At 37.8% G+C, this 144,179-nt stretch overlaps 1 long non-coding RNA gene across 2 annotated transcripts; it reads right to left on the reverse strand.

The window, feature by feature from the left end:
• Positions 1–771: 771 nt before the first annotated feature.
• Positions 772–71,865, reverse strand: LOC144329409 (uncharacterized). 2 transcript variants are annotated; one of them, XR_003724707.2, is made up of 3 exons: positions 71,787–71,865; positions 71,581–71,655; positions 772–2,233 (listed from the first exon to the last, which is right to left on the reverse strand). It is a non-coding gene; the product is annotated as an uncharacterized LOC144329409 (long non-coding RNA). The 2 variants fall into 2 exon arrangements; XR_003724708.2 differs by lacking the exons at positions 71,581–71,655; positions 71,787–71,865 and adding exons at positions 30,311–30,411; positions 35,327–35,338.
• Between the last annotated feature and the right edge of the window lie 72,314 nt (positions 71,866–144,179).

A 144,179-nucleotide genomic window follows, 5' to 3' on the forward strand; every position in this document is an offset into this window, starting at 1 on the left:
AATACTCAGAGGAGGAAATGAGAAGGTGTCAGATCAAATGGCTTTTCTCTAAGTCGGTTTGCTAGTAGTGGACTTGAAATATTTTTAACCCAACAAATTCTGTTTCTGTTTTGTCTGCTGAAACATTTTTGTTGAAAGGCTCAAGGAAAATTCAAATATTCATTCATTTACCAAGTTTCTAAAGCATTTACATCAGGAACTGAGATAGTCTCAATTTTCACATAATAATATCAGAAGTTAGCCATTATGTTGCTGTCAATAATAATAATAAAAAAATCTACAGTTGATGCTTGCACAGCAGGGGTTTGAACTACATGGGTCGATTTAAATGAAGATTTTTTCAACCAAATGCAGATTAAAAATAATTCACGGGATGCAAAATCCACATATACAGAAGGCTGACTTCTCCTATACTCCAGCTCTACCAGAGGACTGTGGACTTGAATCCTGGAACCAATTCCACTACAGTCAAAACTGAGGAATGACTGTATTATGTTACTGACACTGGTGACAATTTTGCAGATCTCTTACACCCGTGTATTTTCTATTTTATGAGTACTACCAGAACTTTAGAATACCTACTTTTTGTTAGAAATTTGTAAAACACATTTTCTTCTGGTAGTAATCCAGTGGAGATCTTCGTGATTTCCTTAACACCAGAGAGTGTTAGGTCCTGGAGCAGTGAAGAAAAAAATATTTCTTGTTTGCAATATAAAAGAAGACAGTAATAGCAATTATAGTAATAACCAGAGGAAACAAATAAAATGATTATTTAGAAAACCAGGGTCTATTCAATTTATTCACTAAGTTGCAGGCATAAATATATTTCTTCTTGTCTATTAACATGAGTGTTCATCTAAGTTCTTAAATCTTACTCAGTTTATGCTACTGAATAAAGGGGTTTAAATTGTTATTTATTTGACCATGTAGAAAGACCAAGGCGTGGAGCACACAAAGTTAATGAGTCTGATTTTTTTTTAAGATAGGGTCTTGCTCTGTTGCCTCGGCTGGAGGGCAGTCGTACAACTATGGCTCATGGTGAAAGGGGAAAGTTTCCCTCCTTCCCCTCGAAGGGCATGTGATGGGAGTGTGGTTCGATTCTTCAGTGCCGGGCTGCTCAAACCTCTAGGGGAGCATACAGGCGGGCAGGCTGTGAGGCTCCAACCACAAGGCAGAGTCTAGGGGTGAATGTTTCCAGCTCCTAAAGCCCCAGTGGGCGTGTGTTATAGGATCTCTTAGTTTGCTGTCTATAGGTGGCTCCAGCTCAATTAGACCCTCTACCTTGTCACAAGGACAGAGGGCTTTCTGTATCCTCAGTTCTTGCCACAGCGTGCTGGAAAAATCGGATCACACCTGGGCTTGGAGAATAAGTGCAAAGTTTTATTGAAGGAGCTGTCCCACCATGGAGAGCCAGAAGGGAGATGGTTTTTCCCCGGAGCTGGGCAGCCTGGGGGTCCCAGCTCTCCTCCGACTGCCCCTCAAACTCCACCTCGTCCCTTGGGTTGATGGCCTGCCGGCTTGCCAGCATCTGCCGGTGTGCTCTTCAGCCAGCGTGCTCCCTAGATGTCCTCTCTCTGTCCAGCTGCTTGTGTCTTTGTCTGCTAATATACTCCTCTTGACGTCTGGCCGCCTGTGAGTCTGCCTGCTAGGGTCTCGGATTTTTATAGGCCCAGGATTGGGGGCGTGGAAGGCCCAGGTGGTCTTCGAAAATGCAATATTTGGGTGCCAAGGCAGGAGTGCCTGTCCTCACCTAGGTCCATGGAGGTGTAGCCCTAGCCAGGGACCACACCCTCCTCTACCCAGCACTTCCCTTCCGCTCTTTGGTATCATTTAAAAGGACCACACTCTTCCCTTCCCAGGACTCCCTTATCAAAGGCAGCCTTGACCTTCTGGGCTCAAGTGATCCTCCTGCCTCAGCTTCCTGAGTAGCTGGGACTACAGGTGTGTTCCACCACACCCAGCTGATTTAAGAATATTTTTGTAGAGATGGGGTCTCACTATGTTGCCCTGGCTGGTCTTAAACTGCTGGCCTTAAGCAATCCTCGGACCTCAGCCTCCCAAAGTGCTGGGATTACAGGCGTAAGCCACCGCACCCAGTCAAGTCTGATACACTTGATCCATACAGAATTGGGGTTTCTTCTTTTCCTTTCTTCACTCTTTCTTTCTTCTTCTTCTTTCTTTCTTTTTTTCTCTTTCTTTTTTTTATACTCTAGATCACTATTGTGAGACAAGCCTATAAAGTAATGAGAGAGATTAAAATGGAAAACAAATATTGGATGCTAAAATCCAAATGACAAATGATACCTTCTTGTATTAGTCATCTGGGGCCACCTTCTTAATGCAATGTTCCTGTTCAAAATGTGTTCAGAATTCCACTTTTAAAATTGCCCTTAGTGTCTTTGCAATAGTCTTAGCAACAGAAAAATTTTGGTACTTTGAGGATGAAATTTATATTTAGAAAAAGCCAAAAATTATTCTGAATCTAGTGTGATAAATAGAAGAGTTGAAGAAGTTCAGTGATGTCATGCTCTGCATGGTTCAAAATTAAGGCTTGAAGATAATTCTACAAGTGCTAAAATGTTTTACAGAAGTGTTGACAATATTTAAAAAGTCATAATTTTCCAGAGCAAAAAGATTTTAGAGATAGCACTTAATTGGATTTCTAAATTCTCATATGCTTTTATAAAAAACTACACATAGCTATTCTGTAATAATAAATCTTGGAGATAGCATATTGAGAATGTGGACACCTTATACAAAAATAACTCCAAGAAAAAATAAAAAAGTTTTTATTTATTGAAAATTGTGCCTATTAAGATATATGCTAATTACCTTGCTTTTTGAAAGTAATCTGGCTGTTTACTAAATTGTTCATTCTTTTCTCTAAATTTTAATGTGAAAAAAACTTATTGTGCTTGTATTCTAGAATCATACAAGATTAAATCACTGATAATTTTTATGTAGTCAACATTCAAAATGCCTCTAGATATGGTCATGGCGGTGGCTAGAGAAAATGGTTGGGAGAATTTGAAAAGGAATAATTTTTCACAAGTACACTCATTCATTTTGAAAAATGTTTTGAGGTTTCCTGGATACTGTTTCTAAATACTGTTGCTAAGCCTCACTTTTACAACCATCTGGTTTATATATCTTTTTTTCCCTTAAATATGCCATACTTCACATGTACTTTGATATAGTTTATTTGCAGAGATGAACGTTTAGAGAATATTTTGTAAGATCAACAAATTGTGTGTGTGTGTGTGTTTAATAAAAACATCTTTAAATACTCTAAATACTCTTTTTTTTCCTACAAATATCGAATGACCAGGTTTCAATGATTCATTGCTCAACTTCATTAATTTTCCTTCAATAAGGAATTTATCTCATGTTAAGCTGTGACTAACAAGAGCTATGAAATCCAGCATTTTGAATGAATTGATGGATCAATTAAAATAATTACAGAATTTAGTTTTTAAAAAGTGTAGCTAAATAGCAATTTATCTCAAATTTATCAAAATAATCCACTGCTCAAAGGTAAAAGCAAAACCTTAGTAAATGTGGAATGCACTGGGATAGGTTGTTCACTTGAAAAAGTCCTAGTAACAGATAACTTTACTGTACTTAACTTTAATTCCAAAAATGAAATAGGAAGGAAGCAGAAAGTAATTTTAACATAACCAGTCCTTCTGATATGTTAAGTATATTACAAAGACTATTTGATCTAAAAACCCATGTAAAAGTTACAAAAAGTCACTCATCATATTGTTTTTTTTCTAACAGTAATCATTTGCAACATCTTACCAAGTTCAAATAAAAAACATTATTTTGTGTTGGAAAACAGAAAAAAGAATGTAGAGATAAGACACATGAAATCTGTATTTGGATAATAATATATTCAAATGAACATGTATACATATATTTATGTAGCAAAATGGTATTTGTATACATTACTTTTCTATCATTTATTAATTATTGGGGCAATATTATCTAAACATCTTTCTAATATTTTGTTTACCTAGTATTTAAAAAGAAATAACTGTTATTTAAATGGTATTCCACATAGCAATTTAGAAAACATTAATCACTTTGACTAGAAGCATACCATGGTATACATAATTTTATTATTTTGATGCATAAAAAACAGCATAAAGCCAATGGTATGAATATAGAAATAACATGTTTCAATGTTGACATGTCCTTTTCATTTTCATAATATACTTTTAAGGATGCTATGGATATGATCATCAATAAGAATTGAAAATTTTCTTACAGCTCTGCCTATGATGTCTTATATTTCTTCAACTGCAATGTTGCAACAAAAATTAACTTACTCTACCAAGTGTCTAAAATTCTCCTTATTGGCAAGATAACCAGGCACAATACTTAGGATAAATATATTAGGAAAAAAATGTCACAGTTACTTAGGACCATGAATTTGTGAATTTCATAGTTTGCAGTTTCAGTGACCTCTTAAACACTGTGAAAATCACACACACTCTTCATCCAAGTGACCATTCCTGTGCTACCAAGTTCCTTGCAATGCAAGCCTTAAGCAAAGGGGTGAGATACCGGCCAAATCCACGTTTTATTCCCTGACAGACAGTTTGTGGATGGAAGCAGAGGCTCCTACACAAAAATAGCTTCTTCTCAGATGTCACTGTTGGCAGATCTACTCCAGTTACTAACTCTTAAGTATTATTATCCTTTATTCTTTATTTTCTTTTTCTAATATTACTTTAAAGTTGAGGGAGAGAACCAAAGGTAAAATGAGAGCATTTCCAAGGGACATAGTCGTAGAGTTGTTGTTCTTAAAAATCAGCTGAGCCCAGTTACAGTGGCTCACGCCTGTAATCACAGCACTTTGGGAGGCCAAGGCAGAAGGAGCACTTGAGGTCAGAAGTTTGAGACCAACATGGCCAACATGGTGAAACCCCATCTCTACTAAAAGCACAAGAAGTAGCTGGGTGTGGTGTCAGGCACCTGTAATCCCAGCTATTCAGAAGGCTGAAGCAGAGGAATCGCTTGAACCCAGGAGGCAGGGTTTGCAGTGAGTTGTGATCATGCCACTGTACTCCAGCTGGGGTGACAGAGTGAGACTCTGTCTCAAAACAACCACCACCACCACAACAACAAAAAACACAAATCAGTGGAATCACCATACTTTAGTACCATGTACAATTAACAATTACTCATACAAACATTAAAATGCTTAGAGAGTCTAGAAGTCTCTAAACCTGTGACTCTTTTAGTGAAATTTCTCCCATTTGAGTTTGTGTAAATTTAGTCTGGGCTAATTCTTTCCACTCTATTTTTTGTCTGGCCTTGCTGAGAAAGTAGAGCAAGGAGGGCCACAGGAAGAGATACACCAAAAACATTGATGTACGTAACTGGTGCCAGCAACACACTCAAAGTTGAGCTTTTCTTGGATCCCACAATAGCAACTTCTGAGTGACAACTGGGGTCCATGTAGATTCAGATATTTCTGCTCCAACATTCCTTAAGTGGAATCTTTTACTAGAACTTTAGGCCAATTAAATTGACTTGAAAACAATCAATGTGAGTAAATTATATAGCACAAGTGATGAACACTTAACTTAGGCATGTACATATAGAGCCAAAGCCATAAATTCTTCATAAACCTCACTGGACCATCTCACTAGGGATTGGCAAGTTAGAGGCATTTTTGTTTGTTTTTTGTTTGTTTGTTTGTTTCTTTTTTTATCCAGTCAATGTTTTTTTCTGAAAGCTTGCACTGACTTTTAAAGATTTCTCTCCATTTTATTATATTTTTAAAGCTTGATGCCATTACTGCTATTACTTAGATTTTATCTTTTAAAAATTCTATCTCTGCTTCTGTTTGTGTGTTTGCATATGATGAGAAGTCAAAACTTCTGCCTGCTAAGCAAGATATCAGGCCTTCTCTCTGAACAGGGAACAATAGGATCCTCTCCATCTCTTCCTGTGAAAGTTACTTTAGAAGCTCCCATGGGACAGTAAAAATGTCTCTTGTTTTGGTTTATTCAGAGCTCCTTCTCCTTTACAACACTATAGTTATACTTGGAGAATGATTCTTTGCTCGCTTTTAGACCACGTAGTTCCTATAGGAAAGAGAACCTTCCCCAGAATCAACAGTGGGCACGTGACCAGAGTGAAAGGCTCAAAAGCGATGAACTACAACTCCAGATAATTTTGCATGAGAAGGAAATAAACCTGGACCAGCTGGCAGCTGGTACCCCCTACAAGCAAGAAACTGCCTGCCCATGCAGCCAGCCTCGGAGAAATGAGCCAAGATATGGGGACTGAGCCCAAATGACAATTCAGATGGTAATATCTTTCACTCCGTCTTTAATACTGGGAGGTTTTTGAGCTTCACTATTCAGAATACCCACTGTGTCTTGAACTGTTAAATTGCCTTGGGCATGATGAATTAAGAAAAGCAAGCGGCCGGGCGCAGTGGCTCAAGCCTGTAATCCCAGCACTTTGGGAGGCCGAGACGGGCGAATCACAAGGTCAGGAGATCGAGACCATCCTGGCTAACCCGGTGAAACCCCGTCTCTACTAAAAAATACAAAAAACTAGCCGGGCGAGGTGGTGGGCGCCTGTAGTCCCAGCTACTCGGGAGGCTGAGGCAGGAGAATGGCGTAAACCGGAAGGCGGAGCTTGTAGTGAGCTGAGATCCGGCCACTGCACTCCAGCCTGGGCGACAGAGCGAGACTGCGTCTCAAAAAAAAAAAAAAAAAAAAAAAAAAAAGAAAGAAAGAAAAGCAAGCAAACTTAACTCAATTTCTTATTAATTGATGCATATGAGCAAAACGGAATTTTATTAATATCTGCTCATTCAGAGTGATGTGCTTAAATAGTGTTATTCAGGAGGCAAACACCTTGCAATAAATTTTAAGGCCATTTTTATAGCTCAATAGCTTTTTGAAGTGAATTTTAACTGTCAACACTCCTCTTCCAGTTGCAGTTGATAAACTTCAGATAGTCCATTTCCAGATAAATGTTTCTGAGATTTTTCAAAAATAATTACTTGAAAATTTAGGTTTCACAGTGATTTTAAATCTCTCAAATTTATTATGTTAACATTTTCAATGACTTACAGAATAAAGAACTTATAGAATAATTTAAAGACTATTCTTATGCACTTCCACTGCATATGTTAAAGATACAAAATATGTGTCTAGAGTTAAATGTTATTTAATTAAGTATTGAAAGATATTCTCTTGTGTAACTTGGGATTTCCATGATATTTCAGATGAGACACTTTTCAGACAGCTGTGTCCTATTTTATTGCTGATTTGTATTAACCAAGTGGCACATTAGGGTATCATCAGGGAATGAGACAGAAATAAAGCCTGGGTCCCAGCTGCTCTCTGTGAACTTCCATTCTTTTCTCTCTGTGTGAGATGACACAGAGAGAGAAAAGTGAGAACAGGTCTGGAGAGACAGTAAGTGTTGTCAAAGGCATGTGACTGTTAATATTACTTTTCTTCAAAAATTTGGAATTGGTTAGAATTATTCAGGAAAGACTCAAGGAAATAATTTTTATACCAAGATGAAAGGACGTCCTTTCTCAGACATTTTAGTAACAGACATTACATTATCTCAGGAAGGAGGAAATACTCTGCAGAAGACAGAAAAGATGAAATAGAGGATGAGGAACAGTATAGAAAATCAAGAAGAAGAAGAGAAAATAGAAGAGGAGAAGAAGGATGAGACAGATTGGATGCTAAAAGCATGGAAAGAGAATGTGGTTTTGGAAAGAATCAGTCAGACTAACATAGCTTTACTCCCATTTCCAATGCTTAAAACCTTGGACAATACTTCCCTTTTTGGGCCTCCATAGTCACAACTGAAAGATAAGAAGAATGTTTATGTATTGGTTTCATCTTAGATTGCTGATAAATAAGACATTTGAAGCATCTGCCATGGTTGCTGGCCCATAACTGTTCATAAAATGCATTGCATCTTCTCCTTATCCTTAGGCAGTGTATACATATTACACGTTTAAACAACACATGCCTATTTAATACCTTTCATGTTCCTAACACTGTTTTAGGCATTGAGCATAGAACAGGGAACAAAACAAATAAGACCCCAAACTTTCATGGAGCTTACATTCTGATGGCAGAAGATAGTTATAAACAAAATAAATCAGTATACTGTATACAAATTCGTGTAAGGTGTTGTTACTGGGGTATATATAAGAAGGAGGGGGATAGTCAGTATGGGGGGATCATTTTTTTAAAAGGGTGGTTAGGCAAAGCCCCTCTGACAAAGTGGCATTTTGAAAAAGAAAAAAAAAAAAAACCCAAGGAAGGTGAGAGTAAAGAACATTCATCCAGGGCCAGGTTCAGTGGCTCACACCTGTAATCCCAGCACTTTGGGAGGCTGAGACTGGTGGATCACTTGAGGTCAGGAGTTTGAGACCAGCCAGGCCAACATGGTGAAACTCTGTCTCTACCCAAAATACAAAAAAATTAGCCAGGCATGGTGATACACACCTGTAATCCCAGCTACTCGGAGGCTGAGACAAGAGAATCATTTGAACCTGGGAGGCAAAGGTTGGGTGAGTTGAGCACCCAGGCTGCTGCACTCCAGCCTAAGTGACAGAGTCAGACTCTGTCTCACAAAAAACAAACAAACAAACACACACACACACACAAAAACCCAAAAAGAACATTCAGCCAGATGGAAGGGCAAGTACAAAGGCCCTGAGGCAGGAATGTGACTGGCTGATAGGTTGGGAGGACACTGTGACTGGAAGCATACACCATGGGGAGGGAGCAAAGGACATATTTAGTAAGGCAGAGGAGGGCAAAGTAATGGCAGGCTTTCACCCTGAGTGAGTGCAGAATCCATCAGAGGAATTCTATCTGAGGAATGACATGATCTGATATATGTTTTAAGAGTATCACATTGTCTGCTGCTTTCGACCCAGCAATCCCATTACTGGGTATACACCCAAAGTAAAATAAATCGCTCTACCAAAAAGACACCTGCACTCATATGTTCACTGCAGCACTATTCACAATAGCAAAGACATGAAATCAACCCAGGTCCTATCAACAGTAGATTGGATAAAAATTATGCGATATGTATATCCCATGGAATACTATGCAGCCATAAAAAAACAAAATCACATCTTTTGCAGCAATATGGATGCAGCTGGAGGCCATTATCCTAAGTTAATTAACACAGGAACAGAAAACCAAATATTGCATGTTCTCACTTATAAGCAGGAGTTAAACACCGTGTATGCACTTGGGTACTCCCGGACACAAAGATGGGAACAATAGACACTGAGAACTCCAAAGTGGGGAGCAGAGGGTGGAGGGTAAGGTGTGAAAAACAACCTATCTGGTACTATGCTTGCTTCCTGGGCAGTGTAATCATTAGAAGCCCAAACCACAGCATCATGTAATATACCCATATAACACATCTGCACATGTATCCTCTGAATCTGAAATGAAAAATAAAATGTTTAAAAAAAGAAAATGGAATGCAAAAAGGTGAAGGCCAGTTATGATGGCAATTGGAAATTTGGATATTATTTGATTCCTTGGTTCAATGTACATCTGTGGATCAGAAGCAGCCTCTCTCCTTCATTCCATGTCACTCTAACTTCTGCTTTGATTGTTTCAACTAATAACATGACTCTCCAGCCATAGGTTAGCAACGACTTTCTGTAATGTGATCAAATTAGCATACTATAGTGAACTTCCTATGGATAACTCTCCCAGTACCCTTGTCTCTGAAAACTGTCTCCCTCTCCTTTCTTTCTCATATTTCTATATGGGAGCAAACGTATTTGGGTAACATTGACCCTACCTCTCGTCACAAACAAGCATTCAGGGCCAGGCACAACCCAAGTGGCCCAATGGGCTCCTACCTATGTAATTATGAGAGTCGAGTCTGACTGTTCTCTTAAGGAGTGAATGTAAACTTGGGACATGTTTGGCATTCATTTTCCACCATGAAGACTGCAGTGGAAGAATATGGTTTCCACAGGGAGGGAAGAATGAAGCCTATGCCCAGAGGGAAGCAGGGACAAGAGAGGAGAGAGTGCAAAGTACCTGCTTCCTGGTCATTTGTGATGTCCAGCTTCCTGGGTTTCCATTAGACACCTCACAATAAATTGCCTTTTCGCTTACCTTAAGCTGGAGTTTGTTACATTCATATGTAATATTAAAACTTTAAGAGCCTGACATGACAACAAGAAACCTAAAGTAGAATAATCACAGTGTATTATGCTATATATATACATACATACACATACACACACACACACACAAAGCCACAGCCTCCATAATTAACATTTTAAAGCTGAAGCAAAATATTTACTAATTAATGAGCTGTTAGGTGAAGCAAATTCACCACATTTAAAATGCTTCTTAGAAATGGCTATCAGAGCTGCAAAAATCACAGTAGGGGAGATGATAAAACACATTATTCAAACTCCAAAATAATTGAGATAATGATAATCATCATCTTGGTGTGTTCCCAAAAGCATTTAAAAAGTTATCATGAGGCCAGGCGTGATGGCTCATGCTTGTAATCACAGCACTTTGGGAGGCCATGGTGTGTGGATTGCTTGAGGTCCGGAGTTCAAGACCAGCCTGGCCAACATGGTAAAACCATGTCTTTAATAAAAATACAAAAAAAAAAAAAAAATTAGCCAGGCACCATGGTGCATACCTGTAATCCCAGCTACTCGGGAGGCCGAGGCCGAAGAATCGTTTGAACCCAGGAAGTGGGGGTTATGGTGAGCTGAGATCACATCACTGCTATCCAGCTTTGGCGACAGAGTGAGACTTTGTCTCAAAGGGAAAAAAAAAGTTATTATGAGACTCTTGTCAATGTTATCCTAAGAAATCCATAATGACTCCACCATTGTGTCAGATGCCTATTTTTTTCTGTTTTCCTGCAGGGTTCTGATACTTTATTTACATTTTTAATGGAACTAAGTTGAATACTACATGCTATATTTTCAGTTACAAATTGTAGCCTCAGCTATTGTTTACTGATTTGTTACTATGATTTTCTGAAGTTATACAAGAGTCATCTTGACTCCTATTCAGAAAATATTCAGGACGTGTATGAACAGTCCGTGTTTTATGATCAAATTTAAGGAATAGCAATTTTGAAAATCATTGTAGACATTTTCTTGGAATTTCCATTATATTTATATGACCATCAATGACAAAAATATATCAGAATAGCCAATAAGGTTATCCCTTACTGTTGTGTTATACAAGTAAAGAAATAGGAAGGAACAATGGAAGGAAGTGAAGTTTCTCAGAGTAAGTAGAATGCACTAAGTTGTTGCTGCAAAAAAAGTATCTTTTCATAGTGGCCCATCCAAAATATCTCCTACATTCAAATTTCTTTTCCTCTTCCCATTACATTTTGCAACCATGCTATCTGACTTTATTGTTAAATTTTCCAAATCTGTGCTAAAATACATTCAGTAACTTCTTGAAGTCAAATTTCAATGCATTTTATTTTGTAAACAGGACATGAAAATGACATATCAGATTGGCTTTATATTGCTATTTTGTTATAAACTTTATGGATATTAGAATAACAACTGCACCAATGTGCAGGATATTCTTTAGAATAATGAATTCGAACAGTAATTAATTTCTTTACCCTGAGCACAGTGGAATGTTAACTATTGCTGGGCATGATAGCCAACAGAAAATAATTTTTCTCATTAACTTTCTAAAACTTTACTCTTTATACTTCAGAATAAAATATCCCTATAATTAATAAATTCAAGAATGTTTAACTTTTGAACTCATTAAAATTTTATTTAAAAGCTTAGTGGGCACATTATTGTACAGGATTGGCACTTGTGCTATTTTTATGAGTATAATCGGTATCTAACATTTAACTTTTTGTGTGAAAAAAATTTCCCTGAGAAAGATGTAACATTTCAGAGTAGTCCTATCAGTAACCCCTTTTTGATCCTAAATAAACAGATATCACAGCTACCTGATTATAATGTTTGCTCATTGGTTATATAGCTACTGCTGAACCAGCAAAGAAGTTTGTCGGCTACCATGTGTTATATGCAATGCTATAAATGTTGTAGCATGGTGCCTGTGGACAGCATACCGGGAACTCCTGCAGAAAAAGGTATGTAGGATGGAGCTAGAACCCAAATGGATGGAAGCTGCAAAAGGAAAAGCCCAAATCTAGTATCACAAGTTGAAAGTTTAAGAAGCAAATTCAAGTCCAGTCTGTGTAAGCATCAAGTTATTAGAGATTCAAATAGACATGCAGGACTAGATGCAACCAAGATTTTGTGGAAGCAAGGATTTATAGGGTTAGGCAAGCTCTCTGGACCTTGAATCATGACTAAGACTAATAAAGTGTGGTCAAATTCAGGGGCCTGCTGAGAATGAAAGCTGGCTGAACTAAGCATGAAGATCAGGGATAGGCTCCATTCTCCTCACCCACTGCCCTCTACTCTCTTCCAACTGCCAGAGAAAACTAACACTACGAACTCAAGCAGAAAGACCAGGTAGTTTGGCCTTCTGTACTAATGTTAGAGACAAAGGCTGCATTGTGATACCTTCAATCAGGTAGCAGCATGGAGTAGTTGAGTATTTCCACTTCCTGCTTGGTGAGTAGGAGGGAGCCACAGCTAGCTGGCCATCTGGGCTGTCACTGGGCCTTAGAGATCAGAGATAATGTAGGGCAGCTAAGGTGAAGCCAGCTTAACCTCACCCAGTGGGTGGAAGAGACCCACACTATGCATGCCCAGCATGATCCTAATAATTTGGGTACTTCTCCCAGCCCTGCAGGTCATGGTACAACCATGGGTGTGAATATGAGGCTAAATAGAACACTGTTAATGAGCTGTTAGCCTATATGCTACTCCTAATACATAGCTCAGCATTATCCAACCTCCCAGGTGGTTTATCCAGTGGTTTGCAAACCTCAGTGTTCAGTAGAATCACCTGGAGAATTTGTTGAAACACAGATCCCTGAACCTTCTTCGTAGTTTCTGATTGGGTAGGTGTTATGGGCTTATGTCCCGCCTCCCCCAAATCCATATGTTGCAATCCTAACTGCCAATATCTCAGAATATGACCATATTTGGAGACAGGGCCTTTAAAGAGGTAATTATAGTAAAATGAAGTCATGTGGGTTGGCCCTAATCCAATAGGAATGGTGTCCTTATTAGAAAAGGAGATTAGGAAACAGACATGTAAGTGCAGAGAGAAAAGGCCACGCGAGGACACAGTGAGGTGGAAGCCATCAAGAGAGGGGAGACACGGTGAGGGCGAAACCATCAGGATGTGGAAGACACGGTGAGGGGGAAACTGTCAGGAGAGGGGAGACGCGGTGAGGGGGAAGTCGTCAGGAGAGGGGAGACAAGGTGAGGGTGAAGCCATCAGGACGGAGGAGACACAGTGAGGGGGAGGCCATCAGGAGAGGGGAGACACAGTGAGGGCAAAGCCTTCAGGAGAGGGGAGACAGGGTGAGGGCGAAGCCATCAGGAGAAGGGAGACAGGGTGAGGGGGAAGCCGTCAAGAGAGGAGAGACACTGTGAGGGGGAAGCAGTCAGGAGAGGAGAGACAGGGTGAGAGGGAAACCCTCAGGAGAGGGGAAAGGGGAGAGAGGGTGAGAGGGAAGCCGCCAGGAGAGGGGACAGCCAAGGGCAGAGACCTCAGAAGAAACCGACCCTGCTGCCATCTTGCCTTGGACTTCTAGCCTCCAGAACTATGAGAAAGTAAATATCTGCTGTTTAAGTCACCTATCTGTAGTATTTCATTATGGAAGCCCTAGAAAATTAATGCAATAGGTCTTAGGTGGGACCCAATAATGTACATTTCTAGCAAATTCCCATTGACGCCAATATCACTGGTCTGAAGAATCGCACTCTGAGACCCACTGACCTAGTCTTTCCAGCTGATGGAATAGCTTTCACGTCCTGGACCTTTTCACATTGCTGGGTAGATTCCTCCCTGGCTGTGCTGAACTTGAGTTTGACCATGTCCTAGAGGCATTAACTTGAGGCATTAATCTTGGGATTCTGTCTGTGTTGTGCCCCACTGAGCAGTCTTAGGGGATTTGTCCAACTCCCTTCAAGTCTCTGGATGTGGGATTCTCAATGGGATAACAGAAATTGTGTTATGCTATGGAAGTGACTGTAAATTTTTTCCAAAACCTGTACTCTTGATTTCAACACTAAGCAGCCTGTAATATAATGTAATATGTGGAAACAGGACCTGGGAATGGCACCATCAACATCTCTGGTTGATTCTTATATTTCTCAATGGTGAGGACCACAGCTACAAAATTTTAGAAGATGAAGAAATAACTGCTATTTAAAATAATCTAGAATGACATCATTGGAGACAACTAATTCTTGAAGTGTGAAAGGACTTCACTTGGCTGGGCGCGGTGGCTCACGCCTGTAATCCCAGCACTTTGGGAGGCCGAGGCAGGTAGATCATGAGGTCAAGAGATCGAGACCATCCTGGTCAATATAGTGAAACCCTGTCTCTACTAAAAATACAAAAATTAGCTGTGTGTGGTGGTGCGCACCTGTAGTCCCAGCTACTTGGAAGGCTGAGGCAGAAGACTCACTTGAACCTGGGAAGTGGAGATTGCACTGAGCTGAGATCATACCACTGTGCTACAGCCTGGCAACAGAGCAAGACTCTGTCAAAAAAAAAAAAAAAAAAAAAAAAAAGAAAGAAAGAAAAGGACTTAACTGTATAGAAAGTAAAGATAAAGAGATTCTAGGTAGTAGAAGTTAAGGTGAACAAAACAGAGTGGCAAGAAGTGCATGATGCCTTTAGAGACCCTGAACAGATCATTTTTATTGGAAGAGGAATGGAGAGGAAGGAAATGAGGGCAGAAAACTGGGTTAAAGCAGAAGAAGATGGCCATAAATAGAAAATAGTAATCAGTTATGGCTCCAATTTACTGAGCATTTACTAAATGCTATACTCCAGGAGGACAGAGTCATTTATCCCTAGAATCAAGCAAATTGTCTGGCAGAAAGCAGAAACTCAATACAAATGGGCTCAGTGAAGAAATTCAAGGGCCTGTGTTAGTTGGTTTCATCAAAAGCTGTCTGCAGGTATTGTTACCTCCCTTTACAGGTTCACAGAGCTAATTAATTAACTCAAGTGTCAGACGCAGATTTGAATGCAGAACTTCGTGACTCAAAGATCAGTTGCCTTCATTCATGCCATGCTCTTCCAGCTAAGGAGTCAGATTCTTATGCTGAAGGAAGTGGAGAAACAGTAGAGGATTTGGAGCAAGAGAAATTGGGATTCAGGCAAGCTAGCCATTTTGGAAAGAAAGTTGATAAATATGGCTTTAAGGGCAAGATGCTCAAATGCTAACCCTGGAAGCACCTTAGAGAAAGGAATGTTGATTATATTGTGAGGTATGTCGAGAAAAGACACGTGACTTATTGGTAAGAAGGAAATTGCCAGGTCAACATTAGGCTGAAGATTTTTGAAGGAAAAACTACACATACATGTATAATTATGAAAAGCTATAAATTATTCCTTGTACCTTCACTTATACCTTGAGTTCTGTAGCAAGTTGACTTTTTAAAAGTTTTCATTGCCTGACAATATTGCTACCTTATATATTTTTTCTTTTTTTTATTGTGCTTTATGTTCTAGGGTACATGTGCATCACATGCAGGTTTGTTACATAGGTACACATGTGCCATGTTGGTGTGCTGCTACCTTATATTTTTGCCGGAAACAATCAGTGAAAGTAAGAGCTAAATTAAGAGCAAAGGAAGAAGAGAAATGAAAAGAAGGGGTGGGGGAGAGAGACGATGTCACTCTATTATGTCCAAAGAAGTACTTTAAAACTAGCTAATTTTAATTAAATTCATGAAGAAACTTGTTTTTTATTATATCATAAAGGAAATAAGAAAATACACTTTGCAACTTAAATCTATGTTTCAGAAGGTAATAGGGAAAATTAAGACAAGTAGTAAACAAAGTTTATAGCTAACGTTAAATACAGTCACCCTAAAGAACTGCAGCCGTGAGTACAGATAATTTACTTCCTGAGTACACAAACTGCATTTGCAGTTCTCTTCTCTGATTACGTAAAACGAAACGTAAATTATTTCCATGCTGCTCCACACATCTCTCTCAACCCCTTCCAGTTTGTATTCTAAAACTCTCCACTGAGTTTAAGTGCAGCTAGAGCTCACGCAGAGTTTGCATGCATGCTGGGCTGTAGAAATACTGCACCCATTTCTAACCCTGTAAGGATCAGTTTTCAAGTCAATACATTTTCTCATTCACTACTTGCACCCATCCCTGTACCCAAGATATCTAAGAAAACTGCAAGTTCTCTGTGCCGCACAAATACTTTCTCTTTCTTCTCACTCACTGTTAATTAATTACCATTCTTGGGATGCCCTTCTTTGCTTAAACAGACAAAAATTCAAATCTTCAATCCTGTAACATTTAATGCATTTTATCAAAAAGTTATTGTAAATTTGAGGATTTCTCTCACACTTCCCAGAATGTATACAAATAAAGCATGCATCTAAGCACCATATTTTTATATGTGATCTATGTTATTATGGCCAGATTTATTTATTATTTTAATTTTTTTTTTGTTTTTGAGACCAAGACTTGTTTTGTTACCCAGGCCCAAGACAGTGGTGCCATCTGGGCTCACTGCAACCTCTGCCTCCCAGACTCAGGAGATTCTCCTGCCTTAGCCTCCTGAGTAGCTGAGACTACCAGTGCGTGCCACCATACCCAACTAATTTTTGTATTTTTAGTAGAGATGGGGTTTTCCCATGTTGGCCAGGCTAGTCTCAAGTGATTCACCAGCTTCGGCCTCCCAAAGTGCTGGGATTACGGGCATGCCTGACTACGCCAGACCTGAGATTTATTCATTCATCAAACCTTCACTGTGTGACTGACATGGAGCTGGAGATAGTCTAGGCATTTTGGTCATGAACATGAATAAGACTCCAAAGGTGTTCACAGTCCAAGAGGCGGGCACACAAACCAACAACTGTAGAACATTGTTGACATGGCCCACACAGAAATCCACACAGGGTATCGTGGCAGTACCCACTAGAATTATCCTCTGTGAGGATAAAGAAGTTGTCTGTTTTGTGCACTGCTGGTTTTGCAATCTCCTAAAATGAGTGATGACTACTGTCTTCTGGATTGTCCTTATTATGATTCATTCAACCACAAGAGATGGAGGTTTCAGGAAACCAGGGTTAGAAACAGACCAGCTGGTTGGGCTTTACTGACCCCTGTTGCCTACACAACTCAGGGCTCAATAATACTCACAGTGAATCAGGCTGCTCCTGCTTTCTGCCTGAAGGTCAGAGGCTTGATTTTATTGAGGCCTCAGAAAAAGTTTGGTTTACTCGGTAGATGGGGTGGAATAGAAAAGTGTGGGGAAGAGATGGTGAGCGCCTCTGCCTGTAGCGAGGCTTTGCCTGCCTGAGCAGGAGACCATTTCTAGGATTATGGGCAAATTTCTTTCCTCATCAGAAACACTAACAGGCCAGTTTCTATCATTTTCTAAAAAAAAAAAAAACCACCGTCAAGCAAATTCAATTTAATTTGCAAACAAATAGGATTTATACACAGGAATTTGCAGATTCTACATGTTCTGATTTTTGTACAACTCCAGCATCTTTTCCACAAGAGATTTTTGGTGGAGATGCCAGCAAGTCTTATAATTTTCCCATGATTATCTTATGACATCACTACACTTCCTGGTGCCTGGTGCACTGCAAGGCACCTGGATGCCCAGTAGGTGCATGATGTTGAATGACAGTGCCAAGGCTGACCATACACTGGTATAAGTGATGGGTGCATTAGCAAGAGATTGGGGAATGGTAGAAATTGGCTAGGTGACAAAGAGGGGAGTTTCACGAACATTTCAGGAAGAGGCAGCAGCGTGAGCAAGAGCTCTGAGTTGAGGCAGCATAGACACGGAGGAAATTATTAGTTTCATGGGAGAGGGATGTAGAAGTTGATGAAGGGATAGACAAAGTTAGATTGCAGGAACCATTATGTGTCAGATTCAATTCACTGCAGCAGATATTTATTCTGGGGTCAGACTCCAATTGGTACATATGCATTAGTGGCATCCTGAAGGCCAGGAGGCAAAACATGACAATTGACAGAAATAGGAAGAGTTTCCGCGTGATGAAATGACCAGTTTGTAGCCTGAGGCAGCAGGCTTTTGGAGACAAATTACACATTTTCCTTGGCAATATGATGCCAAGAGGACAAAACTTAGGCCAAGAAATCCACCCTGTTCTCTGGAAGAGTAATGGCTGGAATATTGTTAATTTGGCATCAATTCCAGATTTAAGAATAAGGTCTGAAGTGCAGCTGCTCCATTCTATCATTTAGCTAATGGAAGCTTGAGGATTTGCCAGACATTGTTTCTGGGTCTTACGCAATTTCAGAGCTGCTTCATGTTGATGCTGTGGTCATGGCCTCTAGGAAGACGCCACACCAAAGAAGGGGAGACACAGTCCCAAGTTGTACCTGGGTGAGAAGCTGAACACCTGCTCCGAGGTCAGGTTCTCTGAGAAAGCAGTGGGAAGGACAGAGGTCAAGTTCCTCCCAGGATGCAAAAGCAGTGACTGATAGCTCCCGACAACACACAGGCTTTTTTGTGTTTATTCATTCATCTACTGAGCAGATATTAATTAGGTGCCAAGCATTTTTAAGGTATAGTTCTAGGTTCAGGGCTCAGGGGATGCAGCAGTGAGCAAAACACAAGCAACCTCTGATTCTGTGAGGGGAGGCTGAGAATATACAAATAAATATCAGCTATTTCAGATAGAGGAAAGCTCTGTAAAGAAAACAAAGCAGGATAACAGGATAGAGAATGACCAAGAAAAAAGAAAAGATGCTATTCTACTGGCTTGAACAGTTGTTGAACAGTGTTTCTTTATTATAGAATATAAATGAAAGTGGAAATGAACAGTCTTCACCTCTCTGGGTTGTAAAGAGAATTAAAAGGAATGTGTTTATGAAAGACTTAGCTATCTATCTAAAATGCAATAAGCATCACTAATCAGTTGCTTACATTTTTACTGCCAGTTTTTAATGAGGATGAGGATATTCTAGAGGTTAAGCTCTCTTAACAGTAGTCAGGAGAACTGGCTTCAAAGCCTGCCAAATGTTCTGTGTTTGGATTCTGGTTCTACCCTGAAAACCCATGTAACCTGAGTCAGTTACTTTATCTCTATGAGCTTCTGTTTTCTTACCAATAAAACGGAATAATAATAATACCTTCTTTGTCAAGTTGTTGGAAGGATTATTGAGATTACACATCAAAAGGGCTTGATTCAGTGACTGGCACAGAATAGATACTCAATATAAGTTACCTGTTAACATGTTAATATTTTTGGAAAATTTTCCTAACATTAAAATCAACCTTCTAGGGTTATAATTGTTTCTGAATAATAATACACGATTTTTTCTCTCTTACCATCACTTGTTGGAGGAGGTAGAGTAGAATGCTGGTTGAGGGTACAAATTGGCAGGGATGCCATGTGTGTTAGCTACTCAGTTATATAGTTTCTTGAAGGCATCTCTTTTTACTATTTGAAGACAATAATATGATAGGAAAAAAACAGAAGTTGTATTTAGTTAAATTAATTAACCTATTCTGGCTGTAGAAAGTAGATTGTCTCAGCCAGGTGTGGTGTCTCATGCCTGTAATCCCAGCACTCTGGGAGTCCGAGGCAGGTGGATCACGAGGTCAGGAGTCCAAGACCAGCCTGGACTTGGTGAAGATGGTGAAACCCCATCTCTTCTAAAATACAAAGATTAGCCGGGTGTGGTGGCAGGTGCCTGTAATCCCAGCTTCTCAAGAGGCTGAGGCAGAGAATTGCTAGAACATGGAAGGTGGAGATTGCAGTGAGCCGAGATCACGCCACTGCATTCCAGCCTGGGTGACACAGTGAGACTCCATCTCAAAAAAAAAAAAAGGAAGAAAGTAGATTGTCTCTTGCTTTATGTCTCTGTGTCCTCTGCTAGAATGTGAATCCTCATGGCAAAGAATCCTTCTTATTCATGTGTATCTATATTACCTAAGATAGTGCCTGGCAGAGTTATGTGCTTGGAAGATAGGGAATTCACAGAAAAAGACTAAAGACTATCATACTGCATCATAGAATGAAACTAATTCATGACCATGGCAATACCTCCATCCCTTCCTTTGCAGAAGCTTTGTGGGTGGTTTCCTTTTGGGAAAATCAGGCCAAATTCATCTCTACCCTTGGTGCAGCCACTCTGCCTCTACAGCCCCTTCACCAAGGCAGCATGCCATGGTTGCTGAGCTTCTATTTGGAAGGTACATCAAGAGCATCTTTGAAGAGAATGGGCATCCCTGTATTGAATGATGACCTTAGTAACAGGAAAATTTTGATCCCTCTAACTGTTTACTTGAGTCTAAAAACATTTATTTCCTTTAGTGCTTTAGAAAATGAAATTTCAAAGCTAATGTCTGCTCAATTTAATTAAATGCAGGACAGAAATATGAGATGGCCTTTGCCAAATGAACCAAAAAAGGACTGGTGAAGGGAAGAAGAAGAAGAAGAAGGGGGGGGAAGAAGAAGAAGAAGAAGAAGAAGAAGAAGAAGAAGAAGAAGAAGAAGAAGAAGAAGAAGGAGAAGGAGAAGGAGAAGGAGAAGGAGAAGGAGAAGGAGAAGGAGAAGGAGAAGGAGAAGGAGAAGGAGAAGGAGAAGGAGAAGGAGAAGGAGAAGGAGAAGGAGAAGGAGAAGGAGAAGGAGAAGGAGAAGGAGAAGGAGAAGGAGAAGGAGAAGGAGAAGGAGAAGGAAGAAGAATAAGGAAGAGGAGGAGGAGGAGAAGGAGGAGGAGGAGGAGAAGAAGAAGAAGAGGAAGAAGAGGAAGAAGAGGAAGAAGAAGAGGAAGAAGAAGAAGAGGAGGAGGAGGAGGAGGAAGAAGTAGTATTGGCATAGCAATTGATCTATGGCTTTAAAAACATTCTGAAGATACATTGGATTTGAAAGTGCATGTAGATACAGTCATCAAGTACAAAATGTGTGAAAGGAACACTGAATTAAATTCTGTAGCAAATTGATATTATTCTTCCAGACAGCAAAGGGAAAGTTGTACAAAGAAAGGAAGAAACAGATGAAAGCATGAAGGAGGACATGTAATGCAATATACAAGGTAGGTATAGCCTGATGATTATACCAAGTACATCCCTAATGAAAGCTTGTTAAATAAGTGAATGAATAAGAAGCATGGCTTATAGGATTGATTATGCAAGAGATTCAATATTAAATGTAACATCTTAAGGGTTTATTTAATAATTAATAAAAGAGATTGGGTTTGGAGTAAGGATTTTAACTGTCTTAAGTCAATGTAATTAGTTCAAGGCAAAATGTCTCTTGTTTTCACACTGGATGTCTATTTGAAATTTGGCTGCATATAATGATTAAAACGAAAGATCTCACATTTTGATTCAAATTGCTGTGTGGAACGATAGAAACAATCAACATGGATAAGCCTAGAGGCCAATACAGAATTAAGGATGAGCCACCACAACATTCTCTTTTCTCCAGCAGAGGCAGGAGAGCTCTAATTCCCAGGCTTCATTTGCACATGCTGTTATTCACAGATGAATAAAGTGTGCCACTTTGTTAGTCACCCCCTGGGTCCATAGCACATAAGCACAGACAGGAAATGGTCCAAAAACCATTGGCATCTAACCCATGATACATTATGTTACTAGATATCTGGCATGAAAATTGGCTAAACCTCATCAGGCAGTTGCCAAATGTCATTTAACAAAGCAGTCCCTATCCAGGACCTCTATGTGACTATACTGATAATATTGTCACTAGAGGTGAAGAGACACAGTCCCTAAAGAAACTCATCATTAGAAATAAACATGGCAGCTCACCAAAAAGCAAAACCAACATGAAGAAATTAAAGAGGAGCTTTTCAGTAAACCAGTGTGTTTGTGTAGGTTGCATGTGTGTGAGTCAACGCGTTCAAATGTGAAAGTCTTTATTCCATTAAGTAATAGAGATGATATATTTTTCTCTTAACTGCCTAAAGTAGTGACTAGGCTTCGTCAACATCATAAATAAAACAAATACTCATTCTTGCTTGTGGTCTTCAGATCACAGTGTCCAAGGCTGCTTGGGTTTTGTCCTTTCTTCTAACGATTTTGGAAAAACTGAGTGAAGATTTCTCCTTAGCCTGGCTTCTTTGTAAGTAGAAATATCCCCTACTACCTTCCAAGCATGAAGTCAAATGTGAGTTTTTAAAGAGAAGTGAAGGAGTTCTTTTGATGAACTTTTTTCTTTACAAAGTCTTTTTAGAGCAATCACACACAGACACACACACACACACACAGACACACACACACACACACACACACACACAAAATTATCAGCTCTATCACCATAATACCCCCTTTATATTTCCAACCTTGATTTCTCACTTCAACTCCAAATTTCCAAATTATCATCTAATATTAGGCAATTCAAAATGAAATGTGTCCAATGTTGGGCTCATTGTCACTCTACCCTTAGAAATGTTTACCTCACTCCGACTTCTTGTCATGAATGGCACAGATATGAGTCCAGTCACAATCCAGCCAAGACCCTGAGACATTAGACTCTTCAGTATCCTTCAACTTCCACACAAGTTCTGTTAAATACTCATGTTGTTGCAAATTCACCAAATTGTATACATTAAATACGTGCAGCTTTTTGTATATCAATGCTTCAATAAAACTGTTTATGAAAACCAGTTAATGTTGATCTTATCTACAAAAATGACTCTTTTTTCAGTGTCTTCTTAGCCACACTAACTGTTATTGCTTTAGCCAGAAGTCAGCATTTTCTGGGTAGTGGCAAAAAATACACATTGGTCTTTCTTGCTCACCCCATCTTACTGCAATCTAATCCATCCGCCATCCTCGTGCTGCATGGAGCCTTCAAAATACACATCTGTTCATATCTAGCCACTCCTGAAGACCCTCCAGTTTAACAAGAAAGGGACAGAAAGTAAATGAGAAAAACTAGTGTCTTTGCTCCTAGAATTAACATATAAATATAATGCATTTCTAATTTGAACCCAAAAAAGATTTTTTGAATTGAATCAAATGATGCTGATGTTCATAATGGGATAAAAAGGGCTGGAGAAAATGTTGAAAAACAGAGAGGGATATTCTTTATCTAATACTAGAAAGTACTATACATCTGCTATTAAACAACATGGTATAGCAATAGAAAAAAAAATCAAAGAAACAGAATTGAGACTAGAAATAGATCAAAGAGTAGTGGTCCCCAACATTTTTGGCACCATGGACTGGTTTTGTGGAAGACAATTTTTTCATGTTGGTTCGGGGTGGTTTGGGGGTGACTCAAATCCATTACATTTACTGTGCACTTTATTTTGATTATTATTACGTTGCACTAGATAATGAAATAATTATACAACCCACCATAATGTAGAATCAGTGGGAGCCCTCAGCTTGTTCTCCCGTAATGGTCCCCTCTGTGGGTGATGGGAGACAGTAATGGATCATCAGGCATTAGATTATCATAAAGTGTACACTTTTAGATCCCTCAAATGCACAGCTCACAACAGGGTTCGTGATCCTATGAGAATCTAATGCCGCTGCCAATCAGACAGGAGGTGGAGCTCAGGCGGTAATGCAAGTTATAGGGAGTGGCTGTAAACACAGACGAGGCTTTGCTCATTCACCCTCCACTCACTTCCTGCTATGTGGCCCTGTTCCTAACAGGCCACAGACCAGTAGAAGTCCATGTCCCAGGTGTTGGCAATTCCTGTCTTAGAACATAGAACTTAGTGTATGATGGCCAGGTGTGGTGGCTCACACATGTAATTCCAGAACTTTGGGAGGCCAAGGTTGGTGGATCACTTAAGGTTGGGAGTTTCAGACCTGTATTGCCAACATGGTAAAACCCAGTCTCTACTAAAAAGACAAAATATTAGCCAGGCATGGTGGTGCACACATGTAATCCCAGTTACTCAGGAGGCTGAGGCAGGAGAATCACTTGAACCCAAGAGGCAGAGGTTGCAGTGAGCCAAGATTGCACAATACAGCCTGGGAGACAGCAAGACTTTATCTCAAGCAAAAAACAAAAAATAAAAGAAGAACTTAGCATATGATAACAGTTTTATTTAAATTCAGTGGAGGAAAAATGTGGTTTATTTAATAGATAGTATTGGTCCAATGGACTGTTTAACTAGAAAAAAAATGAAACCAGACCCCTGGTTTACATTATATAATACAAAAACAAATACCACATGGATTAGAAACTTAATCATGTATATAAAACCTTAAAATCCTGCAAGAATATCTAAGTAATCACATGGAAGACCTTCTTAACCACAACTGGAAACCCTAATAGTGTAAGCAAAAAGATACCAGATAAAGTTAGATCTTTTGTATGGCAAAATATGCTACTAACAAAATCATAGACTTTGAATAAATATTACTATTGCAGAGGATAGAAAAGAGCTCTCAAAAATTAGCAAAAATAAAAAAATAAAAACAAGACGGACAAACAAAAGAGGCTATTTCTAGAAGATCAAATTGAAATGGTAAAGAAATATACTTTTAAAAAGATGTTCTTATGTAATCATCAGATGGCATTTTACACACAGTGGACTGCCCCAGACAGATGTGAGCCATGGAATCAAAGGAAATTATTTTGGAATTTTAAGGATTACCCTATTGGATTTCTGACTTGCATGGGGTCTGTAACTCTTTTCTTTTGGCCAATTTATCCTATTTGGAATGGGTGTATTTATCCAATGGCTGTACCTCTGTTGTATTTTGGAAGTAACTAACTTGCTTTGATTATACAGGCTCATAGACAGAAGAGACTTGCCTTGTCTCAGATGAGACTATGGACTGTGGACTTTTGAGTTAATGCTGCAATGAGTTAAGACTTTGGGGGACTTTTGGGAAGGCATGATTGTTTTGGAACGTGAGAAGGACATGAGATTTGGGAGGGGCTGGGGTGGAATGATATGGTTTGGCTCTGTGTCCCCACCAAACCTCACCTCGAATTGTAATCCCCATAATCCCTACATATCAAAGGGAGGACCAGGTGGAGTCAATTGGATCATGGGCGCAGTTTCCCCATGCTGTCCTCATGATAGTGAATGAGTTCTCATGAGATGTGATTGTTTTATAAGTGTCTGTCATTTCCCCTGTTGGACTCACCTTGTCCTGGTGCCCTGTGACAAAGGTGCCTGCTTCTCCTTTACCTTCCACCATGATTGTAAGTTTTCTGAGGCCTCCCCAGCAATACAGAACTGTGAGTCAATTAAACCTCTTTCCTTGATAAATTACCCAGTCTCAGCTATTTGTTCATGGCAGTGTGAGAATAGACAATAAATCCTGAGAAAAACATGAGAGGTTGCTGACACTGATTACCTTGAGAAAGTAGTTTAGTAATGACAATGAAGAGGCAAAGGTGGAATCAAATAAGGAAAGCCTGCATATGACCACTTTTAGTCATATGAAAATTATATATCTGTACATAAAGAGTAGGAAAAAAAGTTGCAAGTTACCAATGGCTCTTCAGTACCTTTGAACAATGATTTTTTTAAATTAAAATTTGTTTGCCATTCAATACCTTTCACAATGCAGCCATTGCTACATATTGCTACTTCCAGCCACAAGCCACATATCGCTACATTTTACAAACATCTTTGTGCTTTATCCATAGGAACATTTTTGTGTTCTCATAACACAGCCCATTATCTAATCCTCTCTTTTGGATTTGCTGTTATATCTGAAAAGATTCCCTTTTTAATTACCTAATAAATTTCTACTCATCCCACAAATGCGAGCCCAAGTTTTACCTCCTCCAGGTATCCACCCACTCTCCCCGTATCTTCCTTGTCTCTCCTCTGCATTGGCCCCTACTAGACAGTACTGTAATTATTGCTGTCCCCATCTTTCCTCTCCAAGTCTCTATTAGCTGGGATTCTTGGAAGAAGGGACTCTCTCTTATTTATTACTATATCCCTGATCATTATTTAATTTTCCCACTACCTCCCCCAACACAAGCATTCCCCGAGATGATTCTAGGTAACTTTACGGAACAAACATCCCTTTACAATCTGATTACTTGCTGGAGATAGGTTGATCTTATTGAGTCCACACAATAAGCAGAACTCAAGTCACACAATTATAGCAACATTCCATGTGTCAAGGGTGGCATTTATGCTTATTTTGTGTAAATTGTGGGAAACAGGCAAAATAATCAAGGTTTGACTTCAGCTGGTTGTGGACAGACCACATGGAATGAAATCAGTATATATTAAATAAGATAAACATTGAAGATAAACAACATCATTGACTTCATACTATTATTCATGGTCATCATCTAAGCACAAAAGTGAAGTGATTTTCTAATTGTGTTTATGAACACCTTGATACGAAGAGTCCTTTCCTACATTATTTTTAGTTGTATCTTGCTTTTCAGAAAGAGTCACTAATTAATCACCATCTACTGTGGTATCTCAAAAATACAGAGTTGAATAACTATGGCAATTAAATACCCTCATGACCATTACCCTACCTGAGAACTATACTATGACCTTTAGCCATTTTAGTTAAAAGAGCTGTATAACTCCTGAAAAATCAATACTGTCCACCACACATTGGCATGAGCTACTGGGTAAACAGTTGTGTGTGGAGTTATTTGCCTTTCCAGGTTATTTGCCCAAGCAAAAACCTGTTTTAGGAGTATTAGAGCAAACATTTAGGAGGGCAAATGGAGAAGGTATTTGGGTGTTTCATTCTTGTAAGCAATCTGTTAAAAATGCAAGATAAAAGAAAGGAAAATCTTTGGTTCCTAGGGTGGGAAAATCTGTAATTGACTAAAATTTCCCTACCTTCCTCCCTATGTGTTTAGAACTCAAATTTGTGGTCACTCACAACTTAGTGAATTGGATGGTCCTCGAAACTTCCTGGTCAGCTTTGGCCAAATGCCTGCATTCTTGTCATTTGGCACAATTTAAGGAGGAGCCAAAACTGAACCAGTCATAATCTTCCACAAGGCTCCATTAGAAAAGTCACATTACAATGCATTAGCGATGACTAAGCTCCATACATCACATTAAAAATTCCTTAGGCAGCCATTGTTTCCTCACTTCAGAATGAATAACAGAAATGACATTTCACAACTAACAACCTGAGTTTATTATCTCTAGAGAACCAGCACAGAAACTACCAGAGGGGATATGCAACATCAGCCAGTCATTTTCAGGAGTTCCTCACCATAGATTACTAATATTTCATTCACTACGCCTATGTCTTTAGGCATATTTCACGGATTTGTATGCAGAGGTAAAGCCCGACTAAAATGTAAAGAATCTGCATTGCAGAAACATAAACATTAGATCTAGGAGGTATTTTAGCACTTATTTAATCTAATCTCTTCATTATATAAATGGGAAAACACACCAAAACAAAACAAAAACCAAACAAAACAAAAAGGAGATGTGGAGACGTTCAACGATCTGCTCAAATTTTAAGGCAATTGAAGGCAAAGCCAGAAATGAAACCCAGGTCTCCCAAATCCTAACCTGATTCTCTTTGCATATGCCTGCCTGCTTCTACTCAACTGCAAAACAACCTCTTTAGCTTCAATTTACAGGGCCATCACTGTCCTTTCACTCATCCATAATGACTCCATTTACTGTGTTTCCTGTTGACTTTGCTTTATATTTATTTCTATTATTTCCTGCTTTGATTATTTCTGGAGGGTCTACCATGAAGATGATGAAGTAGTAAGATGGAAGAAAGTCACATGTTATTCCGTGTAACAATTACAAATCTCAGACTGAACTCCAGGAATTCTCAGGCAATTCTGGACGTGTGATTGTTGCCCATTCATTCTAAAAATGTGTCTTCACCAAAAAGTTGGTGTTTTAAAAATAAGTTTGGAAAACTATAATTTCATCTAGAAGAAATTAATGTCCTGCTGTAAATACATTGGTTTAACTTTAACTCAGAATTTCCCAAATATATTTGAATATGGAAACTCTTCTTGTGTGTACCTAAGTTTCTGAAACAACTAACCTTCCACAAAACAAACATTAGTAAGTTGCTTTATCACAGTGAGCAATGGGGTGTGGGCCAATATCTCCTCCTTCAATACTTTGTTTTACTAAAAAGAATTTACAAAATGTTTCCTGTAGGCAGCTCATTGTGTGGTTGAAGTGGGTATGGGGAAAGGAAAGGAAGAAGGAGATATAAGAAGTTAAAAATGACTCTGGATTTCTTGAGTTTATAATTGTATTGGGTATAAACAAGACATGCAACAAGTAAGCAAAACCCTAAGGCAGTAAATAATTCAGTGTCCAGTATCTCCATAAGGTACAGATGAAGGCACTGGGATTTTTCATTTGAACTTAACTGGAACAAAGCATATTTTAAATTAGATCCTGAAGGACATACAGAAATGAAAGTGCCTGGCACAAGGTTGACCAATGCATATTTGCTTAACAAATGAAGGACATTCTGGGTTAGGGAACAGCACGAACAATATCTTGAAGTCAAATGGAATGAAACATGTTATTCATGGGAATGTAGAACCTAGGGTGTCTGGGACAGGAGTGAGGGTAAGCATTGGCTCCAGGGGATGGGAAATTAAGATCAGAGAGGGGCCGGGCACAGTGGCTCACATCTGTGATCCCAGCATTTTGGGAGACTGAGGCAGCAGGATCATTTGAAGTCAGGAGCAAAATAAAGATTGAAGTGGAGGAATTTAAGCAGAATGTAAAAATCGTTATGCTAATGAGAACTCCAGAATCTTCCCAAAATCATTTTTTTTTATTTTTATTTTTTGGGTTTTTGTTTTGTTTTGTTTTGTTTTGCTTTGTTTTTCCTTTTCCTCCCTAGCATCTTACAACCTGCCTGGGCATGAAATAGGAATTTAAAAAATGTTAGTTAATTAAAATAACAAATGAGCACGAAGAAAAGAAGCACAGTGGAGAAGAACTGGAGAATTTCTGTTTGGGAAGTAAAATGACACAAGCAGTCTTCTTCAAAAACATTTCTGGTTGGTGATGTCTGATGGGAGTTGAATTGTGAGATGCTTCAGACAGCATGCAGCAGTTAGAAGACAAAGTTTGGAGTTTAGGACAAACACCTTCCCTGGAGTAGATAAATTTGAAATGCATTTTGAAAGAAGAATCAATAAGCCCGAGGAACAATGAAATAAAAGGGACAATGGAAAAACAGCATCCAAGTTTAGACTTAAGATAGTGGTAGGGTCAGTCACAGAGAAAGGAAAATTCTAAGAGGGAATAGGATTCGTAGAGGGATTCTATGTTGGGAAATAATGACAAATATCCAAAGGGAGATGTTCTGTCACCTAATGGTGGCGTAGGGAAGGCACAACTACTCAAATAGCTACTCTCACATCTTAGCCTATTTCCCAAATGATATATGGATATGATTATTATCATCCCCATTGTGCAGACGAGAAAAGTGAGTGGCAGAGATATCAGATGTTTGCTTTAAAATACACTCACTCAACAGGGAGTATGGCTAAGACTTTAATTCCTACAATATTTACAATATTGCATTTCAGGAGATACAGAATTGAATTACAAAGTCTGGTCAGAGACAGAGTATTGAAATTTACCCATATGCATATGAGAGTTGAAGTAGCAAAATAATGCTTATTCCTTGAGCATTTAACCAAGTTTGATGGGTGTTCATTAGGTGTCTGGTCTGTGCTTGGCTCTGTGGCAAAATGAGGCAATGCAAAGATGGTAAACACAGGGTCAATGACATCTAGGGAAAGCTAGGAGGAAGAAAGAGGAATCCATAAACAAACTGCAGTAATAAAAATCAAGAACTACTGCTTCATAAGTATCTACTACAGGCAAGACAGAGAATAGTCTCCTGAAAAGAAATGTGTGCATGAGAAAGAACAACGTTCAGACATCAGAGCTGGCAGAGAGATGACTTGATTAGAGGTGACAAATGTCACAGATAACCAGGGAAAGAGAACTTATAAAGTTTCCCCTTCTCAATACTTAACACAAACCAAGAGTTGAAAACCAGGCTCCATCATACCTCTCATTCATCCAATTTGCCAGTTTCTACCGAGACCAGACACTTGCTGGAGTCTTGAATTGAGTGTGGGACTTTAGTACTTAAAATGGATATGCCCAGAGGAGAAGAAACAAATAAGGCACAGGGATTTAAGGATAAAAGCCTGAGTCATAAAGTTTTTCAAATACATTCAAATGGCAGAGACTCTTCCTACCTGTTTCTCTCTCCTTCGAACAGAACTGGAGGAATCCACTTCACATAGTACCATAGGCAGAATATTTCGGCCTGTATTTCCAGGCTTCTCTCCCACTAAACCTGGACACAGTACACACATGTTACATCCATGATCTCATTTGCTGTCCCTGGAGCATGTACTGATAATCACCGCCTACCAAAATCATGCATCCCATCGTAGCTTTGCTCAAATACCACCTCCCCCATGAAGCCTTCCCTGAACAACTTGGCCTGAAATGGCCTCTCCCTTCCTGGGCTCTATGGCAATTTATGGTTTTGGAAGGCGCTTGTCCCTCATTGGTCTGTTTCGTGACTTCTCATAAATAAATAAATAAATAAATACAGACATATACATAAAATGATGAATTTATTAAAATACATTAAAATATTTCAAACACTAAAAATAACAGTACAGTATGTGAACCATAATACTCTCACTTTAGATTGCTTTCCCTTGCCCTCCCTTACTGCTTTTTGTCTATATTATTTACTTACTCTTTGAAGTTTTAAGTTTTCTGAAAGTTTTCCTTGCCTTCAGAAAACTTAAAACTTTAAGCGTTGTTTTAAAAAAGCCTAATATTCATCAAAGCCTTGAGCTTAGAGACTCAATAAATATTTGATGAATGAATGAATGCATTAAGTAAAAATAAATTTAAAGTAAAATACATATCTTTAATTTGCACATTTATTCCTTTATGCCTGGGTACACTCATTGTGATACACGCTGAACCCCCCAGGTGTGAGGGATATAGGTACAAGCAAAACAGTAAAAAATCCCTGCCCACAGAGCCTGCAAACTGGAGGAAGGAGCTACAATATGCAAATGGAGGAGTAAAATATTTGTCAGAGTGGTAGGTGCTGGGAAGAATAATAAACAGGGAAGACAGATAAGGAGTGGGGCCTCCTTATCTGTATATGGGGAGGAGGAAGGTATGTGATTTTTCAAGATCACCAGGGAAGACCTCAGAGACAAGTAATCTTTCAGAGTGTTAAAGACGTTACTGAGAAAGCCTAGCACACATCTGAAGGAAAGATACTCCCAAGAGAGGAAATAGCAAGTGTCAAGGCTCACGTCAGGATTGTGCTTTGGATGGTCTAACTTATTGCAAAGTACACAATGTAGCAGAATGAACAAGGGCTGGAGTAGAAGGAAATAAAGTTAGACTATTGGGGAGTGTATTCATTTCCCAGGGCTGCCGTAGAAAATTACAACCAACTGGATGGTTTAAAACTACAGAATTTCCCGGCCAACATGGTGAAACCCTGTCTCTACTAAAAATACAAAAATTAGCCAGGCGTGGTGGCACAATTCTATAATCCCAGCTACTCAGGAGGCTGAGGCAGGATAATCACATGCACTCAGGAGGTGGAGGTAGCAGTGAGCCAAGATGGTGCCACTGCACTCCAGCCTGGGCAACAGAGCAAGACTCCATCTCAAAAACAAAACTACAGAATTATCAGAAGTGTGAAATCAAGAGGTCAACGGGGGGATTCTTGAGGAAGTTCACAGGGAGAATCTATCTCATGCTGCCAATCTTTGTTGTTCCTTGGCTTGTAGATACATTACTCCAATCTCTGCCTCCATCTTCACATCTCCTTCTTTGCTGTGTTTCTGTATCTTCTCCTTTTCTGTCTCTTACAAGGAGATTGCCACTGGATTTAGAGCCCATCCTAATCCATTAGGATCTCATCTCAATTCTTACCCTAATTATATCGGTAAAGACTTAATCCCAAATAAAGTCACATTAGGAGACTCTGGGTGGGCATGGATTTTGGAGTGATGCTAATCAATCCACTACAGGGAATAAGGGTGAAGCAGCCAGAGCAGTTAAGAGACCATTCAGATGTCAATAATCCATCAGAGGCATCGTCTGGTGACACAGAAGTGCTTCTATTTCAGATTTTCAAATAGAGCCAATGAGATTTATTAACACATTGGATTATTGCCTCTTGAGTTTTTCTTCTTCACCACTTTAGAAATAAGAGAAGCATTGGTTTTTGGAAGAGAAAGGGCTATGTGGTAGCCCAGTGATTGTTATTGCCTACTTGAGTCGGCTGTGAACAGAGGATAAACTGAGATGAAGGTTTATAACCATTGTATGTTAGCAGGGAAGTAGGGTACCTTTCCAGTTTTACTGTTTGGTATTTCTTATTAAAAATACCCATAGCGTAATACATTTTGCTGCAATTCAAATAGAGCAAAGTTTTGAAGATAAATTGTTCTGAAGATAGGAAATGCATTTATGTGGCAGAGATGAATAAATGTGTTGAATTTCTCATGCAAACTTTAGTACTGTAACAACTCTATATTTTGATTCACTCTATCTATTTGAGTGAAAATATTTCTTTTTAGGGCAGGAAACTGATCTCACCTATCTAAAAGCAAAGCAAAGACTTACATCTTAAAGAGTTTAAGGCGTTGAGCTCAGCCTGAAAAACGACGATGTTGCTAGGTATGAACTTCTGAGTTCTCTGGTGTCAATTTAAGCTGAAATCTTGATTTACTTCCCAAGTTATAACTTCTGGGAGACAAGGCATGCAGGGAGAATGAAGGAAATGAAACACTATAAATTATCCCATTTATGATATCAGATTCTCAAGCAAATATCTTGATATTCAGTACAATAAAAAAAGAATACCTCTCTTCTAACAGCTGTCTCTCCATAGACCTTTCCCATTGATTCAACAATGATCTCTTCCTATATATGATCCAAAGAATATTCTCCTATTTCCTAAGAGTAGTATTCAAAGACCTTCCATCTAGCTGTAATGCTTTCTCTACCTTCCACAGTTACTAACACAATGCCCTAAACATAAGGGCTCAGGTAAGCATGAAGTATGTTGAATGGAACGAATGAGAAGTTACTGAATTTTTTTTTTTTAATTACAGTGAAGGCAGCGTCTGTATCAAATGACCAGGGAATTGACAACAATCTTAATTGTCATACCTCTACCTTGAAATTGAATTAAAAAACACTTGATTGTTATCTAACAGAGGGAAACACATTGTCTAGAAAATACAGGCTTAAAAAAACCTAGGTTACAAAGTACAACATTGATCTTATACCTAACACTCAAGAGCTGAGATCACGCCACTGCACTCCAGCCTTGGCAACAAGAGTGAAACTCCGTCTCAAAAAAAGAAAAGCAAGTATTGTAGAGGCATGTCAGATAATTCACTAATAAAAACATTTCTAGATTTTGTGAATTTTTTTGTATTTGTCAATTTTTAAAAGAATTTGTAATTTATGGGATTTTTGTCATTTTGAAAGATTATTTTCATACCTAATCAAAACAGTTACTATTAATAGGTTGAAGTCTTTGCTGGTTGTTTTTTATTTCAAACATGGCTGTGACAAAGGACAGATTTTGGTGGCACTGGTATTAGCTTTCTATGTAACATTCAGCTTCCCCTTGTGCAATAGTTTAATAAGATCATTGCCCACTGATACCAGGATGATTTTCCTACATATTCATTTGGCTGGTGGAACTCTGATGGCTGTGCTAAAACAGGGGCATTTGCTATTATTGATTTTTCCTTCCAGGAATTCAAACTAAATGTTAATAAAGACGGAGATCTGGTGTCAGATGAGGCATCAGATGAGGCATTTGCACAATAAAACTACTGCAAAGTAGTGATCTGATGCGGATCATACTGTTGGCCTGTTTTATCTGACTTCTCCTTAACTCTGAAAAGGGTGAAATGCCAAAGCGCCTGGAAGGGGAAATCACCAACTTGTAATGTATCATGGTCTTTAATTGTGAGGATTACATTGTCATTATCATATAGGGGAAGAATTCTGGAGACTCTCCCTTAAACCTGATGCCACAGAGAAACTATTTTTGAATCCCAAATCCTTTTCAGGTGAAAGTTTTAAGTTATTTATTCATTTATTTAATTTTTTGAGATAGAGTCTTGCTCTGTTGCCCAGGTTGGAGTGCACTGGTGTGATCTCGGCTCACTGCAACCTCTGTTTCCCGGGTCCAAGTGATTCTCCTGCCTCAGCCTCCCAAGCATCTGGGACTACAGGTGCGCACCACCACACCTGGCTAATTTTTGTATCTTTAGTAGAGACGGAGTTTCACCGTGTTGGCCAGGCTGGTCTCGAACTCCTGACCTCAGGTGATCCGCCTGCCTCGGCCCCCCGAAGTGCTGGGTTTACATGTGTGAGCCACCATGCCCAGCCTTAAGTGATATGTTTAAAAATGCAAGTAAGCAAGCGTTTCCAAAGTGCCAACAGAGCAATATGCTGTGTACTGAAAATGTGCTATTCTCAACCTTTTTCTTTCACAGAAGAGTCAATAAATCAGCATCCTAATAGCAATAATGTCAGGGATGCAGGAGCCCAGGAGAGTCAGAGTTGACACTATTTTAAAGTCAACTCTATCTCAAAACTAGTAAGGCACATTTATTGCCAGTCACATGGTCATAAGATATTTACTACTCAGGAAACAATATAAAGATACCTACAAGGACAAACTCCTACAACAACAGAAAGTCCAGATGTCTCAATACTCATAACAATATATGCTTTCAGGATAATTATAGTTATGCTTTGATGCATTTACACATTAAAATGTCAGGAATAGTTTTCTTTAAATCAATAAAATGATAAGTTTTGTCATGCTGTCAGCCCACCTACACACAGGCATAGCTTAAGCTTAGTTTACCTTTACATAGACAAGATCCCTATATAAGAAAAACTTGAAACAAAGACGGTGCGTTCCTCCACTTGCTGTCTGAGGACACCCTATTCTGTAATGGAGGAGCTTTCAATAAAGCTCAATTTCTTCTCACTGTACTTTGCAATTTGCCTTGAATTCCTTTCTGCACTAGATCCAAGAACCTTCTCTTGGGGTCTAGATCAAGACTCCTTTTTCTGCTAACAATAACTTATATTCATATAGCTAATATTATTAGTCCATTCTCACACTGCTATAAAGATACTACCTGAGACTGGGAAATTTGTAAAAGAAAGAGATTTAATTGACTCACAGTTTGCCATGGCTGGGGAGGTCTCAGGAAACTTACAATTATGGTAGAAGGCGAAGGGGAAGAAAAAACCTTCTTCACATGGTGGCAGGAGAGAGAACAAGAGAGGAACAAACAATTATAAAACCAACAGATCTCATGAGAATTCGTTCACTATCCCGAGAACAGCATGGGGGAAACTGCCCCCATGATCCAATCACCTCCCACCAGGTCTCTCCCTCAACACCTGGAGATTGCAATTCAAGATGCGATTTAGGTGGGGACACAGAGCCAAACCATATCATTAATGCAATTTATAAAGCATTTTTTTAAACAAGTGTACACATTCAAAAAGAACAGTCCTGTTTAACCCTCATTCTGTAAACAGGGCACCATTTTCTTAGTCTAATCTCTCTAAGTGGAAGTAGAGAATCCATAAACAGTTGGGTCTGCTGGTATAAATATTTATTCTAAACACCAAGTGTGTGAGTGTGTATGGCTCCAGTGGGCTGGAAATTAACTTAGTATTTTATGAAATAGCGAAACTATTGGGTGTGATAAGTGACATAAATTATGCGTTGAGATAATTTATGTGCAAATTACCAAGCAATTAACGTACACAGATATCTTTCTTATTTCTTCTGTTGTTCATTACATTGGACGTACCTGTAAAAGCTTATAGACATGTTTTTGTTTTAGGGAAAAATCTAGGTGAAGAAGAAAACAAATAATAAAATAAATAATAAATAATGCATAGAACTGCACTGCCACTTGATTTACACAAGATCAGGCTACATTATTGTGGCTGCCATTAAAAAGAAAAATCACCATTTTTTTCTCTGGGCTTAATACAATCTGTTTACCACTGAGATGGGTACATTAGATGTGTTATCTGATTTTACCCTCACAGCAAACTTATGTACAGATGAAGAAATACAAAGTAGAGGAATTAGAATAACTTGCCCAAGGCCAAACAATGATTAACTAGTTAAGCCTGCAGGTTCAACGAGGTACTAGAATACAAGGCATGGAAGAAAAACGGTCCATGAATATGCTGCTGGTTTCTCACTCAACCTCACTTCTGAGTTTTGTAGGGGCATTGCCACATTCCAATGACTTCCTAAGTTCATTGTGTCCAAAATTAAACTCAGAGTTTTTAAAATGATCCCTTTAATCTTGTGACCCCCAAATCTATTTAATATTTCACATGCCTAGACTCCCACATTCAAATTTCTAATTACCTGTGATAGCTCTTCCAAGGTGACACAGGCACCTCAAATCAATGTTAAGCAAATTGATCATTTTCTTCATGCCTGCCTCACCTCCAAAATTCTCAGTCACTAGCACTGCCCTCCATCTAGTCACCCAAGCTAGAACTTGGGGTGTCCTTTCTGACTTTCCCCCTCTATATCACTTCCCCTATCAGTCAGTCACCTCCTTTATATCTCTCTGGAGATAGATGCAACAAGTAGACAGCCAAGTGGACAGCTTGGAAAAAGAGACAGACTCCCCAAGGCAGGCAACTATAAATATGCACTGGTGGAACTCTTCCATGGTGGGATCAATGTCCTGTAGAATGCCTGCCACAGCAGCATCTCTGCTCTGCTGATAAGGGACTTTCATAGACCTCCTGGCTGCTGGGAGGAACATAGAAACTTCTAGGTTGCCTACTGCTCCAGTCAATTGCCTACCTGCCACAGGTAACTTTAAATGTTAAAAATAACAAATAAACCCCAAACAGAAAACCTTTCTTGCTGCTTTCTTAGGACTTTGCTATTTCACTCCTCAATGCCCCCACCATGTGAATACCCTCTCCCACACATTCCCTATTTTATTCAATTTCTTCGCAGCTACTCTGATTTGGTAAAGCAGGTGTTTTCTTACTTTACAGCAATGATTCTCAATCTTGTTTGCACATGAGAATCACCTGGTGGTTATTTTTAAAATTTTTGAGACCTTGGGCCCCACCCCAGAGCAATTAACTCATAATCTTTGAGGCGTGTATTATTTCATCAGTCTTTAATTAAAGCTCCCCAAATGATTCCAGTTGCTAGCCAGAGTTGAGAGTCACCACCCATAAGACTGAATGAACCGAGGCTATGGCTTAATGTGACAGTTAGTGCCCATAAATATGGAAAATTATAAGTTGTCAGCTTACAATTTAAAAATAAATTTTAAAAAAGTGAGCTCACCACCCACTGTGTTCACCACTGCCTCAATTTACATGCAAAGCAAGTACAGAAAAATGCACACCTGTATGTCATGAAGTGCTAAATTGAATGGCTGCAAGTAGTAATAACTTCTGTGATGGGAAGAACAAGCTCCTTATCATAACGCCACAATTTGGATCTAAGGGCATGAGCCTGTTGGGGCCACTGAGGACTATGAAACCCCAGCTAGTGTAAATTGTTACTTTGTAGCCCAAGAGAAGTGATAACCAGAGAAATTTTCATTTCAGGAACTGGCTCAGTATTTTCTATAATTTCCTGGCTCAGTGTTTTCTGTAATGACTCTGTCATCTCCTCAACTGCTTTCCCACATCCTCATACATGTGATGCTCAATTTCTTATTGTGCTTCTTTATTCTATGCTTCATCAATTTCCCTGTATCTCTTACATCTTCCTCCATCACCTGGGTAGATTTAACTGCCTAGTCAGTCCTACTTCGGGTATTCTCAGAGAAATACAGTCCATGAATATGCTACTGTTTTTTTGCTTAACCTCACTTCTGAGTTTTGTAGGGGCATTGCAACATTCCAATGACTTCCTAAATTCGTTGTGTCCAAAATAAAACTCAAAAGAGTTTTTCAACGATCCCTTTAATCTGTGACCCCCAAGTCTATTTAATCTCTCAAATGCCCACTCCAACATTCAAATATCTAATTACCTGGGATGGCTCATCCAAGGATACACAGCCACCTCAAATCAACGTGTCCAAAAGCAAAGTAATCATTTTCTGCATGCCTATTTCACCTCCAACAGTCTCAGTCACTAGCACTGCCCTCCATCTAGTCAACCAAGCTAGAACTTGGGGTGTCTTTCTTGACTTTCCCCCTCTACATCACTTCCTCTTATCAGCAAACCAGTAAGTGCTACAGATCTCACCTCTTTTATATCTCTGCTACTATCCTCTTCAGCACTACTGTCTCTGCCCTCTCACATGAACTTCTCCAGTGCCCCAAGCTCCTAGTATTGTCTTTCTCAAACCAATTGGCTATACAACTGCCAGGGTGTAAAAGGTAAAGTTGTCTGACTGTCCTCTTAACTTCAGTGTCTCTCCAGGGCAGGATAAAGTCCTTTCTCTTCAGGTGGCCACGGGCCTCTCTACAGACTGTCATCTGCCTTATTCTCCACTTACAACTCTCTACTCTCCGCATAGAACTCAATTCCCCAGAAGTAACATTTTGTTTGTTGCTCCTCTCCAACATGCCTTACAACCTGTGACTGTGGCCTTCTGCTTTTTGCTTGGCTAACTCCTGCCCATCACCAAAGACTCATTTCTGTTATATTCTCTTCCAGAAAATGGCACCTTGTTTCCATTGACTTACAGGTTCTTTGCTTTTTGAAATATTCAGTGCAATTTTCTATCATTAGATTTATAGCATTGTATTATAATTAATCATTCTTCTCTGTAAGCTGAGTGTCTTGAATTCAGTGAATGTACTCTGCATCCTCAGCACTGAGACAGAGCCTGGCACTCCAAAAATGAATGAATTCCTTCAGTGAACTCAGTATCTGATGCTTCCACAGTACTTACTAACTTCTATTGGGTTTACTGTGTCCTTCCTCTGCCTCTGCAACTAGATCATTAACTCCTGGAGATCTGTCAAAGGCTGGGTCTTTGTTTCTTTAGTGTTAGCCAAATTGACTGACAATGAATAGGTGTTGTATCAGTGACAATGAAAAGAAAGGAGGAAAAGAAGGAAGGAAGGGCGGTCCAATTTCTATATAGTTGTTCAGTGCAATTTAAAACTTTAAACATTAAAAATTCAAGTAAAATTTGTAATGTTATCCTTCTCTATTCAAGCAAATAAAAAACAAAGATTCCTAACATTTCAAGAGATAGTTACATCTTCAGATTGCTGACTGTTAATAGAATATTTGTTTTATAATATTCTAGCACTGGATCATTATAAGATTCTGAAAATGATCATTAATTTAAATGATAAAAAATGGAAAGAAGCAGTTCCCTTTACATATATGAATGGATAGAGACATACTAGAGTGACTAGTGAGGAAAGCTGGAACTTCTGTTGTACATAAATATAGCATGAGTCATTTATCTTTTTAGTTCAAGCACAGAATTGTTGAAATTATGACATTAATTGATGCAAAATCCCAAACATCAATGATGGGCCATTCAATAACAGGAGGTAACTTCTGTTGTACATAAATATAGCATGAGTCATTTATCTTTTTAGTTCAAGCACAGAATTGTTGAAATTATGACATTAATTGATGCAAAATCCCAAACATCAATAATGGGCCATTCAATAACAGGAGGTATATTTAAAAGTTTGTCTCTATAGATTTTTAAACAGTAGTTATTCTTAAAATTCCAAAACAAAGAGCACAATTACTAAGAGGTATTAATTGACAGTAAAAATACAGCTAACATTATTAGAGCTTGAGGCAAAAAAAAAAAAAAAAACAACCCCCCACCCAAATCCAAAGCCTCTATTTTGCACTTATGAATATTAGAAAAATGTTATTCCTTTGTTCCTTCTGTATTATCTCTCCTTATGTCAAGATAAGTCGCTAATAACTGTAGCTTTCTTTGGACTCTCTTATCCTACTCAGTAGCTTTTAAAAAATATAACATTCTATTTAGAAATTAAAAAAAAACCTGTTTTTCAGTTTTCTTTGTAGGTGGAAGTGAAATACAATCTAGAGAATCCCTCTGCAATCTCCCATAATAGAGTTGAGTAGGAGGGTAACTCATTAGGAATTAGCAGATGTCAGCACCTGTTGTAAGGAATTAGGCTCTGTGAGCCAAAACTCCTTTGGCTGAGAATATACCCCAGCAGGTCCTAGAGACTGAGAGTTAGAGTAAGGGATTTGGGTTGGAAGGAAGTTAAGAGGTCTCTTTGAGATTGGTGAAGTCAAGCTGCCATTGGGCTCAGAAAATGACTCTCCAAAACCTGGCTCTTCAGCGTGCTGAGTGCTTTCAAAATAGAAAGACCATAGAAATAAGCCTAAGAACCAAGGTCTCTCTCTGACTTTCCCCTACCTCCCTGTCTCTCAGATCCTCTTTCCAGAATCACTGGGAGGGACTCTGTCTGAAATTTTCTTATCTAAGGAAGATTCTTTCTAAAGAAATCCAATTGTCTTAAGGCCCCCTCCCTAGGAACCCCATCAATAACCAGGAAGGATCACACCAAGGAAGAAGAAAAGAGACTGGAAGTCATCACCATGCCCAGACAGTCTTCTCAGCTATTCTTCTAATGGCAGCTCCCAGAGGTTACCTGGGGAACTTTACCTGCATAATAAGACAACCTGTGTTCTGCCCCTCACCTTCCGTAATTTGTTCCATCTATCTTCCAAAGAGAATAGTTTACAAAATGATATCTTCCTCCTGGGTCTGTACACCTTTCTTCTACAAAGAGCATATGTGAACCTCAACCATTTAGCTCCTTTTTGAGTTTCATATTTTGGGTATGGCTTCTGTGTCCATATACACATTAAAATAAATGCTGTTTGCCTTTTTCCCCTATTAATCGGTCTTTTGTCAGTTCATTTTCAGTGAACCTATAAAGGACAGAGGGGAAGCTTTCCTTTGACCCCATCAACACTGTTTGTGAAAATGTGATGTCTATGCATCTGTATCAGAATCACCTGAGTTACTCGTTAAACATGCAAATTTGTGCCTCAACCTAGGTTGGGTCCATCTATCTGCATTTTATCAGCCTCCCCAGGGGACTCATAGTCCCACTATAGTCTGAGACCATGTTTTAAGCCATACACAAAATATCTGTAACTACTGCCTTTTTTCACACTTAAGAGGACCACGTTGTTTTAGGGAGAGTTTTAAATCAATGCAAACTTAAGCAACTCATTTGGAAATGTTTGTACTTTATTAATAAGAAATTATTTGTGACATATGTCATAGTGAATCCCAGTATGTTAAGGCATAGAAGTAAGAACTGCTGTGAGGTTCTGGGAGAATCGATCTCATCAAATTCCGACAATAATCATTCTGACTTTTCTAGAGAGCACTCCAAAGTCCCTTTAGTGCTTATATCTTTATCACAGCATCCTCACAGGAAATGTGTAAATTCTTAAGAGAACTCAAATTATTTCGTAGATATAATGAAATATTATAATTTTAAATAGAATAGGATCAACCACTGAGAAAGTCTTTTGTTTTTGTTTTTGTTTTGTTTTTTGTTTTTGAGGCAAGGTCCACTCTATTGCCCTGGTCGGAGTGCAGTGGCACCATCTCAGCTCACTGCAACCTTCACCTCCCTGGGCTCAAGTGATCCTCCCAGCTTAGCCTCCCAGGTAGTTGGGACAACAGGTGTGCATCATCAAGCATGGCTAGTTTTTGTATTTTTTGTAAAGATGGGGTTTTACTATGTTGTCCAGGCTGGTCTCGAACTCCTGGGTTCAAGCGACCTGCCTTCCTTTGGTTTCCCAAAGTGCTGGGACTATAGGCTTGAGCCACCGTGCCCAGCCGAGAAACTTTTAATAAAGTCTTTATGCACAAAAGTCTTTATGCATAAAGTCTTTATGAGAATATAAAATACGTGAGCTGCAAAGTCTAATTACACAATTTAATAACTAACATTGGCTCTGAAACCCATGCATATTTTGGAATATCATAATTATTTGGTAGGCAAAGTGTGAGAAGCAAAAGAATTTAAATGAACTCATATACATGCATGTGGGCACATACACACAAACACATGTGCACTGAAATGTCAAGACCTATTATTCAGATTTTGTTTAAAAGTCTTCTCACATTCCTCAGACTGAATTATCCACTGTGGTCATTCGTTAAGCCTCACCAGCCATCTTTCTCAATTTACAACTCATATTCATGGCAAAATGGCATTGATCTTACCCAGGTTTTTATTTTTGTTTAAATCTATTTAATACTAAAACAAAGCCAATGTATTAAAAGGACTTGTTAGTTTATCCATGTCATTTGGAAGTAGGCCATAGATATTAACAATTACTATTGTATTAACTAGGATTCTTCTATAAGGTAATATGGAGAGTGAGACATTGAGCTGTCAAATTTTCATTATCAGGAGGGGACAGAAGAAGTTATACAAGATAGAGTTCTTCTTTCACAAGCAAAAATGAAGGCAGTTGAGGAGAAACTTGAGGCTATATAGGATTGGAGATTGTGGGGAGGAAGTGCTACTCTTTGGAGAGCAGGCTAGGGTATAACAAAGCCAAACATAAAAATCCTGTCTTGGTCTTGCCTGGTGAAACTTTACAAAAGAATCTGAAGCACATACACAAGTTCTAGATATATAGACACTGATTTTATTTTACTTACAGAGAAACATTAAATCTCTGTACTGTTTTTCTTCACTATCAGGAAGCATATTCTATCATATCCCCTAAGCCAGAATTCTTAGATAAAGGTTGGTTTGTGTTATATAATTTAGTGTGTTACTTGAGGCAAAATCATTATGAAATGCAAGTGTACAAAAAGTGAACTGGGGATTGAGTATAATAAGAAATCTTACGCATTAAGTGCTTAACACATGCCAGCCATTTTGCTAAGTGCTTTACGTATATTGATTGTGTTTCCATCATAATTCTGTGATGAAGGCACTATTATTCTCTCAATTTTTTGATGACAAAACAAAGGCTGATTAAAGTAAAGAAGGATAGCAGGTAGGTACTAGAGCCAGAATCTGCATCAAAGCTGATTTATTTCAGCCTCTCTATCTTAATAGCAAGCTTGAATGCCTCCAAAGACGAAAAGAGTGTTAACTACATAAAAACAATTAGTTGTAAGATTCTTATATCTACAAGCATCTCTGATCTGTATAAAATAAGGCCAAATTTGTTTTTCAAAAACCCTTGCAATAGTTCAGGAAACTTTTCATGGAATAAAGTATGACCCATATAGCAATACTTCAAAACAAGTCTTTAAAGATTATTGACACCACTGAGGGCTCAGGTCTTATCACGAATCCTCCCAGTAGCAGTAACATGCTTACCATCCAGAAACCACAGTCAACCTCACGAGTTTTGTCTCATCCAATTAGCAATTAGGAGTCTTACCTCACACCTGAGACCTAATCTATGGATATTCTTGCCATCTGATGACACTGGCGTAATCTTCAAGTTTTTCTTCAGTTGTGGACTATTTCATTTTTAGAGGGAGTCCCTACTAATTTCAGTCTTCTCAAACAAAGACTAAAACTTGTCAGTGGACCTGCTTGTCCACGTGCACCTCCTTGAAGCCTCATCTCACATATCAATATCTTGTGGCATGCTTCACCCATATAGAGTGAGACCGCCTCCCTTCTCTAAGTTTTCATAGCATCCTACACATCTGTATCCTGTGGATGGCATCACTCTTCTATGTAGCTGTATATTGGTTGCTATTTCATCAACCAGACTGCAGTATCCACCTTTGTATCTATTTATCTTGGCCAGCATGGTAGCTAATAAATATCCATAAATATTTATGAATACATATCCCAATAAATATTTATAAATACTGATTGACAGTGTGAATGCTTCTAATGACTTTTAAAAATACTTTTTTGCTTTTATTATTATTAATATTTTTAGAAACTGATGGTTGTTTTCCATCAAGCTTATTTCCATCTTGCTTTAGAGTCTGTGAAAGAACAGCTTAAGACCTCTCAGTGGTTGTTCCTACCCATCTGGTGGCCTGAGGAGTCGAGTTGCAGACCAGGCTTCTGTGGCAGGCCAAGAGCTCCAGTCTTGAGTAGGGAACTGCTGAGTGGGCCCAGGGGTATCTGCAGGCTGAGTAGCACTGGACGCAAGAGATGCAGCAGTCCAGTTACCCTGAAATTCCTCCTGGGAATTTCAGCCACAGCCTGCTCTTCCTATTCAATCTCTTCAGGATTCCTGTAGAAGTAGCAATCAGGCATGACCTCCCATGGGCATTTATGGGAGATGATGCCATGCTTATGCAGAACTTCCCAGGCTGGCATCCACCATGTCAGGCCCAGTGAGGGGCCTCTCATTGTTGCATGGGATGACAATGTCCACACAGCAAAGAGGAGAACCTGTGTGACCCAGAGCAATGGTAGGCAGGTTAGTTTAAGATGCTTCTGTGACAGACTGGGATCAGTAACCACCAGCAGTCATGGCTCCTGGAAGGCTGCCTGGATCTGGTGCAGGAAGGTTCCAGGAGTGAAGTGCCCAGCAATAGGAGTGACTCAAGTGGTAGCAGCAAACTTCAGCACAGCCCACTTGCCAGTGTTCCTGGAGAATATGACACAGATATCAGCAGGGCTTTCAACAGTGATGATGGCATGAGCCACCAGCAGAAGCTTCTCTCAGGTCCTCTTCAGATTTAGGATGCAGATGTCATCACTTTTCCTTTTGCAGATGTACTGTTCCATTTGGAAGTCAAGCTTGGTGCCACCCAAGTGAGTTCCTGCTGCAAGAAATTTGAGGACATCCTCCTCTTTCGTGTTCAGGACATCACAGTCTCTGGCCATTGTAAAAGTTTCCCTTTAAGTTCTGAGGGGAATTCAGAATAATGCCATATGGACCCTCTCTGGGTAAATGGAAAGGCTATTATTATTTTTAATTGACACATAATTACTGTACATAATTAGGGGGTATATTGTGATAGTTCAATACATGTATACAATGTGTACATGTAATGATCAAATAAGAATAATTATCATATCCATTACCCCAAACATATGTCATTTGTGTGACTGTGATGAAAAGAACATTTTCTGAAATATTTTTCTTCCTCGGATAGCCTTGGGCCTGACCCGCTCTACATTCTCCTTCAAAAAGAAACAAGTTGTTGGGTCTAGATTGCTAATGATGAGATATAGTCACCTACTGTCTAAGCCTCAAAATGCTAGAATATCAGTATAGTCCAAATCTTAAAGGAAAATAAAAACAGGTTTTTATCTTCTCTTAGAAGATTTCTTTATCACATTTTGAAATAAAAATAAATAACTAGAACTTTATCCTAAAATGTGACATGAAAGGTAGAAGAAATATTAAAGATCCAAATCTGCTAATCATTTTGTCTCAGTCCAGTATGAGCTACCTAAGAGATGTACAAGTAGCCATGGCTCACACACTTTCCAATGAATGAAATCAATCTATCTTCTTAATATAACATTTATTCACTGTCTATTTTAACAGATTAGTACAACGGTAAAAAGCACAGATTCAGGCAAATTGCTTGGCCCAAATTCTCTTGAGGGATGATTGCTGGATATAAATTACATCAGAATCACCCCTCTAGGCACTAGTTTTCACCACTAACATCCCTTGTCTGGACTGTGATGTGGTATCTCTGTAACTGGTCTGTGTTTCACCCCGGCTCCCTTACAGTCAATTTCCTAAGAGCCTTCAAGTGATCCGTTAACATGTGACAGTGCATGTCTCTCATCTGTCCCACCTCTTCAAGGGTTTCCCATCTCACTGGGCATAAAGGCCACAGTTCTATCAAGGATCTATGAGCTGATTCGCTCTGTCCTCTGTGGCTCTTTGTTGTGTATCTGATCTCACCTCCTATTACTCTCCCCTCTCCCTCTTTATTCTAGTCATATTTACCTTCTTGATCTTCCTGGAATGTGACAAACACACTGCTATGCAAGGACCAGGCATCCACCAATCATCATTCTCTCTGCCTTAGGTGCTCTTTCCCGTATTTATTGTCTGAATGGCTCATTCCCTCACTAAACTCAGGACTCTGCCTAGTTCCACACGGACTGAGTTTTCTTCCCTCATGATTCAATGGAAACCAGCTCCTACTCTCTTGGCCCTTGATCTTCATTAATTATTCACATCTGACATATTATAGATGCATTTCCATATTTGCATTGTACTGTCCGGAGCTCCAAGATAACAGGAACTCTATTATCAGCCCCTAGAAGAGGATCTGATTCATAGTAGGAACTCAATCAATATGGGCTGAATGAATAATAGAATATTGCCACAAAAGAGCTTCTAATTCAGTTATGTTAATATAGTGACATAAAGTGTTGAAAACTACAGTATGTAAAAGCTAAATAGCACAATAGCTGAATGAGATGCTGCAGAGTAGTGTGGAATTAAGGGCCAGATACACAATAATTGGCTTAGGCAATAAGAGTGGGCGTCCAAGAAAGCTTGAGATTATGTTATACAGGACCCGGAAGAAAAGTGATTTTCTCTGTTTCTATCTAGGCTTCAAAATCTTGTTCCAAATTGGAAGACACACTTCTGAGGATTGCCAGCAACTTCTGCAGGCTTCCAAAAGTAGTACATGGTCTGGTCATCCTGCCAAAAGCTGACCTCACAGGGTGAGTTGACATAGATGCAAAATTTGCAAGGCTTTCCTGCACAATTTAGGAGGCATGAGCCCTATTATCAAGGTCCTGGGATATGGCCAACATCCACAGAGGTAAGCACAGTGTTATGCAACTTGAAGCTTTTGGTCTTCATATGCAAGTGGGCAGCATCCTCCTTGTGGTTAGACTCCAGGGATTTGCTGTTTTCTCTCTCACAATCTAGAAACATAGAAAATCTGGAAGCCAGACTGCCTTACACCTACCACTCAGCTGTCTTCAGGGCACTTGTTCTCATAATTACTTGCTTTATACTCAGAAAATGCAAATAAACTTGATTATCAGCAGAGGCAAAACACAGAAATGAAGGCCAATCTATTGCAGACATAGCAAATGTATTCTTAGAAAATAAATTACGAATGATTTAAATGACCTTATACTCTATGATATTAGTATCACTGACCCCAACTTCCTCCTGCCTTCCGTTCTGATAGATTTAAGTAACATCATATACATGTACTTTTAGGTTATTGAAAAACAAGCTAGGATGCTTACAAACTCAGAAAGATGAAACTGCTTCCAGGCAGTTTAGTCATCAAATAAACTGCATGTACAATAATGACTTCAACACTGTGCTCCACCCACCATTAAGACTGCCAGAAAGGTCTCTCCTATAAATTTCCTGAAGGACAGTGTTTCAAGAGGCTTACAGTTTCCTCTAGGGTGACAATTAAGTCATCTTGCAAACAATTGCCTTAAAGGCCTTCTCCTGGTCATTTGTCCTAATCAGAAAAATAAGACTGCTTTAGATTCTCTTTCCCTTTCAAGCTTTGCATATGAAAACATTCACTCCTCTATTAAAAGCTGCATTAACTTTTACGCTGAAATATACTTTGATTTGTAGCACAAGCCTTCAGGCTAAAACAAACCCCTTAAGACTGATTTTGCCAGAAGGTAGAATGTCAGAATCCTCAGGGCTTGTTTTCACAAGTATTTAACTCTAGATTATGTCTTTAGACATTGTAGAGGCCTTGACTTTTTACCTACTGTCACCTTCTGTCTCTAGGCGAAAGGAGAACTAAGTCATTGCCAGTAGGTAGGTCACTTTTTACTTAAAGAAAGCTTAGAGGCAAGGTACAGTGGCTCACCCCTATAATCCCAGCACGTTGGGAGGTAGAGGTGGGTGGGCTACTTGAGCCCAGAGTTTGAGACCAGCCTGGGCAATATGGCAAGACCCTGTCTCTACAAAAAATACAAACAAACAAACAAACAAAAAATTAGCTGGGCATGGTGGTGCATGCCTGTAGTCCCAGCTTCTTGGGAGGCTGGGGTGGGAGGATGGCTTGAGCCCAAGAGTCAGAGGTTGCAGTGAGCTGAGATTATACCTCTGCACTCCAACCTGTGCAACACAGCGAGGCCCTGTCTTAAAAAAAGAAGAAAAAAAGAGCTTAGAGTTCTTGGTTCAGCAGCACAGTACCTAAGATTGGAATGATTCTTATTGGCTTCTCATGGCCACTATATTTCTTAAAAGCCAGATGCGCAACAGTGAGCTTAGTACACTAACTTTTGTGTGACAAAAGGTAGGAAAGAATATACATTTATCTTTGACTGTATTGGCAAAAGGAAACCCTGAATAGGTAATAAACCACTTTAGCTTTAAGGAACAGGGCTGTGGGTGACATGGTGGGATGGGCAGAGGAATGTAGGTGAGTGTTCTAATGTAGTCCTTTTGTATTTTTCAAGTTTTGATTTACTAATTAAAAATTTAAAAGGTGTCATAGGGAGATAAGGTCTTAGTAACATTTAACTGTATTTTGCCTTATCTTTGAAAATTATTGTGATACCACTTGCCTCTTAGGTTTTGTATGCCAGGGACATTATTTAGTATCCGTGACTTCCAGAATAAATGCTTCTTATGAAAGCAGGTTATTAGATTATCATCATGACCAAAAACCTAGGTAGAGTTTATTGAAAATGAAGACCAAGTTTTAGTCTTATTATATGTTTTCATCAATTTCTCAGCCTCCTTTCTTCTGTTAATAAAAATGCACTAGCAATAAAATCCCCTCATTTCATTCTTTATATTATCTATCTGTCTATCTATCATCTATCTCTATCTATTTATTATCTATCTATCTATCTGTCTATCTATCTATCTATCTATCTATCTATCTATCTATCTATCTATCTATCTATCATCTGTCTATGTCTATCTGTCTATCACTTAGTGAGAGCCTGCTATATACTGGCTTATATATCCCAAGCTTTACATTTTACAAATGAAGAAAACTGTGGCTCAGAATATTTAAGAGACTTGCCAAAGTTGCTAATCCAGCATGCATACCTAGCTCTAATTAATTAGAAAGCTCTCACTGTGCCAACAGGACCACTTTAGCCACTGCCGGGTCATGATTCTACTTGAGAGAAGGTGATACGTTGACTAGAGACATTCCACTGTCAAGCTGTGGAAACTCAGGCAAGCATCCTATAAATAAAACACTGGAAAGAAGGTACTCATTTGCTTTCTTCTTCTAATATCCAGATGAGTTATGCTACATTGCTCTCTTTAATAAAAATACGTTCTGGAAATTTGTGTTGGAAAAATGGTCTGAATACTAAAATATTTATTCAACGTAAGGATAGCAAGAATGACTTATTTCCTTCATATCCCTGACGCTCTATAACTCTTTCTATTTAGACATCTAAGGGGTTAGGAGGACAATGTCTGAGAATTGTTTCATTATCTGGGGGATTAGCTAATAGAAAACATAAGATACAATCATTCTTATAGAAAGGTCCTTAATATTACTGCCTTATGCAGAATCAATCAAGTAACTGAATTTTAATAATTGTAGCCTTGAGATGAATTCTTCCTCTGTGAACTTGTCACCAGACCATGAAAAACCATAAAAGACAATAATAGGTAAGTGGGACTACATCAAATTAAGCTGTTATGAAAATAAAGAGGCAAGCTACAGAATGAGAGAAGAACACATTTGCAATACATATATCTTACAAATAATTTGTATCCAGAATATATAGATAACTCTTACACATCTACATGGGCAAATTATTTGAGTAGACATTTCTCTAAAGAAGACATATGCATACCTAATAAGCTCGCATAAAGATACTGAATACCATTAGGCCTTCAAAGAAATGCAAATTAATCATAATGAGATACCACTACATACCCACTAGAAGGGTTAAACTTAAAAATATTAAGAATACGAAATGCTGATGAGAATGTAGAGAAACTATTTGTACTGGAGAAAGTAAAATGCAATAATCACTTTGGAATACAATTTGGCAACTTCTTACAAAGCTAAATGTACACTTAGCATGTGACTCAGCCATTCCACTCTTAGATATTTATCAAGAGAAATAAAAATATGCCACACAAAGATTTGAAGGTCAAAGTCATAGCAACTTTATCTGTAGTAGAAAAGAAAGAAGGAAAGAAAGAAAGAAAGAAAGAAAGAAAGAAAGAAAGAAAGAAAGAAAGAAAGAAAGAGAAAGATTAAGTGTACATCAACAGGAAAAATTGATTTTAAAAAGGTAGTATTTCTGTATTTCTTTTTTTTTTTTTTTGAGACAGAGCTTCGCTCTTGTTGCCCAGGTTGGAGTGCAATGGCGCGATCTCAGCTCACTGCAACCTCCGCCTCCTAGGTTCAAGCAATTCTAGTGCCTCAGCCTCCCGAGTAGATGGGATTACAGGTGCCCGCCACCATGACTGGTTAACTTTTTGTATTTTTAGTAGAGATGAGGTTTCACCATGTTGGCCAGGCTGGTCTCGAACTCCTGACATCAGGTGATCCACCTGCCTCAGCCTCCCAAAGTATTGGGATTATAGGCATGAGCCACCGTACCTGGCCAAAAGGTAGTATTTCTATATGGTGGAATACTATTGAAAACTAATCAATTAAAATGAAACAAAACACATGACACCGAGTGAAAGCAGACATATACAAAAGAGTACATATTGTATGATCCATTTATATGTAATTCCAGAGAAGGCAAATCAACTTATAGTGACAAATAGCATATTAAAGGCAGCCCAAGATGAGGGTTGACTGCAAAGAAGCATCAGGGAAATTTGGGGGGTGATAATATTCTCTATCTTGAAGACACCCATGGTTGCACAGAGATATACATTTTTCAAGACTCATTGAGTTTACAATTAAAATAGGTGAGGCTTATTTTAGGTAAAGTATATTACAACAAAATTGTTTTATGAAAAACATTCAGGTAAGTTTTGTTCCACAACTAGCAAAAGGTACAGATTAAATTAAAAAAACAGATGAATGTGGTTATGTTCTAAAAAGGGATTTAAGGTAGAGGTACATTATGGAAAAATCTGATTGCAATGCCTGGGATATGATAGGTCTATTAGTCTATTTTCACACTGCTGTAAAGAACTTCCCCGGGACTGGGTAATTTATAAAGAAAGGGGCTTAATTGACTCAGAGTTCTGCATGGCTGGGGAAGCCTCAGGAAACTTACAATCATGGCGGAAGGGGAATCAGGCATGTTTTACATGGCAGCAGGTGAGAGAGAGAGAAAGAGAGGAAACTGTCACTTACAAAACTATCAGATCTCAAGAGAACTCATTTACTGTCATGAGAACAGCATGGGGGAAACCACCCCCATGATCCAATCACCTCTCACAAGATCCCTCCCTTAATATGTGGGGATTATGGGGATTATAATTTGAGATGAGATTTGGGTGGGGACACAGAGCCCAACCATATCAATAGGTGATCAATAAATATTCATTTCCTCCTCTTTTCCAGTTCTTCTTATGTGGAAAATGTAAGCAATGTATTCAAAGGCAGTCAGCTATAAAATAAATAATAAGAAATATATGCAGAAAGACAAGATTATGACTCAGTGGTTAGTCATCTAAGAACAGAGGAGTGTGGTATAATATGTAAGCTCTTCTCTCTTATAAACCTGTGATTTGTAAGACATTTTCTCTTTACCTTCCAAAGTCTGGCATCTCTCACTTTTTATTGTACCCATTCATCAGTTAATATACATTTTCTACATTGGCCATTACATTTTTAAGCACACATTTTTCTTGTTCAACTTTGTCACAAGTTTCCAGAAGGCCAAGAAGCATATCTGACACCTCTTTTTATGGCTGATTTGAACCTAGTTGGTGTTCAATAAAAGTTGAACATATTATGAATGATTATATTGATATTCTTATGTTTGAAAAATCTTGCTTCTTCAATATTATTTAGTCAAATAATTTAGATGTGATCACATACATTTGAAGTGAAAAATTCATTTATTTAAGAAAATAATTTAAAGATTTCTCCTTTCTCCTGGTATGTTCACATTCATTTTTTCCCTTGTTTATTCTTTCAATAAACATATATTGAGCATCTCTCTTTGCCAGGCACAGTGGTAAGTGCTGGAAATACAAAGATTATTATGTGCTCACATTCAAGAAAGAATGCCAAACCCAGCAACATATATTTCTAACAGAGTTGGATAAATATATCATAAGAGGTATGTGGAAAGGGAGAATGATGCCAAGATGTACCCGATAAACTTCAAAATTAAATTTTGATCAATCTACTCATTAGCTAATATAAAACTCTGCAATCAAATTTAATGTTATTTACGTATCTTAATGTAGATGCCCTATAATTGAAACTATAAATAAAGGTTGAGTACTTTTGGCAATAAAATTGTGGTTGTTATTCTAGACAAAGGGAGTAGCCTCTTTCTCTTCTCGATGCCTAAAGCCAATAAGCCCATCCAAGACTTAACTCTTAACCCATCCAGGGAAGAAGCCTTGTGTGCATAAGACAACCCAGAGAGTCAACAGTGAATAAGTAAACTATGATACGGTTCAAAACTGACCTTTGTGGAAAGTCCATGACTATGTAAGTAGTTTTTTCTTCCACAGAGAGAATCATTTTGAGCAATTGTGAATGAGAAGCATGTCATTTGGAGGTGGTTTATTTATGCAGTTTTCTTCTGCAATCTGATGTATGAAGATAATCTGTACCAATTTGTTCTCTTTCTTTTTGCCACAAAAGGAAATAACATTTAAAAACTGTACTTTCAAGTCCCTAAAGCTTCCCATTCCTGATGATTACATTCCCGTGGGTGAGTGTACATTTCTGTCTGGCAAAACATAGCTTATTTGTTCATACTTTGCCATTACATACGACCCTCCGGCAGTGTCCCATACAATGAAAAACTCAAATGCTTATGCTATCTCTTTTGTCAGGGCTTATCTACCTGATATCTCCTTCCTGAAATTCCTCACTCAATTCCCTCCACAACCCCCCTTAGCCTAGAAAATCCCTGCTTGTCCTCAGGTCTTCTTGAAATACCACTCGCTTGGAGATGACTTACTTGACTGCATCCTCCATACACACACACCCAGAGACTAGAGTCTTCCCTTTGTACTTCTTCATAAAATTTATTAATTAGTTATTCATTTTCTGTCTTCCTTATCAGTCTGCACCCTCCAGATGGGAAGACCCGGTTTCTGTCTTGTTTATGTAATGGGCACCTAATAGCTATTAATAGCCATTTTTTTTTACTAAATGAAGAAATTTACAACAATAATGAAATTCAGGGAAATAAGACTTTCATTTTGCTAATGAGAAAACCATTGTAAAGTAGTTCTTTATTATAAAGTTAACTATCTTCATTTTAATAACATCCAATCAGATAATGTATTTCCTTACTGCACTATTGGGTGCTATTATAAAACTAGGTTCTATTGAATACGAAAGTTACTTTTGCAGCAATATTTGTAATTCCATTTCATCATAATCGAGCATAGAAAAATAAAATTCTACATGAAGCAAAAGGCAGCACAAATTTTCTTAGATACTGCGGTTGCCTTACCTCACATCTTCCCATTTTGACCCTATTCAGTTTTACCAGACCATTCACAAATATCCCAACTTGCATGGTTTTGTAGAGGTTGACTGAATCAACCCCTATAAAACCAAGTAAACCAAGTAATACGTACTATATTTTGGTAATATTATACATTTTTAAAAGTATGTGTTGCTCTAAAGCCACTTCTCTATAATGTGACACTACCAAAAATTATTATGTATAATTTGGTTTACTCATACAATTATCCAGTTTGGCATCATCATGATATATGAAAAGATCTTTCATGCAACAGGCATTTACTACCTAGTTTTACTTTTAAATTGTTATAAATTCTATCACAAAAGTGTCGGCCAGGAGTGGTGGCTCATACCTATAATTCCAGCACTTTGGGAGGCCAAGGCGGGTGGATCACCTGAGGTCAGGAGTTTGAGACCAGCCTGGCCAACATGGCAAAACCCTTTCTCTACTCAAACTACAAAAAAAAAAAAAAATAATAACTGGACATGATGGCAGGTGTCTGTAATCCCAGTTACTCAGGAGGCTAAAGCAGGAGAATTGCTTGAACCCAGGAGGCGGAGGTTGCAGTGAGCTGAGATGCACTCCAGCCTGGGCAACAGAGTGAGACTCCATCTCAAAAAAAAAAGTGTTAGAAAAATTATCTGAAATAAGGCAAAAAGGTGGTCAGCATGTCCCAGTAATATCATACAAGGGCCATGGTCACCAAAGCACTGTCTAGATAGGCACAGCTTTGTCCCAAAGACATTTCTGTAATGTGCAGTATGGTAGCCTCAGAAAGTGTAGCTACTGAACACAAGAAAAGTGCAGAGTGTGACTGAAGAACTGCTTTTTTTACATTAGATTTAATTTTAATTAAAGTTACATTGAAGTAGCCACGTTTAAATAGCTAGGGGCTACCTTACTGGACAGCACAGGTATAGAGGAATGCACTTTTGTCTCATTTATTGTTATTAATGAAAGGTTCTAGTCTTTGTAAAATTACTTGTTAATCTGTAGAATTTTGTCTGTTAGATACGCAAATAATTTTTGCCTGGTGGAACAAGTAATGTCAAAGATTTATGGTAGATATTGGCCAGTTTTATTATGTGACTCGGTAATTTTGTTTTAACAAGTCTTTGTTAAATTGTCTAGATACACATAATTTCTCACATTTTCCCAAACCATAAATCTAGTTCTTATTAATTAATGTGTTATACAAAATTATTCACATATGTACATTTATGTTTGAGATTCATAATTTGAAAATTGTCTTTCAGCTTTGGATCCCCTAAAATTCACCCATAGAATTATTTCTCAGGTTTCATAGAGGGCACCTGAGAAATTTGTTCTTTTATCTTATAAAATGAAAGATGCTAGAAATACTTAGGTTTGTTTGGTGGCTTCCTATTTACTAACTTGTTCAATACCATTCCAAGAGATTTGTAGAAAGAATAATAAAACCAAAGAAGATGCCCAGGCTTCCTTAGGCTGCTTATATAACTAAAATATTCATATAAATATATCAGAAATTATGTGGTTTTTAAAAAGGCTTTGGAGATTCTTCAGTGCCTTCCATAATCTAATCTTACCCTCAGAGAAAACATTGATCAAGTCATTATGAAAACCTATTGGAAGATTTTACTGTCGTTTGTTCTTATATTATTGGTTATTGTAATAAATTAACCACAGCCAATACATCTCTGCTTCCTGGTGCTTGCCTGAAGTCTCTGCTCTAAGGTATAGGCTAGAATTGGTATCTGGCACAAAAGACAGTTCCAGAGTCTCATAGAAGAGACAGTATCAAGTACTCTGCAAAGAACAGGCTCTTAGGGATAGGTTTCCAAATTCTCACGGCTTAGACAATTCTCCGACTCTACAGTGGAGTGAGTCATCATCTCCTAGGCTCCTTTCAGTCCACTAGCAGACGTATTATATGAAGGCAGACCGCTGACCTCAGATCCAAGGCGAGAAAAATTAATCACCAGGACAAAATGAGCTCATGAGGAAAATTTAATTGTGATTATTTGTCTGGGATATGACTGACATTTTTTTAATTTTCTACTTTTAGTAAGTATATAGAGAATCACTATCTTTCTTCTTAAGCTATATTAGTAGATTATGCTTTTGTAAACTTAAGTCAAACGTTCTAAATGATATCTAAGTGTCACTGACCCACTCAAAATTTGGAAGCAAATATTTAGAGTCTTCTTACTTTCCAAGGTAATAAGTTATTTGCATAGGATTGATAAGAATCTCTGCCTATTTTTACCAGAACTTAACTGCCTGAATCACTGTAGCAACCAAATCTACACTTGGAGTGTCATATTTGAGAGGGATTCATATTTAATCAAGTATGGTAGCAACTCACCATTAAGGAACATATGTGAGTTGATGCAGGACCTGCTTCTAGAGTCCTAGGACAGGGAATAGGAAAGAAGTAAAATTCTGGAAGGCTAAAGAACTTAGCAAATTTGACGGGCCTCTAGAATAGAAGATTTCACCTAAATTTATAGGTACTATGGGCAAAATCTAGTGGAGGGAATGTTTTTGGGTTGGTTTCCTAGCCTTAGAAAACAACAACAAGAGAGATCAAGAGTCCAACCCAAGTTCCTTCTGAAAATTTCTAGACAGAAGTGAATTTTGTGGCCTTAGTAGTTGCTCAATATTGTAGAGTTCTAGATTGGCAGAGCAAACTCAAGAAGAACTGTATGATTAATTAATGTTATTGACACACCCCCAGAAATAATCAAATCAAACCTGGACTCCAAGAAACCTTCATTCATAGCTGGGTATGGTGGCTCATGCCTGTAATCCCAGTGCTTTGAGAGGCAGAGGCAGGAGGATCACTTGAGCTAAGGAGTGTAAGACCAGCCTATGCAACATAGCAAGACCCCATCTCTACAAAAGATTTTAAAAAATTAGCCAGGCATGGTGGTATGCACCTATAGTCCCAGCTACTTGGGAAGCTGAGGCAGGAGGATTGCTTGAGCCCAGGCGTTTGAGGTTACAGTGAGCTATGATCATGCCACCACACTCCAGTCTGGGTAACAGAGCAAAATCCCATCTCTAAAAGAATAAAAAATAAAAAGACTTCATTTACAAAACAGGTGATGAGCTGAATTTGACACATAGACCTAGTTGGTTGACCTAATCTAAACCATGAAAATAATGCAAAAGATGAGCAGAAAGTCCTTTCAATAATATATGAGGGAAAAAGCCACTTAGGATTGTCTAGGGGAAGGGATTTAGTTCGTATCAATGTTATTATTGATTAAAAGTCCCAGAATTGGTGAAGTTGCTTGTTAACCTGTAGAGGTTTGTCCTGTAGAAATATAAATTACTTTTGTCTAGTGGAACAGAAAACTTCCATACCTTTTATTTTTAACTCAGCAATCTTATCCTAATATTTGTTTTTAAAATTGATAATTAATATCTAATTTCTTAAATGCTCTCTGAACTGGTCATTATATCTTACTGATATTCTTTATTAACTAATAAGCTAAAGAAAATCTTTTACACATGTTGATTACATATTTCCTGAGAGTTATGATTTTTTTTATTTTAAAATTATATTTTAACAAAACTATATTCTGGTACAAAAATACCTGGTTAAGAATCATAAGCCATGGCTTCTGTTTCCAGTAATGATGTGTCACACTTAGAACCTCAGGCTTGTCACCTCTAAACTGTGGGTGTTGGCCAAGATCTCAAATGTCTCCTTCAAATGTCACTTTATATATTATAAAACTGAAAAGTTTGAAATATATTAACAGAGACGGAATATTATTGAAAGAAATAAACTTGAACATTCTTAAGACAACTCAAACAGACCTGGAATACACCAAATCTTTTCATTGTAATAACAACCATCATGATCCATTCTAAATGAAAAAGTACCATTTAAATAACTTTGCCAGGAGCAATTGCTCTTTTATTGAGCCATTTGTTCTTTAGATAGATAACTTTTGATATGCACATAGAATGAGACAAGATTTATGTCTTTCCTAGAGTTTTCTTCTTGCCAAGACATAAAAAATGGTAATTCTTTATCAGAGAGCTTACACAATACTCAGTATGTCTTTCCACCTTTTTTATACTGACAGCAAAGTTGCTAAAGATCTGGAATAAAATTTTGATCTAGTTTGAATTTAGACGAATGGGAAATTTTAAACAACTAAACTTATCAAGGAAAGACATTGAAATAGTCTGTTAAGGGCCATACAAACTTCTATATCCTAAGATTCTGTTACAATAGCCTACAAAATAATTTTTTAATATTGTGAGTAAAAGATGTTAATTGTATGATATTGATCTTGGTCATTTGTTGAGACTTGCTTTGTGTTGGAACCTAGTACATTTTTGGAAACATTTATGCATAAAAAGAATTTGTATGTATACTTAAAAAAGAATAACTTCTATTGGTTGAAGATTTCTTTTTTTGTTGTTGTTATTTTTTGAGATGGAGTTTCACTCTTGTTGCATCTCGGGTTCAAGCAATTCTCCTGCCTCAGCCTCCCAAGTAGCTGGGATTACAGGCGTGTGCCACCACACCTGGCTAATTTTGTATTTTTAGTAGACACGGGGTTTCTCCACATTGGTCAGGCTGGTCTCGAACATGCAACCTCAGGTGATCCGCCTGCCTCGGCCTCCCAAAGTGCTGGGATTACAAGCGTGAGCCACTGTGCCCAGCTGATTGGGTGAAGATTTCATATGCAACCATTGGATTGAGATTTAAATTGTGTTGGTCAAACTTCCTATCTCCTTATGAATTTTTGCCCCGTTTCTGAAAGAACTTTGGTCAAATCTCTCACTATGATTGTGAATTTGCCCACTTTTCCCTGCTCTGTATATTCTGTTAATACATTTTAGGCTGGCTACATCATTAGGTGCTTACAGGTTCAGTATGTATTGAACCAGTGAATTATAACTTTTATCATTATTTCACAATCCCTTGAAATCCTAATTGTTTTCTGCTTTAAAATTTTTTTCCCTACTATGATTATTGCTATTCCAGCTTTCATTTCATATCTGCTTGTTAGACGTTTGTGTATTATACCTATCCTTTGTTTAGTGATATGAATTTATTCCTAAAATCCTTATTGCCAAATTAAATAATTTCAAATGAAAAAATACATAAGACTATTACTTCGGTAACAAAAGTGACAATGTGTTTCATCCCAATCCAAGATTCTCAAAAGCTTTCACAGCACAGCCAGAAAAACAGTAATAATGTAAACAAAGTCATATAGTGTGTTAGTGCGTTCTTGCGTTGCTATAAAGGAATATCTGAGACTGGTTACTTTATAAAGAAAAGTGGTTTATTTTGACTCATGGTTGCGCAGGATGTAGAGGAAGCATGGTGCTGGCATCTGCTTCTGGTGAGGGCTCAGGAAGCTTTTACTCATGGCAGAAGGTGAAGTGGGGCCAGCACATTACATGGCAAGACAGGGAGCGAGAGAGTGAGGAGGAGCAGTCAGGCTGCATAAACATCAGCTCTCATATGAACTCATAACCACGGGAGGGCACTAAGCCACTCATGAGGCATCAACCCCCGTGACCCAAACACCTCCACCGGGCCCCACCTCCAGCACTGAAGGTCACATTTCAACATGAGATTTGGAGGGGACACACATCCAAACCATATCATATAGGTAATTAAAAAATAAAAAGAAATAATTGCAGCACAAATATAACTACAGCATGATGACAGTTTATTGTACTTGTCAAGTGAGGAGGACATGATGATGGGGGGGCATTGGCGGAGAACCATGCATTTGTCAGAAGCTGCAGTCTATATCAACACCTGTTTTTCAACTTTTCGGAACTTATGGTTAGCTTTTCATTCCAAATGCACTTGAACATAGTTATAGGCACAGATAACGTCTTCAGGACAAAATAAAAACTAAACACAAGAGCACTTCCTAAATCTATGGAAACAGTGATGTACATGACAGACTAAAATGTCATAAAAGATATGACCTCTTCACCTCTCTCTTTGGGTTTACCCAAACACAATGTATAATTAGAATTATGAATATATAAATTTGTTTTTTAAAGATATTTTCTGATCAGAAAATGTTATGTTAAGTAAACTGGTGGGCATGACTTTACCTTAAAAAAACCCAAATTATCACTTCTTATGGCATCCTTCCCTAGTGAATTACACCAAATGGAGAAAAAGAGTCTTCAGTAAATTAGAACTCTTCGAGAGTCATTTAAAGCAAAAGGCATTAACTGAACAATCACTAATGTGAGGCTGGGCTTAACTTTCAACATTTTTTTTCTGGTCCTTTTGTCTTAAAGGTATCTCTTATAAGAAGCACGTAAGTGGATTTTTTTTTTTTAAATCAAAAGTTGTTTTGATTAATTCACTTACAGTATCATGTTCTTTGATGGGGGATTTATTTTGTGCTTTCCATTTACTAAGTTTTACATGTTTTTACTGTTATACTTGTCTGTTTTGCTTGTTTTTACTATTATACTTGCCTGTTTTCTGTGGATTAATTAGGCTTTAAAAATTCCCTCTTATTCCTTTTCAACAACTTTATAACACACTTGACTTAACAATGTCTGAAGTTAACTAACAGAATTAACCTTTTCTCAAGCAATACAAAATACTTTAGAATGCTATAAATCAAACGATTGCCCCATTTCCATGTTATTGTTTTCTAGTAGTTTAATTCCACCTTGCTTTTAAACTCATTCAAATTTTCTCTTGTCATTGGTGTTCCACGATCTAACTGTAATATATTGAGGATGTAGGCTCCTTTCTAGATACCCTTCTTGGGGTTAAGTGTGCTTATTGTCTTTCTTCTGGCCTTTTTCAGGAAAGCTATTGGTCATCAACCCTTAGAATATCACTCTTCTGCTTTTCTCCCTAGTCTCTTATCTTGAAATTCTTACTAGGTAAATATTTAAACTTAATAATTCTAGGTTCCTTGTATTTTGTGCTTCCCTTTTAATTTTCCTGAATCTCCTTAGAGTGATATTTTATATTCCAAATGGCACTAATAAATAGACACTTTACAAATATATAAGTCCCTGTAGACTGTCTCCTTGATGTTACAGTTTTCACAGGTAACTATGTCAGCCTGTTACAAAGTCCATCAGGCAATGTTATGCTTTTTGCTTTTAACAGTCGTATACGTTATAATGAATATAAGAGGTGAAAAATAGCCCATGTTGTTTACTCAAATATTGAAGATTTCTACTAATTTTTAAACAAAAATTCCTGAATTTGTAGGCAGGTTTCCTTTGTTTTTTTGGTTTTGTTTTGTTTTTGAGACAGAGTCTTACTCTGTCTTCCAGGCTGAAGTATACTGGTGTGATCTTGGCTTACAGCAACCTCTGTCTCCCGGGTTAAAGCAATTCTTCTGCCTAAGCCTCTCAAGTAGCTGGGATTACAGGCGTGCACCACCAGGCCTAGCTAATTTTTTGTATTTTTGGTAGAGACAGGATTTTGCCATGTTGGCTGGGCTGGTCTCAAACCCCTGACCTCAAGTGCTCAGTCTGCCTCTGCCTCCCAAAGTGCTAGGATTACAGGCATAAGCCACCACAACCAGCTGGTTTCCCCTTTTAACCATTTCCCTTCCACTCAAAGAACTTCCTTTAGTATTTCCTTTAAGTAGACCTACTAGTAATGAATTTGTTTAGTTTTCACTTGATAATTTTCTCAATTTGCTCTATTTCTGAGAGATTTAATTTTGCTAGATAGAGGATTCTGGATTGACAGTTACCATGGGCTTCACCCCTTAGGGTCTGAGATTGTCTTTCTAGCTGAGGGGGGCAAGAGTAAAAGGTAACAAAAACTTCACCCCACTGAGGCTGCCATCCGCACTGCCACCCCCATGATAGGGAGGGGAGGGCTACTAGTTCTTTGTTGACACTTGGATGGAGATGGCCAAGAAGAGTCTAAAGGCTTTTCTGTAGCCTCCCCACCCCTATCCCACTCCCATCTTCTGGGCAGAGGAAGTGAACTTTTCTGAAGCTTTTTTGGTGTGTTCCTGTTCAAAGATCTGCAGTTTAGTCTGATTTGGAGCCTGTTGGGATATACAGAATGTAATAACCTCAGGAAATACACTGCTCACTCTCCCCTCTATTTCTGACTTTCCTATGAGTCCCCTTATTCTTATTCACTTTTCAGAGTCCTTTCAGAGACCTTCAAACCTGTCATATTTTATGCAGAGTTTTTAGTTGTAGTCAGGGAGCTGTAGCATGGAGTGTGATTATTTCATCTGCAGTTGTTAAGGTGATTTTAATATTCCACATATGAAACAAAACACTATATAAAATAAAGGAGTACCAGCATTTTAAATGGTGGCAAAATAATGTGTATTTTCTCACTGATGCTGAAACAAAACATATAACTATAAACAGTTTTATCCAAAGGTGTGCTGTTGCTAAATGCTGTGGATTTTTCCTGACTATATTAAAAGGGAAAAAATTAATTTATAGTAATGCATGTGATTATATCTAAAAGGCAAATCTAAATTTGTTTAAAACAATATACAAATATCTTTATTTAGTATTAAGAACTCACCCACAAATATTTAGTTTTTTGTCTAACATCCTTTACACAAAGCTTGTTTTAATGCATACATTTTGCTATCTGCCTCCGAGGCACCCCACTACCAGAACTGAAGCTCTTGAAAGTAAGAGAATGGACCTTACCTGCCTGCCCTTATTCACCCACTAAGAAAATCCCAAATCATATTTATGAAGTTGAATTTGAAATCAAAGTTAGCTTTCCAAAATTTTCTGTCTTGGACTTACATTTTGCTTTTTATTTTATATATACACCTGACTTTCTACTCTTCTGTGTCGATTTGTATTTAACAAATTTAGATTATATATGTGTGTGTGTGTGTGTGTATGTATGTGTGTGTGTATATATATATATATATATATATATATATATATATATATATATAAACTCTGGGCTGGGCGCAGTAGTTCACACCTGTAATCTCAGCATTTTGGAAGGCCAAGGTGGGCAGATCACGTAAGGTCAGGAGTTCGAGACCAGCCTGGCCAACATGGTGAAATTCTGTCTCTACTAAAAATACAAAAATCAGTTGGGCATGGTGGCACATGCCTGTAATCCCAGCTATAGGCTGAGGTAGGGGAATGCTTAAACCCGGGAGGTAGAGGTTGCAGTGAGCTGAGATTGTGCCATTGCACTCTAGCCTAGACAATAAGAGCAAAACTCTGTCTTAAATCTGGTTTTTTTTTTTTTAAATAAAGTCTTATTTTGATATGACAATGATGACAACAGGTCAACGTGGATTTTTAGTTATTGTTTATTCTGCTGTATCCTTGCCAACAGGCAAACCCCTTAGCAGTCTAGAGATTCTTTACAAAATAGATGTATTTCAAAACTGGCAATATAATGGTTGAAAAGGTAGAATTGCCCTTACAGAATAAATGAAATTACCGCAAAATTAATGACACTGAATCACAATTTGAAGGTAGAAGTGTTTATATAAAGAAAATCATACATATCATAATATATTTTACAAGAATCTAAAACAATGTTTCCTCAAGTATTATTACTGTAGAATTAAATCTATGTGCCCTTCAAAATATGGGTTAAAAGGCCTTTTTGTGTGTTTACTTTTAATCATGTGTGAAATTAGAAATCCACTTCCTAACAGGGTTTTTTTTTTTTGTGAAACAATTTGAAATCAACTCTGCTGAATGTTAGCGAACAGCAAGAACAGTGGTGTAGTCTGTGTGATAGATGTTCATAACGCAGGCTAGTTTAAAAGGCAGACTGTGGGGAAAATCTTACTGCTAAACATCATGAATTTTTTGGAAACCTGAAAACAAGCAAAAATGATATCATACTTCAGTGTGAGATGTGTTAGAAATTCTCTTCGGCCAACCACTTTTTCTTAATGTTGTGGTCACCAGTTTAATGACAGTATCACCTAGATAATTTAAACTGGAATACTAAATATACTTTGCAACCGTCAGATTTATGATACTTGAGTTTTTATTTAAAAATACAATAGGCTATTGAGGAACTTGGGGGAAAGAGTGGGCCTAGAGTCTTTCTTGCTTGAATTATTATTCAACTTAACTTTAAAAAGTAGATTTGTAGTATATTGGACCTTGCTTATGAAAATACAGGCTGTTTCATGTAAAGTGAAATGTTCTAAATTAGTTCCACTCTAACTTTCAGGACATCTGCAGGTCTCATAGATGAGCTGTCATGAGGTATCAATATATTGAAGCTGTCTTCTTTCACTTTATTATGCAGCAGGTTCACCAATTATTTCCATAACAAGTTAGATTCCAAAGAGTTCTTTAAATTTTCTGTAAGCTAGTGTTTATGAACACATTGCATAGACTATGATATGATTTGGCTGTGTCCCCACCCAAATCTCATCTTGAATTGTAATTCCCATCATCCCCACATGTTGTGGGAGAGACCAGGTGGAGATAATTTAATCATGGGGGTGGTTTCCCTCATCCTATTCTCGTGATAGTGAGTTAGTTCTCACCACATCTGATAGTTTTATAAGGGGCTTCCCCCTTCACTAGGCTCATTCTCCCTCCCGTCACCCTGTGAAGAGGTGCCCTCTGCCATGATTGGACGTTTCCTGAGGCCTCTCCTGCCATGCTGAACTGTGAGGCAATTAAACCTCTTTCCTTTATAAATTACCCAGTCTCGGGCAGTTCTTTATAGCAGCATGAGAATGCACTAATACAAGCTACAAATATTACCTTTTAAAGAACATACACAACTCCTATAAAGAAATCCAGTATTGTATTTTTACATGGAATTTCAATGAGGTAAGTAAGGTACATTAAAGTCATGTAGTTCAGTCACTGTTTGGAAACTTGAATCCTTAGTAAACTCACCCTAAAATGGTTCTCAAAGGTTGATCACCACCAGAGACAGAAGGAAGAAAAAAAAGAACTAATGTTTACTGGATACCTATTGTTTTCAGTGCTTTACATATATTATCTCATGTAATCATTCTGGTAACCTTGAAAGGCAATCTTCCCATTTTCCTTTTAAAGAAGTATAGATCACAGAGATAAGTCATAAGTGGCACCCTTAAGAGGTGCCTACAGATCTGATTCCTCAAACCACGTTCTTCCCTCTACACCACATTGCCATGAAACATACCTCTCTGCCACAGGAGTCACCATCCCTAATGAGGTCCACTGAGATTACACTATTGGTCTAGAAAAGTTATCTTACTGTGCCCTGAAGTACAAGTCTCATTCCTCTTTCATGTAATAGCCGTTCAAATCGTTAATGACAGATCATAAGTAAGAATTAAGGTTACTCTTAACCATTCTGTTCACGAAACAAAATATCCTCTGTTCATCCTTTGAAAAAGTTTGAAACTTCTCCATCCTCTTAAAAATCTCCTTGATATGGTTTTTAATGAATCTAGAGCCCTCCTAATGTGAGAAGCCCAGAACTGGACACAGAATCACTGAGTAATACAGTAGTACAGTAGGTTTTTGTTTGTTCGTTTGTTTTTGACACAGGGTCTTACTCTGTTACCCAGGCTAGAATGCATGTGATCTCGGCTAACTGCAACCTTCGTCTCCCAGGTTCAAGCAATTCTCCCACCTCAGGAGCACACCACCACACCTGACTAATTTTTGTACTTTTATTAGGGATGGGGTTTCACCATGTTGGCCAGGCTGGTCTTGAACTCCTTATCTCAAGTTATCCACCCACCTAAGCCTCCCAAAGTGCTGGGATTACAGGCATGAGCCACGGCACCCAGCCAGTAATACATATTGGGCTGTCATCTCTCATGTTCTAGATACCTTGCTCCCTTTAATGTAGCCTAAGCATGCATTAACTTTTCTAGCAGCCACATCATATTGTCCACACAAATTGAGTTTACTGAGAATTCAAACTACTAAGTAATTTTATATACATGCTGTTGCTAAGTCATGTCTTTCTTGACCTGGTTGAATTTTTGGATGCTTCTAAAATATTTTAAATTTTTCCTGCTTCATCAATATTTTTGTGAGACTCAGCCAGTTTTACCTCTATTTTGACATTCAACTTTTGATGTAAATAAAAATTCCCCACATTTCCACACATAATACTCCTCATCACTAAAATCACATTTGAAAAACCAAGTGTGAATTTATAAAATATGTTCCCTAAAGAGTACACATTTTGGCCACTATGCCATGGTTCTGGTGCCATCCAACAGTTGTATTACAGTCTCATCTTTGCAAATAAATATTTATATGAACAAATATATTTATATTTCATGACCTGTTGCCCTTATTGCTTTATGACATTTACTGGTAGATTAATTGGTAGTGACACTGAAAGGAATCCTAGCTATCATAATTAAAACAAAGTTGTAAATAATTTGGTGTTTTAAATAAATACTCAATTGTTTGAATTAAAATGTGGGATAGAAAGAATTATGCAAACTGCTAGATGCATACCTTGAAGATTGTCTTTAAAAGCTGATGTGTTACTAGGGACTTTATCTGTCTGTTTATCTACTGATCTATCTATCTATCTATCTATCTATCTATCTAATTCTCTATCTATTGTTTCTCTCAGAATTACATAATCGATAAAATTTTTTATTATTTACAGTCAATATTACTACTTATATTCAGGATTATATGTGGCATTAGTAGACCTCCTGTACTGACTTATTCCTTCCAGATTTCTAATGTTGTATTTGCAATAAACATAAGTTCCAGAGTTGTTCCAAGCATAATAGTTGAATAATAGATAAATTTTTGAAGAAAATGACAAAATACCTGAGATTGTTGATTATCATAAAATCCAATCCCAATACAAAGCAATAAAGAATAGGACCCAAGTAGATCAAGTTACGTCTCTAATAACGTGCCGGTGGGGCACCTCAGATTAGCAGGTAGATTTTCAACAAGTAGCAGCACAAAGTCTCATAAACTTGAATTTTACTTACTGCCCTAACTCTCTCCCACTGCTTCTTTAATCCCCAGCAAGAGGCTTTGCTCCTTCCTGGTTCTGAACAAGGACACATTTTAGTCTGAACACGTCAATTTGTCTGTGGCTGCCACTCAGGGGAATTCCGTTTTCTTTTATAAGATTTGAAAGTTGTCCCAATCAAGTCCAAACCCATCACAGACATTTTCCCCCAACCATGCCTCTTTTCTTTGCCAGACTTTTCCATTTTTAAAAAATTTAGTTTAGTTTTCTGTTTTGACTTTTGTTTGATAAAGTACCTTCAAATACAGCCAGCTGATAGACTCTAGGAGGAAGGTTTTCCTTTGAAATAACTGGGGGAAAAACATTGTTGAACAATTTTGATCCTATCCATCCATAACTGTAGTGTCAAGAACAATAGAAGGAAAATACTTAAAATCATAACATAGCAATTTTCTACTTTAAAAAAATGTATAGCTGTTACTTGGGGGAATACATGTGCATGTTTGTGTGCAGGTATGTATTTCTGCATGCCTATGAGATGACAAAACCCCAAGCATCTTTAGATGTGAATTTTCCAAGTGTCAATGAACTACCTTCTTTATCCATAAATTTATCAAAGAACTACTTATTTTTATCAATTGCCTCTTCTACTTGAGCTGAAAACTGTGCTGTGCACTATGAAATGCCATGTGCATCTCACTCAGCTTCTCAAGAAGGCGGATGTGATGGGCTGAGCCCAGTAAGCACAGTCCTGCCAGAGGCTATGTCTAACCTCTGTGGATGTAGTCATCTCACTCCAGTATTGCCTGAGAGGAACAGCACCATAATTAACACCCATCCACCAGTGTGTTGGTGGTTTCTGGGGAGATGAGCAAAATTAATAACATCTGCATCTAACAAAGATCCTAGTTGAGGCTTGCTCTTTAGAAGATTCAGGAATAATGCTTTCTTTTTCTGTTGTCTGTGGAAGTGCCAGTCTTTTCTCCCTCAACTCTGTGATAGAATTCACCCAAAAAAATTAAAGAAAGGGGCACAGGAGTGGTAAAACAGTCAAATACTTGTTTATTGGATGAAGTATTTGAAGGAGTTAGTTCATAAAGTCTCAGCACTTCGTAAGTCATCATGGAAATTAAATTCTTCCATAGTGTCACGGACACTCAATGTATATCATCTCATTTTTCCTCTTGTCAAAATTCTGTAACATTTTATCAAACGGGCTCCAAGGGTAAATTGCTCAAGATTTCAAGGTTTAAGAATGACATAGAATGAAATTAAACTGCAGCAGGTTTGCTTCTATATCCATACTCTTGCTGTCATAGCATCGTGCCTCTCATTATCTGGTTAACTTTTTCACCTGGATCCCTGATGATACATCACTTTTTCAGGAAGTCTTCCAAACAACCCTAACTGAAAATGCCACGAAGTCATTCATTATCACAGTATTGTCTTTTAATTTTCCAGTTAGCACTTATCAGATAAATTCTGGTTTATTTAATTGGTAATAAATTATAGCAATAATAACAACATAATTTTAGTAACAATGCCTTTGGTTAATAATATTTAATTGCTTGCTTTTTGCCTCTAGTCCTTCATGAAATGATGGAAACTGTGCAAAGGGGGACATAACTTGTTTACTGTTCCAACTCCCATACTTGCGATATAGCAAGAGATCATTAATACGTATTAATGAAAAATAATCCAAAGACATTAAATGCTGTGTCCAAAAAACCTTACACTGATTGCAACATGCAAACTCCAATGATCACTATTATGTGAAAGAGCAAATCTTATTTGCAATTTAAACATCTGTGAAATCATGATTGATATTTATCGACAAGCTTCCTTAGTGTTAACTTCCTCCCTATTAAATAATATATTTAAGGGAACAGGAGTGAAGGTATATTAATTGTCTCCCATGTTCACATCAGTTACAGTTGTGTCAACCAGGAGGGACGAGTTAAAGCAATGTTTTGGATAAACGTGCATATCAACAAATGCATCAACACATTGCACATATGTCCTTTACACTCAAAAACTGAGTCTAACATATTAAAAGCTTTCTGCTATATCTCCAAACTTATTTCTTTATAAGTAATATCCAGTTCTGGAAACAACAAAACCTTTGCTCTGGAGAAAAACTTCTTCCAAAACTATATGGATAATAACTTTGCCTTTTGCCAAACTCCAACAAAATACATTATTTGTGCCTCCCAGTTCAGACAACTATAACTGATGTGGAGATGACACATCACTCATATACTCTCATTTTCTTTCCTTTAAGTCTTTTATTTAAGGGGAAATCATAATGGGAAAATCTCAAGTCACATGTAATTCCTATTTATTGTGGCATGTGTATGTATGTGGCCAACAGATTCTTAAAAATTCATATTAGAACTGCAATTATCTTTCATGACAAATAAAAAAGGATCGTTTGTTATTCTTCTGCATTTCTTTTTTTCATCCATTCAGTAAACACTGTCTCCCACTGGCCTACCATTTGTCCCTGGATGCCTTATTGCATTTTTCTGTGGTTTCTACTAGGAGATATGTTTTCCTGCTTATACAGATGCTCAGAAAAAAACTTTTTTTAAGCAAACTGCAATACCAGAATAATTTTACTGATAACTTCTTCCTTTATGTTAGCTTCTTCTGGATGGCTTAGTACTGTAAATACTATATTTTCCTATGTAGAAATAATGTAAAAGCTGTCTTTTAGAAATGTCTTTCTAAGTATTCTATTCATGAAAGAGTTTCTATTAGGGAATATTGTCTGTCTTTGCGGATGGAAAAGGACTGCTGTTGGTGAAATTGGTGGAATGAGATTTACTATTTATTGGAACTCTTTTAGCTAAAAATATGCATGTTAAAATCCATCTGTTAGAAATGTCTACCTTAACACTAGCCAGTAAATCTATATAATATTGATATCCACCTGAATCTCTTGGGCTGCACGACTTTTCAAGGCCTAGGGATATCCTCAGGCATCAAACTCATTGACAAATTGTCAACGAGTGTCAGTGAAAGAATACTTTCACATTCTAACAAATTTGTTTTAGCCTTTACATTTTATTTCTTAGCTTAAGTCCCATTTGTTTGCTAGTAATTCTGAACTTCTGCTAAGTACTGTGCCAACTGTGTTCATTTGATTAGGTCAAGCCAGTGGACTTAATTTTAGGACCTAAATTCAGGAAGAAAGTTCAAAATTCATGTTCTGAAAAGTGTGTCTGTCAAATTCTGAATAAAAACATACATTCTTGGGATTTTTCCCCTGTCATCATTGAATTCAATGAATCTTTATAGACATGAAACCGAAGTTTAAGGCTGCAAATCATTATATGATGGGTAAAAATTTTCAAAACTAAGTTTTAATTTGAAAAATTGAGTCATCTTCACAGACTTGGAGTATAGGAAGTATTTTTAAAAGAGAAAGGAAAAAACTTTAGTAACACAAAGTTTATGAAGATATGTAATATACACAAACTTGAAAATAAATTGTAGGTGCACCAATGCAAAAATAAGTTTAAAAAATTACTTTGTCTCAGAAACTAACGAAAGTTTATTACTGCCCCAAATCTAATTGCCCTAACTTCCTTCAGAAGCAAGTCATTGTCTATAAAAAATGACTTTCTCTGCCTAAGAAATGTTATATAGCAATATAAACATGTTTTTTAATATATTTCTTTTCATTTGCTAAAGATATTGCAAATTAATGATTACAATCATTTGTAATTTTACTTACATTTAAAAAGTATAGGTATCATACTTATATAGTAAATATTATATCAGAATATTCAAAATATAAAAAACCAGTAAAGCAAAACTTAGTCTCTTTCTCCCTCATATCCTCTGCCCCTCTTTTGTTTACCAAATAAAGAGTTTTAAGGGAACTATAGGCACATTTTCAAAAATTTGATACCTAAGCATTTTGAAATCACATTTAGGGTGTTTCAATATATTAAATATAAGAAACTTAAACATATACCTTTTTGAACCATTAAAAGTATTTTAAAAATTCTTTAACAAATGCTTGTCATTCAAGCCACACTTTTCATGTTGATGCCTTGCATTGTGTCTTAGTTAAATATTTTCTTTCCTGAAATAAATTTTGAGGGTACTGTTTATCTTACAATTTTCCATGAACTGACCACTAGCAGAACTTAATATTTTGTTCATTTATGAATACATTTACCTATTACATTTTGGCATAATATATATAAATTTAAACTAATTACTGTGGTCAAAACCACATCTAACAGTTTGGGAAGGCTTTAAACTTTTAAAAGAGACTTGAATGCATAAAATTGGTGCCAAGGCTCTTAAAAAGCACCTTCAATTGATTTGTAAAATACTCAAAAAGAATTTTCCATTTCTGCCATAAAATCATAATCATTGGGTTTTCTAACAGCAAACTACTCCCTTATCACGCCTAATCAAGATTATTTTTGAAAAGGAAAAACGAATCTTAGATTAGCATTGCTTTTTAATGCTGCTGTGTGCCATCTACTAGCTGTGGTATTGAGTCAGGAAAAAGTGTATGGTATATTGTTAAGAAAAGGCAAACTAGATTTCTCTTCAGTGGCTTTACACTGTGAGGCACCAAATGGCTTCATAGTTTTCTGGCAGTCCACATCTATGATAGGAGTATTTGCAGAAATAAAGAAAGCATAAAAGGACTCCTACACTGCACCATGGCAATGATTAGAAACGACAGTCTTTGAGCTTTGAAAACAGCAGAATCCAAGCATGCAGTCTACAGCCCTGAGCATAATCTCTTTCCCATCCAAACTCAGTTGCAAACCCAGCTTCTCTTGCAAACCCACAGGCTGGAAGAGGAAACCACAGCCACTCCAAAGTAGAGTTTCAGGCCCATCATTAGTGGTTTCTGTCACCATCTAATTGCATTTGCTTTATGAATGATTTTTTTATGCAGATAGCATCTCACATTGGCTCTTTCAACGAAGAAGAGGAAGGTCAAGAGACACGACTAAGACAGCCAACACATTAGAGATCTGTGACCAACGTACTCACATCTCCAAATGCCTCCAGATTGCAGCCTCTGGAAATATCTAGCCCATTTCTTTATGGCACTGTTGCTTCGATCAGCTGTGGGAATTAACATAAAATAATATAGTAACCCAATAGGTGCTGGACGGCATTTCAGAGCATCATTTTAAGGGAACACTAAAGGCACATGACAGTATTCAAAGTCTGAGTGATAAATAGCAAGTAAATACCTTCTAATCGAACAGAAAGGGGAAGGATGCTGAGCCGATACTGATGCTGCCTGCTCTCTTCCTGTGTAACAGCAAAGGCGGCTCAGTCCCTCTGACGGGCTGTGAAGCGTGGCTGCCTATCGGCTCCTGGGCGGTCCTAGTGCCTGCGCCAGGTTAGCACACAAGGTAGCTCCAAAGAGCCTCCCTGTTTCTGCTAATTCTTCTAGTGATTATCACCAAAGATTTTCAGGGATGTCAGCCAGCTAAGCATCAGGGCAGTGGGGTTTGGGTTTGGGAAAAATAATAAGTGAATACAGTTTGCTACTGTCAATCAGAAACTGCTGTTGAAACTAGAAAGGATTATAGGTCTTGTCTGTTAAATAAATGATGTTCATGAAAATGTTGAAGCCAGAGGGCTGTTAAAAAGAAAACTAATTTGATAATATACTGTATCTACTAAAATCCATTTGTTTTATTTTATTTTTTCCATTTTTAATGTGTAAAGGATAAAAATTAAGAAGTAGGAGGTTTTTGAAAGTCTGATATATTTACATAACAATTTCAAAAAGTATTTGCTAAAAGCCTAAAGTCCATTAGTAGCCTATGCTGTTCAAACATTTAAAATGAAATAGAAGGAATAGCAAACAAAATGGAGACCTCCAGAAGCTTATCCTATAAAAGAGGGAAAATGTTCAAGTGCTGCTTCATGTAAACACCACACTTCATCTTTCTCCATTCATTTCCCCCACTTTTTTACCCTCATGACATTTATATTTTTTAATTTAGTTATTGTTGAACTCCCCTGCAATATAGTATCTGTGAAGGAATCTGTTCTACTGACTCTTTTTTTTTTTTTTTTTTTTTTGAGACAGGGTTTCCCTCCTGTCACTCAGGCTGGTGTGCAGTGGTGCCATCTTGGCTCACTGCAACCCCCTTCTCCTGGCTCAAGCAATTCTCCAACCTCAGCCTCCAGAGTAGCTGGGACCACCAGTGTGTGCCACCACACCTGAGTAATTAATTGTATTTTGGGTAGAGACGGGATTTCACCATATTGCCCAGGCTGGTCTCGAACTCCTGAGCTCAAGCAATCCACTTGCCCCAGCCTCCAAAGTGCTGGGGTTACAGGCATGAGCCACCACGCCCAGTCTCTTTGACTTTGAAAAGTTAACCCCTGGAAGATTACCAGAATGTAACAGGCCCTCAGTAAATATTTGTGAAAAGATGAAAGAGGCAGGAAGCTGAGAAATTACACTACAGAATGCAGGTACAGAAGTTAATCTCATAAGCGATTAAATTCAATTTAGCATACTTCTCTGCACAACTACTTTTAATAAGGGACTGTGCTAAGTATATGTTTGCCTCTAAGGAGCTTATAATTTTTTATTTTTTATTTTTTGAGTCAGAGTCTCGCTCTATCGCGGAGGCTGGAGTGCAATGGTGCAGTCTCACCTTACTACAGCCTCCCGCCTCTCAGGCTCAAGTGATTCTTGTGTGCATGCCATGCCCAGCTAATTTTTGTAGTTTTAGTAGAGACAGAGTTTCACCATGTTGGTCAGGCTGGTATTGAACTCCTGAGCTGAAGTGATCTGCTCACCTTGGCCTCCCAAAGTATTGGGATTATAGGTGTGAGCCACTGTGCCCAGCCAGGAGCTTATAATTTAAATGTAGAGAAAAATATTAGTGTATGTCTATAATCAAATAATTACATGTATATAAAATACTTGCCATAAAAGAAAGGACAATATGAGTCAGAATATGCTATATTTGCTAAGGGCTTCTATGTCTGGATGTTATAAGTATGGAGTGGAGCTGAGGGATTGGGTTTGAGAAATTCAACCCAATTGATTTCTTTTTTTTCCCAGAGTATATAGAGTTCGGGTGGCAGTGGGCAGGTTGGTACAGAAGAGACTAGAATCTGGAAAGTTAACTCTAGTAAGATTGGTTAGTAGAGTAAATACAGGTATTAAGACAGGTGAAGAGAGTGAGTACAGGTACAGGTATGTGGGCACTGTAGGCCCTGGATCAAAGCCTAACATTGGCAGGTAGTCAGTAGGAGAGTGTTCCTCTCCACCAAGAGATGGTTGCCTTCCAGAGCAGGGAGGGCAGCTCATAGGTTGTGGTCCAGGCATTCAGACCATGTGATGAAGTGTAGCAGCAGTAACAAAGTATATCACCCCATAACAAGGCAACGTGCTATTGAGGCTGAGACTCAGGGCTTCTGCAACCAAAAAGGGAGGGAGAAAAAAAATCAAGGTAAGACTCTTGCTATGAAGAACTCGAGGCTGGTGTTTCTCATGGGAAAAGTACGGTTCCAAAAGGCATGGGGTGACAGTGAACCCAGCCACAAGGGACAGTGATGTTTTATACGATATAAGGATCCAGAAATCAATCTGCTTGTCATGTGCAGGTCAAACAGCTTTGACTGTGGTTGAAGAACTTCAAGACTAGGGAGCTATGTTGATCACTAGAGTCAGGCGAACCCCAGAGTGATTAGTGATCAATGAAAGAATGCCTTGTTGAGCCCTGAGGATTGTGATTTGCTTATCCATTGCACTTCTTTCCGCTTCTTCCTAATTCAGCATGTTTTCTGAAATGAGACTTTTTTTATTTGTAAAAAAGTTGATCAGCAACAAAAGACACTAATGTACCCTCAGTGAGATCCTTGTTACTACAAAGTGGTGAATGGGCTGGACTGTAGAAGGGGAGTGGCTAGTGTGTGAGGGAGGCAATGCCCCATCATTAAGCATTTCTCTGTGGCTACTGGTTTTTATAATGTTGGAGAGCTCCCTGAGAAACAAAGCACTATGTCCATAATTGGGCCTCAGACATACACTGACATGTCATCTGTGCAATGACTCCAGGTGGAGTGAGGAAAAGTGGGGCAGCTGAGAGACATGTCACCATAAGTCAGAAAGATCCCAGCATGAGGAAACAGACCTCACCACAGGACCTGGGAGCAGAGGGGAGTGGTGGGTCTCTGTAGAGCTTTGTGACTGAGATGGACACACTTGTAATAGAAAAAGACTCCACACGAACTTAAAACACAAAGATACTGCAATGGACTGAATATTTGTGTCTCCCCAGAATTCACATGTTGGGATTCTAACCCTTAATGTGATGGTTTCAGAATGTGGTAGTTGTTGAAAGATTAGGTCATAAGGGTAGAGCCCTAATGGGTGGGATTAGTGTCCTTATCAAAGAGACTCCCAAGAGCTCTTTCACCCACTTTCTGCCATGTGAGGATCGAAAGGGAAGTTGGCAGCCTGCAGCTCAGAAGAAGACCCTCAGCAGAACCTGACTGTGCTGGCAGTCTCACCTTGGACTTCCAGTCTCCAGAACTGTGAAAAGAAAATTTATGTTATTTGTAAATCACCCAGTCTACACTTTGTTACAGAAGCCTGAATTGACTAAGATAGATAGCTCATAAACTCTATAGTATTTTGGCCCTGAGAAAACTTGAAATGTGTGGGTGCTGATATCATCTTCCCTTTCAGGCTGTTTGGCCAACACAGGTGTGTGAGATTCGGTGCCTGGAAGAATCATCGGGGACCCCCGTCAGTCCAGGAACTGCTGGTTCTGCAAGGACAGCTGTGTCATAGTGCCCAGGTTTGTAAAGGGGGGTGCTGGTATCACAGATCTTGGGCTCAACTTGCCAAAAGCCAATGGTGACTATAAGCACAGTGTGACTTGGACCAGTCTGTGGCTTTTCAAGATGACTCTGAAGTGAAGGACATTGTAAGGAGCTAGAATTCATGGATGAGCCGGTGAAGGGGGGCTCAGATCCTATGGGACTGGTTATCTATTACATGTGACCTTATGTGTACTCACGTGCTAGTGAATTGTAGCAGTCAGGTGCCATATGCAAATGCACCTGTTATATAATAGGGTGGGATAATCACTGACTTTGAGACTATAGACCTGGATTTAAATCTGACTCTTTGTGCTTCCATATAGTTGAATAAATAGTACTTCATAGGCTTCTTGTGATGACTCCACGTCAACTACATTTAAAGGCCTAGCACAGAACAGCCGCCCATTACAAAAAGGAAACTGGCCGGGCATGGTGGCTCACGCCAGTTATCTCAGCACTCTGGGAGGCCACAGCCACTGGATCACCTGAGGTAAGCAGTTCGAGACCAGCCTGGCCAATATGGTGAAACCCCGTCTCTAGTAAAAATACAAAATTAGCCAGGCGTGGTGGCACATGCCTGTAATCCCAGTTACTCAGGAGGCCAAAAAAAGAGAATCACTTGAACCCGGGAGGCAGAGGTTGCAGTGAGCTAAGATCATGCCATTGCACTGCAGCCTGGGCAACAAGAGCGAAACTCCATCTCAAAAAAAAAAAAAGTGTTTATTTTTAAAAAAGGAAACTGCTATATTTAGCAGCATAAAGCCAAAGGCTGCCAGTCTGGAGATGTGCAGCATTGACAACAGCAATGACTTTCAAGCTTCTTTTACTTCGAAGCTTTACAAAGTGAATCTCAGTTTCCTCATAAGTATAATCCAGTAATAATACCTCTGTGAAGAGTTTGTTTAGGATTAGATAGGATCATGCATGCAGAGTGCTTAGCATGAATATTCTACATGTGGATCAAAGAATGGTTAAATAAATTGTGGTGGTTATTAAAATAAAACGGAACCTCTACCTCTTGAAGGTGATACAGGCGGAGGGCAGGGAAATGCTGGGTAGAGTAAGGCAGTTTCCTGGCTAGGGCCCTAACCCCATAGACCCCCCAGACCTAGGTGAGGACAGATGCTTCTGCCTTTGTGCCTAAATGTTGCATTTTCCAAGACCACCCTGGCCCACCATGCCCTCATTTTGGGCCTATAAAAAGCCAAGACCCTCGCAAGGCAGAGACAGAAGCTGCTGGAGAGCGAGGGGAACACATCAGTGGAAGAAGACAAGCTGCTGGACATTGAGAGGACATGGAGGGAGCACGCCGGTAGAAGAGTACACCAACACTGAGAATAATTCGTATTTGTAGATAGAGTAAAGCCCTTTTAAGGAAACTTCAATAAATCATCATTGCCATCACTTTTGCCTCACCTCCAGTCCCTATGCCCCTCATTTTAACTGACTTACTCCAATCTGCTCAACAAAACATGCTGACTGATGTCCACACATGCAGAAGGCTAGTGTTTACTCTCAAGCATGTCCATGTTCTTCCACTCTCACTATTTGAGTTGCACATAAACCAAGATTCATTAGCATATCATACCAAACCTGTTAATGTTGAATGTACTTTTAGTGTAACTATATAATTTAATTGAAAGGTGTTTATACTGATAAAATATGAGTGCACAAGGAAGTTATTATTTCTAAGAAAAATAAATGTAATGCTTTGTAATAAGTAGATAAAGATGAGTTGCTAAAATAAATTGTTGCCAAATCCGGTATGGGCCCAAAATATTCTAGGGAATTCAAAGTAAAATTTTATGCCACGGTGGCTCATGCCTGTAATCCCAGCACTTTAGGAGGCTGAGGCAGGCAGATCACTTGAGGTCAGGAGTTCCAGACCAGCCTGGCCAACATGACGAAATCTTGTCTCTACTAAAAATACAAAAATTGGCTGAGTGTGGTGGTGCACACCTGTAATACCAGCTACTCGGAAGGCTGAGGCACAAGAATTGCTTGAACCTGGGAGGTGGAGGTTGCAGTGAGCCAAGGTCACATCATTGCACTCCAGCAAGAGTGAAACTGCTAGTTACATTAGAAAGCATAAGACATATACTTTAAATCTTTTACCTCAACTTAAAATAGATAAATGTTAACTTATTTGCCACTGTTTTACAATGAGGACAAGTTCTTTCCTTTGAGTGTGTATGAGTATCAACGAGTGTCTATAATTTCTAGTTTTAGTTCTGTTAAGTGGAGCAAGAACACAAAACCCTTGCAAAGCCATCTGAATATATAATGTAACTAGCATTTTTGTTTTAATGACCAAGGTGGCATCCTGATCACATCAGACTTCCCTTGTAATACATCATGTGCTTTGTTTGGATATAACTTCAATAGTCTTCCTGTCCTGAACCAAATTAAACATTTATAGTGGCACAAGGAAAGGACTTAATATGGACTTTGCTCCACTATATGTAACAGAAATTAAAGCAGTATCATCTAATATAAATGCTTTTAATCACATAGCATAGAGCGTCTTTGTCAATAAGCTAAGTAGAGTCCAGGAAATGTACATAGACAGGAGAACTCTACACAAAAATTCCTAAACAGATGGAAGGAGTCGTACCCAGTTTGTGTGTATATTTAATGGCACGTAAGGTATGCTCTACCGAGGAAAGGTCACCTTGAAAATATCTTGAAAATATATTCTCTAAAGTCTATGAAAATGAAGACCAAAAAATGGCCACAAATAATCTCATCAGCTGCCATCAGTGATTTTTTTCATTATTTACATAACAAAACCCCATTATTAGGAACTTCATCATCATCATCATATAGTTTTTACTTGTCATAAAAACATGATGGAAACGAATATAGTTATGTTAGCGGTGGTGAATCCATAGAGGTCTGCATCAACCCCAATTCTTGCCTCCTCAGAAGAAAGAATTCAACCGAGGGGTCATAAGGCAGAGTGACGGACCAAGACAAGTTTTAGAGCAGGAGTGAAGGTTTATTAAGACGTTTTAGGGCAGGAATGAAAGAAATTAAGTACACTTGAAAGAGGGCCAAGCAGGTGGCTTGGGAGATCAAGTGCACAGTTTGACCTTTGACTTGAGGTTTTATATGTTGGCATATTTCTGGGGTCTTGTTTCTTTTCTCCCCTGATTCTTCCCTTGGGGTGGGCTGTCTGCATGCACAGTGGCCTGCTAGCACTTGGGAGGGGCCCTATGCACAGTGTGTTTACTGGAGTTGTATGGATACTCACTTGAGGCATTCTTCCCTTACCAGCTGAATGTTCCTAGAAGGAACGGTTCAACTCCATCACTTTACCTCTTAATGCGCATGCTTGAGCCCACTCACCCAAATCCTGAGATCTTATCAGGAAGCTACTAATCACCTGTTTCAGGTTTTTCTATTGGTAGACTGCCTTTCCCTGGCACCAGCGGTGACCAATTATTATTTTAGAGAAACAGTGTAATAACTGCTTGGCCATCACCTGATGGTTGCCTGATATTCCTAGGGAGGCAGAGGCTCTCCTGCTCCACTCATGCCTGACTAGCTACCTACTGTAACAGTTATAGTATATCAATGTTTAATCTACTTTCCAAAACACTTTCATCTTCACTGAATTCTTTGTTAAAGGTGTTGAAGTTATTTTGTATTCTTCAGAATTTTCATGATTGCAGAATAATTGCTAAAAGATGTGTAGTGAGTATGCCTTATTGCTTCTTTAGAGCAAAGCCTTCTCTTGCCTTCACAAGAAGTTGTAGCAGAAAGTTTTCGGAAAGACCCCAGTTCATATTTCTACCATTTAGTGTACCTGGCATTCACACTATCAGAAGGGCTAAACTGGAGGTCATTATTAAAAGAATTCTTGGTTGGGTGCGGTGGCTCACTCCTGTAATCCCAGCACTTTGGGAGGCCGAGGCAGGCAGATAACTTGAAGTTAGGAGTTCAAGACCAGCCTGGCCAACATGGTGAAACCCCATCTCTACTAAAAATACAGAAAAAAAAAAATTAGCCAATCATGGTGGCACGTGGCCGTAATCCCAGCTACTTAGGAGGCTGAGGCACGAAAATCGCTTGAACCTGGGAGGCAGAGGTTGCAGTGAGCTGATATCGCACCACTGCACTCCAGCCTGTACGATAGAGAGAGACTTTGTCTAAAAAAAAAAAAAGAATTGTCAAATTTTACTTTGAGCTGCTGTGAGTTTCAATAGGGGAAGCCTTTTTATTCCATCTGTATTCAATCACTGTCCCAGTTTTGTGAAAACTAGGAATGTGCTTTTGTGATTTAAAGAGTTAATTCACAGAAGAGCTTGCACATCTAGTCAAACAAGATGCCCTCAATCTGCTCATCACACCCCATGGGGTGTTCCAATATTGCTGGTTTCACTAAAATGAGTTCACATGGGAAGATTTCATGATAAGACACATTCATTTATTTAACACATATTTATTAAGTGCCTACTATGCTTCAACCATTGTGTTAGGCACTGAGGATATGAGAATGAACAAATCTATGGACAGTCTATTTTCATGGAGCCCACAGTCTGCTGTGGGAGACAGACATCAATCAAACAATATCACTGGGAAATTTCATTTACAATCTGAGGTGAAGTCTTGAAAGTAAAGGGAAATGAATCTTGAAAGCAATTGACAATAGAACCAAATCTATCTGAGTATGATGAAGGCTTTCCTTAGCAAGTAACATTTGAGCTGACATTTAAAAGATGGGAGAGAGTTAATTAGGTGAAAAAAGGAAGGCAAAAGAGGAAGACTTCTGAACCAATAGCTCTCAAACCTTTCTGTAACCACAAATATATATTAAATATTTTAAATTATCATACCCATGCAAACATATACATACATAAAATTTAAACAAAACTTTCTTACAATGACACTAACCCTTACTACCTGCAATCCACACTAATTTTTTCTATTACTTTCAATTTCATTTTAAAAATTTAGTTATGACTTATTAATCTGCAGTTAGACTGTAATAATGATATTCAACTTCCACTTTCGCATCAGGAACAAAAACCTTAAAACACACACACTCTCTCTCACACGCGCGCTCTGTCTCTCTCTCTCTCTGGTATAGCAGTGTTCTCACAGGTGACTATCCAAAGAAGTCTCCATGGATATCCCATGGATATCATATTTGTTGAATATGAAACAAATAAGAAACACAAAACTAATTACATCAGCTAATGCCAGGATAATAAGGAGCTGCCTTATTATAAGTAGGCCAGTGACAGGAATGGGTGCCTGGAAAGGGCAGGGTTACCCCAGGATGGATGCTCACAGCATTTCTTCTGTCTGCAAACTGGTCTTTAGGTCATCTGCAATATGCATAAGGGTATCCTGGGGACAGGTGTTGGTTTGAAGCCCTTCTTTTGACAGGAAAAAATTCTCTCGGGAGGAATTCTTTCCAATTCCCAACTTAGAAATTCAGCACTCCCAATGACTAAAATCAAGTATTAATACACAATTAAATATCACCAAATGCAAACTATAGGTTGGGAGAAAATTTTTACAATCAATCCATCTGGCAGAGGTCTAGTACCCAGAATCTACAAGGAACTTAAACAAATTTACAATAAATAAATAAATAAATAAATAAATAAATAAATAAAGTTGACAAAGGACATGAATAGACATTTCTCAAAAGAAGACATTCATGCAGCCAACAAACATATGAAAAAAAAGCTCAACATCACTAATCATTAGAGAAATGCAAATCAAAACCACAATGAGATACCATCTCCTACCATTCAGAATGGCAATTATCAAAAAGTGTAGCAACAACGGATGCTGGCAAAGTTGTGGAGAAACAGGAATGCTTTTACACTGTTGGTGGGAATATAAATTAGTTCAACCATTGTGGAAGACAGTGTGAAGATTCCTCAAAGATCTAGAACCAGAAATGCCATTTGACCCAGCAATCCCATTACTGGATATATACCCAAAGGAATATAAATCATTCTATTATAAAGATACATGCACACATATATTCATTGCATCTCTGTTCACAATAGCAAAGACATGGAATAAACCAAAATGCCCGTCAATGATAGACTGGATAAAAAAAATGTGGTACATACGCACCATGAAATACTATGCAGCCATAAAAAGGAAGGAGATAATGTCCTTAGCATGTACATGGGTAGAGCTGGAGGTCATTATCCTCAGCAAACTAATGCAGGAACATAAAACCAAACACTGCATGTTCTCACTTATAAGTGGGAGCTGAACAATGAGGACACATGGACACAGGGAGGGAAACAACACACACTGGGGCATCTTGTGGGGTAGGTGAGGGGAGGGAGAGCATTAGGAAAAATAGCTAATGCGTGCTGGGCTTAACACCTAGGTGATGGGTTGATAGGTGTAGCAAACCACCATGGAACACGTTTACCTATACAACAAACCTGCACATCCTGCACATGTATCCCAGAACTTAAAACAAAAATAAAAATAAATATCACAAAACGTACAAAAAAGCCACAATAAGAAAGAATCACTCAAATGTTCAAAATACCATATTTAAATGATCAAGAACTGTAATTTGAAACAACTAGGTACAGAATACAGAAGAGCTGCGTATTTCATGCTTAAAAAAATAAGGAATATGATAAACTGACCAATGAAGAAGAAATAGCCAAGGAATAATCATGCAAGTTTGAGGAAAAATGGTGTTTCATAAAATAAAAATATAATTGTTGAAATAATATCTACATCCATCAACCTAATAACATAGTACATATAGCTGAAGAAAGACTACATGAGTTGAAATATATATCATTAGAAATTATCCAAAATGCAATATAGAGTGATAAAGAGGTAGAAAATGAGAGACATTAAGAGATATAGGGGCTAGAATAAGAAAATCAAAAATATATCTAGTGAAAAGCCCAAAATTAAAGATTAAAGAAAGTGGAGATGTAACAACATTTAATTTGATAATGGATCTAAATTTTCAAAGCTTAAAAAGAATCTGTATGGATCTAGAAAACACATACACTAGGCAGGATATAGGACAATAACAATAAAAATAAAAATTCACAGTTAGAATCATCATAGTGAAACTACTTAACATCAAAGACAGAAGCTCTTAAAAGTGGGGGTAACAGATCACCTATAAAGAAATTAAAATTAGATCAGATTCCTCTACAGCATCCGTGGAAGTCAAATGACAGTAGAATCAATGTAGAATCGAATATCCAGAAAAAAAACATCCTTTAAGAATTAGGATGAGGCAAAGACTTTTATAGATTTAAAAATGTGGGTGTTTATCACAAAAAGAACCATATAAGACAATTTCTAAAGGATCATAAATAGGAAAATAATTCAAGGAAAACATCAGAGATGCAATAAAGAATGATACACAAATTAAATTATAATTATGTTGTATATCCATGGGGGAAAATGCAGACAATGAAGTCTAATTTGTGTAGCTAAGAAGAAAGAATTATCCCAGCTACTCGGGAGGCTGAGGCAGGAGAATGGCGTGAACCCAGGAGGCGGAGTTTGCAGTGAGCCGAGATCACTCTACTGCACTCCAGCCTGGGCAACACAGCAAGACTCCATCTCAAAAAAGAAAAAAGAAAAGAAAAAGGAAAAAGAATTAAATAGCATGCAAATAGAAAGGGAGTTTTGCAAATTAAATTATTCCACAGATATTTTATTGTTTGGAAGGATAAGAGATGTTTAGGTTTATTCAGATTTTTAAAGAGAATATGCATGATAAAATTTTGAGGGCAATCACTGAAAGAGTAAAATCTACACTGAATGCATTCAATCAAGTGACAGGAATAAATAAAATTAAATAAATATAAATGCAAAAAACCTCAACAATTCCTTAAACTGTATCAGCTTAGAAAAAGTCATACAATTACAAAGCAAAAGTAACACAAAAGAAACAAGTACAAATAGATCAATATCCATAGTAGTAAATGTCCTAAACTCACCATTTTAAGGACAAAGATTATCAGATTTGATTTTTGAGAAAAGGATACAGCTCTATATCATCAGCAAGAGATATTGCTTAAAGCATAAGAACACAGGTATTTTGAATGAACAAAAACAAAATAAAGCAAAATATAAATCAGTCAAATACTAACCAAAATGAAGCTGACATGGCTTGTTAGTATCAGATTAAAGAGGCATTAAAATAGAAACTTTATAGGAAGAGAGATGAGCACTATACACTGATGAAAATTTTAGTGTATCATTATGTTTTAGGAAGACATGTATAATCTCAAGATCTATCGCTCAAGAAGAGAAAGTTCTATGTCATGAATAAAATAGTCTGAAAATTTGTAGAGCAAAAATGAATAGGAACACAAAGAGTTCTCATTTATCAATAGGTCAATAAAATTATTAGAAAAATCAAAAAGACCCAACATTAAAAAAAAATCTTGATTTAGTAGATATGAAGAAAAACAGAGAATATATCTCCTTCTTATATAGACATGTTACATTTATCAATATAGATCAGACTGGCACAGTGTCTCACACCTGTAATCCCAGCACTTTGGGAGGCCAAGGAGGAAGGATCGCTTGAGCCCAGGAGTTCGAGACCAGCCTGGGCAATGTGGCAAGACCCCACCTCTATAAAAAATACAAAAATTAGTTGGGCATGGCGGGGCATGCCTGTAATCCCAACTACTCAGGAGGCTGAGGTGAGAGGATTGCTTGAGTGTGGGAGGTCGGGGCTACAGTGAACCGTGTTCATGTCACTGCGCTCTAGACTGCATGACAAAGCGAGACCCTGACTCAAAAAAAGAAAATTGATCATGTGCTTGGTCCTAATTCAAATTGTAAAAACTTTTTTGTTGTTGTTTTGAGACAGGTTTATGGCTTGCTCTGTTGCCCAGGCTGGAGTGCAGTGTCATGAACATGATTCACTGCAGTCTTGACCTCTCAGGCCAAGTGATCCTCCCATCTCAGCCTCCTAACTAGCTGGGACTACTGGCACATGTCACCATGCCTGGCTAATTCTTGTATTTTTTTTTTTAGAGATGAGGTTTCTCCATGTTGTCAAGGTTGGTCTTGAACTCATGAGCTTAAGGGATCCTCCTGCCTTGGCCTCCCAACATGTTGGGATTACAGGCGTTAGTCACCATGCCCAGCCACAAAATTTTCTGAAGAATCAGTATCACACAGGCTGTGTTCTTTGGCCAGAGTGCAATTTCATACACACACACACACACACACACACACACACACACACACACACACATATATATCATATACATGTATCGTATCATATGGTATCATGTATATATCATATGATATATACAGGAGATATATATTATATATGAGATATATATGATATATACATATGAGATCTATATATATCAGAATAAAATGATAAATAAACCTTTCCTGTACAGTTCATAAATACAACCATGCTTCTCAAAAATTAATAGGTCAAAACCTAAATCACAACATAAGTTTTAAAATAATTAGAAATCAGAAAACACTACATATGGAAATCCATGAAAGCACACTTAGAGATAGATAAATTCCAGGTCTTAAATTCTTACATTAGCAAATAATAAGGCAGAAAATCAAGCTAGGAGATAGTAAATATTAGAGAAGAAATCAATGAAATAAGAAAGAAATCTGTAGTAAAAAGAAAGAAATAGTATTGAGAATCAACAAAGTCAAAAGTTATTTTTTATGTAATATAAGAGAGAAAAGGCACAAAAATCATTTAAAAACACTTTAGAAAAAAGTTTTTCAGTTTCTTAAAAATTTAAACATACATCTCTCATATGCTCCAGCCATTCATTCTACTTCAAGGTATTTGTCCAAGAAAGATAAAAACTATACAAAGACTTATACGTAAATTTTCTTAGCAACTTCAGTTTCACTTTAACTTTTATTAGTTTCACTTTAACTAACTTTAGTTTAGTTTCCATTATCACAACTTTAATCATGATTATTGAAAATGGAACACAACATTAATCTCCATCAAGAGATTATCTCATAATAAGCAACTGGATAATGGATAACAATGGATAAACGAGTTGTGGTATATCTGTACAGTAAAATGCCACTGAGCAGTAAAAAGGAATTAATGATTGAAAGATGTAACAATGTAAAAGAATCTCAAAATAAGTATGCTGAATTTTTAAAACCATATTTTAAAAAGGGCACAGATTGTATGATTTCATTTCTATAAACTACCAGTGGATGGAAATTAATCTATAGTGGCAGAAATTAGATCCGTTGTTGCATGATGACAGGGGCAGAAGAAAGGATGGATTACACAGGGCAAGAAGAGACTTTGGGAAACAATGCCTGATGGATGTGCTCATTGTCTCGATTGTGGTGATGCTTTCATAGAGTGTACTTGTGTCGGTGTTAAGTGGAGTCCTCAAGAAGCAGATATCATCACAGAAGCAGATAGATACCATGACAGGACCAGATCATGAGAGATCTACTGGGGTAATAGACTGCAAGGGAGTTGGAGAAAGGATCCGGGGGAGGCTGGGAGAGCCCGCAGACAAGTGGCAGAACCGACCCAGGTTTAGGGGAGAGAAACCTGAGGAAAGCAGGATGGAAGATAGGAAGGTCATGGGCTAGAGTGGAGCTCTAAGAAAGGTTGGCAAGGCTGATGGAGAGTGCTGCCTTTTGCAGGAATGGACCTATCTCAGTTCCCTACTGCACTTTGTCCCTGGGTGGAAGAAGCAGCCTTGGGAAACTGTGGCCTTGGCACAAACACAGTGATGGATTCAGAGCCCAGTGTTGGTGTCCTCATTCGCTCACTCTCCTAGCAGTAGAAGATGTGAGAAGCACATCCCCATGGTTGCCAGCCTCAGCCAATTAGATGCTTTAAATATGTGTGGTTTACTGTATGCAAATTAGGCCTGATTAAAATTTAAAAAACAATAAAGACAGATAATGGCAGATAAAGGTAACAAGAGAACACTATAGACAACTTCATGCCAATAGATCTGGAAACTTGAAAATGGACAAATTCCTAGAAAAAATACAATTTACCAAAACAGATTCAAAAGAAACAGAAAGTCTGATTCATCCTAACATTATGAAAGAAGTTAAAACGAATATCCTATAATCCAGTAACTCTGCTCATGGAGTAATACCCAAGAGACATATACAAGAATGCTCATGAGAACAATATTTGAGTAATAAAAACTCAAACATTCCAATTGCCGCGAAAAAGAGACTAAATAAACCATCAGCACTCTTTTTACACAAAAAATAACATCCAATAGTAAAAATGTAGAATAATATACAACAGTAAAAATGTAGAACCTTAAACTATACACAACCAAAGTTTGGAAACATAACGTTAACTAAAAAAGTAAATTCCAGAAGAATAATTTCAATACAATGCTTATAGAATTTTTTTTTTAAATTAGCAGAATTAAACAACTAAACATACATGCAAATGGGATAAAACTATGTATTCAGAAAAAGCAGGGGATCATTAGGCTAGTGATTACTTTCAAGATGGGATAGTAAAGCATGACAAGCAATCTATTTATTACTAATGATCTAATTCTTGGGTTTATGGGCATTCCTTATATTATTATACTTTAACTCTTATGTGTATCTTATATTAATCCTTTGTACGTAACAAATAATTTTTATCTTCTCTAAAAAGAAATGAGAGAGCAAAGTCCTATTCCACTCAGAGGAAAGAGCATGTGCAAAGACTTTAAAGCAGCAAGTTCGAGGAATAACATGGAACAATGAGAAATAGAAAGAAAGCTCTGAAAGATGTTAGGATGGTAGTAGGGAGGAGGAGTTCGGCGTGTGAACACCTCTGAAATACCAATGCCAGTGCTATCATAGACATTATCTTATCACCTTGTTAGGAAGCTGGTCCTTGTAAACTTGATCTTGGGCTGGGTTTGGTGGCTCATGCCTGTAATCCCAGCACTTTGGGAGGCCAAGGCAGGCAGATCATGAGTTCAAGAGTTCGAGACGAGCCTGGCCAACATGGTGAAACCCCACCTCTACAAAGAATACAAAAATTAGCTGGGCCAGGTGGTGTGTGCCTGTAATCCCAGTTACTCAGGAGGCTGAGGCAGGAGAATCGCTTGAACCCGGGAGGCAGAGGTTGCAGTGAGCCAAGATCGTGCCACTGCACTCTAGCCTGGGTGACAGAGCAAGACTTCATCTAGAGAAAAACAACAACAACAACAGCAACAAAAACTTGATCTTGCTAATTAGCAAGTGTTGATTAGCCTTGCCGTGACTGGCTAAGTTCCTCAACAGACAGAGCTCCTGGAGAAGGCTTTAAAGTTATGGACCATTAACTCAGAATTCATGTATCAATGGAATTTTTCAACTCTTCATGAAGACCTGCTGGGTTTTCAGTTTGGAACCATCATTTAAGGTACCATTTCAGTTGTAATCTCATTTTACTTTTCTTACTACAAAATTTTATATAAAAATAGCATTTTTTCCTGATTACAAAAAGGAGTAAATAGTTATTGTAGAAAATGTGAAAATACAAATAGGCATTAAAGAGAAATAAAATTCACTGTGATGCCAATATTCAAAGTTACACTCTGTTTAAAGACTGGTATACACACATACACACACGCCACATTTTATTTCACTAATTTGGAAAGCCTGTCATTTCTCACATGGTTAATTGTAATTATTTAAATTGTCATATTGTCTTCAACTCATACATATTCTTCAAAGAAAGGTGTTGACAAATCATGGCCTTTAGGTCAAATGTAGCCTGCCACCTGCTTTTGTAAACCAAGTTTTATGAGGACACAGCCATGTTTATTTGCTTACATATAAACCAAAGTTTTAGCAACAGAGTTGAGTAGTTGTGATGGAGATTGCACCATAAAGCTAATTGGCCTTTGCAGAAAAGGTGCTAAAATTTGCTAAAAGACATACTTTAGTGCCTATCTATTAATAGTATTCTGTTTTATGAATGTATTATAAATTAACAATTCCTCATTATTATATATTTTAATCTTTGCCACCACTCTTACAATGAAATTGCTGGATCAAAGTATATATGTCCTGTGTAAAGAGTTTAAGCACGTAGCCGGCCACATTTTCTTCCAGAAGGTTGTACCCATTGATATCACCACCGATATTCACAGCCAAACTTCTGGAAAGAATACATCCAAATCCTCTGCAAGGACACTGTCAGCACCTCCTTGTGACCCTTTGCTTTGTCATTGCTGCTAGTTACAGTGAGAATTCCTCGTTTACTTGACCTCTCCAGGCCTTTGACATGACAGATCCTTTTTTCTGGCTCTCTTTTTCTTGGATTCCAAAGCCCTCCAGTTTTTGCTTTTCCTCTGCTCCTTCTTTTTCTCCTTAGGTGTTCTTCCTCTTGTATCTTACTGGTGGAAATTTCCCAAGAAGAGGCTTTGGCTCTTTTTTCTCTCACAACTCACACCTGATCTTTTCTCACATCAGCTTCTTAGCATCCTACCATCAGTCTCCTCCTCACTCTGGCATATTTTACCTCTAGACTATACCACTGAAGTAGCCTCCTTACTGGTCTACTTCTTACAGTCACATCTTCCTCAACTTTTTTCTTTACATACTTGTGCCAGATTAAGTTTTCTTTTTAAAAAGTTCTAATTAACTTAATGTCCTGTGTATTAGTCTGTTCTCACACTGCTAATAAAGACATACCTGAGACTGGTTAATTTATAGAGGAAAGAGGTTTAATTGACTCACAATTCCACATGGCTGGAGAGGCCTCGCAATCATGGCGGAAGGTGATGGCGGAGCAAAGTCAAGATTGTTGGAAGTATAAGGAAAGTGTCTTACACGACGGCAGGCAAGAGAGCTTGTGCAGGGAACTCCCATTTATAGAACCATCAGATCTTGTGAGACTTATTCACTACCACGAGAACAGTGTGGGGGAAACAGCCCCCATGATTCAATTATCTCCACCTGGCCCTGCCTTTGACATGTGGGGATTATTACAATTGAGATTTGAGTGGGGACACAGCCAAACCATATCAACCTGCTCATAAATCTTCAATGAATTTAGATTGCTTAGAGAATAAAATTAAAATTCCTTTAATTCGTTGTTAATACTCTTTAAATCAGCCTCAACTTGCCTTTCTGACCATAATTTCCTTTCCTAGTCTGAATGTTTAAGCCCTTATACATTTGTGGTGCATTCTATGTGCATAAGATGTCTTTATATCATTTACCCTGATACCTGCTGCACAGTCATTCAAATCATACCAATTCCTCAAGGCCTATGTTGAAAGTCATTCATTTACTTTTGCTTCATCCCATCAGCCAGAAAATGTTATCTCCCTCCTATCAACTCTCCATAGTAGTTCTATTTTATCTGTACCTGTCATATGTAATATTTTCTTACACAGTGATTCCTGAAAGTATTTTATCTTGCTGTTTATTTTTATACTACATTACTATGTGCTTTGAGCCTTCTTTTTCCTTGAATCTTCATTGTGCTGTGGCTTCCACAAGATGGAGATATTAGTATCGAATGAATGACTCGGTGAATGAACTGATTATTACCCTAATAGACGATAGAGAGTATGAAGGTAGTTCAATACCTTGTGATTTATGCAACATTGAAATAAAAACCAGGGAATGGTAGATTCGGGCCTTCAACGGTATTGCATAACCTATTACATCAATGTTGCTACAGCTTACTCATGGAAAAAGAGGTAAATATTAGCACAATATACTCACCTCATAATACATCAAGACACAGTAGTGGCACTTCAAGTCAACCAGGGACAAGGGAAGTTCCTGCTCGTCCATTGCACTGAATAGATGATGTGTGGTATGGGGCTGACGTGGCCAATTGAGAAGCAGTGTAGACTTCTCTATTCTAATTCATTACATTAGACATTAACTAAATCATGGGTTTTGCCATATCTTTATAGTGTCAAAGATTTGTCTATTTGCAAAGTTCCAGATGATAGAGGGACAAGAAAGTATAGTGTTCATACTTAATATTATCTATGGACTATAACTGAGTTCAATGATAAAGAAGCTTTCGTTACTGGAGGAAGTAAAAACTTCCCCACCATGGTATATTAGTACATTCATGCATTTTTTACAGAACATTGGCTTTATTTTGATTCTTTTGTAAAATGTGGAGAAAAAACAATCTGTACAACCTATTTTTTTTCCTAGGGTCATTCATTGTCCAGTTGTGTAATCTTGGGTAAGTTATTTCACTTCTTTGGGCTTCTTTTTCCCTACTAGTAAAGTGAAGGGGCTCAACTAGGTGATATCTGAGACCCTTTCCACCTCTGAACATCTAGATTCCATGTCACCCTATGTAGACAAGGAAGGACAACATCTCAGATAGACATTCTAAACCCACCGCCATAAAGCCTACCTTATGCCCTGTGGCTGCCACTGGAAGTTTTTTTGTTGGAAGATCTTTTTGGACATCTCCCTCCTTACCCAAAACTGAACCCTCATTGTTCAGTGGCTTATACAGACTATGTGTGCTGGGAAGGCCCCAAATCAACATGCTGGGGAATTCGATTTTCTTAGAAGCCACTGAGCTATCAAGGAATTTCTTAATATGAAAAATATGCTATTTTCTATTTAGAAATCCTTTGGAGTTCAGTGTTCTGGCAGCAAAGTAGATACCATGTCCTGGTCAGAAGCATGAATTAATGAATTCATGAAGCCCACCTTTTTTCAATGACTCTGTCAGCATCAGTCATGTGTTTTCAATGAATTTTTATATAATCTTTCTTTCTACGTTTATTTTCACAATAGTGCAATTTCAGTGACTTTTCTGAGAGCCATGATTAAATCATCTTCGTTATAGTAGTCATCAGACCAGGGCAACCCTTTTTGCAAGTACCTGTTCTCCCCAGATTGCATTAGCTTATTTTCCTTATACTTCCACCAATCTTGATTGTGTGTGCCACCAGAGTCAGCTTTCTATCATACTTCCTTGCACAAAAATGTTAGTGGCTAAATTATAATAATGGTATATCTAGAGCTGAAAGGATCATAGAAATAATTTAGGTAAATCCCTTCATTTTACAGTCAAGAAAACTGAGGACTGGGAGATTTAGTAGCTTCAGGTAAATGTATTAGCCTACGTTTCCCAGAAAATATTATAGAACCTGAGGCATGGCTTAAATACTAATGCTTTATTGGGAAGGAAAACCCTGCTTAGTAAGAATTTTTAAAATGGTAAATGAGGGAGGCAAAGAGAGAAAGCAAATGCATTATCAAGCTGACCACTGATTCCCAGAAAGCTGGCCACTCAGCAATACGTATGTTCAGTCTAGTAAGAGAATTCCAGACATTTGTACCATGCCTCAAAATAGTATGTCAGAGCAGGGAAGAGAGGATTTACTGCTGGATCCAACATGTTTCTCTTTCTATCACTCCTTGAGGTTTACCATGAAGGGAGTTCACACTCTCCTACACCTCCAGGTTATGTCACCTGGCCACTTCGGCATCTTCTGGGGAAGATGAATCCCATGCACTGTGACGTGTTGCCTAGAAGTATTGGTAGGAGCCAGAGGCTCTGGATGTGGAACTGGAAGCCACAGGGAACAGAAACACTAGAGCCCAAATGGAGTTTGTTTCTATTTTAACTGCCAAAGCAGAACAAGTAGCTGAGGATTTGGGAGACAGGGAAGCCCAAGAACAAACTGAAGAGGGCTCCAATATTGCCAAATAGCTTCATAGTAGCAATGTCTACTATCCTGAAACAAATTTAATACTCAGAAGAACAATCAAGTTTTTCAGCATCTTTCAAGATTCTCTGTATTCTTATTTAGTTAGCTTATTGCAGCTACACTGCTTTATGTGAATTAACGTCACCTGCCTGAAAACAACTCAACCATAAGGATTGAGAACTAAGAACACTTGTGTCAACATGACGACTATTTGTTCTGGAAAAATGCTTGTCCAATTTTTTTCAAGTCTCTGTTTACATTAGAAAAATAAACCAAAAATTTTTTTAAAGTCTCTGTTTACATTAGAAAATTCTTGCAAACCCATCTGTCTAGGAAAAGTTTGCTCATCTGGGCAAACAGCTTACTTATAAAACAACAATTTATCAACATTCTATTCAAGCCCATCCCTCAATGGACCCACCAAACCTAAAATGCTCTGTCACAAACTACCCAATTTCTGTCTTCCACCTTGAAGGCTCTACTTTAAATCCTGGTGCGTAGATCACTGTCCTTTGAGACAAACATTTTATTGACTCTGTTGCCCCCCAAACCTATCAAGAGATAAGCACTTATATGTTTCATAGCAATTCAGGTATAAATGCCCAATTAATCCACAGAAACAAAGAAATCATTGCCTGAACCTCTAAATAAGGTCAGAAAAGACCCTAGTTGAAAGGAATAGGATCAACTCCCATTCAATTCTAAAAATTCAAAATGCCACAGAAAAGAAAATTAAAAGAAAATATATCTAATTAGAATTATATGACTTTCACCCCAATTTTGTTGTGCATATTCTCCTATTTTATTGTATAAACTCATATTTTACTTAAATTTTCTATTTATAAAACAGTGTGAAAATTTTCCCCAAAAGTAGACTGAAGTGAAAGTCAGTCAATTCAATAAAAGCTTCAGGCTCTGAATTATTTCATCATAGCTGCAGGTTGATTTATCACAGACATTTAGTCATGGGTGATCATTGTGGAACTAGTAGAAGCACTCTCTCTACTGGTCTTCAGCCATACCTCCTAAAGAATTTTTCAAACTACAGTGTTAGGAAACACCTTTTCTCTTGCAACTCTTCCTTGTCCACTGAAAGTCACATGTGTTAGTATAACACCAAAAATATAATTTTAAAATTGCTACCTAAGGTGGGGCCCTTAAAAAACATAATTTTATTTGGGAGGCCAAGGCGGGTGGATCACGAGGTCAGGAGTTCAAGACCAGCCTGGCCAAGATGGTGAAACCCCATCTCTACTGAAAATACAAAACATTAGTCGAGCGTAGTGGTGGGCGCATTGTAATCTTAGCTACTCGGGAGGCTGAGGCAGAGAACTGCTTGAACCCAGGAGGCGGAGTTTGCAGTGAGCCAAGATCACGCCATTCACTCCAGCCTTGGTGACAGAGCAAGACTCTGTCTCAAAAAAATAAATAAATAAAAATAAAAAACCATAATTTTAAAATTGCTACCTAAGGTGGGGGTTGTGGTGGGTGAGCTCAGGAGAATGTGGTGTACCAAGAGACAGCTCTGTTTCTTTGTTGAATCTTTCCTTTTCAGGTCTCCTTCCCTGTTATTCTGAGAAAAGCTCAGAATAAAATTTAAAACCATAACAATAAAAGATTTATTAAAACTCTTCATTATTTATACTTGTAAAATCATGTAGCTTAGTAATATGCTAAATATTAAAGAAATGGCTCTGAGACAAATGCAGCATTGATTCAGACATGGCAGAAAACTGCAAGGAGTCTAAGAAGGATGTGTGGGACGAGTGGGTGGAGGTGGAACTTGGCTTGAATAATAGTTACAGTCAGGTCAGGTTGGGAAGGCCGTGAAGTCAGTCACATGGAATAGCTAAGTAAAGACAGGAGTGTGAGCTTGATCTCAGTCAGTTAGAGAAGCTAAATAAATAGATCCATAAACCCTCAATAACCCATGAGATTAAAATGTTATGTAAGATAAATATTCCTAATAGCAACAAAAATACATGAAATTCCTATGTACAAACTCAACTAGAAATGAGCATGAAGAAATGAGCAGAATTACATGAATAAATTCATGAAGAAAAGTATTGATCTTTATTAAAGGACATAAAAGAAGACTCAATTAAAACAGACAGTGAGAGAAAAATTGAGAGAGACTAACTTCCTGTATTGAAATAATTTAACATTATAGGGATAAGTTTCACTAAATTCATCTATAAACATAAGGCCAATGAATATGATATTACCAAAAGTATTTTTATGGGAATTAAAAGCTGATTTGGAAAAGAATAATTAGCTTTCCCTTGCTAATTCTCTATTAAATATCAAACCACACCATAAAACTAGAATAATTTTTTAAAGTGCGGCATTGATGCATAATCTACAAATTTCACAGTGGAACAATTCAGCATGAAAAAGAAAGATATATATGAAAATATAATATGAAAATATTATTTATGACTAAGGTACAATTTAAAATCAGTAGAAAATGACGGACTATTTAAGGAATAGTATGGGTACAATTGGCTATCCATTTAGAGAAAAGGTATCAGATATCTATGTCATACAAGACACAAAAATAAATCTAAATAGATTAAGTAACTAAAAACTTAAAAATGAATACAAAGAAACTATAATGGATTATCTTTATAATCTAAAGAGTTTTTCTAAGCAATACACTAAACATAGAAACTATAAGATTGATAAATAAGAATTTTAAATACATACAAATCTAAATGAAAACTATAAATCAGAGCAAAGATTGATCTCCATAATTAATACAGAACAAATTAAATCAAATTAAAGAAAGTAAAAACAGGTCACCTAATAGAAAAATGGTCAAATTACATGAACAGCAAATTTTCAAAAGAGGAGGTGGTAAGATAAAAGATGCTCAACCTCATTACAAATCTGGGCCATGCTAACTGAAATGAACTAAAATCATGTTTTGTTTATCACATTGTCCAAAATTCAAAAGATTAATTACATTGTTAAGTAGCAAGAGAGTGGGGATACTCACTCTCGTACTTTATTTGTGGCACCCTAGTGACATTCCAGAGGGTTTCTCCTGTTTCCTCCCCACCCCTCCCCACTATGGGAGGTAATCATCATCCTGACACCTACAATTAATATTATTTTTGCGTATTTTGTTATTTTATATAAAAGGAATCATGTACTGTAATTTTTTTGTACCTGGCTCCTTTGCTCAATATTATGATTTTGAGTCACTATTATTGCAGTTTTAGATTTTTCAGTCTCATTGCTTTCTACTAGATGTGCATACCAGAATGTATTGTCCACTCTATTATTGATGGTCCTTTGGGTAGAGCTGCACTGATCATTCTCCCACGTCTTTTGGTGAGTGAACATAGGTATACATTTATGCTAGGGAAACACCCAGAAGTGGACCTACTGGCTATAAGCTTTTCATGTATTCTTCTTGAGAAAGATGTTGCCAAGCATTTTTCAAAAATGGTGTTTATCAATTTCCACTTCAACTTGTGGTGGATGGAGTTCAGTTTACTCTATATTCTTGCTGACACTTGGTATCATCTGCCTTTTTCCTTTGCCCATTTTGGTGGTTACTTGATGGCATCTTGTGGTTTTTTTTTTTTTTTTTTTTTTTTTTGAGACGGAGTCTTGCTCTGTTGCCCAGGCTGGACTGCAGTGGCCGGATCTCAGCTCACTGCAAGCTCCGCCTCCCGGGTTTACGCCATTCTCCTGCCTCAGCCTCCCGAGCAGCTGGGACTACAGGCGCCCGCCACCTCGCCCGGCTAGATTTTTGTATTTTTTAGTAGAGACGGGGTTTCACCGTGTTAGCCAGGATGGTCTCCATCTCCTGACCTCATGATCCGCCCGTCTCGGCCTCCCAAAGTGCTGGGATTACAGGCTTGAGCCACCGCGCCCGGCCGGCATCTTGTGGTTTAACTTGCATTTAAAAAAAATAACTAATGAAGTTGAACACCTTTTTACAGATTTAAAGGACACTTAAACATCCTCTTTTATGAAGTATCTGTTCAAGTCTTTTGTTCATGTTTCTATCAGGGTATTTTGGTTTATATTTTTTCAAATATATATAGATATAAAATATATAGATGTATATTACATATTGTATATATTGTATATCTATATAGATAATATAGATATATATTGTATATCTATATAGATAATATAGATATATATTGTATATCTATGTATACATATATAGTATACCTATGTATATTATTATATTGATTATAATATATCAACATATACATATATACATATATATATATAAAAAATCTGCTTTCATTTTGTGGGTTGCTTTTCCTAACTTTTTAAAGATATTGTTTGAAGAAGTTTTTTATTTTAATGTAATTCATTTATCATTTTTTTCTTTCATGCTTAATGCTTCTGGTGCCCTGATTAAGAAACCTGTCTACTCCAAGGTGACAAAGATGTTCTGTGATGTTTTGTCTTACTTATCTCATCTTTGAAAAGCAATACAAATATAAAAGATTAGTAAAATGTCGGATGTAGTAAAATGGTGAAAACACCAGAAAATTAGAACATTAACCATCTATAAAATTTCATCAGGAAAGTCAGTGCTTTCTTATGACATGATATTACCAGAGGAGATTTATCACTCCCAGTTAAAATTATGAAGCTTAATTCCACTTCAACATTTATAAATGAAATGCATCATTGCTTGACTATAAGACTAATAACTACAGTGAGTAGGCATACACAGAAGGCGTAGGTGAATGCATTGGAAAAATAATACCTTAGAGTATCTTCAGATTAGCGTTCATTATCCTGACAACTAAAGAGAAAGACATGCTCATCACTGTATGGAATACAAAAATAGGACTTAAAAGATACAATCTGCCTTCAGTGTTAAATTGAAAATGGTTATTGGATTTAGCCAGCACAAACTGGAAAGCTCATTCTCTATCTTACTTTAAACGCTCTTTATTTTCTATCTTTAAAAAATAAATGTCCTCTTCCTCATTTTCTTGGATTAGCACAAGGAATATGCTAAAGATGAACTTTACTGAATGAAATAAAGGGTTTTTTTTCTTGTTCTCTTCGTTCTTTTCTTCCTAATGCTGGGTGATATTTTTGTTTAGAGTTTCACAGATTTACAGAGCTCAAAGAGATTGTAAAATTTTACCCTATCCATCCTCAAAAACATCTAAGCCATATGAAAACCAACCCTGTCTGTATGACAATTTGCCAAGACTTCAACTATAGGGAACACAATCATCTGGTTCTTTTTTTATTTTGATTAAATAAAATGTGAAGACTATAAACAGTACTTAAAAATCACTGAAGTAAACTAGGAAAATTGATTCATTCTATGTCTGTTTTTTAAAATAATTATTTTTACTACTCAATGTATTAAATTATGATTGTAAAGTATTACAAGATTAAATATGTTTTAGTGTCTTAATGAAGAAAGTGGGTTGCATTATTCTCTTAATGGTTTGGAAAGAAATTATATTGAGTTGCTTGATTTCCTATGTATAATGTTTCTTGTATTTATCTTCCTTTTTTTGAAAAAAAAAAATCCACTTTTATACTTATTTGTCATTGAAATAGCTCCTAACTATTCTTTCCTTTAGTCTCCTAAACCTCCAATCTACCCTATGTATTTTCAACTTCCTCTTAAAGTACCCATTTTTATGTTGTTTCGTTTTGCTCATTAACCATCAATGGCTCCCCATTATTGGGGAGCTAAAACTTTAAATGTCACAATCTAGCATCTAAGATCTTTTAAAAAATGGTGTGAACCTACTTTCCTATCCAATGCTTATAGCATTCCTTTACACAAAACTTAATGACTACTGGTCTTCAAACATCACAAACATAAATATTCCCTCTTTGCACCTGTATTCAAATAATTTCCTCTCTGTCTTAAATACTCTGCTTTTAAGGGGAGACTTGTCACCTTTTCTCTAAGTAAAATAATAAATCTGGTGGAATTTCACCTGAGGGAGGTCTTGGTCCTGGAGTAAGCTCCAACAATGGATTAGAAGGCCACCTGGGGTTGCTGGAAAGGTAGTCTGAACCTATAGGGATTTAGTTGTAGACAAATGGGCAAATTCTTGTTCTTTCTCTGAAGCCTATTTATGAGAATGTATGTTGGTTCTGAAGCCCAAGATAATCCAAATGCAAGAAGTTTCTTGCCTTTAGATAAAGGCCAGAAAACAGTGAGGGAAATATCCAGATAAAGGCCAGAAAACAGTGAGGGAAATATTTAAATACGCTTTCACCATTATTCTTAAAAGAGAAGATTATTTGTCTTCTGTTGTCTACAATTTACTTCTCATTGTGATGAAAAGAACTATGGTACTTTCTGGCCAGAGTGTGTAAGGAAGGATCCCTAATTTGGGCAGATACTAAAACTCCAATAAATTAATATATAAATGTTGAGTAAATGTATAAGATATTCTGTCACCCTCACCATGATTAAATATTGGAAAAGATTCCATATATGCAAAGATATTTGGCCCAATGTATAATTTAAAAACAAGCAAGGAAACTAAGGTATGGAGTCAATCAATGACAGTTTTAACCTAGTTTCTTTGTTTGTATTTGTCCTAAATTCAGCACTTTTCATTTGCTACAGCACAAATATGCAAAAATGGGAGGTATTTATGTTTATATTTAAAACCAGTATTTTATTTTTCTTGTGTAAAATGTTTCTCTTAGCAGATCTATATTTTAAGCAAATCTAAAATGACTTCCAAAGGAAATCTCTGTATGATTCTTTATGAAACTTGAAACTACTTTCTATTGGACTAAGAGGTTTGAAAGCTAACAGTTTCTGAAATTACATGATTAGAAGTCATTGAAATGAGTTTCTGAAGCAATCTGAGAGAATTTTTAGAGATCAGAGAGAGAATTAGAGGCAGGTTTTTTTTTTTTTTTTTGTATTTCCTATATTTCTTCTTGTTTCTTTCATTTTGATATTGAGTCACCAGGCTTGCTCACATCCTGAATTAATTTCTTTTCATCTCTCTTCTATGTTGAAGCTATCCATATAATTGTTAGTATGTCATTCTTCATCTACATTTTGTAGACAACTGAACTGAGGATGAATGACTCGGTTTGGGACCAAGTTGTTAGCCTGGGTATACTCTGAGCTCTCAGCTAGAAAAGGACTAACCGTTGTAAGATGTTGTAATTACAACTTACAGCCCCTGATTCTGCAGCACATTGCTTGGCTACTAAGTCATCCTCCTTGTACTGTAATCTATACTTTCCCTTCTGGGCTATTTCTCTTCTCACAAAAGCTATCATCTGCATACACCTCATTGTAACTCTTGTCTTCTCTATGTACGAAATGAATAATTCTGACCACAATTTTATTTCCTAAGAAAACAAAAATAATCCATGAAGAAAAGTGCCTATTCAATTTTTAACCCTTCATTTTTAAAATGACATGTCTGTTGTATCTTTAATATTTGTGCAATGCTGCAAAATGTTCTCCATAAAATGGTGCATATACAGGTTTGGGCTCATGCTTGTGAGTAAAGCTTTAAATTAAATGATTATCAATGCTTTTGGAATACATCCATAGCACATTGACCATCTGTCTTCTAGACTGCATTTTTCAGTAACTGACTCATGAAAAGCAATTCTTCTCAAATTCAGCAATATGTGTAAATAATATTTAATAATATTTTTATTTCTGAAAATGTTAAATACTAAAATATCTTATGGTCTTTTTGTTTCCCTTTATATGATGACTGATGAATTTCAAAAATAATTTTATGTAATAATATTGTGTTGAATGGAAAACAGACTGTCCCTGTCATTTAGAAGACTAAAATCTAAATGCAAAAATAAGATTTAAAGAAATTACATGAAACTGCACATCACTGTCACTATAATAGTAAGTACATAATAGTATGATTCAGATCCTCAATAGTGTGAGGAAATCAAGACTAGGAACAGATTCCATAAAGTTCAATTAATCCAGTAGGACTTCAGAGAGCAGAGAAATATAAAATTTTATTTGAATAAAATGTAAGATGAATAATGTCAGAAGGTGATGACAGTGGTGGGAAGAAAGTTTTTACACAGTAGAACAACAGAGAAATAAATGAAGAATGAACAGAGATGGTAAAGAAGTGTGTTATGTGATTTGAAAGTTGTATACTGGGATGATGAGTCAGATAACAACAGTTGATGGAGAACTTTAATTACCAGGCAGATTAAAAATTTAAATTAATCAAATAAGAAGGTAAAGTTTAACATAAATTAATAGGAAAAATACAGGAGCTATTACATGATAAAAGTGAACATAATTTTTGCATGGGCATTTTGATTGGTATATAGAACTGAGTAGTGGAAGATGTTTTCTAATCATCTTAATGAGCTGGAGACATAGATTGTTTCTATGATAGAATGAGCATAAAGAACAGATTTTGGCATTTTATAAAGTAGTAATAAAAATAAACTTAGAATATACTACCAAAGAATTTAAGAAATGAGAATGAATTCTATCTTAAACCTTAATTAAATTTACTATACTAGGTCTGTATTCTTTTTTTTTTTTTTTTTTTTCCCAGACAAAGTGTCGCTCTGTTGCCCAGGCTAGAGTGCAGTGGCTCACTGCAACCTCTCCCTCCCGGGTTCAATCAATTCTCGTGCTTCAACTTTCCAAGTAGCTGGGATTACAGGTGAGCACCACCACACTAGTTTTTGTATTTTTAGTAGAGACAGGGTTTCACCATGTTGGCCAGGCTGGTCTTGAACTCCTGACCACAAGTGATGCGCCCACCTGAGCCTCCTAAATTTCTAGGATTACAGGCGTGAGCCACCATGCCTGGCCAGAATTCTTTAGTTTGTACTATAATATTATTTGGGTGAAAGTTTTCTGAAGTTGTTTGCATCCAGCTGTACAATGATAAATAATAGGAATTTATTTATTAGGAATGCAAAACTTGGAAGAATAGGAATGCAAAACTTGGAAGAAGTTTGATTGATAGCCATAAATTATTGACCACTATTTGGTTTAATATTGTGGCTAGATAGTTGCTACTCACCACATATCTCATCTGCTGCCCGACATTCTGCAATTCCCATGTAATTAGTTTACAGTCACATGACTATTTCTGGCCAATGAACTGTGAACAATAATATGTGATGTGCATCACTTCTAGGTCAAGACAGTTAAGTGTACGTGTTCTCCTTTCATTCTTCCTTTCCCCTTGCTGCAGTGACTTTGGGAGCTGTACGCTGAAATAGGGACATTGCAAGGTGAAGAAATTATGGATCTCCAAGTCACTAGATGGAAGAGAGCACTTCAAAAACTTTATAAGGAAGAAGTAAGCTCTTCTTGTGCTAAGCCAGGAGTTGGCAAACTATGACCCATGATCCAAATATGGCATACTTTGTATGGTTTGCATGCTAAGAATGGTTTTTAAATTTTTACACAGTTGGGGAAGGAAAAGCCAAAGAATAATATACCGTGATATGTGAAGTTATGTGAAATTCAACCTCAATGTCCACAAATAAACTTTTTTTTTTTGAGATAGTGTCACCCAGGCTGGAGTGCAGTGGTATGATCTCAGCTTACTGCAACCTCCACTCCTGAGTTCAAGCAATTCTCCTACCTCAGCCTCCCAAGTAGCTGGGATTATAGGCATGCACCACCATGCCCAGCTATTTTTTGTATTTTTAGTAAATATAGGGTTTCACCGGGTTTGCCAGGACGGTCTCGAACTCCTGACCTCGAATGATTCACTTGCCTCGGCCTCCCAAAGTGCTGAGATTACAGGCATGAGCTACCGCACCTGGCCCCATGAATAAATTTTTGTTGAAACACAGATGCTCTCATTTGCTTATGCATTGGCTGCTTTTGTGCTGCAAGAAAACTTGAGTATTTGTGACAAAGACTATCTGGACCACAAACCCTAAAATGTTTACTATCTGGCTCTTCATAGAAATCTTGTGGGGTCAGTGCCCCCCATCTCCTAGGCACACATGGGATGGGTCCCTATCATCATGCCCTAGCATCATATTTCTACTAGTTGATTCCCCCCTCCCTAAGATAGCTGGTTAGACAAGAGTTGAAAACTGACCCAGAATGAACAAATACAATTATCTATTTATGGATATTGGAGTAAAACTTGGAATTGAGGAGATTATAAAGATATGTCAGGTGTTTATAACTGCTGAAAGTGAGACCAAGATTATTTGGGAGCTAAGTTCAGTTGTTGTTCCACATGGGTTCAGAGGAGCAGAGATGAGAGTCACAGAATTACAAGAAGGAAAGTGTGAGAGAAGAATTCTTGGTCCCTTGATAGCTCTTCCATTCTTGGTTACAGGTATGGCATATTTCCTTTGCTCACATAAAATATCCCTTTATCTTTATTTTCAATACTCTTTAATTAATTGACTAATTTACCTACTCGAGCTGGTGTGTATGCATTTCTTATACTTTGAGTGGAAAAAAGCATTCACAGATACTGATTTCAAAAACTTGTAATTAAAATTTCCAGAAAGCTTTCATAGATAGTTAGAGATAGATAGGTAGGTAGGCAGATAGATAGATAGATAGATAGATAGATAGATAGATAGATAGATAGACAGACAGACAGACTGATAGAGTCTTGCCCTGTCACCCAGGCTGGAGTGCAATGGCATGATCTCGGCTCATTGCAACCTCTGCCTCCTGGGTTCAAGCGATTCTCCTGTGTAAGCCCCCCGAGTAGCTGGGATTACAGTCGTGCGCCACCACACCTGGCTTATGTTTTCTATCTTTAGTAGAGATGGAGTTTCACCATGTTGGCCAGGCTGGTTTCGAACTCCTGACTTCGTGATCTGCCCGCCTCGGCCTCCCAAAGTGCTGGAATTACAGGCATGAGCCACCGCACTTGGCCCTTTCATCAATATTTAATAGAGGAAAACTCTAGTGGAAAAGAGGCAATCTATCACAGAGACAACAACAATATCCTAGAGATAGTGTAGAGCCTCTTGCAAAGTTTCTAATACATTCTGCAATGTTCAAGGTAATGTTTATAAGTAAGTTTTATATATATTTCCTTGTATAGTTTGATATATTAACTACAGAGGTTTCTTACATGTAATAAAAGAGGCATTTGAGCCCCAAATCCATTACTTACTTGCTATATGACTTTATAGAGTAACTTAGGCAGGTAAATTGCTAGGCTCACTTTTAACCTTAATTAATGAGAGCAATGATCCATAAGCCTAATAGCAGAATTTCTTAACTTGAAATTCATGGATGAAATTCAGCAAGTCCTCAAATCTCCTGAATATTGTAAACAATATTTTCTATGTGTACATATTTTCATTTTTTCTGTAGAAGACACATAGCTTTCATCAGATTCTCGAAGGTATCCATGACCCAAAACAGGGTTAAAATACATTAATGTCAATAATAGTTATAAAGATTAATGAAAAATGTACGAAAAGTTATTAGCACAGTACACAGAACACTCCATGCATGTTTGTTCATTTCCCTTTCTCTCTCTCTTTTTTTTTTTTTTTTTTTTTTTGACACAGAATCTCTCTCTGTTGCCCAGGCTGGAGTGCAGTGGCGCGATCTGGGCTCACCGCTACTTCCGCCTCACGGGTCCACGCCATTCTCCTGCCTCAGCCTCCCGAGTAGCTGGGACTACAGGATCCCGCCACCACGCCCGGTTAATTTTTTATATTTTAGTTTCACTGAGTTGCCCAGGCTGGTCTCAAACGCCTGAGCTCAGGCATTCTGCCTGCCTTGGCCTCTCAAAGTGCTGGGATTACAGGTATGAGCCACCGCGCCCAGCCTCCTTTCCCTTTTATCACTTATTCAAACTTCCCACCTATTGGAGCCTTATTCTCCCAATTATGTTACAATCCTCTCGAGGGGAGGGCAGAGGATACCTTATATTTCTTTGTACAGCTCCCATTGTGATAAAGTACAGTAGAATACTATCAAGTATTTATTGAATAGATTGCAAATGCAGTGATCCCGGGCATGTGTATGTGTGTGTATTACTTGATATTGAAAATATCAAATGGTCCTTTTCCTTCTTTTTATTTTATTTTTTTTCTTTTGGCTTTTTAGACATGGAATAAAATGTGGGTAAATGTGAAAAGAAATGTTTCAGCAACTAGATCTCTTTTGATTCTTATCCATAATTGCATTCTCCTTTAAAACCTTACGGATCTTCCTGTCCAGTAATTTTGCTCAGAAATTCTGCTGCTGCCCTGTTCTGAGGAAATTCCTTTGCCACGTCAGGACCGCTGACCTGCTGCCTTCCTGGCTTAGACCTTTCCTGCTACTGCATCCCTCTTTGGTTGCTATGCAACCAGTCCCGGGAGGCGGTTTTACTGTGCGTGTGCTTTCCCTCAGATGGATGATTTGTTTTACTGTTTTTTATTTGTTTTTACAATTTGAATCTCATTTTTTTCCAACATTCTCAACTGTAGCCCTGAATCTTGAGTTTTGATAAACTATTTTGAGTTTTGATAAACTATAGTATACAATGCCTTATATTTTTAAGCTTGATTTCTATCTGATTTCTTCTTTAGGAAGCCTTCTTTTTTGATGTCTCCCAGGATTTTTTTTTTTAAATTATTAAATGTTGGAATGAGTCTCATGGGCAACCAGTTAAGATTTCTCAATCTTACATTTTTTCACTATGCTATGTTCATTTTTGGCCTGATTATTTAATTGTAGATTGCATTATAAGCACTGAAACAAGTACATTTAAGAATCACACATAATTTATTGACTTTTCCTCTAGATTTTACATCATATTCTGGAATTTTTCCACACTTAAGTCAAAAACTCAATGACAAAATTGCATTCATTAGTAACTCTTTTTCCTTCAAACATTCATAAAACTAGCTACAAGCTGTGTGTGGTCATTTGAGAGACTGCACTAAACAATTAAATATGTTAAAAGTTAAAATTATTTGTATTCCCCCCAATGAATTACCATTAAAACCTAATTAAATGTAATACATTGATTTATTTAAACATGTAGTTTCCTTTCTAAATATGTTAAAATAAACCCCTTATTATTTAACAAAAATCTGAAAAAATCTGAGAAAGAAAAATTTAAATATCCAGCATTGTGATTTGGACTATCCTATGCTAGCATTAAATCAAACAACAAAAAATAGATCTCTTCTAACCTACCAAACTGCCAGTTTTTGAAAGGGTAATAACTAGTGTCCATACGACATGATGAAATGTTTGTTTTGTACTTTTCGAAGCTTGATAAACCAGTTTAGGCTTTCTGGGAGTAATTGTGATACCAAGAGTCTGAAATCATAGTTTCATTTTACTTCCCAACTTTTTGACCCAGCAAATTGACTTCCAGATGTCCATCCTAAGAAAATAAATGAAATTCAGGCAAATTATTAAGCTTAAGAATGATCATTATATGGTTGTGATAATGAAGTCTGTAATGACAAATTACATCATCCTAGCCAAGCTTCCATCCCTTCATGTTCCCCTTCCACCACCCCACGGGGGTGCACATGATCTAAGCCTGGCTTCTTGGAGTTTCTCTCGCAAGTTATTTGAGTTTTGAAAGCATGCACAACACACAGGGATGAATGATGAGTGAAGCCAGTCTTCTGACAGCAATGTGCCAGAGAGAAATTCCAGTGAGCTTTTTCTACTGTGATTCCTACAGCTGCCCTGGTTCCTGTCTTTCCCAAGACTTAAGCACGTAGTTCTTAGTTTTTACAGTTTTTCTAGTGATCCAGTCTTCTTATTTATTTATTTTTGTGTTAATTTAATAGAATCAATTTATTTGTCTGAAAAAAATCTTAATGGATCCAGAAATTAGGACCATAATGTGCATTATAAGCACACTCCCTTAGGGAATTCTGGAATGTTTGGGATGAGTTACAGAATCACAATGGGGTCAAAGGCAGAGAAACTTTGGCTATAACCGAGGAAAGAAAAATAACATCCTTAGGTGAGCAGTGGAGAAACTGTTAACCATGTTACCTACCATCCATCTCTTGAGACCATGTACCACCCCAAGAGGGAGTTCTGGGAAGGTCAACCAATTTCAAAGTCACTATGAATATCAAGACCAGAGGGCGGAAACAAAACAAGACATTCTAATCTCAAAATTATTACTTTAAGACAGCACACAATAAAACTCAAGATCACTATGTGCCCAGGTGCCAGAATTTCTCTCTGCTTAGCTAAGAACATTGAAAAACAGAGTTAGATTTCACTTTAGAGATTGGTCTGTAATTCAAAGGCTCTGAGTTATAGCTTCACTTGAAAGAACAAGCTTGCCAGATCTCCCATGTGAGGATTAGAGAATGATGCAGAAAGGTTGAGATCTCAGTTAGGGGTTTCTAAAAACTAGGACATGCCAGTAATACTCTGTCTCTGTAACATGTAATACTCAGTAAGTTTGAAATGTAGAACTATGAATCTTTGACTACAAATAACAAGTTATTATAAAACAGAAGTTAACATTAAATAAACCTGGAAGAGATACATAAAGAGTTATGGTACTATAGTGAGATTAATCATCAACCCTGAAAGAGAATTTAGAAGTGGGGGAGAGCATGAAAGTTGAATGTGAAATAATGAATAAAAATGTTAATATATGGAGAAGGAGAGGGGAGATTATATATATATATATATATGATTTTAATAAAATTTAGACAATAAAATTTATACTTCAAATTGATCAGTGGAACACAACTGAGGACCAAGAAATAGGCCTAGTCAACTATGCTCAGGTTATTTTTCACAAAGGTAGAAAATCAATTCAAAGGTACTAACGCAATTTAATATCCATAGGCAAAATTGGACCTTGACCTAACTCTCATATTTTATACAAAATTAAATCAAAATGAATCATAGAATTACATATAAAATGTAAAATTATAAAATCTTTAGAAAAATATAAAATCTTTGGGATATAAGACTAGACAGAGTTTTTAGACATGACACCAAAAAATATGATCTATAAAAGGGAAAATTGATACATTTTCTTCAAAAAAAAGTTCTTGTTTTTGAGATGGAGTTTCGCTCTTGTCGTCCAGGCTGGAATGTAATGGTGCTATTTTGGCTCACTACAACCTCCCCATCCTGGGTTCAAGCAATTCTCCTACCTCAGCCTCCCAAGTCACTGGGATTACGGGTGCCCACCACCATGCCCAGCTAATTTTTGTAATTTTTTAGTAGAGACGGGGTTTCATCATGTTGGCCAGGCTGGTCCCAAACTCCTGACCTCAGGTTGATCCGCCTGCCTTGGCCTCCCGAAGTGCTTGGATTACAGACGTGAGAATTTCTGCACTGCAGAAATTCTGCACCTGGCCGAGAATTTTTAAAATTTGCTCCATGAAAGCTCATATGAAGAGTATGCAAAGATAAGTTTTAGCCATAAGAAAATAATTGCAAACCACATATACAACAAAGGCCTGGTATCAGGAATATATGAGAAATTCTCAAAAGTCATAGTAAAACTCCCAAATAATCATTGCAATTAGAAAATGGACAAAAGACACAGCAGACATTTCATTGAAAAGATTAATAAGTATATAGCAAATAAGTATACGAAAAGATGTTCGACAGCATTAACTACTGGGGAAATGTAATTAAAACTAGAACAAGGAATTACTACATACCTATCAGAATAGCTAAAATGAAAAACAATGACAACATCAAATGCTGGCATGGATGCAGAGAAACTCAGATATTGTAGGTAGGAACTTAAAATGATACAACACTCTTGAAAACAGTTTAGAAAATTGCTAAAAAACTACATATACCCTGTGACCCAGCAATTACAATCCTCAGCATTAATTCCAAAGTAATGAAAACTTGAGTTTATACATAAACTTGTCTATGAATCTTTGTAGCAACTTTCTTTGTAATAGCAAAACCTTTCCACATGTCCTTCTAAAGGTAAGTTGTTAAACATGCTGTGGTATATACATATGCCAGAATGCTACTGAGCAATGAAAAGAACAAACCACGGATACACATAACAACTTGAGAGTGGATCTCCAGGGAATTATGTTGACCCAAAAATGCCAGTCTCCAAAGATTACATGCTGTATAATTCCACTCATATAACATCTGAGAAGTGAAGACTTGTAGAAATGGAGTATTGATGGATGATTGCCAAGGTCTGATGGGAGTAAGGGGAGCTATGATGCCGGTGGAGGGAGGTGGATGTGATTAAAACTGAACAGTTATAAAAGCACAGGAGGGTCCTGTTTAGTATCTCTCCTGTAGTGATGGATACACAAAACTGCACATTTGATAAAGTTACATGGAACTAAACACATACACACGTGCATACATACTAAGTATACACAGATGAGTACAAGTAAGATTGGAAAAATCTGAAAAAATTGGGGGGTTGTATTAGTATCACTATTTTGTTTATGTTGGTATCGTTTTGAAAAATTATAGTATTGGGAGACACTGGGTAAAGTGTGCAAGGGATCTTTCTTTATTATTTCTTATAACTGCATGTGAATCTATAATCACCTCAACAAAAATATCAATTTAAAAATTGATTTAAAAATTCACACCTATAGGAAAGACATATTAAGGGTTTATTATTCCCTTGACTAAATGAAGAAAAAGATTTTAACCTCACAAGATAATTCTCATAGATATATTTAAACTAAATTTACATACGCATTTTTTTCTTTGATAAATTCACAAGGAGGAAAAAGTGTAGACTGTGCAGATATATACCCTTTGTTTAAAGTGAGTCATGTGTTTCTAAAATTTTACTTTTATTATTAGAGAGCAGGCAAGCCCTGACAGAAAGGGATGGTGGCTTTGGTCATCCCTGCCTTGTGATAGGCAAGTCCTGCTCTCTAATGATTTTGCTTCAAATATTTTCTTTACAAAATGGACTCAGGGTGATTGCTTTAGTGTTAGCAAAATCTAGAAAATCTTAACCCTGACATGCTAAAGAGGGTTGGGGAGAGTCTTTAGTAGCATGTGATTTTCCCAAGGACAGATACCCAGCATCTCAATGCTCCAAGCTCCATCTCAGAGCCCACCACTGGGGTGAACAGGAAAATGTTTAAAAGGTAAAACAGACAGAAACATGAGTTCTCAGTGGTCCCCAGAATTCTGAGTCGTCTGTACTGTTGGACATTCTTTAATGCTGTCCTGTTTCCTTCCATAAAACCACTTCCTCTGCTATTCGGGGGTTGGAACTGTTTCATAGGAAATGAGGTATTTCTTCTCAGCATAAACTTCTTTTACCTGGATACACACTTCTGAAGTTACTAATGTGATCGTTTTACAAAATTTTTTCAAAGTTTCATACTGGCTCATCTTTGTAAGTAAAACACACTTTTAAAAAAGATAGACGTGCAGATGTTAGGTTTATTTTCAGAAAGTATAGAAAGCTTATTGTTGAAGAGTTTTGATATATTTCTAGAGCACTTTGGTCTCTCCTGCTACTTGCCCCAAATAAAAGGTACAAATGTTCATATCGTTGCATTTCCAAACCTACAGACATCTGTGGCTAATCGTGCAAGAACATGATCAACTGAAGCACCACAGAGACATCTACCGGTTGGTTTCTTTTCTTGTGGTCTGTCTTTTTAGAGATTAATTTCTGTGTCATAAGGAATCCTAGCTCAACAGCACTGCTCAGCAATGAATAAAGGTACTGTGTAATTCAACTCTGCAGACAACTATATTGTACAAAACCTGGGACGATTAATTGGAAGTCTGGAGGGACTGATGTACTCACAGTCCAATCTTTCCATGACAGGCATTCTACTGTTTTTTATAGCATTTCTGACAGTCAATGGCAAAGAGCCAACTCTGTTAAATCCAGCAAGTGAGGCGGAGGATAGGCAACAACAGGAAAATTCACAAATACAGACCACTTAGAAAAATCTGTAGATGCCATTCCAATCTTTTCATGGATTATTTTCTATCACTCGGGAAGCAGGCAATAATTATGAAAAGGGTTAGAAATACTTGCTTGAGACATTTTCTTAGAATCACATCTGAAGCTGAGACCCTAAGGTTTACTTTTAAGAGGAAAGATCAGGTAGTAAGTCTCCAAGGCTATTGGGCTCTGCTTTAGAAGGAGCTGACCTCTTGGACAGAAAGGGATCGTGGCTTTGGTCATCCCTGCCTTGTGATAGGTTAATCTTTTGCAAGCCTATTTTTACTTTTCTAGAATTGCTCAACTGTTGTTCTGTATTTTTATATTCCATGGACGTCTTTGGAGGCCTGGTGGTTTTAGGTTTCACTCCACGGAATACTTTAACCTCAAATACAATTGTGGAGAACAGTGATAGCCCTAGCTGAGCTGTGCAATACTTGATTGAATTTTGAATCAATTGTAGAATGAATTTGGAACATATGAGGTGATTCATGGATTTGCTTCTTTGTTTGTTTGAGACGGAGTCTCACTCTGTCACCCAGGCTGGAGTGCAGTGGCGCGATCTCTGCTCACTGCAAGCTCCGCCTCCCGGGTTCACGCCATTCTCCTGCCTCAGCCTCCTGAGTAGCTGGGACTACAGGTGCCCGCCACCACACCTGGCTAATTTTTTTTGTATTTTTAGTAGAGACAGGGTTTCACCGTGTTAACCAGGATGGTCTTGATCTCCTGACCTCGTGATCTGCCCGCCTCGGCCTCACAAAGTGCTGGGATTACAGGTGTGAGCCATCATGTCTGGCCGATTCATGGATCTTAAGTCATCATAGGCCTAACTATTTGACACAATAGTTATGATTTATTCCTATGGCCTTTCTCTCCCACATGAAGAGAAAGCATATGTTTATACTAGAACCAAAGAGAAGAAACATTATCTGTGTAGCAGATTTCATATAAATACATCTCCATTACCATGTAACAGAAGAGTAACAGTACATTGATATTGATTTGCAGAAGAGAAATGAAGAGGCACACAAAAGAAAAGACACATTTCCTTTGGTTTACTTAATTTTAGAATTGATCATATTGCCATAAGTATTAGCCATGAAAAAGGATTCCTATTGTTTTTGATGATTATGAAAGCACATGCACATTGTAAAAATTCAGACCTCTCATTATCCTACGATTTTCCAGGGAAAACCACTGCAAAGAGATTGCTATATGTTTTTCATTATTTACATGTATATATAAACATACATATACACACATAAACATAAATGTGAAAACCTACCATAGTACTCATTTGTCACCTGGTTGCTGCTTGCTGCTTTGTTTTCTAAACTAAGTATGTTTAGGATATATTTGCTTGTAATACAGATAATATTTACTTCATCCTTTCTAAATGCAGTCTATATTTACCTAGATTTGGATCTCCCCTCATTTCCCTTTTGAGAGGACAGGGTTCTTTGACACAAAGTGTTGAGCAGAGGGTATGATCTTTCTACTGAGGGTCTTTCCATTTCTCGTAGCTCTGCTATGATCCTCTATCTCCTTTATCATCTATCACCTCCTATACAGTTTTCCTCCAAATCCAGAAAGTAGATGGATAGTCTTCTCTCCTCACAATGCCACGATTCATTCTTCCTCTTGCCTCTGGAGTCATTCAACAAGTAGAACATAGAGTGCTTCACATATCTCAAGACCTTTGCTGCACATTTAACAGACATGAGTCAGCAAAACAGACATGAGCCCTGTCCTCATAAAACTTAAAGTTAATGTTGTATATCTTTCTTTTTCTTTTTTTTTCTTTTTTGACTGAATTTTGCTCTGTCACCCAGGCTGGAGTGCAATGGCATGTTCTTGGCTTACTGCAACCTCTGCCTCCCCGGTTCAAATGATTCTCCTCTCTCAGCCTCCCAAGTAGCTGGGGTTACAGGTACATACCACCATGCCTGGCTAATTTTTGTATTTTTAGTAGAGTCAAGGTTTTACCATGTTGGCCAGGCTGGTCTCGAACTCCTGAACTCATGATCTGCCCGCCTCAGCCTCCCTCACACCAGGCCTATATTTCTTGATTAAAAGAATGTATGAGGCCAGGTACGGTGGCTCATGCCTGTAATCCCAGCACTTTGGGATACCGAGGTGGGTGGATCACTTGAAGTCAGGAGTTTGAGACCAGCATGGCCAACGTGGTAAAACTCTGTCTCTACTAAAAATACAAAAAATTAGCCAGGCATGGTGGTACACGCCAGTAGTCCCAGTTACTTGGGAGGGTAAGGCCTGGGAGGCACAGGTTGCAGGTTGCAGTGAGCCGAGATGGACCACTACACTCCAGCCTGGGAGACACAGTAAGACTTTGCCTCAAAAAAAAAAAAAAAGCTTTCTGTATATTGCTTAGAGGGTGAGGCTGTTGACTGTGGATTTTACCATTAGATGATCAGAAAGAAAACCCCCAGTATCTGTAACTATAGGTCTTTTCATTTGGGCAACTCAGAAAGTTAAACTCTCCTATCCTGGTGTAAGGTATGAGGTGTGGATGCAGCCTCCCCCTGCCCCAGATTGCTGTTAAATAGAGATGCTGTTTATTAAGTATAGTTCACATTTTGCTTATTGGTATAAGATCCCATCTTTATTACTAATTATATTGGGAGAGGGAATCTCTTTCTAGATTCTATATGCTTTTGCGTGGGTCTCTGTTTGTGTACCAGTACCACACTGTTTTAATTATTAGTTCTTGATAGCATGTTTTATTATCTGGGAGTTACTCTTGATTGCTCTACTTTTTCAGAATGTATAAAAAACATCTGGATATTGACACTTAGAGGAAATAAGGCCCTTTCCCAGAGTAACTCAGATAATAAGTGGCAGAACTGACATTGGAACCTCTGTCATAATCACTGCCTTTCATGGATTGAAATGCCTTTGTTAAAATATCTCCTCATCTCCTTTGGGAAAAATTCAGAGGAAGAGATATTTCTTCCTAACTCTTTCAAATGCCTCAAAACTCAAATTTCCTTTGGGAACCCCTGGGGACCTGGGTCATATGTCCACTGAGGCTCATGGCCAACTCTCTAGAAATAGCTGGAAGGTGGTGAAACATAGTGAGAAAGAGAGCTCATGTCTTCACATCCAATGAGCAAAGCTAGTAGCAGAGTCTGCTGATATCTTACTTTTTAGTGTATATTTCAAGAAGTGTTCTTACAGGCATGTTCCTTTTCATAGTGGGGCCACAAATATCAAATAGTTATGTCTTCCTAAAAAGTCACTAATTTTCAGAAAATTTGTCTAAACCTGGTAATAAAAATATATCACTTTCATTGTAATTTCTATGTATTTAACTATAATGAGGTCAAGTATTTTACCCTCTGTTTTTATTCATTACATAGACTTCTTCTGTGACGAGCACATTAATGTCCTTTGTTCCTCTTTCTCAGTGTGTGTCTATAAAAATCTTATTAATTTGTAAGTACTCATTATATGTAAGCAATATTTAAAATTTTTTTCTATGTGTTGAAAGTATTTTTTTCCTGGTTTGTTATTGACTTTGGTTTATTGTGTCTTTTCCATGTGAAAATGGAAAGACTTTCACGGATTAACATTTACTAACATTTATGTTTATAATTCTTAGTTTTGGTATAAGAGATACAGTGTGTGTGTATAAACAGGAATTCAATTTTGACTCTAATTTTTAATGAAGTAGCGTAACATAATAAGCTAGGTATATTTTTTTAAATTTACATCTCTCTCAAAATATTTGTTATACACCGTATCAGTTAAAGTACTTAGAAACTGCTCATCATATTTCACTTTAGTTCTTTCCTTGAATTTATACCTAGGTGAATTCTGGCAGAGATAAATTTGGGGCAGAGCCTTGGATCTAAAGAATGTGAAAAAAGTTCCCTATGTTCAAAGAGAAAATCAGCAAAAGCTAAAAGAAAACAAAAAAATGAAGTGCAGGAATAGAGGATTTAAAATGTTATCCTCTCTTGCTTTCTCAGATGGCCTGGTTTGGGTGAAGTACAAAAGCAGCCTCTGTGTGTGACTAATGAATCTCCCAAGGCATTCTGGGGACTGTGTTGTCAGCCATTTTAATGGACTATTAAGCACAGGATTGAATAGATTAAGCATGCAGCCATCCAAATTAGACTTTGAGTAATCTGACTGAACATGTTAGACCTTGTGTGACACAGCATCCCTTAGGCTGATGTTAAGGACTCAGACAAGGTGAGAAAAGTTTGTACTCTAGAAACACTGTCCTTCCCAGGACAAAATAAGCCAACAAATATGGAAGGCAAAGGTTAGTTGGATGGAGAGCATCATAGGACAAGTACTTCACTCAAAGCCCAGTTCTGCTTGTTAATAACAATGTGACCTTGGACAAGTTATTTAATTTTTTTTTCTCTCTCTTTTTTTTTTTTTTTTTGAGACAGAGTTTCACTCTTTCACCCAGGCTGGAGTGCAATGGCACAGCCTCGGTTCACTGCAACCTCTGTTTCCTGGGTTCAAGTGATTCGTAAATTACCCAGACTCAGGTAGTTCCTTTCAGCAATGAGAGAATGGACTCATACAGGCTCCTTCATGAGCTTCTCTTCCTGTCTCCTTTTCATGTTTCATCATCTCAAGGCCTTGCCATTCTCTTATCCATTCAAAATCACTTTTGAGTGCTTCCTTTGTGTTAAGACACTATACCCTGGGCTACTAGACTAGTACACTGTTGAATAAAACATGAGTTTTGCTCTAAAAAAAGCTTATAGGTTAGAGAGATGATAATAAAAGTTAATATTTATTGGGCAATTATTCTGTGCTAGATGCTTAATTCTCAGTTAATTCCCACAGCTACACTGAGGGCTACATTCTCTCTTTATCCTCATTTTACAGGTGAGACAAAGTCATGCAACATGTCTAAAGTCACATAACCTGCAAGTGTCTGAGCAAAAATTCAAGCCCAAATATCTATGAATTCAGAGCCCAAGTTTTTAATTAGAATTAAACACTATGTTATACTAAAAAGTAATTACACCGTGGTGTAATATAACTAGAATGTGGTGAATGACATATGAACTACAAACACATTTGCATCGACATTTAGAGGAAGGAGTGGCCACTTTTCGCCACAAATCAGAGAAGACTTTGTGTAGGAGAGATTGGAGATGTACCTTTAAAAGAAATATTAGTCTATGTTCTGCCAAGATTATTATTTTTTTTTAGCAGAAATGCTTTCAAGTGAGACTGGGAGCCCATCCAATGACAAACCAACATGAGTAAAACACAGCCTTAGAAGTAAAGAGCCCACTGTTGTGAAATCAATGCTCTTGACTTAGACCTCCAAATGCCAAACTTGAAAAGTGGAAATTTTCCACAAAGAAGCAAACACTATTTCACCCTTGGTTAACCATGGGCCAATCTGTGAGCGTGTCCAACATTTTAGCTGGGAGGATGAACTCTGTGTGTGCTGGTGTTGATAGGCCAGCAACTGTGTGAACAAAGACAAGGGTTGCTCTTGGTGCCATCCAAAATAATCTCTTTGAAGCCAGGATTCCCTACAGAGCAGTGGTCCCCAACCTTTTTGGCACCAGGGACCGGTTTCATAGTAGACAAGTTTTCCATGGATAGGAGGGTGGTAGGATGGTTTCGGGATGATTCAAGCCCATTACATTTATCATTAGATTCTCATAAGGAGGGTGCAACCTATATCACTCACATGCACAGTTCACAGTAGGGTTCACACTCTTATGCGACTCTAATGCCACCACTGATCTGACAGGAGGCAGAGCTGAGCTTTGGTCGCTTGCCCGTGGCTCACCTCCTGCTGTGCGGCCCAGTTCCTAACAGGCCATGGACTGTTAGGGGTTGAGGAGTCCTGCTATAGAGCATAGAATTATATTATCTATTTCAGGGAAAGGAGAAAAGGATTTCTCCAGCCTGTGATACGCTAATATTTTTGTGAACTATGTATCAGAAGATATTTTTTATAATACCATTAGAAACAAAACACAGTGCTGCTAATGTTTTTTTTTTTTTTGATGAATACATTTCAAAGTCTAGGTCCCATCAGACAACTGCTAATGGGTATGAAAGGGAACTCATTCCAATCCTACTCCTGCGCCTCCCTGAGCTGTGGATTTTTAGTATCAGCCAAGGTCCATGCCAGGGAGTCATTGCCTCTGAATATCCCTGGTTATATTTTGTAGATGTTTCAGCTAGAATCGCTAAAGACTGACTCTTAATGGGGTAGACAGTGAAAAATAGGTAAAACTCTTCTCTAATTGCCTGTCCTCCCATTCCTGAGACACTTAACCAGGCTGATTGGAAGCAGGCATTTGTGGCTGACAGTCTCTCTTGGCCTGACCCCTGACACACACGTGCCCTGCTCAGCCCATGTCATCTTCTTTTGTTTGTTCAACCTGTTTTGTTGCCTTGCACGCCCACGCTACTATGACCCTTAGTCTCAGGAGCACAGATTTCTTACTCTGCTTCTTCAGTCCTCTCAGTCTAAACAGGTGGGAAAGTCCTGAATGGAGGGCCTTGTTGCTCATTTATCAGATGTTGAAATCAAAGTTGACCTCAGTGCAAATAATATTTTCTACTTAAATGTTTAACTTCTATATTTTGACATCAGTGCAAAGAATATTTTCAACTTAAATGTTTGACTTCTATATTTTGACACATAGTACCCATCTTACGGGTATCATTTTGCAAATACAGACTCAGATAAGAAAGAAATGACTTATTATTTTATTTAATTTGCATAAAATGAAATAAAACCTTATTATTATTATTATTATACTTTAAGTTCTAGGGTACATGTGCATAACATGCAGGTTTGTTACATATGTATACTTGTGCCATGTTGGTGTGCTGCACCCATCAACTCACCAGCACCCATCAACTCGTCATTTACATCAGGTATACCTCCCAGTGCAATCCCTCCCTCCTCCCCCATCCCCATGATAGGCCCCGGTGTGTGATGTTCCCCTTCCCGAGTCCAGGTGATCTCATTGTTCAGTTCCCACCTATGAGTGAGAACATGCGGTGTTTGGTTTTCTGTTCTTGCGATAGTTTGCTGAGAATGATGGTTTCCAGCTACAACCATGTCCCTACAAAGGACACAAACTCATCCTTTTTTATGGCTGCATAGTATCCCATGGTGTATATGTGAATCCTTTTACCACTTGGCTCTTGGGAAATGTAATCATATCACTGCTGGCTTCCCTGTCTTTCACCCTCTGTTTCAGCTGTCAAAATCTGAAGGAAATTAGTGAGAAAGCTATCATTTATGGTTTAAATAATCTAATTGAGCATGAGAATGTGTATTGTAATACGCAAAAAATATTGCAAGACTATCTTCTTAGCTATGTTGAGAACAGGACACATTAATAAATCATATTCACATGATGAATACTACCGTGTGAATTGGTAGTTAATATAATTCATGATTAGGAATAGGTTAATATAATTCATGAAAAGCAAGAGAACAGTCTTGGTACATGATTGTCATCATCATCATCATGCAACTACTGTTTGAACATATCTAGTGAAAGAGAGATCCATATCTCACAAGACAAGTCATCTCAACATTGTGTAGCTCTCATTATTACCAAGTTCTTGTCAATTAAGGTAAGAGAAAGGCTTCAGATTTTAGTATGTGTGAACTCTAGTTTTTTGCATCCCAATATATTTTCAACTGTGCTCATGCACTAACACCATTGCCAAAGATGTTTTTTATCTATTTATCACTCTGAAGCACCTGCTATTCAATAAATGATGTTGACCAATAAGCACGCACATATGTTCTGTGTTGAGCTAGAAAAAGTGATTATTTAAAAAGAAATTTTATTTAATAATGGTAAAATATAACTTGATACCCTGTTTCTGAAACTAATGAACAAAATTTTATGGAATTACCATCATGATTGTTATGCTGAAATATGCTAGATTATTTCCCTGAAGTATTTATTGTAGTAAATCATATGCTATCTAAACTAAGTAATTTGGTGAGAAATTACATTCTTTATTAACACTTGTACACTTAATAGCACTATCAACTCACTTCTTCTGCATAGAATAATTTAAAATTTTGAATTAATGAGAAATATATATTGTGGAGTTTTATATTAGGTTTGAAAACTTCAATTTTTTTCAATAAAAGAGAGTGATTGTAAGCGGTTTGGGCAATCTTAATGTATTTTTTAGCTAATTGAAAAACAAGTTATTTAATGTAATAGGAAACAATTCTAAAATTTGATAGTTCTATTATATCCTAATTTATAAAATCTGAAATTAAAATTGCATACAGTGATTTTATAAATAATAAAATGCAACAAGCCTTTCTGTTAAATAAGATTTTTTTATTGTTCACAAGAAACTAACCACTAGATGGCACTAAACAACTGTCAAAATTTTTCTGACAATGCCTTTATACCAGGTCAAGAAAATGATCCAAGAATTCTAATGATTAATGAGACAGTTGTTCCAGACAGACACATCTAGTCTCAAAGTCACTAAATTACACATAAGGTGATATTGAAATCTATCTACTCTATATTCTCTATATGCAGGGCAAATAGCTAGATCTTAACACAAATGGAAAAATGTAAATGGTTCTTACGATTAAATTGCACTAATCTGAATTCCACTAAAATTCCAGTATCCGACCAAAGCCTGGATTTTCTTAGTATTTACGAAGAAATAGACTTTGCTAAACTGCACTAACAAAAAAATGAAAAAGAATTCCAGGAGCAATAATTTTTATATAGTTTGAACTGATAATTATAACTATTCTTGACCAAGGGCTGGTAAGGGGAGATGAATGTAAAAAAAATTTCACTTCTTTAGGGTTTTCTGGCATTTAGAGCCACCTTTGTAGAAGGTATTGAACTTGTAAATTAAATCATAAAACTGGAAGTTTTATAACATAGTTGCACAAAGCCAAAATGTTAGACAAAAGCTCCAGGTTTCAGATAATGGTCAGGATATTTGTATGTGTTAGCCTATGGAAGCATTCCACTAACGTATTTGGAAATATTCCACTAACTTATTTGGAGGTTGATGACATTCAGCTACAAAATGCATAGTCAAATACTAGATGGCTTTGCAAGCAGTGCATTTGTTACCTTGCACCCATTTTGTTGTATAAAGATGGGGTAACCTTAATGGTGATCACTTTGATGGCACTTCATTTGTGCCCCTAGTTGTGCATGCAGGACCTCAGCTCCCTGAAATGTGCACCCCTTCTAAAGGGTTCAGAAAGATCCCCATGGTCTCTTATTCAGTTACCATCGTGCTCTCTGCCTTTTCGTTTCTCGTCTAAACTAGCGCCATCTCTGCTGGATACCTAGGGGCCTCCTGGGCGCTTCTGCCACTCTTGCCACTATGTTTACTGGGCACTGAAGTTCACCATCACAACTGAGCCACTGAGGCCATGGAGCCATTTGGTTTTGTGGGAGGTAGTTTGCACTGGGTGCTGGGCTAACTTCTGGGGACACCATGGTGAAACAGAAAAGCATGACCCTTACCTCATGGAATTTGCTGGTAGTCATTTCTTTTTCTCTACTCTCTATCTCCTTTACTGATTATAAATAGAATTCCTAAGAATGTGGTAGCTTCATTAAATTATCTTACTTGCATTATGAACAGAAAAAGCAATTAGGTGGTAAATGGTATGTTTTAATTTGGATTCAACTTGTGATTGTTTATATGAGTTTTTCTTGTATTTCTACTAATTAGTATATAAAAGTACTATATATTTATTCATGGTAGAAAATTTGGGGGAAAATACTAAAATATACAAAGAAAAACTAACAGTCATAATCCTATCTCGCAGCGATAATTGCTGCTAATATTTGGGTGAACATCCTCTAAATAAAATAGCATCCTCTAATAAAATAAAATAATTATTTTATGTGTATATTTGCATGCACTATCATTTGCTCATATGTGCACATTTCCAGTTCAGATTAGTCTGAACTTGCTAGAGGTCCAGTCATTAAATAGTTTTATTTATTTACTTTTCCATTTACAATCATTTCAACAACTACTCTCAAATCTCCTTCTTCAGTTCTTAACATGTAGAAAGGTTGTATCATGTAGTGGTAACCCAAGAGCTAGCTAGCCTGCCAGTTTAAGTTGTGTGACCTCTGGAAAACTGATTACATCTCTCTGTGCTTCAGTTCCCTGTGTCTGTTAGAGTCATTATGAGTTGGATGAATTAATAGTTGTAAAGCAATTAGAATAGGGTCTGCTACAAAACAAGGCTGAGTTCCTTAAAGTTACAGGAATTTTTCCTTCTAGTTAAGCTCTAATCTCATCCTTTTCTTTCTCTCCAGCTTCTGCTTGAAATTGGAGGGGAGGAGGCTATCATTTGCTCTTCCATTTCTTTCCTGGTGTAGCTCTACTGTTACTAGGGCATAGGGAAACAGGAGAGTGTAAAATTTGGAGTAAACAGCTAAAAAGATTTTTGCTTAGCAGGAAGAGAGACTGTAAACTCATCAGGAAGTTGTTGCAGTTTCTCTGGGATGTCCCTGGTGGCAGGTGCTCAACGCTGGCTCTTCCACAGAGCATATGTAAAGTTATTGGATTAGGGGAGACTTTCTGGGGCCTCTGCCAGCATCATGAGAGCAGGCTCCAGCCCAGGATGAATCTTCCCACCAACCCTCACCAGCACATCACGCACAGATCCTTGCAATAGGGACCCCCTTTGCTTCTCAGCTATCTACATTTATATGGACAAAAAGGCTCATGCCTGGCTGCTTCCCCTGCATAAACTCCCTGTTCACCCTTGCCATGAAATACAATGTAATGCTGGCCATCTTATTGTTCTGTAGTCTCTTTCTTGTCCTCTTGCATAGGTAGGCATAGGGCAGACCAACAAATCTAAGTAAACATCCAACCAGGGCATGAGACGCCAGTTTCCTCTCCTTACTTGCTTCTTATTGGCACCGCTACTCTTTCCGAGAGATTGTTTTTAGAGCCCTTCTCACATGGTTTTGAGATGGGGGTGGGCCACTTTTTCCTCTTTCCTGTAGGGAATAGAAATGAAAAGCCTCTTCAGCCTCTTCATTGTGAACTCTGCACATCCCTGGCTCTGCACATCCTTGCACATCCCCAACATCTGAGAGGTTGAAAAGTCACAACTATAGTACACTCTTATAATTTCTAATCCTATGTAGCAGGGAAGTGGGTGATAGGGTGATGGTCACAGAACCACTTTGGTCACTTTGCAGTAAGACCTGCAGGGCTGCCTGGCCCCTCCGTGACCCTCTATGATATAAGCATCTTAGGATGTGGCTCATGCCTACTGTGTTCAGATTTGGGGCTTCAGTGAGAATTAAGGCAACAGAAAAAGTGTCACTCAATATCCTATTAAATATGTTTATTTTTATTTTTATCAAAAGTTTGCATCTTTAACCCAGACATCTCTTCAAAGCTCCAGGTATATCTGACATCTTCTCTAGAACTTCTCAAGGATAACTCAAACTGAACATGTTTAAGATGGAATTTTCCCACAAACTTGATCAGCTTCCATTATTCATCCTCACCAAAAACTAACTCCATGGAGTCTCTCTTTTTTACATTGTAGATTTCACTTTTGAAAGATTTCTGAAATCAGTCCACTTCTCAGTCTCTAAAACTAGCCCATTTGTCAAATGTCCTACACCTCCCATTTAGTTCACTTCAATAGTTTTGTTTTATGATGTCTGCTCCTGACCTTTCCCCATCTCCATCCCCATTCCCAGACGGATCTTTGCAAAATGCACTCATAATCTAGTTCTTCCTCTGCTTAAAATGGTTTGATACTCTTCCATTACTCTTTAGAACTAAAACTAAAAATTAAACTTTAATTTTAATTAAAGTAAAACTAGAAATCGTGATTGATAAGATGATTGAGTTCTTACCTATGGAGGTTTTAAATCATGTCCACAAATTCTTTAGCATTGTCCCATTGAAGGCTGAGCATTGAACCTACACCATTCATTACTGGTCAATGAGTGGAGTAGGCAGAAATGGTGTTATATGACTTTTGAGGATAGGTCATAAAAGGCAATGTAGCTTCCACTTGGTTTGCTGGAATAGTTGACTCAAGTCCTGAGCTGTGACATAAGAAGTCCTACTATCCAATGAGAACTTGGCATTGGTGTGGAGAAATCCTTGCAAATAAACTTGTGGGACGAATACACTCCTAACACTCTAGAAACCTGGGTTGAGATAACCGTTAATGGTAACCGTATTAGTCCATTCTCACACTGCTATAAAGACATACCTGAGACTGGGTAATTTATAAAGGAAAGAGGTTTAATTGACTTATAGTTTGGCAGGGCTGGGGAGGCCTCAGGAAACATACAATCATGTCAGAAGGCGAAGCAAGCACATCCTTCTTCATATGGTGTCAGGAGAGAGAAGAATTAGAGCCAAGTGATGGGGGAAGCTTGTTATAAAACCATCAGATTTCACGAGAACTTACTCACTATCATGAGAATAGCATGGGGGAAACTGCCCCCATAATTCAATTACCTCCCACTAGGTCCCTCCCACACATGTGGGGATTTCGGGAACTGCAATTCAAGATGAGATTTGGGTGGGGACACAGCCAAACCATATTATAACTTTGAAATCTGATCTATATCAGTCTATTTTTCCCATACCGTCTGTATTTTATCACAGGGCCCATCATATTAAATTTCATGTAGTTGAAATTCAATAAACATTCTCCAATAAGTAAATGAATGATTACATATAACATCAAGGCAATATTACACGTACTATTTTTTCAGCTCCTTTCTTCACTTTTCCATGTCATTAAATATTCCTCTACGATACCATTTTTGGCAAGGATATTTTCTATATGCTATAGGTTAATTTATTTAATGAATCTCCTTTTGATGAGCATTTTAGTGGTTTCTTATTTTTTCAATATAAGTAGCACTAGCTTGAACATTCTTATGCAAAAATCATTTTTCATCTCACAGATTATTCCTTCGGGATAAAATTCCTAGAAGTGTAATTTCTTGGTCATGAAACACTTGTATTTTAAAGTTATTGAGATATCCAATATGGCATTTTAAAGTAAATATGTTTTATCTTCAGAGTAGGAAGCCTTCACTGGGTTTCAGCCTGGCTTATATGATAATTTTCAGGGGCATTTGATAAACTGAGTTTCAACTTGATACTCAAGGACAGAATTATACTGCTTTTTAAATTAAATTGCTGTAGAAACATGGAACTGTCAAGTCTGCTTGCTGAGAAATAAGACTATTTTAATGAGAAATAAGACTATTTTAATAGCCAAGTGACTTGAGAAAATCATCTTCTAAGGATGTAGAACCATAGAAAAAGGATCTTTTCAATTATTCTTTTTTAAAAAGGCAAAAGTTAAAAGTATTAATGAAAACCCATATGTTCAGCTCCAATCAATTAGAAGAACTTATGAACAGTAATTATAGTAAGTGGCCAAGCAGTTGAATTTGCTTTTACATATCAGTGTGTATTTCATACTTTTATAGCATCAACTACCTTAGATCTTTTATCTTTTACCCTTGAATGTAAGTATTGTTTACAACTCTTCCTGATGATGTAACACTCTGTTGAACAAGCTCAAGGATAAAATCACAAAACGCTACCAAGAACTAAATAGTTGAATTTTGACTAGGGTTCCTGTGTGTCTTGGTCATTTGAAGGATGCTAGTTATGGGACAATAAAATAGTATCACTTGGTTTCATCAAGAACTGTTCTTACCCTCTGCTATAAAAACCTGAACATGAATTGCTGGTATCAGACCCATGGGGTGTCTGCAGTGGAGATCATATTTAAGATACCATCAGCTAGGATCCCACCACAAGGACATTTGGAGTAGAAGTTCTAGCTTCTGTGTATGATGGACATGCAACATATGAGGAAAGAAAAAAAAAACTTTCTCATTTTTAAGCCACTAATTTTATGGTGCTGTTTGTACTGCAGCAAAGCCTAGTTTGCCCCAACTAATACACCAAGGAATAGTGTGATGTTCCCTGAAGCCACAGTTGTGCCTCATGGGAGAGCCAATATTTGAACACTTGGCAAAGAGCAGATATTAATTAATGCTAACCAGACAAGAATAACCACAAACTATGCCATTTCATAACGAGTTAAATATTTGTCACCACCGCTGCCCATTATCCATCTTTCCTCTTGTTCCTGGAAAATCCAGAACAAGATGAAGGAGGGAGAATGACCTGAAAGAAAAGACTGGAACTTCCTTTCCCTTTCAGCTTCCTGGAGCTATCGAACAAGTTTGAGCTGAACAAAGATATGATCAGGAGTTTTAACTGAAATATTCTCTTTTAGAAAGTGATCACCCTGAGAAATAGGAAAGAGAAATAAGGGGGGCGGAGCAAGATGGCTGAATAGGAACAGCTCCAGTCTCCAACTCCCAGCGCGAGCGACACAGAAGACCGGTGATTTCTGCATTTTCAACCAAGGTACTGGGTTCATCTCACTGGGGAGTGCCGGACGATCGGTGCTGGTCAGCTGCTGCAGCCCGACCAGCGAGAGCTGAAGCAGGGCGAGGCATTGCCTCACCTGGGAAGCGCAAGGGGGAAGGGAATCCCTTTTCCTAGCCAGGGGAACTGAGACACACAACACCTGGAAAATCAGGTAACTCCCACCCCAATACTGCGCTTTAAGCAAACAGGCCCACCAGGAGATCATATCCCACACCTGGCCGGGAGGGTCCCACACCCACGGAGCCTCCCTCATTGCTAGCACAGCAGTCTGTGATCTACCGGCAAGGCAGCAGCGAGGCTGGGGGAGGGGTGCCCGCCATTGCTGAGGCTTAAGTAGGTAAACAAAGCCGCTGGGAAGCTCGAACTGGGTGGAGCTCACAGCAGCTCAAGGAAACCTGCCTGTCTCTGTAGACTCCACCTCTGGGGACAGGGCACAGTAAACAATAACAAACGCAGCCGAAAACTCTGCAGATGCAAACGACTCTGTCTGACAGCTTTGAAAAGAGCAGTGGATCTCCCAACGCGGAGTCTGAGATCTGAGAAGGGACAGACTCCTTGCTCAAGTGGGTCCCTGACCCCTGAGCAGCCTAACTGGGAGACATCCCCCACTAGGGGCAGTCTGACACCCCACACCTCACAGGGTGGAGTACACCCCTGAGAGGAAGCTTCCAAAGCAAGAATCAGACAGGTACACTCGCTGTTCAGAAATATTCTATCTTCTGCAGCCTCTGCTGCTGATACCCAGGCAAACAGGGTCTGGAGTGGACCTCAAGCAATCTCCAACAGACCTACAGCTGAGGGTCCTGACTGTTAGAAGGAAAACTATCAAACAGGAAGGACACCTACACCAAAACCCCATCAGTACATCACCATCATCAAAGACCAGAGGCAGATAAAACCACAAAGATGGGGAAAAAGCAGGGCAGAAAAGCTGGAAATTCAAAAAATAAGAGCGCATCTCCCCCGGCAAGGGAGCGCAGCTCATCGCCAGCAACGGATCAAAGCTGGACGGAGAATGACTTTGACGAGATGAGAGAAGAAGGCTTCAGTCCATCAAATTTCTCAGAGCTAAAGGAGGAATTATGTACCCAGCGCAAAGAAACTAAAAATCTTGAAAAAAAAGTGGAAGAATTGATGGCTAGAGTAATTAATGCAGAGAAGGTCATAAACGAAATGAAAGAGATGAAAACCATGACACGAGAAATACAGGACAAATGCACAAGCTTCAGTAACCGACTCGATCAACTGGAAGAAAGAGTATCAGCGATTGAGGATCAAATGAATGAAATGAAGCGAGAAGAGAAACCAAAAGAAAAAAGAAGAAAAAGAAATGAACAAAGCCTGCAAGAAGTATGGGATTATGTAAAAAGACCAAATCTACATCTGATTGGGGTGCCTGAAAGTGAGGGGGAAAATGGAACCAAGTTGGAAAACACTCTTCAGGATATCATCCAGAAGAACTTCCCCAACCTAGTAGGGCAGGCCAACATTCAAATACAGGAAATACAGAGAAAGCCACAAAGATACTCCTCGAGAAGAGCAACTCCAAGACACATAATTGCCAGATTCACCAAAGTTGAAATGAAGGAAAAAATCTTAAGGGCAGCCAGAGAGAAAGGTCGGGTTACCCACAAAGGGAAGTCCATCAGACTAACAGCAGATCTCTCGGCAGAAACTCTACAAGCCAGAAGAGAATGGGGGCCAATATTCAACATTCTTAAAGAAAAGAATTTTAAACCCAGAATTTCATATCCAGCCAAACTAAGTTTCATAAGTGAAGGAGAAATAAAATCCTTTACAGATAAGCAAATGCTTAGAGATTTTGTCACCACTAGGCCTGCCTTACAAGAGACCCTGAAGGAAGCACTAAACATGGAAAGGAACAACCGGTACCAGCCATTGCAAAAACATGGCAAAATGTAAAGACCATCGAGGCAAGGAAGAAACTGCATCAACTAACGAGCAAAATAACCAGTTAATATCATAATGGCAGGATCAAGTTCACACATAACAATCTTAACCTTAAATGTAAATGGACTAAATGCTCCAATTAAAAGACACAGACTGGCAAACTGGATCAAGAGTCAAGATCCATCAGTCTGCTGTATTCAGGAGACCCATCTCACATGCAGAGACATACATAGGCTCAAAATAAAGGGATGGAGGAAGATTTACCAAGCAAATGGAGAACAAAAAAAAGCGGGGGTTGCAATACTAGTCTCTGATAAAACAGACTTTAAACCATCAAAGATCAAAAGAGACAAAGAAGGCCATTACATAATGGTAAAGGGATCAATTCAACAGGAAGAGCTAACTATCCTAAATATATATGCACCCAATACAGGAGCACCCAGATTCATAAAGCAAGTCCTTAGAGACTTACAAAGAGACTTAGACTCCCATACAATAATAATGGGAGACTTCAACACTCCACTGTCAACATTAGACAGATCAACGAGACAGAAAGTTAACGAGGATATCCAGGAATTGAACTCATCTCTGCAGCAAGCAGACCTAATAGACATCTATAGAACTCTCCACCCCAAATCAACAGAATATACATTCTTCTCAGCACCTCATCGTACTTATTCCAAAATTGACCACGTAATTGGAAGTAAAGCACTCCTCAGCAAATGTACAAGATCAGAAATTATAACAAACTGTCTCTCAGACGACAGTGCAATCAAACTAGAACTCAGGACTAAGAAACTCACTCAAAACCGCTCAACTACATGGAAACTGAACAACCTGCTCCTGAATGACTACTGGGTACATAACGAAATGAAGGCAGAAATAAAGATGTTCTTTGAAACCAATGAGAACAAAGATACAACATACCAGAATCTCTGGGACACATTTAAAGCAGTATGTAGAGGGAAATTTATAGCACTAAATGCCCACAAGAGAAAGCAGGAAAGATGTAAAATTGACACTCTAACATCGCAATTAAAAGAACTAGAGAAGCAAGAGCAAACACATTCAAAAGCTAGCAGAAGGCAAGAAATAACTAAGATCAGAGCAGAACTGAAGGAGATAGAAACACAAAAAACCCTCCAAAAAATCAATGAATCCAGGAGTTGGTTTTTTGAAAAGATCAACAAAATTGACAGACCACTAGCAAGACTAATAAAGAAGAAAAGAGAGAAGAATCAAATCGACGCAATTAAAAATGATAAAGGGGATATCACCACCGACCCCACAGAAATACAAACTACCATCAGAGAATACTATAAACACCTCTATGCAAATAAACTGGAAAATCTAGAAGAAATGGATAATTTCCTGGACACTTACACTCTTCCAAGACTAAACCAGGAAGAAGTTGAATCCCTGAATAGATCAATAGCAGGCTCTGAAATTGAGGCAATAATTAATAGCCTACCAACCAAAAAAAGTCCAGGAGCAGATGGATTTACAGCTGAATTCTACCAGAGGTACAAGGAGGAGTTGGTACCATTCCTTCTGAAACTATTCCAATCAATAGAAAAAGAGGGAATCCTCCCTAACTCATTTTATGAGTCCAACATCATCCTGATACCAAAGCCTGGCAGAGACACAACAAAAAAAGAGAATTTTAGACCAATATCCTTGATGAACATCGATGCAAAAATCCTCAATAAAGTACTGGCAAACTGGATTTAGCAACACATCAAAAAGCTTATCCACCATGATCAAGTGGGCTTCATCCCTGGGATGCAAGGCTGGTTCAACATTTGCAAATCAATAAACATAATCCAGCATATAAACAGAACCAAAGACAAGAACCACATGATTATCTCAATAGATGCAGAAAAGGCTTTTGACAAAATTCAACAGCCCTTCATGCTAAAAACGCTCAATAAATTCGGTATTGATGGAACGTACCTCAAAACAATAAGAGCTATCTATGACAAACCCACAGCCAATATCATACTGAATGGGCAAAAACTGGAAAAATTCCCTTTGAAAACTGGCACAAGACAGGGATGCCCTCTCTCACCACTCCTATTCAACATAGTGTTGGAAGTTCTGGCTAGGGCAATTAGGCAAGAGAAAGAAATCAAGGGTATTCAGTTATGAAAAGAAGAAGTCAAATTGTCCCTGTTTGCAGATGACATGATTGTATATTTAGAAAACCCCATTGTCTCAGCCCAAAATCTCCTTAAGCTGATAAGCAAGTTCAGCAAAGTCTCAGGATACAAAATTAATGTGCAAAAATCACAAGCATCGTATACACCAGTAACAGACAAACAGAGAGCCAAATCAGGAATGAACTTCCATTCACAATTGCTTCAAAGAGAATAAAATACCTAGGAATCCAACTTACAAGGGATGTAAAGGACCTCTTCAAGGAGAACTACAAACCACTGCTCAGTGAAATCAAAGAGGACACAAACAAAGGGAAGAACATACCATGCTCATGGATAGGAAGAATCAATATCATGAAAATGGCCATACTGCCCAAGGTAATTTATAGATTCAATGCCATCCCCATCAAGCTACCAACGAGTTTCTTCACAGAATTGGAAAAAACTGCTTTAAAGTTCATATGGAACCAAAAAAGAGCCCGCATCTCCAAGACAATCCTAAGTCAAAAGAACAAAGCTGGAGGTATCACGCTACCTGACTTCAAACTATACTACAAGGCTACAGTAACCAAAACAGCATGGTACTGGTACCAAAACAGAGATATAGACCAATGGAACAGAACAGAGTCCTCAGAAATAATACCACACATCTACAGCCATCTGATCTTTGACAAACCTGAGAGAAACAAGAAATGGGGAAAGGATTCCCTATTTAATAAATGGTGCTGGGAAAATTGGCTAGCCATAAGTAGAAAGCTGAAACTGGATCCTTTCCTTACTCCTTATACGAAAATTAATTCAAGATGGATTAGAGACTTAAATATTAGACCTAATACCATAAAAATCCTAGAGGAAAACCTAGGTAGTACCATTCAGGACATAGGCATGGGCAAAGACTTCATGTCTAAAACACCAAAAGCAACAGCAGCAAAAGCCAAAATTGACAAATGGGATCTAATTAAACTAAAGAGCTTCTGCACAGCAAAAGAAACTACCATCAGAGTGAACAGGCAACCTACAGAATGGGAGAAAATTTTTGCAATCTACTCATCTGACAAAGGGCTAATATCCAGAACCTACAAAGAACTCAAACAAATTTACAAGAAAAAAACAAACAACCCCATCAAAAAGTGGGCAAAGGATATGAACAGACATTTCTCAAAAGAAGTCATTCATACAGCCAACAGACACATGAAAAAATGCTCATCATCACTGGCCATCAGAGAAATGCAAATCAAAACCACAATGAGATACCATGTCACACCAGTTAGAATGGCGATCATTAAAAAGTCAGGAAACAACAGGTGCTGGAGAGGATGTGGAGAAATAGGAACACTTTTTCACTGTTGGTGGAATTGTAAACTAGTTCAACCATTATGGAAAACAGTATGGCGATTCCTCAAGGATCTAGAACTAGATGTACCATATGACCCAGCCATCTCATTACTGGGTATATACCCAAAGGATTATAAATTATGCTGCTATAAAGACACATGCACACGTATGTTTATTGCAGCACTATTCACAATAGCAAAGACTTGGAATCAACCCAAATGTCCATCAGTGACAGATTGGATTAAAAAAATGTGGCACATATACACCATGGAATACTATGCAGCCATAAAAAAGGATGAGTTTGTGTCCTTTGTAGGGACATGGATGCAGCTGGAAACCATCATTCTTAGCAAACTATCACAAGAACAGAAAACCAAACACCGCATGTTCTCACTCATAGGTGGGAACTGAACAATGAGATCACTTGGACTCAGGAAGGGGAACATCACACACCGGGGCCTATCATGGGGAGGGGGGAGGTGGGAGGTGGGAGGGATTGCATTGGGAGTTATACCTGATGTAAATGACGAGTTGATGGGTGCAGAACACCAACAAGGCACAAGTATACATATGTAACAAACCTGCACATTATGCACATGTACCCTACAACTTAAAGTATAATAATAATAAATAAATTTAAAAAATAAATAAATAAATAAATACAAAAAAAAAAGAAATAGGAAAGAGACCTTCCAACAGAGCATTGTTGTAGGCAGTAAGTTTTACTCCTAATATACACGTTCAATTCAGCAATGAATCACGTTAGCAAAAACTAGCATCATTAAAGAATATTCTGGAACTCAAAGCATATAGGAAGTACATTTTAATCTTATTCATTGTTGTTAATGAGGAAATGATCTTCAAGCAATATATATTATGACTTGTCTATGTTGCATTTATATTATAATAGGCACAGATAACCATAGTATTTGTGCTTTGTCTTTAAACAATAATCGGTGAACAGTAGATAAAAACCTTTCTCAAATACTTTTCCAAAAATAGTAATAATTTTGGAATAATTTTTGCATTATTCCTGTGTCTTCATAACAAAAACACCAACTTCTCCTTCACCAGAAATAAAAATTATATATAAATATTATGTTATCAATTTATATAATACAGTGTATTAATATACTATATATTAATCATATTTAAAACAGCTTGATTACAATATGATTCACATACCATACAGTTGACTCATTTAAAGTGTGCACTTCAGTGGCTTTTTAAAACATTTTAAATTTTATTTTCAAATTGTAATCTATGTATGTACGTATGTATGTATTTATTTATTTAGAATCCAAGTCATGAGACCAGCTAATTTTTGTATTTTTGGTAGACAGGAGGTTTCACAATGTTGTTAAGGCTGGTCTCAAACTTCTGAGCTCAAGCAATCCACCCGCCTTGGCCTCCCAAAGTGTTGGCCTTACAGGCTTCAATGGCTTTTACTATATTCATGGAGTTGTGCAACCATTACCATGACCAATTTTAGTACATTTTTATCATCCTACAAAGAAGTCCTGTACTCATTGGCAGTACTATTCATTTTCTCCAACCCTCTCAGCTCTAAACAACAACTAATCTACTTTCCATCCCTGGAGAATTGCCCATTCTGGACCTTTAACATAAATAGAATCATAAAGTCTGATTCTTCTGTAAGTTGCTTCTTTCACTTAGCATACTGTTTTCAAGGTTCGTGTACGATCAAGCACATAAAATGGGTACTTGTCATTCCTTTTTACTGTCAAATAACATTGTGCTGAATAACATTCCATTGTATGGCTTTTTAAAATCATATTTATCCATTCATCAGTTAATGGACATTTGAGTTGTTTACATTTTTGGCTATTATGAGAAATGCGCTTTGAATGATCGTACAGGTTTTTGTAGGGATATATGTTTTTACTTCTATTGAGGCTATCTGTAGAAGTGGAATGACTGGGTGATATGATAGCTCTATGCTAGATCTTTTTAAGAACTGCCAGACTGTTTTCCAGAGCATCTGCACCATTACATTCCCACCAGCAATGCATGAGGTTTCCAATTTCAATAGTGTTTTAATGATGAAAACAAATGAAGATGCTGCAGGTGTATTGATTAACTCCTCTAAATGATGTGCATTTTTTCTAGTTGCAGTGAAGGAAGATATTGGAATTCTCTCAGTTTATCAAGAAAAAGATTGACTCCCCCAAAGTGCCTGAATTACTAGCAGGGAGCAATTTAAATCCAGAAACAATCTAGCTCAGAGTCAGGGACAACATGAATGCTTTCACCTGTTTTCATTTGTAACTTAATTTTAACTTCTATTCAGCAGCTTTGGTTAAATAAGGACATATGAATTATTTTTATGTGGATAACAGTTATCATCTGGGTTTTCATAATGGTGAAGCTATCAAACTATTCATTGGAAGACATGACTTTCCTTTGAAGTTAAAACCAGAAAAAAATATTTAAGTCTTTTCTCTTTCTGTCGTCTGGGCTGGAGTACAGCAGTGCAATCATAGCTCACTACAGTCTTGAAATCTTGAGCCCAAGAAATTCTCCTACCTCGGTCCTCTGAGCAGCTGGGACTATAATTATGCATCACCATGCCTGGTTAATTAAAAAAAAAAAATCGTAGACGAGTGTCTTGCTTTGTTTCCCAGGCTGGTCTTGAACTCCTGGCTTCAAGCGGTCCTCCCATCTTGGTCTCCCAAAGTATTGAGATAATAGGTGTGATTATTTGGCATGTGGTCAAAATCTGAATCTTAATGCATAAAATTCTTAAAGTATTTCTACCCATATGATCTAATTCCTAGTGGGTCCTCATGCCACTTTGAAAAACAGCTTAATCAAGTGTCAGTAATGATTTCACATCCATTAAAAGTGGAAATCAAATATACCATCCTACGTGCCAAGACATTAGAAACCAATATAAAAGGAGAAATCTGCATATTATAGAATGGATATGAGAATTATAAGTTCATTTATCAAAAAAGATTACCTGTTCACGAGTCCTAATGAGAGATCCCATTTGGTGAACATTTGGATAATAACTCAGCAGCTGTGGAACATTATTACTTAATCTACTTATTTCCAAAGATGTGTAATCTATGTACTACAAACAAAAATGAAGTCCAAACAAATAAATGGGTCTCTATGTTTCTAACTATTTCAAATTAATGACAGAATGTACAAAAACAATGTTCACCTATGAGCCCCCTGTATTCCCAATGTAATGTTAAGTCCAGATCGTCCGTGACAAGGTATCTTGGAGAATAAAAGCAATTAGGCAGATAATTAAAGGAAAAGCAATCATTTGTCCCCTCCTCCCTTTTTACCTCTTTATCTCTTCAATTATCAGAAAATTAACATGATTTTTTTTCTTTAGAAAGTGAACTGTATGAGTAATTGCTTTAATTTTCTGCTTAATTTTTCCAGAAAGTCCCATCAAATGAGAAGTCAACTAAGAGGATTTATTTACTACCCAAAATGGTTAATTTAGGGATTAATGAAGCACCCATACTTCCACGTGTAGAAAACTGTATTAAAAGCCTCTACCTGCTTGGGAATCATCTGGGACTTAAGATACAACTCTTTTAACAACTAAGTGCTTGTTTATTTATTGTTTCCTGGGCCAAAAATTAAAAACTCTAACAAACAGTTTTGTATCAGTTGGGAAAATTTGAAGGTGGATTGTATACTAGATGCTATTATGGCAGTGTTTTTAATATCCTTGAGTTGTGATGATGTCTTTGGAGATGCATGCTGAAATATTCAGGGGTCAAATGTTAAGTTAGCTACAATTTACTTCCAAATTATTCTGCAAAAAGATAAAAATAAAAAGACTGGCAATAAAGAAAATGTGGCAAAACAGTGATAGTGGGGAATTTAGGTCAAGGGTATATAGGTATTGCTTCTTTTCATTTATATAGGATTGAAATTTTTCAAAGCAAAATATAATTTGGGGATGGGATGGGAAGAAGACACACTCTTGCTACCTATGAAAAGTCTAAATATCCTTTAGATTCTGCCTTAAATGCTGCTCCATGTGTGTGTGTGTGTGTGTGTGTGTGTTACTATGAAATCTTATCCACGCCATGTGAATTCTACCTCTCTAAGTTATTATAACATTTTTTGGCTAGCTACTGAATTAGCAATTAGCCAAGTTGTGATCCCATAAAACACCGTTAATTGATGAATTGATTGATGTAGGTTTGAAGTTCCTACAATCAGTCTCTAAGAAGATTTTGTAAGAGCTGATAATATCAAAGATAACAGTGGCAGCTCCCATTAATCACATGCTCATTGTGTGCCTGGCACAGAGCTAAATTTTCACATAAAGCATGCTACATTATTTCATTTACTTTTGATGTAGATTCCTGGATTATCTAATTATGCATGAAACAAAATTCTGATTTACCTTAATGAAGGAGTTCTTAGTACACCATGGTATTAAAAATGAATGAAACCCAGGATGTTTGCTTTCCTTGGGTGTCACACAATTGAGAGATGTTTACTGGAGTTTGTGTGACTTTAAAACCCAAGGAATAAGCCACTGAGGGAGTAAAGCTACTGACAAATAATTTAGGCAGGACAATGCAGTCCCTCTATTTATGTATGGTGATTACACTTTCAGGGCAAACAGCAGTGGTATAACCCTGAGGCAATCAGCATCCCAATTCATCAACATGCTGGGATGAAAGCTTTGTAGATCCTGAATCTGCCCAACAACCTGCTGAATGCTTTTCCAAATTGTCCCTATCAATCAGTAAGATTCATTAATAGGAAGAAGTCTGAGGTCTATTTCCAGGATGGAAGATTGCCTTTTCCGTCTACATAAAGCTGTTTAAATGACATCCCATGGTTTTTATAGTAGGTATACTTAACTCATAATGTTCAAGGAAGAATCACTTAGGCAAAACATTGTGCATAAAACGTGAGGAGTCTGTGGAGATCACTGTACAAGTAGTTACTGGCAAGACAATTTGTCACAGCAGCACTGAGGCTAACCTTAGGTTGGACATGGTTAAGAAAATCATTGAAATGGATATTGTAGAAATGGGAAGTCATTGGAACATTTAAGAAAATGATGAAGAATACAATTATTACTTCTGGTCTCAATGTCTTAGATGTGTGATATTATCTTTGGGTAATCAAATACGAATAATTATAAAGTCATTAAAATGAGTGATAATTTTCTATCAATAAATTATAATGATATATTGTTGAATGATGTAATTCACAGAAGAGAGAAAGTGTTTACTTATATTTTGAATGATTTACTTTGATCAGTAAAGTTATGTGGCTATGCACAAGGCAGAGTGAAAAATATTTTTATAGAACAAAATTCTTTTTTTGTTTTAGAAAATTTCTGTAGTAATTCTGATGGTCCTTAATTGAAAAAAAAAAAAAAAAAAAAAAAAAGGACTCAAATACATTGGAGCACTTTAGCTTTTGACCCTGGTGTTTTTCCTGCTCAGTAATGTCGCTCTACATAGGACAAAATAATTGCGTAAAGCAAATAGAATATGAATGCAAGTGTCCTTGTCTTTGGCTTGTCTGAGAGTAGATTTGTAAATGAGGAACCAGAATGTTGGCACATTCACAAGGCTGAAAAATGCTACGAAGTTTAGCTTTGCTCAACCCAACATAATCTCTTGTTCCATGTACCACATTGGCTTTTTCAGTGCTTTAGACCTACCAAGTTATTTCCCATGTTACGACCTTTGCAAGCAGCTCCCTTGCCTACAATGATTTTAAACTTCACATCCATGGGCCTTCTCATCCTCTATGTCTTGGCTTAAATGTCACCTTCTCAGGGAGATCTTTTCTGAATCTTCCCCCATCTAAAACCCTTCATGTGCATGCTTTTAATTTTCTATTCTCATATACTGTTTGTTTCCTTCACAGAAGTTACGACGACTAAAAAATATTTAGCTTTTGTCGTTTCTTAATGTTTTGATCATTTGTATCTTTATGTCTTTCCCACTATTCTTTACAGCCTATGAAGGCAGGATCCATGCATTTCTTATTCACTATTACATCTTTAGCATGCAACAGAGAGTGCAGAGATGGTGGATACTCCATTGATACAGGCTAAATGAGTGGATTAAATTGGATGAATAGTTTGGTCTGAATTAGGGAAGAGGACTAACTCAGACAGTCAATATCTCTTCAACCAATACATTAGGGTAGTCTAATTAGGCTATGATAAAAAATAGTTGCAAGCATTATGACTTAACATGATATGTTTGTTTCTCACTCATGAAACAGCAAAGGTGGGGGTGGTGTTCTAAGTCAATGGGGGTGAGGGCTGAGTGGCTACATCAACTCTGACATCACAAATGACTCCAAGCTTACAGCAGGGTTTCCCCATCAGCCAGAGGGGATGAGCACACCAAGGAGTGTGCATGGGAGATGTTCACGGGCTCAACTTGCAAGTGGTGTGCACCAATTCTGCTTGCTAGGACTCAGTCGCATGGCAACCTTGGCTGCAAATAATACTGGGCAATCTAGTGTAGTTGCCTCTTCTCAAACATTTTGGGTCAGCATGATAAAAAATGGGGATTCTTTTATTTATTCATCTAGCAAATGCCTGTTATAGGTCTGTCTTTATAAACATGAATAGATCCCTCCCGAGAAGAGCTTATGGACCAACAGGAAAATATACATGTAAATAATGAATAGCAGTGTACTATGACACACGCTTTGATAAAGATATCTATGAGTGCCGGGTGAGCACATACCAAACACAGGAGAAGACATCAAAGAGGAGTTGTAATTTGAGTCAGGCTATGGCACATGAGCATAGTTCTCCAGGTGGAATAAGAAGTAATGGTGAGAACAATATTAAATATAGTGTTGCAGAATTTCAAACTGCAATGTTCTGGTACTAAATATTTTAAACAAATGTAATTAATACAAAGTAAACATTATATGTTTCTTACTGTAAAGATAATTCTCTGAAACTTTTTAAATAGGCTGTACTATCTGTTATAGTCTATAGAGTATGAAATTTGGAAGGGAATGAAATAGAGTGTTTCAAAAAAAAAAAAAAAAATCCAACCCCCTGGGCAAGGCCAAAGCTAATAATCAGAATTTTTAAAATAAAAAACTTTCTGAATAAACTTTATTCGACATTATACATTCTGCTTTTGCATCATCACTTAGGAAATATGTTGCAGTGCGACTGGATGCATTCAGGTTATTCTCAAATATTAATTACATCAATACCAATTTCTAAGGATTGGGGAAACAATAGGGGTCTCCCAGGTAAAAAGTGGTCCCTGATGACTTAGAAAAAAACTAAACTTGTGTTGCTTTTATTACCAATGGCTTTGTCAGGGAAAAGCCAAGATAAAATGTCTGGGTACTTTCTGAATAATAAAGACTAATAAGTAAAGCCAACTATAACTCCACTTCTATTCCAGTGAAGCTAAAGAATGAAACCAGCGATGTCACAGAAAGATAATTAACATAAAATTGTTGAGTAAAATCAAACTATATGACAAGCATATGCTGTTTAATATTTTGGTTTTTTACATTACTCCAGCAGAGCAGGCTGGAAGAGGATGCAGATGATGAAACAGAAAAAGAAATACAGGTGGTTTAAGTGCTATAAAAGAAGAGAGGTACAGGTGCTAGACCAGCAAAAAGGGGAAAGAAAATGCTGCTTTGGGACAGGCATGGTGGCTCATGCCTGTAATCCCAGCACTTAGGGAGGCTGAGGCAGGTGGATTGCCTGAGCTCAGGAGTTTGAGAGTAGCCTGAACAAAATGGTGAAACCCCATCTCTACCAAAAATACAAAAAATTAGCTGGGCTTGGTGGTGTGTGCCTATAGTCCTAGCTACTCAGGAGACTGAAGTGGAAAGATCACTTAAGCCAGGGAGGCAGAGGTTTCAGTGAGCCAAGATAGTACCAGTGCACTCCAACCTGGGTGATAGAGTGAGACCCTCTCTCAAAAAGAAAAGAAAAGAAAAAAGAAAATGCCGCTTTGGCAGGTCAAGTAAGACTTCCTTGAGAATGTTGAAGGGAAGTTTTGTCCTGAAGGATGAGCACTGTGATGGTTAATATTAAGTGTCAAGTGGATGGATTGATGGATGTAAAGTATTGTTCCTGGATGTGTCTGTGAGGGTGTTGCCAGAGATTAACATTTGAGTCAGTAGACTGGAAGAAGAGGACCCACCCTCAATGTGGGTGGGCACCATCCAATCGGCTGCCAGTGTGGCTAGAAAAAGCAGGTGGAAGAAGGTGGGAGAAACTGACTTGCTAAGTCTTCTGGTTTTTATCTTTCTCCCGTGCTGGGTGCCTCCTGCCCTTGAACATCAGACTCCAGGTTCTTTGGCCTTTGGACTCTTGGACTTAACACCAGTGGTTTGCTGGGGGATCTTGGGCCTTGGGCCACAGACCGAAAGCTGCACTGTCAGCTTCCCTACTTTTAAGGTTTTGGGACTCGGACCAATCGATCACTGGCTTCCTTGCTCCTCAGCTTGCAGATGGCCTAGGGGACTTTACCTTGTGATCGTGTGAGTCAATTCACCTTAATAAACTCACTTTCATATATACATATATCCTATTAGTTCTGTCTCTCTAGAGAATGCTGACTAATACAAGGAGGAAGGTAAAGAATGTTGATGAGGGAAGAAAAGGAACGCTCCAGGGGCAAGCCCTTGGAGGGGCGTTGCCAATGCTGCAGTGGAATAGAAAAAAAAAATGTACTAAGTGCCATCTTTCAGCTTCTATGGAAACACGTACCATCCCCATATCAAAGAACCAATGTTAATCACAGGTGGAATTAGAGACGGAGGAAGACCGGAGACACCTGGGCAGCATTCAGGGCCCCTTGGAGGGTCAGGAGAAGAAGAAATGACAGTGCAGAGGGCAGTGGTTCTCAAGATCTCTTCACCCTAAAGTTTACTGAGGATTCCAAAGTGCTCTTGTTTATGTGCATTACAGCGCTCCAATTCACCGTGTTAAAAATTAAGATGGGTGTCTCAGTCCTATAATCCTAGCACTTTGGGAGGCTGAGGCAGGCAGATCACCCAAGGTCAGGAGTTCGAGATCAGCCTGGCCAACATGGTGAAACCGCCTCTCTACTAAAAATACAAAAATTAGCCAAGCATGGTGGTGCATCCCTGTAGTCCCAACTACACAAGAGGCTGAGGCATGAGAACCACTTGAACCCAGGAGGCAAGAGGTTGCAGTGAGCCAAGATCACGCCACTGCACCCCAGCCTGGGTGACAGAACAAGACTGTCTCAAAAATAATAATAATTAAGATGGAAAATTTATGAAAATATGTATTTTAATTAGCTTAAAATAATAATATAAATCCATTCCTTATTAACATATGTAATGTCATTATTGATTAACAATAACTGTGTTTTCTGAAAAAACAAAACAGAAAATAGAGGGAGAAGAGTAGTATCGTGTTTGTAAATCTCCTTAATGTCCAGAGTAATAAAAGACAGCTGGATTATCATGGACCACTCTACATTTGATGTGCCTTTTATGCTGTTTTGGTTGAAGTAAAATGAAGAAAATCTGGTTCTTAGAAATATGGAGGTGAAAATTCCTTGAGAATGTTGAAGGGAAGCTTTGTCCTGAAGGATGAGCAGCGTGATGTTTAATATTAAGTGTCAACTTGGTTGGATTGAAGGATGTAAAGTATTGTTTCTGGGTGTGTCTGTGAGGTGTTGCCAGCGATTAACATTTGAATCTTGAAAGTAAAGAGATTGAAGTAAAATAGGAAAATCTGGCTCTTAGAAATATGGAGAAGTAGTTTAAATAAGTATAAATAAGGATTTTAGATTATTGCAGATACCGTTCTGCAATTCTAAAGATGCCAAAACCCCACAGGTGGTATTTCTTAAAGATTAGTCCCCATGTGAAAAATCTGAAATCTTATCAGTGAACTTTTCATGCTGTTATATTAAATTTCATTGCTCTATATTGCATCTCTCAATGGATCTTTTACCCATGTTTGATTTTGTAACATGATACGTTAGGTTACTTAGAAAATATTGGCTCACTGAGTTATGCAGATCTTTTAAATGTTGCATCATTTTATTATTGAATACTTTAAAAAGCGTATGTGACTATCACCACCAATCTCATCTGAAAATCCTACACAAGAACAGAAAACTAAACACCACATGTTCTCACTCATAAGTGGGAGCTGAACAATGAGAACACATGGATGCAGGGAGGGGAACCTCACACACTGGGGCCTGCTGGGGGGCGGGGGGCTGGGAGAGGGATAGCATTAGGAGAAATACCTAATGTAGATGATTGGTTGATGGGTGCAGCAAACCACCACGGCACGTGTATACCTATGTAACAAACCTGCACATTTTGCACATGTATTCCAGAACTTAAAGTATAATTTAAAAAAAAAAAAAGAGAATCCTTTATATTTTGAGAAAGTGTGTTTCACACAGTGGTGGATACAAATTTTCCAAAATTCAAATTTTCACTTAAAAGTTAATTTTTAAAAATTTCTGGTCATAAATACTCTCAGTTGCTTCCGACTTCCATTTTCATTTTTGAGAAAATACCTGTCAAACAACCAAATCTGGATAATCATAGTCAATTCTGTGAAAAATAACAGTGAGTTCAGTTGTAGTTCAATTCACAATTTAAATAATTATCCAAGTGCTTCATGCCAAATACATAATGTGTACTTTCCATTCCATCTCACAGAATCTTAAAAGGTCGTATTTTATTTACATGACTACTCTTCAATTGCAGCCACTATCCTTGTGGTGGTGTGATGTCCTGCATTTCTCTGCTTTATCCTGATGTATTGGGCTAGGAAATGACCGTGCCACCCTACTTCCTTTATAAAGGTGCTCCAGAAAGTGGCTAAAGTCCATATAGAAAAATGTAAGCACAGATTTTATTTATTTTTTTTTTTGAGACGGAGTCTCGCTCTGTCACCCAGGCTGGAGTGGTACAGTGGGCATGATCTGGGCTCACTGCAACCTCCACCTCCCAGGTTCAAGCCATTCTCCTGCCTCAGTCTCCCAAGTAGCTGGGACTATAGGCGCATGCCACCACACCCGGCTAATTTTTTGTGGTTTTAGTAGTTACGGGGTTTCACCGTGTTAGCCAGGATGGACTTGATTTCCTGACCTCATGATCCGCCTGCCTCAGCCTCCCAAAGCGCTGGGACTACAGGTGTGAGCCAAGGCACCCAGCCAGAAAAATATAGGCACGGACTTTTTCTTAAGCACTCTCTACAAGGCTGAGGCAGAATGAATTTAGAGTCTTCTATATTAGTATGGAATAATTTTTCAAGGAATCAGGCTAACTTCTGAAAAGTGACCATTCTTTATAGAGAAGATAGAACAGAACTTGCATGCTTCCGTCTTTGATGAAATACTCTCATTTTTTTTTTCATTATTTGAGATAATTAGTGGTGACTTCTATTTAAGACAAATTCAATGAAAATTTGTATTAGAATCCCTATTTTCTCATATTAATATAAACAGACATTTTAAAAGGCATTAGAGGCTGGGCACAGTGCCTCACACCTGTAATCCCAGCACTTTGGAAGGCCAAGACGGGTGGATCACTTGAGCCCAGGAGTTCAATACTAGCCTGGGCAACATGGCAAAACTCCATCTCTACCAAAATACAAAAATTAGCTGGGCATGGTGCTGCATGCCTGTAGTTCCAGCTACTTGGGAGGCTAAGGTGGAGGATCACTTGAGTCTGGAGGTGGAGGTTGAATTGAGTCGAGATCATGCCACTACACTCCAGCCTGGGTGACAGAGTGAGATGCCATCTCAATAATAATAATAATTACTATTATTATTTAAAAGCATTAGAGAAATACTATGAAATATTCACACTCTATGCTGTATTGTAACCTCTCTTCCAATGAAAACAGACATTATTTAAATTATATTTTATAAATAGAAGTCTGCAAAATGTGAATGAAATTGTAGAAAGCCCTGAAAATGTAACTTTTTGCAAATATGAAAAGGGGTGCCTAAGATTTCTCTTTTTTGTGTGTCATATAAGTACAATAAATGCAGTAAAATTTTCTCCTTTTAATAACCTATTCTCCTTCTTGGTTAAGCTAGGAAAAGGTCTTACTTAATTGAAGGACTTCTGCTTTCATCTACATGGTGCCTGACTCCTTTTTTCAAGTCATCAGTCTGCTTCTGACTGATTAATCTTATTCCTAAGCCTGAAGGGGCTGTGTCTGCCCTTGACCCAGATCCTGGATGACCTAGAACTCCACAACCCTCTCTCCACAAGTAATTGTAGTCGTCTCTCTCTATCTCTCTACTCTTTTTTTTTTTTTTTTTTCAAGATCATTTTCAGATAGGATTATCAGAAAGATAGCATTCAGGGAAGATCTGGCTTCCCCCACAGGAGGAAAAGGAGCTGCCACCTAATATCCAAACTGGATATCCAAAACCTGCAGGAGCCTACAGAAGTGGAGATGGCATTATTTTCCCCAAAATCCTTCACTTAGGACATTATACCTTTTCTTGTTTTTTTTTTTGTTGTTGTTATTTCCTTCCTTCCTTCCTTCTTTCCTTCCTTCCTTTTCTTTTCTTTCTTTCTTCTTCTTTTTTTTTTTTTTTTTTTTGACAGAGTCTTGCTCTGTCACCCAGGCTGAAGTGCAATGGCTCTACCTCAGCTCACTGCAAGCTCTGCCTCCCAGGCTCAAGTGATTCTTATGCCTCAGCCTCCCGAGCAGCTGTGATTATAGGTGCCCACCACCACACCCTGCTAACTTTTGTATTTTTAGTAGAGATGGGCTTTCACCATGTTGTCCAGGCTGGTCTTAAACTCCTGACCTCATGATCTGCCCACCTTGGCCTCCCAAAGTGCTGGGACTACTGGCGTGAGCCACGACGCCCAGTCAACATTATACCTTTTCAGGGATAACATGTCCACATCATCTTTAAGGTGCTCCTGCTGCTTTTCAACATGTGCTCTTTATTCTCTTGTTACTGACCACCTTCCTCATTTCTCATCCCTACTCCTGCCCTATTGCTGTGTACATGTGTAGACACATACACACACTCCTTCCCCCTGACTCAGAGAGTGGATCAGAGTATTTGTCCTTCATATCTGGTCTTTCAGTTGCTCATGTGGCCCTGCCAATCCCTCTCTACATCCTAACTTTCCAGCTTTGGCTCCTACTGATAACTGCTTTTCTGTCCTGGCATGTTTTAGTTCAAATTCCCAGTACAGACAATCTCATTAGCCCAGCTTTTCATTTTTCAGAGAACCATATCTAAGTTGCAAAGTGGTCTGTGTACCCAGTGAGAGGCATAGCCCTGAGGGAAGCAGCCACAAGGAGGAGTCAGTATGGTGAGGGGGCATGATGCTATAGCACCAAACATGAGCCCTAAGCCCACGGCTGTAGGGGACACTCCGCACGAAGAAGTTCTAGGAGGTGGCTGTGGGTGAGCAGGCACGGAAATTGCACCTCTAGTTAAAGCTAGAGAGTAATTATTATCATAGGTCTTGTGCTTCCTGAACCTAACAAATCTCTGTTGCATAGTACAATTCACAAATATTTGTTAAATCAGTGAATGACTGAATGAATGAATCTTCTTCTCTGAACACCAGAACAGCAAGCAGGTTCTGTTTTATTTTTTACACTGTGGCAAAATTATATTTAACTCTGTGTTTCATATATACTTAGCTCCTAAACCAGATACATTATAATATAGCTTAAATTATTTATTGACCAATCATATATTCACTAATACAATTAAAGTTAATTAGGTTGGGCACAGTGGCACATGCCTGTAATTCCAGCACTTTGGGAAACTGAAGTTGGCGGATCACTTGAGGTCAGGAGTTCGAGACCAGCCTAGCCAACGTAGTGAAACCCTGTCTCTACCAAAAAAAATACAAAAATTAGCCGGGTGTGTTGAGCTGTGCCTGCAGTTCCAGGTACCCGAGAGGCAGAGGCAGGAGAATAACTTAAACCCAGGAAGCGGAGGTTGCAATGAGCCGAGATCACACCACTGCACTGTAGCCTGGGTGACAGAGCAAGACCCTGTCTCAAAAAAAAAAAAAAAAAAAAAAGTTAATTAAACATAATTGAATACCTAAGTGGAAAAATAACTTTTAAAAAATAGGTTGTATTTAGCTGTAATATTATTAACTATTATATTAAAATAAACTTTATAGTACAAACTTTAACAATATACTGACCTAACATAAAATGTTTTTACTCAAAATAACTTCTTTTTATACATCACACAAAACTATAAAATTATTTGAAAGAATTCTGAGAGGACTTATTAACATGTATTTTTATAAAAAGGCTTAGTAAGTAAATTTTTGAAAAATTAACAATTGTACCAGAAAAATTTGAAACTTCTTTCCAGCTTTTTTTTTTTTTTAACAGGAGTTTTGCTCTGTCACTCAGATTGTAGTGCAGTGGCATGATCACA

This window comes from Macaca mulatta, chromosome 18, assembly GCF_049350105.2.
Source record: "Macaca mulatta isolate MMU2019108-1 chromosome 18, T2T-MMU8v2.0, whole genome shotgun sequence".
Classification (NCBI taxonomy): domain Eukaryota; kingdom Metazoa; phylum Chordata; class Mammalia; order Primates; family Cercopithecidae; genus Macaca; species Macaca mulatta.